Consider the following 144179-nt stretch of genomic DNA (forward strand, 5'->3'; position numbering starts at 1 on the left):
AATACAAAAATTTTGATAAAATGTTTTTTTTTGGATTTTTTGTTAAGGGTCCCCATTTGCTTGGTGTTATTGCTAATACCAAACAAAGAGGGGGGTTGTTGGTGACCACAACAATGGCGATTCACTGTGAAGAACCAGTTATCTCTGCTTTTCTATTGAATTTCCACTTCCGAAGCAGAAAAATTTTCATATGTCTAAATTTTGTTATGGACAGATAGAGTACATTACTCCTTATCCTATCAATGATACTTTGTCTCAACCTTTTCATATTCCAATTGTTTGTTTCCTCAGGCTTAGTTCTTATATTCACATCAGACATTACTTGGTCCTTTTTAAAGAAAAAAATAAGGTCTTCTCTGCGTGCTGGCTTTTAAAATATGCTCATTTGTCATAGGTAGAGCCTCTGCTGCCCACAAGCATCCATAGCCTCGACAGGGTTACCTATTATCCAGCAATGATCCTTTATCCTGCTTGAGGTTATTTACAATATTTCATAGAAAAACCCTTTTTGACACTTTTTCCTTTTTTATTCTCTAAAGAACAATGTCTTGGTTTGGTGGCCAAATTATGACACAGTCATTCACTTGATTTACACTTTTGCTAAACAAGATGGCTCGTGATGAGACCCCTTGTCTTTTGATTGCAACAATCTTGAGTCGTTGCCCTGTTTTGGTAGACAGTATTGGCAAAGTCAGCAAGTTATAATATCTGTGATCATGATAAGCCGGCTCGTGATGAGACCTCTTATTCTTTGAGATATAGTGTTTTCTCAGATTGTTCCTCTGAATGCTTCAATTTCCTTTAGCAGGGAGGAAGTCATTGTTTTTCCTTAAGAAAGCTTTGGACGACAATAATAGAGTTTGAAAACAACAACTTTACAGAGAATATTTATTTTATTATTGATACCTTTCATTGTGCTGATACAAAACAATTTCTTACCAAAGGTTGCTTTCATCAAATTTTTGAAGTTGAAACTAGCATCATGTCTAGGGTAAAGTTAACTCTACCTATCAATAATAAAAATCAGATTTTTCGAAAATTTTTGCTACTTTTACAAGAGAAAAGCTCAAAATCTGATAGAGAATTGGTGTCTTTTCCATGAACCCTTTTAGTGACCATCTACAACTAGTTTTATTTATAAGAAAGAGAAAAAAAAATAAAAATTAAAACTATCCTACAAAAATAGAAGAGTGATCTTCTATGGAAAATACATTTTAAGAATCTGTCCATTAACAGGCAAAGAATCTCTTCGACCTGCCAAATCCTGCAACACAAACGTCGATGGGCCTATGACTTCTACAATCTGAAAAGGACCAAGCAACAGTTTCTGAAATTTTGTATGTTTGCCCTTTTCTTCATGAGCCTTATCCCATTTCAAAACTAAATCTCCCATCTGAAATTTTTTTCTGGTCATTATGCTTGAGTCAAAAGAGGATTTTATCAGCACTTGGTGATGGGCATGGTTTTTCTTAGCTTGTTCTCGTTGTTCTTCTAATTTAATTATTTCCATTTGTCTTAGTTGTATGGAGGAGGTAGATACTTCATCGATGTGTTGTAATAAAGACAAAGAGGGGATGACTAAGTGAGTTGGAAGAACCACTTCTTTCCCATAAACTAAATTAAAGGGAGAAGTGCTGATTGAAGCTTTCTTCATTATTCTATCCGCCCATAAAGCATTTACCAACGCCTTGTGCCAATTCTTTTGGTTTTGGTCGACCGTTCTTTTAATAATCCTGATCAGGTTTTTGTTTGTTGATTTAGCCAATCCATTACCTTGCAGATAGTAGTTGGCCGAATATTTCAGTTTGAACCCTCTTTTAAGTGCAAACTCAGTCATTGTATTTCCAGAAAAGTATGAAGCATTATCAAACATTAAGGCCGTTGGAAATCCAAACCTAGTGATTATAAATTGATCTATGAATTCAATAATGTTTTCAGAATTAATTGTCTTGAGAGGAACTGCTTCTACCCATTTAGTAAAATAATATGTTGCCGTGAGGATGTACCTATGCTGCTTAGAAGAGTGAGGAACGATATCACCTATTATGTCCAAGCCCCACTGACTGAATGGTTGCTCGATGTTAACTGGCTGTAGTGGCATGGACGGTTTCTTTTGTTTCCCTGCAACAGTCTGGCAGACTTGGCATTTCCTCACGTAACTGTGTGAGTCTTTGAATAGCGTGGGCCAATAATATCCTGCACGTAAGATTTTATGTGAAGTAGCGTCTCCAACATAGTGTCTGCCTGCTGGTCCATCGTGGAGTTCCTACAAAACCTTTTCGGCTTTAGTTTTCTCAAGACACCTAAGAAGCACAAAATCGTAATTCCTTTTAAACAGAACATCATTTATGAGCTGGTATTTTTTAGCTTTCAATCTCAAAGCTCTTTTCTTGGTGTGATCCAGGTGTGATGGATCATACCCGTTCTTAAGATAATAAATGGTGTCAGCATATAATGATTCTGCGTCGTTTAGGCTTACCTCATACATATGTACCTCTTCAGATGAGTTCTCAGGAATTTGCGATGCTCCAGCCAACATCTTGTAGAAGCCTTGACCTCTTACAATGTTCGCTGGTTTGATCTCAAGTTCATATTCTTGTAAAGCGATGATCCAATTTTGTTTTTTTTCGCCCACATCCTTCTGTATCAGAAGGTTTCTTACCGCCGGAAATGGTACTATGAGTTTGGTATGGGATTTAAGTAAGAAAGGTCTGAAATACTTGATCGCTTTGAAAACAGCATATGCATGTTTCTCCACATCTGAATAGTTGAGTTCAACACCTTGTAAGTTCGAGCTAAAAAATGTGGTTGGAGCTTCCGCTTTCTCTTGATTTGCTTGAGTTAGAATCGCGACATAAGATTTCTCTGAGGAAAATGTGTATAAGATAAAAGATTCTGAAAAATTCGGGGTCGCTAAAGATGGAGCGTTAATGATAGCTTGTTTGATCAAGTTGAATGCTTCATGCTCATCTTGACCCCATTTAAAATTTGAATTCTTTTTAATCATATTTTGCAAAGGAGAAACAATACGTGAGAAGTATGGGACAAATCTCTTCACAAAATTGATTTCACTAAGGAAAGATTGCATGGCTTTTTTGTTATGAGGCATGGATATTTCGGAAATTTCTTTGATTCTGTCAGGTTCAATGTGAATACCAGATTTCGACACTATGAATCCTAGAAGTTTTCCTTCACTTAATGCGAAAAAATATTTCTTTGGGTTAAGTGAAATCCCATACCTTAAACATCGTTGAAATATTTGTTTCAAGTCTTTGAGATGGTCGCTTTGCTTCTTGGAGTACACTGTTATATCATCCATGTAAATCACTACAGATTTATTGACTAAACCTTTAAATGCGATGTCCATGGCTCTCTGAAATGTAGCGTCGGCATTGAACAGACCAAATGGCATCTTCCGATATGCGTATGTGCCCCATTTAGTTCAGAATGTGGTTTTTAACTGATCATCGGGATGTACCAGCACTTGATTGTATCCTGAAAATCCATCCAAAAAAGACATTAATTCATAGCCTGCTACTGCCTGTAATATCTGCTCCATAGGTGGGAGGGGAAAATTGTCTTTTTGACAGGCTTTGTTGAGATTCCGGAAATCGATACAGATTCTAATATCTCTGTTTTTCTTTCTAACGGGTACCATATTAGATACCCATTTGGAATGTCTGACGGGGAAAAGTATTCTGGTTCTCAACAACTTATTTAGCTCAGTTTTTATTTGATTTTCTAAATTGGGGTGGATTTTTCTGAGTTTCTGTTGGACAGGTTTTTCATTGTCAATCATAGGGGTAGTGTGTTGAATGATAGAAGTGTCATATGTCTTCAGCTCATCGTAATTCCAGGCAAAAACATTTTTGTATTGCCTCAAAAGACGGATATACACTAATTTTTCTTTAGGGGCTAGGCAGTGGCCTAGATTAATGTTTTGTGGTTTCTCATTGGTTCCTAGGTTTACTAATTCGTAGTTCAGAGTCGAACTGTAGAGTTTAGAATTGGTAGACCTTTTAAACCCACTTTTCAAATCATATAAGTCTTCTAACTTAACCACCGATTTAGGTATAGCATTATCAGTGCTATTTTGTTGTATTTGGTGATCATGATGGTCTTCGTCAATTATTTGATTTGAGTAGGATCCTTCAGAAGTGAGGAAATTTACAATGTCAGGATCATCATTGAATACTCTCCAATTTGTAATGTTGTCAGGGATGGATGGTCTAAAGATTAATTCTATTGAGAATCTATCTGGACTAAAATCTTCGAAGGGAATAAGTCTAGAAGCTACGTTAGCTAATAGGTCTGCGCTCGTATTTTGAAGTCTTGGGATTGACGAAATATTGAATGCTATGAAATGTGCAGTCAGATCTTGTACTAAAGATTGATAGTGTTTCAAATGACCTGATAGGCAATGTATGGTGTTACGTACCTGTTTGACGACGATCTTAGAGTCTCCGAAGACTTGAAGGTACCTAATGTTCAACCCGATTGCTTTGTATAGGCCTTGCACCAAGGCCTCGCATTCTGCTGTATTGTTTGTGCAATCGAATTCAAGTCTGCACGTAAGCATGGTCTTATTTCCGTCTGGGCTAATCAGAACGCATCTTGCTTCTACTCCCTCGTTAGATTTAGAGCCATCAAAATATAATTTCCAAGACAAAGATGTATTTACAGGGTTATCTAAAAAATTAACACACTTTGAATTATCAGTTTGGGAAAAAATTTCGACTTGGGACAAAACTGAATTTTCTAAGTAAGGTGAGATATGAGCATTGAAATTTCCGAGGAAAGAATCTACCGAGTAATTGCCTATGATACTGTTGTTGTATGCTATTACTTCATTTTCTCCCTCCAATTCCGTCACTATGTACTTCTGGTGCAACTCTCATTCAACCTTTATTTGATTCGGTTTACCATTGTATGGTAACCACATGTGCGACCAGTCGGTTGAGAAGTATCCATGGAGTTTTTCAGACCAATCCCTGCTAAGAATTAAACCATAGAATTCAGAGATATCAGCTACTAGAATGTCAATAACCTGACATACCTTTGGGTTAGACGACAGTCTTATGGTCACTTGATTATGTTCACCAATCACCTCGACTTGAGATCGATCAAGTTGAACTATGCACACCGCGGATTTTTGTGGTTGAACATTCAACTTGGCACATATTGATCTGGGTAAAATATTCGTTGAAGCACTAGAATCTACCAAACAATTATGCATGTTTTTATTGAAAATTTCATAAGTGAGAAGAAAAGGGGGAGTGTGAGACCTTGATCTTCCTCCAATCAACGCGATGTCATTTGGGTCAATCTTATTGATCGTGTTGGTTGGAGGTCTTCCCATGTTGTGGGAAGCTACAACTATAGGTAAGGATGTAGTAGGCACGACATGTAATTCTTTCATCATTATCTTCTGTTGATGTTTCAATTTGCTCAACTCGTAAAGAGTGATAATAGCCCTAGTCCTTTTCATGTCATCGATAATGTTGTACTCCATTCCATCCGACACAATGAATGTTCTTGATGGAGGTGTTTGATCTGATTGGACTGGGCTATATTGAGTCACTTTAGCGGTTGTCTTCTTTGTTGCGACTTTATCTTTTGCTGCAGGGCTTGCGCCCTTCTGCTTAGGGGTAGTTTGGGGAGGATCAATTTGATTTTTGCTTCGTGTGCTAACCGGAAATGCTTCTTGATCTTCTTCTTGTGGGAGGATGAAATCCCACATTCCCTGTAGTTCAACAACTTCTTCGTCATCGGTCTGCCCTTCAGTGGTATTCTCTTCTTCTTCCTCTTCTTCGGATTCGACGTTTGAGATAGCGTTGGGTGGTTTCACATCCACTGAAGGATTTCTTTTAAAAGCTTTGTAGGGCTTTTTCGAAGAAGTTTCTGCTACTTGTTTTTTTATGTCAATCATCTCATTGGACATGGTTTTTAACACTTTTTGTAATCCTTCCAAATCGAAAGGATCTTTCGTTTGTTTCTTCTTGGGGTGTTCCTTGTAGGAGACTTTCTTAGATTTGCGTTCCTCTATCGCGGATCTTTTTTCCAGGGCTACTACGCGTTTCTCTACTGCTATCACCTCTGTCAAGTTTTCAACTAAGGTTGTCTTATTTTCCCTATCGACGAAGATTGCCAAGTTTGATGGTAAGGCTGTAATATACCATTCACATCTCACTTCTTCGCTCGGCTAGGAAGCAGTGGGAATTTTGTTGAGGATTTTATTGAACTGTAAATTAAAATCTTTGATGGGTTCTCTAGCCTCGGCTTTAAGATTGGATAGGTCATTGATCAACGTTGCCATTGATCTATCATCCCCAAATTTGGTAAGGAATTGACTTTGAAAAATGTCCCAACTTGTGATAGACCCAGAAGGTAATGAAAAGTACCATGACCCAGCTGTCCCTTGCATTGTGTAGGAAAAGAGATGGACGACAGCATCCTCGTTGGTAACTCCGTTGAGATTAACAGAAAGCATGAAATTATTGATATGCTCTTCAGCTAGCATGCCTGTTTCTGGATTGAATTTGGGTACCCATTTCTCAGGATGGGTCGGTATTGGGCTCAGGGGTGGAAGCATTAAAACCGCCCCAGGATTTTTCCATGGAGACTGGGCCATCGTTGAGCTGCTAATGAATGAAAGTGCAGAGGATGATCCTTGATGCTGGTAAGATGAAGATATTATGATCTTTGATGATTGAAGAGGAGGGGATGTGGAAGATGGATGAGTGGTTTGGAATGAAGACGTGGGTGGTTGACTTCGCGGTGAGGGAGTTGAAATGGATGACGTGGATGAAAGAGTCTCACTGTCAGACTCTGGTGGTGTTTTCCTTGCTCTTTTCCTGGTGGGGAGAGGGAATTCAGTTGGCTGGATGCCAAATTTTTTGCTCTTTAATCTGGTCAGGGGATGAGCAGGATTGTACTGCGAAGTCACGCTGCTTTGAGATTTATCAGACCTCTGAGTAAAAATAGAGAATCCCTGGAGTTTACGAATCAGAGTTTGAATTTTAGGGGGTTCAATGATAAATTGGTCTGAAATATTAGGGTATGTAGCAGCGGTTGATACTCGAGCGACTTCTGACTCTGGATTTAAATGTACTGGGGAAGTCGGGGGAGTTAATGAGGGCGATTTACACTCAGAATGGTATTTAGATTTTGATTTAGGTGCCGTTCATAGCTCGGGCCCTCCTTCTAGCGCCAAATATGTTGAGGCCCTGAAAATCGGGTCGACAACAAGGGGGATACCCACCCGGTCCGGACCTTAGTTGGCAGCTCCTTATCCGTTTGGTATAGCGGGTCCGACTGGGGATAATGGGACCAGTTTCCCAGTCTAAGGGGTGTGTGTGTGTGTAGAGTTGGATGATGCTGATCTAGGAGTATTTTAAGCTAATTTAATTCAAACTTCTAAACTAACTCTATGCTATTGTAATCTAATAAGAAACAACACATCTAATCTATGCTAACCCGGGGTGTATTTCTTCTATTATGCGATCTAAAAATATTTCGAACAATAACTGGTAATAAAGATCATTCAGCTATCATAAGAATAGAAATCAATTAAAATAAACCATTCTGCATAAAAATTTAAGCAAAACAGTTGTGGACAGCATATCGCATAATAAGTTATTCATATGTCAAGCACAAATAAATGACTCCACCATACAGAAGTGCCAAATGGTAACCCACACATTCATACATTAACATATAAACAACTGAAAACTGCATATCACTTTAAGAATATAAGCAGAATTGGTCAAGAGATAAAAGTACCATTTATGACTGGTTCCAATCATAAGCTTCAAGCAATAACGATTTATCTCTACTTGTTATAACATCTACTAAGAGTACAAAAGTGCAACATCAGTAGCAGACATTAAAATGTAAACATTGATAAATCTCGATCCATCCATTCATCAAAAACCCCCTCTGAGGGTGCAAAAGTGCATGTTCTGAGGACAAGTTTTTTGACAAATTTCCAGACCCTTCTCCAAATGCCTGAGAAGGGTTTAAATACTACTAACTAATTAATCTTAATTACATAAATTTAGGACACGGTTTGAAATGACCGCCCTTCTACTAAAGCAAATTTATTTCTAAAAATTGAATCTAATTTCTAACCGTTTCTGTATTTGCCCCTTAGTGCTGTAAGCAATGCAACATTTGCCTGGGAAGAGTCGGCTGGTTGTCTTCTCCTTTCGTTTGAGCTATGAAAATAGAAATAACAAGAGCTGGCACCATTTTCTGACAAACTAGAAGATATTTTTGAAAATCTTCCTTTGGCTTGGTGTATTCACTGTGTCTATACTTGGTATAACCCAAATTTCTTTCAAACTGATTGTGTTGTTGCTATTTCGGTTTCTGGCTGTGCGAATGAATGAATAAGTTAGCGACTTTTCTCTCTGAACAACTTTCTGTATTGAAAATTGCTTTCGTTCTTTGTTCCAGGCTTTTTTGGAGCGTTTTCCCTCTTTAGCGTTTTTCTTTTTGCTTTACCCAGTCTAAGCCTCAGGATCTTTTGTAAACATGCTGCTTTTGTGTGTCTTTGACTTTGATTCTTGGATAGTCTATTTCCATCAGTATCTGTTGAGTGATACTCTGGAATCCGCGGTCCTGCTGCATGCGGCATCCGTTTGCAAAGGCATCTCTTCTCTGTTCTCTGAGTATTGGCGCTTTCCCCTTTTCCTTAGATGTTTCCTTCACATTGATTTATATTAGTTGCTACCTTACAGTTTACGCAAAGGAAAAGAGTAATGACGAAAAGATTGACATGAAAGCTTTTAAGCTCTAATGAATGCATAATCATGACACTCATAATGACTTGATTCTTCGAAAAACACAACACAATCCTTCTTGGATACTTTGGCGTACAATCATTAATTTCTTTTAAGGCGCGCCCCCAATTTTGGTCTACAGACAGCTTTCCTTGAACACTATGTCGAGGAGATTTTGCGATGAGTGATTTCTACGACTCGTATCACGGTATCGAGGATTGCAATGTCAAGATGTGTGACCGCAGGAATTGATAGTCGCATTCATCGAAGATCGCAAATCGCAGATTGCAAGATCGCAGATCACGCTTAATCATCCAATCACTGTGTGCTGCTTATGGGATGTTGCGATATGCGACGTCGCATATCGGCCGTCGACGATTCCTTAATTTTTCATTTAAGAGCGCTTCACAATATATGCGATGTGATGAATTTCGCGTCGCTTCTTCGCAGCTTATTTATGCACATAGGAAAACGATTCACTCTCTCTTCGCGATGTGATATAGCTTTAGGGAGTCAAAATACAAAAATTTTGATAAAATGTTTTTTTTTGGATTTTTTGTTAAGGGTCCCCATTTGCTTGGTGTTATTGCTAATACCAAAAAAAGAGGGGGGTTGTTGGTGACCACAACACTAGGATAGCACCCCAAAGCCGCAAGTAATGAACAACACCATAAAGATGAAGAAGGACACGGGAAAATGGTGTGATTTCCATAAGAGCTCCACTCACAATAATAGTGATTGCAAGGCCAATCAATCACTGGTGGTTGAGTTGAAGGCTTCCAAATCAGACACAATTTATGAATTTGAATCAGAACATGATAAGGGAACTGACAAACGGAAGCAGATCGTTGATGCGAATCCCAATGCCATTGTGGTCACCTCCAAGATCCAAAATATTGAGCCTAAAGATCTAGAGGAGGGGGAACACCTCTTCCACTAACAGATGTGGGTGAAGGGTTCTCTGCTGCATTTCATTATCGATAGCATAGGCCAAAACAACCTCATTTTAGCAGAGGTCATGAAGTGATCGGGCCTAAATACTAAAACACATCCACAGTCATACACCATTGGGTCACTTGACCAAGGATGAGTTCTTTGCTTTAGCCAGTAATATCGCCTTCCCTACAAAATCAAGCCCTTCACAGATGAGGTACTCTGTGACATTTCTCCTCTTCAAGTTTGTGATGTATTGTTAGGACAACCATACATGTGGAAGCGAAATCTTGTATATGAGCCTAGAGCTCTCTCTGTGATTATTACTTTTCCCAAACAGAGGTTTTCAACAGGATGATCATACACATTCTGTGCATGCACAACTTAAATAATCCATACACGTGGGATAAAAGTCTCCCCTATGTCCAACAGATCTCTCCATAACTCAACAGGCTACAACCCCTTTCACATAGGGCTAGGATTTCATACCTTATGCCCCATTGATATGTTCATACCATTTGCAGCCACTCAGGTAGATTTGGCTCATGTTCAGTCCGAAGCTGGAAAGGCTAACAACTTCATTAAGTGCATTCAACACATCCACCAACAGGTCCATGATATATTGTACAGAGCCAATGTTAAGTACAGGTAGCATCATGATCAACATCAAGTTCCACACAAGTTCCAGGTGGGTGACAAATCTTACCTACATTTGCTGAAGGAGTGCCTTGCTAGACCCCACCGCAAGCTTCATTCACTTCGATATGGGCCAAATACCATCCCCAATGCCATCGATGAAAATTCCTTCGAGCTCAGAATCCCACCATTGCTTTGTTTTCACATAGCTTTCAATGTAGATCACCTTCGACCATACTTTCCATCATGCTTGTTGGACACATGTGACATTGAAGAACAACTCACACCAATGTAGCTCAACCTGGACTACATGGAAGATGCCACAATTGATTAGATCATGGACACATACATCAAGAACACTTGCCAATAGAGGATATTGTTATATCATGTTGTCAAATTAGGCCAACTCCTTCACGAGGGAAAGTGGTTCACCAGGGACCAGGTTTAACAGAAATTTCGTCACCTCATGAAGGCTCTATACGCAATGGGGACCATTTCTTCTTAAGGGAGGAGGAATGATCCAAGCAGATATTGGTGGCCACCTACCTATTCCACTTCGTCCTCCTAGTCAGTTTCATTTGTTTCCTTGTTCATTTCAGTATTTACTATTTTTAGCAGTTTTTCAGGTGTTGAACTTTTGGAGCAATTTTCACCCCCTAAGCAACATTTTTTTTGCAGTTCATGGGAGGCTCAAAGCCGAAGGAATAAGACTATGATGAAACTTGTAGTGCTTGGTGAGAGATTTTCAACAAGGTATTGTACGTGCCAAATAGAGATTATATGACCAAGTTATGACCCCGGGAAGTTGGTTACCCAACTAACCCCAACAAGGCCGACAAATTCTTGGTGTTACATCTCCTGGGGTTAAAATTTTGGTTTTTTATCGTTTTCTCATGTTTTCCAATAGAAAATGGGCCCTTGAGTCTAATTGCAATAGATTTTAGAGACATTTAGCTGCCACATCTCTTCTCAAAGATAAGCTACCATCGCCCAAGCTATCTTATTTCCATTCTGTTTGTAAACATAGTTAAGTATTTTTATATTAATGAAATGAAGTGTTTTTCTTGTGCATCTCTATGTTTATGATTATATATGTAGGTTTTTTTTTTCTTGTTTAATTTCAGATCATAAGAGGCTTTGAGGATGAATTGAGAAGCTTAAGTGTTGCATCTAAACCCTAACATGAGAATTTATAATTAAAACGAATAAATGATAAAAAAAAGTATTGTCCCATTCCTCTAATAACACATGTTATGGGTTTTATATGATTATATTAATTTCCCTTCACTTTAAAGTGTTAATTGAGGTTCATAATCTTAGAGACGCAAGTTATATCTGGTCTAGGTAGACTTACTAGACCTATTTAGAATATAAAACTCTACTCTCAAAAGTTCACCAATTTAATTCAATATGTCTCTCTTAAGAAACTGTAATTGATTTAATTATTTACTTAGTAAAGAAATAAGTAACAGAATCATATCTTTTCGTTAACTCTTAATCCAAAACCATTCAAACCATTTTGTCAAAAATTTAAGAAGTGAATAAGCCTGTTAACCTTCCCTTAGGAAATAACACAATGTCACGAATCGAGAAGAAATAAGTTACTCTACCAATAAAAAATAATTATACTACTTAAAATCTAACTCATTTAATCTATTATGGATTACATAGATCTACATCACTCTAAACCATTTACTCACACAAATTCGACAGTATTTGAAAAATGTAACTTGTTTTAATTCTGATGTTGACTAACCAAATCTAATCCAATCTCAATAAATATTAACTTGAATAGAACTAACAATATAAGGGTTCCACTCGCTCAAAATTCTAACCTAAGATCTTAAGCCAAGCATTAACACACCACACTTTCATTCAAATCCCAACCTATAGAAATCAATATAATCGATTCCAATTCTAATTTATATTCCTTAATTAGTTAATATTAAGAATTATAAAGCATTCTTCAACTCAAAAGAAAGCAATAAGAGATTATAAAAAAGCTACAAGAAATTAGTACTAGATTGAAAGCTAGAATAAATCGGTACTATCTAGCTAAATCTAAGTGATATAGCTTGGCAAAGATTAGTGGTGGGCCCTTGTCATGACCTATGTCAAGCTAGGCTAACTACACATAATCATATTATTCACAACACATCAACAATTAAAGAATAAAAGTGGTACATCATAATTTCCACAACCAAATGAAAGAACATGGATGTTCTGGAAGCAATAGTATATCTAAGCTTCCTTCCTTCCTTCAACTATCTCTATCATTTGAGGCCTTATTTATACATAGAATCCATTTAGGAAGGATAAGATCCAATCTCCTAAACTAAGAAAAGGAATTTACAACTTTAGATGAAATTATCATAATTTTGGTTTTTTTGCAATTTTAAACAAATTGGCGTTAAAGATCCAACCATATATTCTCTACCATGATTTGTTTTGGGGAGTTGTTTCTATGGAGCATAATTTGACATATTATAAAAAAAATATTTCTTGGAATTTTCTGAATCAATTCCATGACCTCGAAAATTGTGCATGAACTTGACTGTTTAGATACTTTTTCCAATCATGGTTTTTCAAAAACTTTGTACAAATCTTCTTCGTGAAACTAGATGTAACTTATAAACCATATTGATTTTTATGAAACGTCTTGAGATCCTAGTAAATTTTTATGTTGTGAGAAAACCCATTTTCCAGATTCTTGAGATTCCATATAATTTCATTAACTCTTATGCTCAAGACATAAATCTAACTGGATCTCCTTCTTTGTAGACGGGAAATAAGGAGGCTTATTATGATCACCAAAATTGATGAACAAATGAAAAATTAGTTATTACTAGCCAAATCCTAAAGTCTCATAGCTATCCAAGTATCACAAATACACTTCTCAGTTGAGCTTTATTAATTCCCTCTAATCATATGTCCCACTTCCAAGGTAAATAAATCTTAGATATAGAATGAAACACGAATGGAAAAGGACTCATCATTATCTTAAGGCCATTCTTTAGTAGAAAACTTATGTAGTTTTTTCTCCTTTGACTTCATCCACACATGACTTGTTTTGACTGTAACATTGTAGAATAACCATCATATGTGTAGACAAAAGTTTTGGTTTCGTTGACACTTTTTAAGGAAAAATTCCCCATTGCATACAAGCATCCATAGCCTTGATTTGTTTGTGTAGTGGTATCATAGGTCGGTACCCACTATGAACAAGCATCCATAGCCTCATCGAGTTAACCTCTTAAACCTATTTTACACTGAAGGTTCTAGTATTATGTTCCTTACCGTTTTAGGTTTATATCATAGATATTGCTTTTGTAATTGGTAGATGAGGGAGTGAATTCAGAAAGCCCCTTAAAGGCATAGGATGATACCTTTGAGAGTGACTTTGATTACCTACATAATGCCTTAGATGCTCAAATATCACGCTTTGGTGTTTTGGTTATGGTATTCAAGTTTCTTTTATCACTGGTATCACTGTATGGACCTTTTAATTTTGTTTTAACCCCCTTAATATGTTTGACTAACTATATTTTGAGCAATTGTTTTGTATTGATAATAAAAAATATACATGCATAAGAAAAATGGAATTCCATTACAAAAAGGGTATATCAACTATGAATATTTTGGAATTATCATTCAATTCAACTTTTTATGAAAAGGATTGCTTATTCAATCATATTTGTGAAATATCAGTCTTAAAACAGATAAGTAATAACAAAGAATGAATGAATCATTCTTAACAACTTAAGGTAAACTAAAAGATGTCATCCAATACTCCCCTAAGTGTTCCATTCCATTGACACATATGTCTTTTTCGCTTTTTAAAACATTCTTCCAGTAGTTAAGCATCCCAAATGAAGAATATCCTTGAATCCTTCTCTGCCTAGCAAAATAGAAAATTGGTACCAAAATTCTAGGTACTACTTGGATGAAATATGGTACGAAACAATTGATATGCACTATGGACATAGAGGTCATTATCAAGGAGTTTATTGTCACATAGAATTCCAAACAAAGCTATCATATCTTACTTTATTTAAAAGAAAAACTAGAAACAAGTCTAACTAAAAAGAAATAATAAGTGGGAAAGTAATGTAATAGTTGAACCATGCGGCTATTGGAAATAATACTGAGTGGTAATCTTCATTAAAACAATATGTAGTTGAAAGAGGAATGAACATAAATCTGCTATAGGAAACAAAGATCTCGCATTTTCAAATAGTTTCCTTTTAGATGTTAGCATCCCCACTTATACAAAACAAATGAGAAATATGTTTCACTATATATTAGAACTAATCTAATCAATATATGCATCATGTATTTATTAATTTATTCACTCTCCTACCCTACCTGAGAAATGTAAAATCTTCTCCTCAAGTATAGGTGTATTACATTGCAACCATGTGCATAATAGGTATAAAATTACATTCATACTCAAGTTTAAAATATATTCGTTAACGTATACCTGAGTACAAAGAACCTGTTTCTTTTATGATGATGTCAACAACTAATAATGAATGAAGGAGTAGTATGGTCTTAGAGTTTCCTGAAACCAACTTTGAAGAAAATCAAAATTCTCTTGGTTTACCTCTTTATTCGGCTCACTTAACATATCCTCGCTTGTCTTGTCATGCAAATATTATATTATTGGATGATTATCTTCTTGTGTGCTTAGAGGATCCACATATAGGAATTTCAAATTTTCTTCAATATCAGGTTCTAATGTTTTCTCTCCATTGGATACACTCCATGATTCTTTAGTTTCCTCAATATGTTTGTAAGAGTAAAGATATTTGTATGGATGTGATTCATGGATTTGTTATTCTTCTATCTGTTTATGGGAAAACTAGTGTCTTTTTGAACAACTAGCCCTCTAGGTTTGGCAACTACCCTAGAAATAACAGTTTAAAGCAGTTCACGATTTCTTCTATGTATAACAGATAAGAGAAAGACAAAGGGACCAACCTGGAACTTCCGCTTATTCCCTTTCTTGATCTCTCTCCCCCTTGACAGAGCTTACAACTCCTCCCCATACTTATCCCTCTTGGAGAGTACCTGTAGAAACACAGTAACAAAGAACGATCAAAGCATCTTGATCTATTATATCATAAGCATTACAAAATCATATGTATAATGGACATACAATAGCATTCAAAAATGATAACATTTAGAATTGCACAATCATATGGAAGAAAACTTGAAGAACTTTATTAAATAGAAGGGTGAATTACAACCCAGTTGCCTGATCCAGCATCATCCTCCCAGCATCAAACCCTCTTCACCTCATGAAATAGCAAGATCACACCAACAATACAATTCTCTTTTCTCAAGTACAAACTATCAGCACTTCCTTGCAATTCACAATATTCCAGCCTTGAGATCTCTTAGATGAGGGATCCATTTACAGATGTGTGCAAGGGTGTGAGTCATCTCTAGCATTTTGATTAATATCATTCCACTTGTTACATTTGGTTCCACTCGGAGATTTCTTGGATCTCTTACTCATCCCTACGTGAATTTAGAGAGGAAAGTGTCATAGGAGAAGTTTCTAGACGATTCCATGAGCAACTACCTAGCAAACTGTCTCAAACATTTGTCCATCCTTGCCCATCACACACTATAGAAGGCCTAATCAGTATGCATCACACCTAAGCAGTGTACCACTCAATATGCATCACACCTGGCCAGTGTAGTAGTCAGTATGGTTCAGTCTAGGCCATTTCTGGATGGCGTTTTAGGTGGAACTTTTGGGGAATGATGTAATCAGATGACCATGTTCTTTTAGGGTACAGATAAACTATTTTGGGGGTTGATGAGCCCTAATTTATCGACATATAAGATTGCGGTTGAAGTGCTCAAATATTTCTATAACAGTTGCCCCCTAAAACATGAAGTTGTAAATCTTCATGTCGGGTGAAATGCTTTATCATGAGGATCCGAGGTTTCGAACTAGAAGGTGACCTGCATAAGTTAGAATACAATACATCATCATAATATAATTTTTCATGATCTAGCCGAGGCGGGCATTCCCATGCTCAGCATTATAAATTCATTTCATGTACATAGATCAGATAGTCATCTGCAGATGCAGACTAGCGATTCTTCAGATGTAGAGTCATCATCCTTGGTTCGGATGACCGTCTTTGCAGCGTCTTTGTGTTGTGTGTGGAGCATGATTGTTCAGAGGTCTTTGTTTCAGCCGGATGTATACCCCAGGAAGTTTTGTACACCCCTCCATGCGGGGGGGTGCAGGGGGGACTTGTCCCCCCCGTGGGGGTCCGGAGGGGCCCATCCCCCACGGCTGGGGGATCCAGGGGCCAGCGGTCCCCCGGCGGGGGCTCGGGGGCAGTGCCCCCGAAGCCACAAATAAATGTAAAATTGCCTTGTAAAAGTATAGTAATTTCTAGCCAATCTGGGTTGTTCATTAGGTGGATGATCTGATGGTATAACTTATGTTTAATTTAGGGTTTTTTTCCCTAGAAGGAAACCCCTCTCTTGTATGAGGGCATTGTATTTGAGGCTGTGTGATAGATGTGTATTCTGTGAGTGAGAAACAGAGAGGTGAGACTGTGAGAGAAGACAGAGGATATTACAACGGATTTGTTGTAGGTTGTGTCTCTTCATTTTGCTGGATAATAGAAAGGAAGGACTGGCTGTTCAGGGTGGACATAGCCCAAACTGGGTGAACCACGTATATCTGTGTCTCTCTTGTTTTGTGCGTTTTCTGTGTTTATATTTCTGCAATATTTTATGTGTTCCATTGCTCCATAATATATAATTTTCTAACAGCTGGTATCAGAGCCGAAGGTCTATTTGGCTGATAAACTCGCAGGAAAGAAGGGTTCCTGGTTCGAGTGGGAGAAATGGCGGAAGATGGTAAGTTTAGGGTCGAGAAATTTAACGGCCAAAACTTCTCGATGTGGAAGATATAGATGGAAGATTATCTGTATCAGAAAGATCTATACCTACCATTGGGCGGAAAAACAAAGATGCCGATGAGTATGAAAGACGAAGAATGGAACCTTCTCGATAGAAAGGCACTCGGAACAATACGATTGTGCCTTGCTGCGTCAGTCGCCTTCAACATTTCGAAGGAAACCACGACAGAGGGTTTCATGCAGAAGTTGTCGAAACTATATGAAAAGCCCTCGGCCTCAAACAAGGTATTTCTTATGAAACGGTTATTTAATATGAATATGTCGGAAGGTGGATCTGTTGCAAACCATTTAAATGATTTTAATACAGTTACAAGTCAGTTAAGTTCTGTAGGGGTAAACTTTGACAATGAAGTTAGAGCTTTGTTATTCTTGTGCTCATTACCAGAAAGTTGGAATGGTTTGGTAATGGCCATTAGTAACTCCGTTTCTGGATCTAGTACTTTAAAGTTTGATGATGTTGTCGGTGCTATCCTTAGCGAGGAAATGCGACGGAAAAGCTCCGTTGAGACATCGGGAAATGCTTTGAGTGCAGAGTCTAGAGGAAGAAAAATGGAAAGAGGAAAGAACTCAGGATATTGCAGTAAATCAAGGAAAGATAGATCCAAGTCTAGATCGGGGATAGTGTGCTGGAAATGTGGAAGGAAAGGACACCTAAAGAAAGATTGTAGATCTCGGAAGGGAAAAGAAGGAGATGCACAGCGAGAAAAAAATCATGAAGCAAATGTGACTGGTGAGGTGTTACAAGATGCTTTGATTCTTTCTTTCGAAAATATTACTGATTCCTGGGTGGTAGATTCAGGGGCCTCATTCCATGCCACACCTGATAAGAAATACTTTCATGACTATGTTCAAGGAGATTTTGGACAAGTTCGTTTGGGTGATGATAAACCCTGTAAAATTGTTGGAATGGGTAAGGTTCTTGTAAAACAGCATAATGGAAACCAATGGCTATTAAAGGAGGTAAGGCATGTTCCAGATCTAAAGAAAAATTTGATTTCAACAGGGCAGTTAGGCGGTGAAGGTTGTGTGACAACTTTCATAGGTAAAGCTTGGAAGGTAACCAAAGCAGCTCTGGTAATAGCAAAAGGCGAAAAGGTTGGTACATTGTATTTATGCAATGGTATTTCTAACTCTGTTAATGCTTTAACTTCCAAAGGAGCAGATGCAGCATTATGGAATCATAGGCTCGGACACATGAGTGAAAAGGGGATGAAGATTCTTCACTCAAGGAATTTGTTGCTGGGTTTGAAGAATGTTGATTTGGACTTCTCTGAGAACTACATTTATGGAAAACAGAAGAGAGTCAGATTTCTCAGAGTTGGGAAAGAAAATAAGAACGAAAAATTAGAGCTTGTGCATACAGACGTATGGGAACCTGCTCAGGTATCATCTCTCGGTGGCTCTCGTTATTATGTTGCCTTTATTGATGATGCAACTGGAAAAACTTGGATTTATTGTATTAAGAATAAATCTGATGTATTTGATACTTTCAAGAAATGGAAAGCTTTGGTTGAGATTGAGACAGGAAATAAATTGAAGTTTCTTAGATCAGACAATGGAGGTGAATATTGCAGCAAAGAGTTTGATAGGTAGTGTTCAGAACATGGAATTCGCAGAGAGAAGACAGTTCCAAGAACACCACAAGAAAATGGTGTGTCAGAAAGGATGAACAGAACAATCATGGAGCGTGCAAGGTGCATGAGATTGCATGCAGGATTGCCTTTACAGTTTTGGGCAGATGCTGTAGATACTGTTGTTTATCTAATAAACAGAGGGCCTTCAAGTTCCTTGGATGGTGGTGTTCCGGAGGAAGCATGGACAGGTAAAAAGGTAAACTACTCCTTTTTAAAGCCTTTTGGTTGTGAGGCCTTTGTCCATATTGATAAATAAAATAGAACAAAGCTTGAGGCAAAGTCAAAGAAATGTACCCTTATTGGATATGGTGTTAATGATTTTGGTTATCGCTTATATGATTATGAAAATCACAAAATCATTAGGAGCAGAGATGTAATATTCAATGAAAAGTTGTATAAGAATCAGTTGCAGGAAAAGAAGTAAGAAAAAGAAAACAAGGAATACACAGTTCTTGACGAAATCACTGAAAAAGTAAAGGTGCCTGAAATAATAATAATCAACAACCACAACAATAGCAACCACCACAATAGCAACAGGCACCCCAAACACCCGAAAGTGGTGTTAGAAGATCTACCAGGATAAGTAGACCCCTGAACGTTACTCTCCTTCATTATATTATTTATTGTTGACTGATTCTGGTGAACCCGAATGTTATGAAGAAGCAGTGCAGGTAGAAACTAGGAAGAAGTGGGAGCAAGCCATGAAACAAGAGATGGACTCCTTAGCACATAACCAGACTTGGGACTTAGTCAGGTTGCCTGCAGGTAAAACAGCACTGCAGAATAAATGGGTTTACAGGCTGAAGGAAGAAGATGGAGGAAAACAGAGGTATAAAGCCAGACTTGTGGTGAAGGGGTTTGCACAGAAGAAAGGTATTGATTTTGATGAAATATTTTCTCCTGTTGTTAAAATCACTTCAATCAGAACTATTTCAAGTCTTGTAGCAGCTGAAGATTTGCATCTTGAGCAGTTAGATGTAAAGACAGCCTTTCTCCATGGGGATTTGGAGGAAGAGATATATATGCAGCAGCCATAAGGATATGAGGTGAAAGGGAAGGAGAAACTATTGTACAAGTTGAAGAAGAGCTTGTATGGCTTAAAACAGGCTCCAAGGCAGTGGTATCTAAAATTTGACAAGTTTATGTCTGAACAAGGTTATACTAGATGTCACTCTGATCATTGTGTTTATTTGAAAAATCAAAATGATGGCAGCTATATTATATTGTTATTGTATGTAGATGACATGCATGTTGCAGGATCTAACATGCAGGAAATACATGTGCTCAAAAGAAAATTGGCAAATTCATTTGCAATGAAGGATTTGGGAGCTGCAAAACAAATCCTTGGTATGAGAATAACTAGAGACAGGAAAAATCGTAAATTAACATTGTCTCAGAATGAGTACATACAAAAGGTGTTGAAAAGATTTAACATGCACAATGCAAAACCAGTTAGTACACCTTTTGCTAGCCATTTCAAACTTAGAAAGGAAATGTGCCCAAAGACCCACGAAGACATGGATTATATGTCTAAAGTTCCATATGCATCAGCAGTTGGAAGCTTAATGTATGCAATGTTCTGCACAAGGCCCGATATTGCACATGCAATGGGAGTTGTAAGTAGGTACATGGACAATCCAGGAAAGGAACATTGGATGGCAGTGAAATGGATTCTCAGATATTTGAAAGGTACCACAAATCAAGCATTATGCTTTGGTGGTTCAAACATCTCCCTACAAGGATATGTTGATGCAGATATGGCAGGTGACAGAGATAACAGGAGGAGGACTACAGGATATGTATTTACTGTTGGAGGAATAACTGTCAGTTAGGTTTCAAAAATCCAAAGTGTTGTTGCACTTTCAACAACAGAAGCGGAGTATGTTGCTGCTACAGAGGCTAGTAAAGAAATGATTTGGTTACAAAGGTTTATGGGTGAATTGGGTAAGGAGCATGATAAGGGCACATTATAGAGTGATAGCCAAAGTGCCATTCATCTTGCAAAGAACTCGGCATTTCATTCCAGGACTAAACACATACAGCTCAAGTACCATTTCATACGATCAGTGTTGGAAGATGGAGAGTTGAAGCTGGAAAAGATACACACTAGCCAGAATCCTGCAGATATGCTAACAAAAGTTGTAACCAGGGAGAAACTGAGAATATGCTCAGTTTCAATTGGTCTTCAAGGATGATGATGAAGATGAGAAACAACCAGGTCCAAAGAGGAGCCATTGTCCAGCAAATGAAGCAGCGGTGGAGTTGTTACAATCATTCTCCAAGTGGGAGATTGTTGTGTGTGGAGCATGATTGTTCAGAGGTCTTTGTTTCAGCCGGATGTATACCCAGGAAGTTTTGTACACCCCTCCACACGGGGGGGGGGGTGCGGGGGGGGACTTGTCACTAGTGTCTTTTCAAACGACTAGCCCTCTAGGTTTGGAAGCTACCCTAGAAACAATAGTTTAAAGCAATTCACAATTTCTTCTATGTATAATAGATAAGAGAAAGACAAAGGGACCAACCTAGAACTTCCACTTATTCCCTTCCTTGATCTATCTCCCCCTTGAAAGTGATTGCAACTCCTCCCTATACTTATCCCGCTTGGAGAGTATCTGTAGAAACACAGTAACAAAGAACCATCAAAGCATCTTGATCTATTATATCATAAGCATTACAAAATTAGATGTATAATGGACATACAATAGCATTCACAAATGATAACATTCACGATTGCGCAATCATATGGAAGAAAAATTGAAGAACTTTATTAAATAGAAGGGAGAATTACAACCCAGTTGTCTGATCCACCATCATCCTCCCAGCATCAAACCCTCTTCACCTCATTAAATACCAAGATCACACCAACAATACAATGCTCTTTTCTCAAATAAAAACTATCAGCACTTCCTTGCAATTCACAATATTCCAGCCTCTAGATCTCTTAGATGAGGGATCCATTTATAGATGTGTGCAAGGGTGTGAGTCATCTCTGGGGTTTTGATTAGTGTCATTCCACTTGTTACATTTGTTTCCACTTAGAGATTTCTTGGATCTCTTACTCATCCCTGGGAGAATTCAGAGAGGCAAGTGTCATAGGAGAAGTTTCTAGAAGATTCCATGAGCAACCACCTAGCAAATTGTCTCAGACATTTGTCCATCCTCACCCATCACACCCTATAGAAGGCCTAATCAGTATGCATTGCACCTGAGCAGTGTACCACTCAGTATGCATCGCACCTGGCTAGTGTAGCAGTCAGTATGGTTCAGTTTAGGCCATTTCTGGATGGTTTTTTAGGTGGAACTTTTGGGGAATGATGTAAACATATGACCATGTTATTTTAGGGTATAGAACAACTCTTTTAGGGTTTGATGAGCCCTAGTTTATCGACATATAATATTGGGATTGAAGTACCCAAATATGTATATAACACTATCACTTCTCAAAAGACAGATAACTTCTTGGTTGTTGTCAATATTTGTTCTTCTTGAGAAGCAGAAGTCTGTGTTGCTACTAGGATTTGAGAGATTTATTTAAAACTCTTGATCATCCTTGGATATTGATTTATTAGTTCATGTCCTACTCATGGATTAGTGTATTTATTTCTTATAATGTTAAACACACATGGAGAAGACATCATATAGGATAGATAATCACGATTTACTTTCATTTACAAGTGATACACATTTATAATACATTTTGATGACCCTTTGTCTCCATATACCAAGGGGTATCTTCGACTCCCTTTGAATGTTCAACTTCCACACAATAACCCTCAATGAATTAGGTTTCCAACATTCCCCCGCTTAGTTCAAAGGTGTATGTGTGAGTCCAAGAAGACAAATATAATAGAAAATGTGCAAAAATGCATGGCAACACTAAGCTAAATGTTCTCTCTAAAATTTTGGTATAAGGTGGTGGTTTAAGGATGACCACCAGCACTGGAACACATAGTGCAGTTTCTAAAACTCTTCCAAATCTAGAAAGAAGTTGAGTGTTCTACTAGAGGAAGTGTCAATAATGCTTTGGAAAGGGATACCTTCAACATGGAAAAGGGAGTTCTACAACCTTCATTGTTTTAAGGATGACCAATAACTCTGGAATGCTTAATGCAATTATTGTAACTCTTCTTAAACTAGCAAGAATATTAAGTATTCTCCTAGAGGAAGTGAGCTCAATTCTTTGAAGAGGGAGAATATCAACGTGAGGAGGGAGGTCTTAACCTCACATAGATGGTTTAATTCTGACCACTAATCAAATTCATTCTCAGGGGCATCTATGTCTCTAGCTACAACTCTGAATCTGGTATGGCAGATTGTGGCTTAGGATCACTTGAACTTCTGTGTCTCTGGGTATAACTTTGAATTAGGTAGCAGGTTCAGGTTATGGCTCAGGATCTCTTGTTATGGCTTTGAATCTTGTATGTGAGAATATGGAGAAAACTCAACTAAAAGACTATTCAATACTTTAGAAAAAGTTATGACATATGACCGAAATAACTTCTTCCATGTTGAAGCCCATTGCGAGGAAGCGATCCATCCAAGGTAAATATTTCTTATTGCAAGAGGCTTGTTTTTAAAGAATTTGTTTCAACAATGAGTGATTTCATGATAGTTCGCACATGGATGAAGATCAAAACAATGATCTTTCATATGGCCAACTCAGTCACAATGTTGGAATCTAACATTTTGTTGTGGGTGTGGTGTAAGAGGACCAGAATCTAGAACAACTAAATATGAATTATCGTAGATAAATCCAACACTCTAAAATAGGATGGGCTTTCAGTAATCTAGAATATGAATGGACACATCCTTGTCATATCCAAGACCAATTTTGTGCTTGTTATGGACAAGCTCTTCCCAAGATCTAATGATGTGCTTGGGAAGTGTATGCTAAATTTCTACTTCCACATGCAACTTTGATCTTGAGATCAGTACTACATATCAATGAATATTAATCTCATTAATATGATTACTTTTTGGCTGTTGATGGGAGTCTGTCTCAATTTTCTAAAAAAAAAAACAGGTTCAGGATGATGACTCCATTGTTGTAATTTTTCTCACTGAAGATAATTTTCAAGCTCCAAAAAATATACCTTCTCCTGTGTATATTGCATATATGTTTTAATATCACAGAAAGAATTCTTGCTAATTTTTATCATCCCATCAACATTGAGATGTATTAAATTATTCAATAATTCTAGTATATTATCCATTTGATCCATTTCACATAAAATGCAACAACATCAACCAATGTGCAATAGTTCTTAAAGGAATTCAATACATAAGTCTTCTATTCAAAAATGATTTCATTTATATGAAGAGAAAAGAACCACTCATGATCTAGAAAAACAACTATATTATACCATTTTGTCTCACTCCTTAAATGACACTTTCTAGAACTATTTCCGATGTTGCCACAAGGTTGTGTGTATTAAGATAATGTGATATCTAAACACCATGACTGCTCATGGCTTTGGCTTTGTGGTCTTCTTCAGTTTTGTAACCTTTGACTGATCCACAAGGTTATTACTTAATGTCATGATAACAATAATTCTAAGTCAAACTATGATGAGAGAGAAGTGATGTGACTATGTAGTTGTATTTATTTCCTTGAGACTTACACTACTTCTTCCAAGCTACACATTCAATATCGGTGACATCTTGGTAGTGAGTCCAACAACACATTTCTATAATAATAAATTTATAACTACCATAATACTAACAAAATATCAATAAAGAAAACATTTCAAGTAGATGGAGCCTTTGTGATATGTTTGTGAACATTTTTCATTTCTGGAATCGTTGGTGTGGTCATGGTTTTTCTCTTATTTCAAATCGTTGGAACCTCATAAATTCCTTATCAAATGAACTCCCTTGGATAATTGTTGTGTGAGATGTAACCTTTTATTTCAAAATAAAAAATGTGCACATATACTTTACATTCCAGCATGGCAACAGTTTCATAGAGACTTTACATTCCACCAAAGTCCTGGTTTCAAATCACATCCCAGTCAACATGACCAAGAAAGTGTAGAACCAGAAGGCGTACACTCCAACATAGGTAGAATATGAGACATGGGATCATATCCCAGTATCCACACCATGGTGAGAAACCAACCCTCAACACAACACCACAATTATGTAGTAGAGTCAGTCCGCACTAACATATTGAACACCAATTTCATTCATGGTCTTCTGCAGAACATTGCTTGACATTTAACACAATATTCAATGATAACTTCCTATTGTAGCGACTACAACCACCCTTCAAAATTTTGGCCTGTACCCAATTTCGAACCCTCCCTTGAGAGTTTCACTTGATGGGTGCACAAACTCTGGTTCACTCAGCGAGCTCGTTTGAGTCTTCACATCTGCGCTGCTTGTTCATTTTAACTAAGTTTTTGCATGTTGATGTTAAAGTCATGCTTATGATCATGTTCTAGTCATCCTCAAAGTCTTAACCTTCTGTTTACCTTTTTTTTCTCCATGAAAACATCTATCACACTGACACACGGAGTCACATTAACTATCACGCAAGAATTGTCGCAGTCGACCAATGATCAATCACAAGTTTCACGCTTGTCGCTTCTACATCGGTTAATCATGTTAAACATGTATGTATAGATGGTTTGAGTCATCTCATTGTCATGTCATGCAAGTGTGTGTTCGTGAGATCACATATGCATCTTTCATCCATTCACACACTTAGTCATTTTGTTGAAGTTTTGACAACTCGACTCTCCTCTGATAGTCGGACCATCATCCTTCCATCGACTCGATCAACTGTCACCCAGAACAGTATAGAAGCACCTAGCATGTCATTTCAAGTTGCGCTTCTCACAAGAAAATCAATCAGTATCCATGTTGGTCAACTAGAGAATTTGACCCGATAGACACCTCGGGGCTGACTCCCCAAAAAAATTGTGCAAAGGCTGCAAGCATTGCCCGCTATACTGACTGAGAAAATTCACAAACAAACTAGATAGAGACCAATGCCCATCCGTATCTCCCTCAAAAAATTGTGCAATTTTTCCAGCAAGCCGTCTCGATAGAGGACAGACTTCTCACCCAAAAAATTGCGCAGTTTTCATGAGTAGACCCTCCTGAGTAGAGGTGATTAGCGGGCAAGCCTCCCAGCATCAGCGTAGTTTTTCTCGACAACAACTCCCAATAGGAGACTACCAGTTCCCATTAGGAATTACATGGTTTGTGCTACCAGTGACCCAGTAGCTAGCTTCTAGTTCCCTCCAAGAATTATGTAGCTTTGGCTACCAAGATCTAGACCCGTTCGTCGAAAAAATTGTGCAAATATTTCTTGCTCATCCTTCCTATAGCCTGGACTATTCCCCTCAAAACCTACACAATTTTTTCCTCTAGTTGAGCTAGACCTCACAGACAGTCACTATCAATCTAGATTACCCATGTTCATCATCCAGTGACCCTTGCACAATTTTCATCAACAGTTCCCAAAGCCTCCATCATGCCTCACAACCTTGTTGCCTCTCCCGGTCACCTAGATCCGAAATCATCATGTATCATGGTAGACTAGAAAGTTTTTGGATTTGACTTCGTCTCATCAACAGTGACTGCAGGAACAGGTACACAAAAAAACATGGTGCGACAACGAATGGGATGAAATAAGGGAGCACATGCAGAAGGACATGTTCACCAGAGGATGAACAAATGATGTATGTAAAGAGATGTGATCATGAATAAATGATCATGGAAAGATGTTTTTTTAGACAAACAGATAAAAAATCATGTAATATGCACTCGCAAACTAAGGAATGGATGAACACGCACCTTTCGCGAACAAAAAAACCTGTCAAGATTTCCAACATACAAGTAAGGAGCAACGTGCAAAAGCAACATCAAGCGAACCAATGGCCATCGAAGAGTCAGCGCACTTTTACATGTAGAGGTGAAGCTATGACACACCATGAGGACATCCATCACTGAGCAGGAACTACATCTTGACATGCACACCAACAACAACATTAATGTACCATCACTGTCATGTCGAGTCAAGTCATGAGTCATGTCATCCACATCTCTACTATGGGCCATACTCTCTATCAATGTAATGTAACGTGGAAGTCCAAGAGACCCACTTGTTGTACAAAGTGTCATGTGAGGTCGAAGAGTCTTGGAAATCAAACAATCATGAGGGTAGTCGAACAGCCATAAGGGTCAACTTCACCCCTGGCTACAAATACCCTGCCATTTGTACATGCAAAGGACTTTTCACCTCATCTCCTCTGACATAGCCAAGAGAGTCTGTAATGTTTTCTTTGAGGAGTAAGTAGTGGCTCTAACGCTCGGCCCACGGGGTTAGTGATGTATGGTGAAATGATGTTTCTTGGAACTTTCACTTAACTCAGAAGCCTGCTAACAGGCCATCACATTTTCACACATGTATTGTAACTATTTTAAGACTAACCTTGAACACTTGTGATGCATGTTTCTTTAACCTATGTTTCATCAGTTAAACTACTTCACTTGTTTTAATACATAATCTATTAATGAAAATGTGTTGTATATATTGTTAATGTTGTCTCGCTCATGATGGCTACCTTCTCAGACAACAGACAAACCTTTCACATAAGAATTGTTGTAACAACTATTGAACTCGTTCGGACTCATCCATTTATTGTTGTACGTGTTATATTCCCTTGTGTGTTGTGAATGCCACATCTATGTGGATTGTTCATCAGAAAGCTATGCACGTCTTGTTGTCTTATGTGTTCCTAGCAGAGTTGGGATTTACTCGCAACCAATTTGGGACTCACTCTCACCCTCTCCCTCTACAGTGAAAGAACCATTGACACAAGTAACACTTACAATCACTAGGAACACAAACCTCACTTCTCGAAGACGAAGCAGACCACTCTCCTATGTTGACAAGCTAGAGTTTAGGCAAATCTTTAAGATAATGGAAATCAGGCCATCATACTGGATAGGACTCCCACACCAAATGGTGTGAGGTCTAGTTAGGACTTCATACCAGGGTGATCCCCTGAATGTTGGCAGGTCCAGCACCATTAACATTTCTGGTGCTTGAAGGAGGGAAACCAATTGTATATGGTTGAACATCCTCTCACACTCATTTATCAACCATCTGGTCAAGGAAGTAACTCACATTCTCTCTCACCTACAAGCAACTTTGTAGTTGGTTACTCCCCACCTCCCAGGACTAAACATGAGATTTCGTATCATCACCTTCACTATCTGTCCCATCACTCACCAGTTGGTGAAAGAAGTTGGACTGATCCTAGGAATACAACATATTCCATATGGATCAAGGAAGCCAAAAGCCACTCCAATAGGAGCTGTTGTATCATCAGTGGAAGAAGTAGTCCTTGCCACACTTGAAGGTCTGGTAGAAGCTGTTGAAGATGGAGAGGAGCCTATGGTCTTTTGGCAACGAAAGAAAGACACTCTTGTGATCTTATGATCAGTCTTTGGTACAGGATGTGGAGGGAAAGGTAGTGAAGGAGATGGAGGCAGAGACGAACCAACAAACTTAGAACTGGAACCATCAACTTATGAAAGAGAGGAAGAGGAAGAAGAATAAGAAGAGATGGTTGACGCAAATCTAGAATGGATGACTCCGGGACCATTGGCTCTCCTGGTTTCTCTGCACAAGATGATGAAGTGACAAAAGAGAATGAACATCAAGTTTAACCCTGACAACACAATGAAGGTAAAATATCACGTCGACAAATTCTAGCTGCAGTTGTAGACCCTTGAGGTACAATATGCCGACGTAACATCTAGATTGTTTCCATGTACCTTAGACGGTTTTGCAACTGCATGGTAACATAGCCTTCCACTGAACTCTATACAGAATTGGGGTGCACTCGAACGTATGTTCCTTCAAATGTTTGTTGATGACAAGACCCCTACCATTCTACTCAAAGAATTGGGAATGCTGAAGATGGAGGGAAACAAAAATTTAAAAGACTTCAATCAAAGGTTTACACGCATATTGAAAAAATTTGGAGCAGACACTAAACCTCATGACTCCATCAATGTTGATTACTACATGTCTGTACTACCTGCCAGCATCGCACAGTTCATCAAACGAGCTGCGGAACCAACACTCTTGGAAATCTTTGAAGAGGCTATTGTTGTTCAAAAATACTTGCGAGCAATTGGAGTCATCAAGGATGACGAACCAACAAAGGTCTCTAAAGATGCAATCGGGAAGTCCTAAGCAATGGTGAGAAATGTTAGAGACATAGAAACAAATGACCTTGAAAAATTCACTCACGTCATCAAGAACTTAACTACGGAATTGTCCAAGCTCAAACAATGGAAACGAGACACATCTGCAAGAAGCCATCAGCCCAGGCAGAGGCAGGCAAGAATCTCGTCAGAAACTAATTGGTTCACTCCAAAAACTACACATAAATATGTGTTCCAGGTTGAATAATGCGCGGATCCCAAGTTCTGTTCATTCCACAAATAACATCACCCTAAGAACTGTAGTTTGTGTTGGAAATGAGTCACAATCTCTGTATACAGTCATACACTGAATGTGGAAAACAATATGCAGGAGCAACCATAATACACTGATGATGATGAAGAGGTTGCACTTGATGAACCATCAAGTTCTGGGCATGTGGGGAATGTGTATCAGTGCTTGCAAGGAGTGTCAAAGATGAACATTGAGAAGCAACCCTAAAAGAAAAGTGACCAATACAATCTGAGGAGTAAAGGGGATCCACTTACACTTGGGGAAGCATAAGAAAAGATGAGACTTCTGATGAGGAAGACTGATCCATCGACTGCCCCAAAGCAGAAAAAAAAAAAAAACAAGTCTAAGAATACAATGACGGACAAGAGTGCCTCCATGAGCAGCAAACTATAGGATGTCGTGGTAAATGATACGAACATTTGTTCTACCCTGTACACCTTGGTGATTCTACCACCTTTGGACTACAACATTATTGATGACATGAAAAACAATCGAGCGAACATCAATTCATTCGAGTTAGCTAAGATCCACAGTCGGTGAGACATTTTCTTGTGTGCATTGGGACAGACATCAACAGATAGCGCAACCTCTACCAGCAAGGGAGGAAGCACACCTCCTGGATCACTTTCTATTGTGCTCAACACACTCTGAATAGAAGAAGAAAGCTCAGGTTTCCCTGCATTATTGCTATCCTTTGAAATTTTTAACTACAATGTTCACAACTTCTTGGTTGATTATGGCGCGGCCGCCAATGTCATGCCACTCTCCATCATGAAGAAGATTAATGCACAATGGAGCGAGACATCAGTACGAATCATCCAAATTGATTGAGAATTAGTACCATCCATTGGTGAACTAATGGACGTGATCATCAGACTCTCTCATGATAGTTGAGTCCACCAATGCATCAACATATTTGTTGTGAACATACCGGAAGCATATGGTCTACTACTCAGTAGAGACTGGTCAAGCAAGCTGGATGGATATTTTGCTAGAGACTGGTCCCACATGTGGCTTCTGTACAAAGGAAAATAAAAGTAAATCTGGGTATTATCTGATAGGTATTTGAAGCATAATCTTAGCCCCCTTAGTGGTGAAAATGAACCATTGGCCTTCGTAGAACTCATGTCTGCAAACTACCTCCTAGAAACAACATTGGGGTGTTATCCTACATGGCCAGCTCCAAGCCCACTAGAGACATAGTTGGGACTCCTTGCTTGCCCAACTAATGGTAATGAAACATGTACAATGAATTTTACCAATAGTAGCAGTAGTACTAGCATGTCAAATGGTCTGTGTACAGACAAGCTGGGGGCCATGGATTTTGATGAGTCAAAGACACATGACAGCTCAAGGACTGGGTATATCTTAGTTGCCCAAAACAACAAAAAATGCATGATTTCAAGCTGCTTTATGTTCGAGTGCACAAACAACATTGCTGAGTATGAAGCACTCATGTTGAGCTTACAAAGGATTTTCAGCCTCAACATGGTCTCACTCAAATTAATATTGCACCCTGCAAACAGAGATGATGCTTTCAAGGACATAACAACTAATGAAGGTAAGCATGAGAAACCCCTAAAAACTGCAGTCTAGGGAAGGAAAGAAAACCCCATTCTCAAGGGTGTGGTTTCTCTCAACAAGCTCTATGATTTGAAAAAATTCTGTCAAGGGCCAAGAAACAACAAAACCCATAGGTCCACCACTACGAACAAATAGAGAAACCTGGGAACCAATCATGATTCGAAGATAGTTAGTCTCAGTACAAACTACACAGCGCAACAGTTGCAAGTCTTTGACATCTTGATAAAACAGTACCATGATGTGTCTGCATGGGAAGATGATTACCATGATGTGTCTGCATTGGAAGATGATGACCTGAGTACACACTATATGCAAATAATCCAACATAGGATTCTAGGTAATGGAGGAGCCAAGCCATTGCTACAAATGACAGGTAAAATACATATGTTGTTTGAACTCTTTATACAGAGGAAAATGACTAAGATTTTGGATGATTGGATTACTTACAGGGTTCATTATCATACATGGGTTTCTAATTTAATTTCTGCACATATGAAATCTAGTGAAATCTGCTTATGCATTAATTTCAAAAACTTTATCTGCACTCGAAATAAAAACAACTACCCCATGCCATCATATGAGCCTATTTTGCACGTAGTATCTAAAGTAGTGGTGTCATCTTCAATTAAATATCTTTTCGAACATCACCAAGTTTTGGTAGTTGGACCTGGTAGCCTAATACTGGTCCGTGAGAAGCTTGGCGAACACACACATGCTGTCTGGCATCACTTGACAGGAGGGTTGAAAACATTCCTGCCAATAGGCAAGATCTCAAGCATTGCTTCAAGTAGGTTGGGTTGCGCCCATGCCATGTACATAGTTTTCTTGCTGCTTGTTGTTTTCATCTTGTTTTCCATGCTTACTGTCTTTGTTTTTATTTCTATTTCTACTTACTATTTTTCTTTATGTTAATTTTTTTTTCTTTATACCATACTATTTTTTTCTAGAAATAAGTGCTACCAACCAGTACGTTCTAGCTTTTGAATAGAGTATGTGGCTGAAATATGAAGAGACTTTTGATCCTACAACACTTTGCCAACATTGGGTCCATCTTCTCTATTCTTGGTTATAACCTTCAACCGATGAAGTGTTGACAGAAAATACGAACCATTTGTAAGGGATGTTTTGGTCCAACCATGAACTTGTGACCACACTAGGAAGCCCCATGTTTGTACTCAGCCTTCTGCTTTGTGTATTCAAGCTCATCCAACTAGTAGGAATGAAGAAGGGGAAAATTTAAAATGGCAAACCTATGTTAGAGGTCTTACATGCTTCTCTGAAGGAACAACCTCCTCTACTCTCGATAAGTCTCGATCCCTCTTCCACCACAAAAATAAATAAGTGGCTATGCACAGTCCTCTTGGAAAAATACCAAGGAAAAAGAAGAGAAAGACTCTTGCATAGAGAGGCGAAGCATGCAACTCCATTAGGGTACTAACCAAGCTCACTGGAAGTATAGAAACATGTGTGTTCCTGCGTGACTCTGTCGAGGTACTATCTAGGCCTGTTGGGAGTAGAGCAACACCATAGATGAAAATTTATACTCTGAAAATATTCAACTCGTGAGCTAAAATACCCTCCTGAATTTGAAACACTGTGATCAAACTAAACTTTTCATTGTGTTTGACTAAGTTGGCAAAAGGTGAACCATGTATGTCCATGGGTTAAGTGCGGAAGCTAAAGTAACCCACATAGTGATCCAATACTCCCTAAAATACCAAGGCCCTCTGCTAGATATGAACCAAGATAGAGAAGTTGGGGTTCGACCAGTGTGTCACCAAGTGTTGTAGTGGCTACAACCACCCTCAAAAATTTTGGGCTGCACCCAATTTCAGAGCCTCCCTTGAGAGTTTCACTTGATGATTGTACACGCTCGGGTTCACTCCGTGAGCTTGTGTGAGTCTTTGGATCCGCCCTACTTGTTCATTTTACCCATGTTTTTGCATGTTGATGTCGAAGTCATGCTTACAACCATGTTTTGGTCATGCTCAAAGTATTCGCTTCATGTGTACTTGTTGTGTTTTCCATGAAAAAACCTATTGCACTCACACACAAAGTCACGTTCCCTGTCATGCAAGCATCATCATGGTCGACCAATGATCAATCATAAGTGTTGTGTTTGTCGCTTGTACCGTCAGTCAGTCATGTTGAAAATATGCGTCTAGATGGTTTGAGTCGTCTCGTCTTCAAGTCATGCAAGTGTGTATCTGTGATATCACATATCCATCTTTGACTCATTCACACACCTAGTCATTTTGTTGAAGTTCTGACGACCGGACACCCCTCTGACAGCTACACCATCACCTTGCCATCAACTTGATCGACTATCACCCAAAACAACGTAGAAGCACCTAGCAAGTCATTTCAAGTTGCAATGCTCGCAAGAAAATCAATTAGTTTCCATGTTGGTCAACCAGAGAGTTTGACCCGACAAACACCCCAGGGTTGAATCGCCTAAAAAATTGTGTAGAGGCTACAAGCATTTTCTGCTCTGCTGACTCAGAAAATTGCATAGACAGGCTAGACAAACACTAGTAGTCATCCCTGTCTCCCTCAGAAAATTATGTAATTTTTCTAGCCAGCCCTCGTCACAGTTGACTAACTACTCACCCAGAAAATTATGTAGTTTTCATGACGAGGCCCTCTGCTACCCAGCAGTCCGCTCAGCCTAGAAATTGCGAAGAGGTGATCAGTAAGCCGACCTCCCAGCATTAATGAAGATGATCTTGCCAACAATAGACAACCATTTCCCCTAACGAATTGCATATTTTTTTCTACCAGGGACCCAACATCTAGCTACCAGTTCCCTCCAGGAATTGCACAATTTTTGTTGCCAAGCTCCCGGCCCATTCTCCAAAAAATTGCAGAAATTTTGCCTTCCTAGCCTTCTTGTAGCGCAGAGTGTTCCCTTAAAAAAATATGGAGTTTTTTCCTCCAACTGAGCCAGACATCGTGGATAGTCACTATCAATCCAGATTACCCATCTTCATCACCTAGCAACTCTTGTGCAATTTTCATCAATAGTGCTCAGAGCCTCCATCCCACTTCGCAACCTTTGTTGCCTCTGCCAGTCGCCTACACTTTAAATGATCGTGTATCATGGTAGACTAGGAGGTTTTTGGATTTGATGTCATCTCGTCATGAGTGACTGTAGGAATAGGTACACAAACAAACATGGCACGATGACGAATGGCATGAATGAAGGGAGCACATGCAGAAGGACAGGTTCACCAACAGATGAAAAAATAATTGCATGTAAAGGGATGTGCTCGCAAATGGATGAACAAGAAAATATTTGTTCATGAACGGACAGATGAAAAACCATGCAAGATGTGGTCATGGATGGACGAACATATGCACATGCACCTTTCGTGAACAGATGAACTTGTCAAGCCTTCCAACATACAAGCAAGGAGAAATGTACAAAAGCAACATCAAGCGAACCAATGACCATTGAAGACACCATGGGGACATCCATCATGAAACAACACTATAGCTCAACATGCACACCAGCAACAACAAGAATGCACCAGCACTCTCATGTCGAGTCATGTCAAGGGTCATGTCATCCACATCTCTACTGTGGGCCATACTATCTATCAATCTAATGTAACAGGAATTCCAAGAGACCCACTTGTTGTACAAAGAGTCATGTAAATTCAGAGAGCCTTGGAAGTCAAATAGTCATGAGGGTAGTCGAATAGCCACAAGGGTCAGTTTCACTGTTGGCTATAAATACCCCCTCATTTGTACATGCAAAGGACTTTTCAACTCAGCTCCTCCCACATATCTAAGAGATTTTGTAATATTTTTTTTGAGGAGTAAGTAGTGGTTCCAACAACCTGCCCATGAGGTTAGTGATATATGGTGTAACGATGTGTCTTGGAACTTTCGTTTAATTCAAAACCATGCTAACAGGCCAACACATTTTCACACATGTATTGTAACTGTTGTAAGACTAATCTTGAACACTTGTGATGCATGTTGCTTTAACCTGTGTTTCATCACTTGAACTACTTCACTTGTTGTAATACATAATATATTAATGAAATTGTGTTGTATATGCTACTAACACTGTCTTGCCTGTGGTGGCTACCTTCCTAGACATCAGACAAACCTTTCACATAAGACTTGATGTAACAACTGTTGCACTCATGCGGACTCATTTGCTGAGTGTTATACGTGTTATCTTCCCTTGTGTTGTGACTGCCGCATCCATGTGGACTATTCCTCTGGTAGCTGTGCACGTCATGTTGTGTTGTGTGTTCCTAGAAGAGTTGGGACTTACTCCCAACTAACTTGGGACTCACTCTCACCCTCTCCCTCTATAGTGAAAGAACCATTGATGCAAGTGACACTTGCAATCACTAGGCATGCAAACCTCACTTCTCGAAGAAAAAGCATACCACTCTCCTGTGTTGACAAGCAAGAGTTAAGGAAAATATTTAAGATAATCACAACCGGACCATCATACCAGATGAGAATCCCACACCAAACTATGTGAGGTCTAGTTGGGACTTCATACCAGGGTGATTCCCTGAATGTTAGTAGGTCCAACACCATCAACACTTCCCCTCTTTTTTCATTTTTTTTTCAAAAAAATAACTTTCTATACAATTTCAATCGTATACAAGTCTGGCTTTTCCAAAGGTGAATTGAAGGTTGAGAAATTTGATCCTATCATCATGAGTATAACAATGGTGACCACAAATCTAGTATAGTTGTCTTTGCAAATTCCTAATTGAAAGAAAGTATAGCATCAATCCTTTTCTTTTCCCTTAAGGTCTCTTACTGTGTCTACAAAAATACACAAATCCACATACACCCTTCACAAAATAGAGCTCAATGCAACATGCAATCTCACTATTAGGCAGGAAATTTTCACTATGGTATTTCACACCAGTGTATAGAAACCTCATATCTGAGGAGGGAAATTATGAGCATACAGAGAAGAAGAGGTGAACAACCCATAATAGAGCGCTAGCAAAAATGACGGTCAGAGGGAGTGCTTAGTATTCCTGTCTGTCATACGGGTGACCCAATTTTATCCCCCGAAAATAGTGCCAAAAGCTTAAACATATTTACAGGCTACATACTACACAAAAAGGATAGACTAAGTGGCACAAATTTCATTGTGGAGAGCGAGAAAGGTGCGAGTATGGCATAGGGTTTGGCGAAGAGTAGGTGGGTGTAGTGGATTGCAGAGGCATAATATGTGGTAAGAATTTTGAGAGGAGGTGATCCCGTAATGAAGTAGAGGGTCTCAGAAATTTTCGGGGAACCATCTTACATGGGAACCCCACCCACTAACTGTTAGGAATAGGGGACCCCCTGGAATCCATCAAGGGTCATTGATTTGGGCCGTTGGAAAGTGCACAAAGTTAAACCTTCTTGAAATACACTCTAGATGTGACTGTTGACTATTTTAACATATCAAATCAATGCATAGAGATAAATGTTGCGTAATTTCTTATGGGCTAGGCTTACTTTATAGCTACACTATTTATTCAATTTGTGGTATAGATAAAATATGGTAGTAGAGTTGTAATACAAAGTAATATAGTGTATACAATTTGTAGAAAAACAATTGGAATATAACAAACACAACTTAACATTGTTTCAAAGCCAATGCACATGGATCTCACAACATATAAATGGCATGTATATCAATGCACATGAAGGTTCACTTACAACATTCGACCTCAATCCATTCAACGCCTTCAATCGTCACACCTGAAATTTTACACAGTGCACAATCATTTCTATCTAGTCTCTCCAAGCTTAAAAATCACATTGCCTTCGAAAATGTTTAATGCAACATGTATATGGTTCCCATAGAGAATTCCAACCCCAAGCCGCGTGAAGTTGTTGGCCACGTCCTCTTTTCCCCAGATCATCTGTTCAGGATGGAAGATATGAAAGCAGCATTCAACACAACCTAGCACAACACACACCACAACATAGGGTATTAAAAATTGTTCAATGCACAAAGCCAATGCCCAAACCATATCCTTTCAACACTACTTCTTTCAATAAGATCAATGTAGAGGGGCAGAGAAATAATTGCATAATTCTACAAGAAGAGTTACAACAAAAAAGAGTAATTTGGGAGCTAGATCTATCCTAGCTGTTGTGGGGAAAAATGCCTATGCAGGACGATCCTATCCACCTAAGGTGTGACAACGCCTTAGCAACAAACAGATACAGCTATTATGATTTCTTCCTTTACGAAATGTGAAAGAGGGGAGATCGGCAGACTTACCGTTGTCTTCCAGTTGTCCCTCGATCTAGATCCTCTTCTCTTTGTGTGTCCACAACTACTTGTCTCCTCGATTGCTCAAGAGAACAACTACTTGAATCCCACGAGATCACAAGAGAACAGCTACCTGTGACAAGAGAACAGCTACTTGCGACAAGAGAAGAACACAATACAAAGGCAAATATACATATTCATAAATGATTCAGCATTAGAAGTAAATCAAATACACTAATGCAATCATACAAAATACACCAGCATATAGGAAAGAATCAAGATAGCTTTATTGATAAGTAACAGGGTTCAGGAAGAGATACAACCCACAGGGCTCCAATCCAGCATCTCCTTCCCAGCAGAATGGAATTCCTTCTTCAGCTCCCTTCAAAGCATTAAGCACCCAATGTTTCCAGCCACAAACCAACAGCAATTCTTTGCAATCACAAAATTCCAGCCTTTTAGATCTCATGGAGGAGAGATCTATATATAGTTATTTTGGAGAGAGGATGAGTCAGCTTGAGATCTGACTAGTGTTCTCTTTCTCTCTCAGTTCTTGAGTCCACTTGGAGGTTCTTGCTTCCACTTGGAGATTTGGAACCTCTTACTCATCACCAGTCGAATTCCTTGATGCAAGTGTCATTTTGGAAGCTTCCTAGGCATTGACACATTGAGGAATGCGCCTGCCACTTGTCCAATTATGCTCAGCGCAGGTAGCCTTTATTGGAGTTGACATTCAACGCAGGTAGACAGTGGAGCAATTGACATTCAGCGCAGATGCTCAGTGGAGCAGTTGAGATGATCCAGAATTGGCTTGTTTTTGAGTGTTTTCAGGTGGAGAACTTCTGTGAATTGCTGTGGTTAGTCGGCCTTGTTCCTCTAGGGGTATGAAAAACATGTTTAGGGACTTTGGATCCCTTAGATTATGGACATTTCATGCTCGAGGCTGTAAGGCACAAAAATGTCTATAACAGTTGCCCCCTAAAGTATGAGGCCGTTTATCGGGTGAAATGCTTTATCCAGGAGGGTCCGAAGTTCATCCATCTGCTGGGAGGAGACCTGTAATAAAATACAATACAATACATTATGATTCATATTGCTTTCATGATCTAGCTGAGGCGGTCATTCCCATGCTCAGCTTTATAAATTCATTTTTGTACATAGAACAGATGATCGTCTGATGTTAGACTGATAATTTTGGCGAAATTATCATCCTTTGAGTAGGATGATCATCTGCTGAAATGATGTACATGTCAAATGTCTTTATCTTTCCTGAATATATATCGCAGCCCAGATGGATGAAACTAGATCCGGGGTCTTCAAACTCATTCGATCTTCACTCTAAGTACAAGTCGATCCATGTGAGAATTGCGCTGAAGTCGAACATGGAAAGACATCGCTTGATTACCGGTCAATGATGTAAATCGTTAACAAGCGCGAGAGGAATCACCAATAATGATAATGACCCTCAAGGTACTGCAGTACAATTCACGTGGTGTGAATAAAGGACTTGGTGTCGAACACCACGCAAAATCTTCTGGTCGGAGGTCATTAATGTATACCTGTCGCCGGAAGTGAGAAACTTGCCATTGAGGCATGCAAGCTTCAAAGTAATGAAGGGGGTGTTCCTAGATCAACTTCTTGGATAATGAGCTGATGCAACAAGAAGCGATCCGTCACAGGAGGGCCTTAATGAATCCCACATCAGTGACACGGAACGGAGCTAATGATTTTAATGGAGGTGAAAACGATCTGTGACATATGATTCAGGGTGGCAGTCATGAATGGATGAAGGATAATGTATGACAGTGGATGGGACCCGGTTGACACTTTCTGAACGACTTCTCTTGAACATATGGCGACACTGATGCGATGGATCGGTAGCATTACCCCAAATATGGATGGTATGGAGAGACCATGGTGATGTGACCGGTGAATGAAACAACCCAACTCGAATGTGGTACGGAGGAAAAGTGTCATGTTCAAGAGCGACCTGCTACCATCAAAGTTTTCTCGATTCTTTCCCAATTTTTCCCCAGTCATTGCTGACCAGTACCTCTTTATTTTTTTCAAGCTTGAGGAGGATAACATATGCTTGTTCTATAACCTGCCCTTCGGGCAAGCCCATCGCTATGTTTTAACGAGCCTAGCGATAGTGAAACTCGTTCTCGTGTAAAGACAAGTTTGTCGCTATTTAATAATTTTAACGAGTCTAACGACAAGGATAACTCGGTCCTTTTCATTTTTAGAGAGTCTGAAAAGGTACATAAAGTTAACTCCAAAATTCCTTTTTCGTCATCTAATCCCTTAAGTCCGAAAAAGTATAAAACAATACAAAAGGGATGAGTTTTCGATAATTTTAACGAGCTGAATAAAACAAGCGCTCGACCTTTTTGTGCAATAATCCCTCAGGTCCAAAAAGATTAAAATATAGAGGAGGGATAGCTCTTCCTATCCTTTAACGAGCTGGAAGGCCAAAACTTGGCAATCTTTTCATATTTTACGAGTCAATTGAAAAGAGCTTAAAGAAGACTCGTCTTTTGAGGAACGAGTGATAAACAGGGATAGCAACTGATTTTAGGTACAGGTTGGAATTTTCCAATCACGACAGTGTCACAAGGATGGCTAGGTGAAATCACTCTTCGCAGCTGTTCCTCAAAATAGGTAAACAATCATATGGGGGTGAACGATCGGCCAAATGAAAAGTGGAGGTGGCAGGTGCAAACACGACCAAGGCTTTATGGCTGATAAATTTACGATCACAGTGGTTATTTACCGGGATAGGTTCATTTTTTAGTTAAAAATGAGCTTAAACACTGGAAGAAACTTTGTTCACTACTTATATTTATTTTTTAACGAGCATGAAGACCGTGTTAAAACTGCTCGGATCTTGTGTTTATTTTTTAACGATCATGAACTTTATGCTAAAACTGCTCGATATAAGTTTGCATGCCCCCAGCATAATAAAGTAAATCGAGGTGCATGCCCCCCAAGCTTCATTGCATTCAACTTGGTGGTTGGAATGAAGGTTTACATTTGAGATTTGGAAAGGGGATTGTTTTCATTTCTTAATGAGGTTGACACAATAAAAGAACTATCCTCATGACTCCTTATTTCATTTTTTAACGAGGTTGACACGAGATAAGAACCATCCTTAGAGCCCACTGTATTTACAGTATTTCTATCAAGGCGATGATCCACGCTGACAAAATGTTTAGGAATCTTCCGAATCCATTAGATATAGAAGATTTCATATTGTAGGTTTCCACTGTGGCCACTTCCGCCAGATTACTTGCAGGCGGTAGGGCAAAAGTACCCATTAAGGCAGGGTCTTTTAGGAGACCTACTCCAATATTTTGAAGCGAATGATTGCTTCCATGGATCATTGGAATGCTTCCCGTAACTTGTGAATCATTAGGGAGGAAATCTTATTGGTCGATGATTGTAATCCCTCCTTGAAAAGGGAATGCGATCTTCCTAAAATAAGTCGACACTACAGCTGCCATGGCATATATCCACGGTCTTCCCAGTAGGATGTGGTAGTCAAGATTCCCATCGATGACTTCAACATCTATTTCTATTGTTTTTCCCCCCAGTTCAACTTTCAAGTTATTTAGGATACCGCACGGGGTATAGGTCCTTCCGTCGAATGCTTTCAGTGTCGTCGAAGATCGCGACAAGGTCGGAGACCCTAAAGTTTTCCAGCAACTCATCGACATAATACATGTACATGCCCCCTCATCAATGATTGTTCGGTGAACAGTTTTGTTGAGGGCTTTCACTTGGATAAGGAAAGCTAGTTGAGCTGGTAACTGAGGATCGTATCCTTTGTGGTCGAAGGATACAAGATTGGAATCCTTAGGATCAACCCCACCAATAGCTGATAACAAAGCCTGCCTTTGGGATGGACAATTTTGTAGTACTTCAAGAGTCGACATAGCGGATGGCGATTGGGTCAAATCTTCCACTATGTTATAATGTTGTGCCGCTCTGGCGCGAGGATTAAATGTCGACTTGTGTACTACTCCCTTTGGTGGTTTTATTGTTAATTCAGGAATTATGGGCGGTACAACTTCTGTCGAAGTTGTTGTCGAACTACTTGGTTGATCTTTACCTTTGTCGTTCGACAGCTGTGGGTTCCCATAATCTTTGTTCCTTGTCGAAATCAAAGCATCATTTTTCTGTTTTGAAATCGACAACATAAGTACTTGCCACGGGGAAGCATTTCCACTATCAACCAGATTTTGACCTGGATTGGGAAATGGATCAGTTAACACAGTTGAGGTTTGCGAACTTTTAAAGAACCTTCTAAGCTTAGCTTTGTATGGACAATCTTGTGTCCAATGATCCTCATCACATATAAAACATGGAGTTTTTGGTTTCCCTTTCTTAGGAGGGTTTGAAGAAGTTTTTTCAGGGGATGACTCACCCTGTTTCTTCTTCTTCCCTTTGTTTTGCTTCTTCTTGCTCCCTGGTTGTTTGGTTTCTTTGCCCTTATCTGCTGATACGACATTTACTTCCGAAGCAAGAATTTTGTCTTTTGCATTTTGATCTGAATTCTTACGGGCTTTCTTAGACGAAGCCTTTGTCGATTTCGTGTTTTCCATGCTAATCACGCCATCGCCGGCATGAGAGTCACTATTGGATTTAGGAGGAGGAGGAATTGAGAATTCCGGTCTAGGGGCATCAGGTATTTTTTCGTAGAGCGTGCCAGACTGAGTATAAACGAAGTCTAGATATTGTGCACGAGCAATAACTTGCTCCTCCGTTACGACTCCCCCCTTTGCCACATCTTCTGTTATAGGAAGTAAAGACTTTATAAACCATTCAGCTAACAGCTGATCGGGAACGTATGTTTTCACCATCCTACGACGACGACGTCACTCATGTATATCATCGGATATATGAGTGGCAGTTGTCTGCTTGAAGTTTGTTAATATTTCTGTTCCCGTTTCATACCTTATCGGTAATTGAAAATGGGTTAAGAAAGTCGTGGCTAGGGAACTAAAATTGTCAAACGAGGCTCTAGGTCATTCAATATACCATTTTGCTGCTGGACCCGTTAGCATCCTCTGGAAAAGGCGAAGCCTTATCGAATCATCATTTAGGGTGTTTGATGAACACCACAGATGAAAATTCATCACGTGATTCGATGGGTCTTCACCTGGATTTCCATTGAATTTAGGAATGTCAGATGGAAGTTTGTGAGGAATCGCTGGCCACCAAGGGGCGTAAGCAATCAGATCATTGGTTAACCGGTGTAAATCGGGTAACTCTAAAGTTGCCACGAATGGTAACTGTTGATTTAGGTTAGGTGAAGCATAACAAGGGTACGATGGAATCGCTTGAGCAGTGGGCCTTTGCATACCAGCATAATGTAATTGATGTTGGTATGACTGATACGGTTGGTGGACTTGACCACTGTAAAGCGGTTGGTTTTGATCATTTTGAATATACGGTTGTCCACTGTTCACAAAGATCTGCTGCTCAGAAGCTTGGTACACTTGTTGGAATTGTGGTTGTTGGTATTGCACTAGCCACGGTTGTGAAGCCATGTTCTGTTGCGCTATGTTAACCGTTAGACCAAGGTGTGGGGTAATTGTACCCGTTTGGACCTGTGTCGCCCCACCAGTTGGCGATTGTGGTTGTGACCCATGGTCAAGGGGCTGTTGCATTACAACCTGAGAAATCTGAGGTTGACATGCAACCAGCATCGCTTGAACTTGTGACACTGTTACAATAGACGGTGTGGTTGGGATGTTCGTCATAGGTACACACTGTTGCATAGAATACACAACCCTTGGTTGTTGAGGTAGCATAGGTACCCAACCACTTGATGTAATTCCAGTATAACCTAAATACTGTTGTGAACTCCCGTATGGATACCCTCCCGGAGGGGGTAATGAAAGGGCATACTGCCCCCCATACGGTAGCAATCTGGAACTCAAGGGAATTGATTGGCCTTGGGGACTGGATTGCCCAAATTGACCTCCAAATGGATCAATCTGGCGAGTCTCAACATAAGAGTTGCCAGATATTACTCCGGATGAACAAACTGGAACAGACCACACTGTCGAAATAGTCCCTTGGTGGACTCCTTCTAGCGGTTGCGAGCTAGTCGGGACAGATGGTATGCTGGCAAACATTGTCGGAGTGACAGCAGGGACTTCCGCTGTCGCTGTGTCATTTGACATAGTCCTAGATGTTGACGGTTGCTCAGACATTTTAAGTCTATCCAATAGGTTGCCTATCGATTCTACAGGAACCTCCACTTGTGGTGGATTAACTTCTGATGAAGGAAATAGAGTGACCCCGACTCCAAAATGGGTTGGAGTACTTGTTTGCGGATCCTCTGCAATTTCCTCTATCGCAATCAAACCAGGTGGAAGAGGAAGACCGTCAAGTCCGTAAAATATTTCTGGTGCCGAAGAAGGGGTTTTTTCGACAGCGACAATTGTATGAGGAACAAAACTTTCTGGACTGGTTACAGATGGAACTAGTTCAGTTACACAAGTATTTGCCCCCAGACTAGGACCAGTATTACTGTCCCTCTGTGGCTGTTGAACTTCTTCTATAGAGGCAGGGTTTCCAGAAATGTTTGGAGTAACCGGAATCTCAGATGTAGTTGGAACACTTGTTCTAACTTTGATAGGAGATTTTGAACCGGTTAAACGAGTTCGCTTTGTCCGTACTGTTTTCGATTCCGCAGACAAAGACGGTTGACTCGTAAGCCTCCGCGAACGACGGGGTTTCAATTGACTTTCTTCCACGATTGTGGATTACTCGATCAACCAAAATACAAAAAGGGGAAATTGGTGTTTCCGAATTGAATGAATTTTATTAGACGCTTTAGACACAACTTGCTTTCTCACTTTTAAAGAGTCGAGAAAAAGCTAAAGATGACTCTAGTCTCCTTCGATGTTTTAACGAGCCCGAAGTGACAAATGCTCGGATGGACTTTTTCTGTTATAGAGTCTGAAAAAGGCCAAAAGAAACTGCTCTGGAGTTCTAGGCAGAGGGTGTGCCAAACTTCTCGCAAAACCACAGAATACTTTTTACGGTACGGGTGGTCGATCTTCATGAATGCTGTGTTCACTGCATTGCGATCAGTAGGGCGGCCGACACGGCTTCCTAAGGATAAAAGATATATGCCTATAGGGGTCTCCCAATATATACGCGACAGTACGTGGGAGCACAAATCCGTATTAGCGCCACCGTCTCTCAGGAGGAATCACCCACCTTCTTCGAGATCGACAGTCACTAGGTTTAATGACGCCAAAACACGTCTCTAGCCTAGACCTCTATGTTGTGCGTTATGTTACAAAGCGTTGTTAAGTTCATTCAATTTATTTTAGGTTGATCTTTTTAAAGTTTGCCTTTCATGGTTCACCACGAGATGTATGATACAAATTCCTAAATGCAGTCTAAGATGATAAGCAAGCTTTATTATCTTTTCAACTTTGAAAATCCTAGCTACTAAGGGAAAAGAGTAACACTATCTTTTCTCAAAGAGCAATCAGCACACTCTAATGCACTTTCCCTAAATCCAACATGAAAACTATCAAATGCAAAATGCACAATGCAGGTGTTTGTTTTCCACTTTCTTAGTATAAATGCCTACAAAGAAAGCTTTTTGCACAACTTTGAATTTTCTTTTACAATGATCAATACAAACAAGTTCACTTTCTTCGAAATCAACAAGGGTAGAATAGATTACAATCACTTTGCGATTTTGAAAATAAAGAATTGTTTTGACACTTTGAAAGAGACAAATTCAAACCAATAAGCAAAAGTAAATCTATAATCAATCTGAAAACAGCCAATGAACTCTCTTCTAAGATCACTATCAATCAGATCTGAATCAGAGGCTACAGGATGACTACTTTACTCATGCAACGGAAGACTGTAAACGACGCCACAAACACATAAAAAACATTCACCGTCTTTTTGTACAAAAAAGAGGCGGAATCTAAGCAAAGAAAAGGTTTATCAGACTAGTACCTATGCTAGTTAAAGGCTTCAAAAACAGAGATCAAAACAGGGCAACAGAGGACAAAGAACCCCAGCTGCACAAGGAAAAACTGGTTCAGCGCAACCTCAAGACTGAGGACTTGACATTCAGTGCAGGTAGCCCCTTCGAGACCTGCATTGAAATGCAGACTGCCTTCACAGCAGTTGCGCTGAAAGAGAAACTCTCGTTTCCCTTGGGTTCTGGGTCATAAAATGCTCAAAAATCAACTGTTTCAGGCCAAATCAGAAACACAAGCAAGGTATAAACAAAGGGATGCTTTGATAGGGTACTAAAGACTATCACAAGGATCATCAAATAATTTGTGGATCTAGTTTAGATCATAGACAATTCCAACAACTGGATCAAAGCAGCAACTTTTTACTTTGCATCCGGGAAAGATGCAGTTCAATAGTTGCTGTCAAGTCTATGAAGTAAGCAAATGACGGAAACACAAATGAAATGAATAAACAAGTTCTTCCCCAGTGGAGTCGCCAATTTGTTGTGGGGAAAAATGCCTATGCAGGACGATCCTATCCACCTAAGGTGTGACAGTGCCTTAGCAACAAACGGATACAGCTATTATGATTTCTTCCTTTATGAAATGTGAAAGAGGGGAGATCGACTGACTTACCATTATCTTCCGGTTGTCCCTCGATCTAGATCCTCTTCTCTTTGTGTGTCCACAGCTACTTGTCTCCTCGCTTGCTCAAGAGAACAACTACTTGAATCCCACGAGATCATAAGAGAACAGCTACCTGTGACAAGAGAACAACTACTTGCGACAAGAGAAGAACACAATACAAAGGCAAATATACATATTCATAAATGATTCAGGATTAGAAGTAAATCAAATACACTAATGCAATCATACAAAATACACCAGCATATAGGAAAGAATCAAGATAGCTTTATTGATAAGTAACAGGGTTCAGGAAGAGATACAACCCACAGGGCTCCAATCCAGCATCTCCTTCCCAGCAGAATGGAATTCCTTCTTTAGCTCCCTTCAAAGCATTAAGCACCCAATGTTTCCAGCCACAAACCAACAAAAATTCTTTGCAATCACAACATTCCAACCTTTTAGATCTCATGGAGGAGAGATCTATATATAGTTATTTTGGAGAGAGGATGAGTCAGCTTGAGATCTGACTAGTGTCCTCTTTCTCTCTCAGTTCTTGAGTCCACTTGGAGGTTCTTGCTTCCACTTGGAGATTTGGAACCTCTTACTCATCACCAGTCGAATTCCTTGATGCAAGTGTCATTTTGGAAGCTTCCTGGGCATTGACACATTGAGGAATGAGCCTGCCACTTGTCCAATTACGCTCAGCGCAGGTAGCCTTTGTTGGAGTTGACATTCAACGCAGGTAGACTGTGGAGCAGTTGACATTCAGCGCAGATGCTCAGTGGAGCAGTTGACATGATCCAGAATTGGCTTGTTTTCGAGTGTTTTCAGGTGGAGAACTTCTGTGAATTGCTGTGGTTAGTCGGCCTTGTTCCTCTAGGGGTAGGAACAACATGTTTAGGGACTTTGGATCCCTTAGATTATGGACATTTCATGCTCGAGGCTGTAAGGCACAAAAATTTCTATAACACTAGCAAATGCTCAGAAAGACCAAAACCCACAAGCTTCATTAAGACAGAGAAGCTCAGGTTTACACAAGCCACAAAAATAAGTGGCTCACAAAGGATTGAGTAGGTTACGAACATACCAGCTCTGATACCATGTTGAAAACACATGGAGAAGAGAGAAAATAGTATAGATAATTGTGAGTTACTTCTATTTATAAGTGCTACCCATTTATAATACATTTTGATGACCCTTGGTTTCCATGTATCAAATGGTCTCTTGGACTCCCTTTGACTATTCAACTTCCACACAATAACCCTTAGCAGATTAGGTGTCTAGCAAAAATTCCTAAATAAATAATAAGGAAACACACTTAAAACAAATGAAAACAAATTAATCATGTACTCGAAGTGCCACCATGCTACTCAGATCTTGTTGTCACCAAGTTGTCTATTCACACAAGTTATGTGGAAATTCCTTATAGATTCAAACTACTTTTGTAATTTTCTAAACCAAAAGAATTGAATCTACCCTGCTCATGAGTAGAAATAATTAATCAATCGAGAAATCACGAAGCATACAAGAGAAATAATTCAATCAACAAATTACAGAATGATTTCTTGGGGAAAGCCACAACTAAAAACCCCTACTATTTGCATATTTCATTACTAAAAAAATATGAGAAGATTACAATGCTTTCCTTAAGCTCGAGAACCCTTTGCTTTATCCCCATCCGTCTCACTGCTTCCTAGAAATGCCTTGGCCAATACTTAACCAGTTTTCTACTTTACCAAGTCCTTATTTCTTTGCGTTGCTTCCCAGTGAATTGTCCCCTATTAATTCAGGAAATTCCTCAATTGGAATTTCACAATCCTCATATTCCATCCTCTGACAACATGCACTACCTATACAATTTTTATGATTATACAATTGATAGTACACTTCCCTTCAACTCCAATATCAACTGGATAATTATTGGATCTGACATGCATGAGTTATTTATGAGTGAATCATCAGAAAATTGGTTGAAAACATGAGGCAAGACCCCATTATCTGAGCTGCTACTAGTTCCTTCATCAGTTGGAACTAGTTTAACTGATTTTAGCTCAATTAAATTGAATTAATTAATTACAACTTAAAATAAACTGAACCAGAGCTCCTATAAAGTAGGATACACTCTATATGACTCATGTTAGACCCTTAACTCTAATTAATAAAGCCAACTAAGTAAAATTAACTTATTTAAGTAGTACAAGTTGTCTTGTGATGTGGAATTGCAATTTTATTCATAATTTAATTCAAGGAAAAATTAAATCGAGATTTTTCTTAATGGATTTTCGACACTCCCTCTCCATAGGAAAGGGAATACTATATACCCCAATCCTACCTCCATGGAACTCAAATTTTCCTCTTCATAATGCCTTACTCAAAGATGTATGCATCATGTTCCTATGTAGGAATGTACTCCAACAACATGATTCTCCTCGGGAAACAATCTCTTAGATGATGATACCAGATAACAATATGCCTGGACTGATCATGAAAAACTAGATTCTCATATATTTTGATACATTTTCTATTGTCACAATAAATAAGTATATGATCCATCTTCTAACCAAATAACCCAAAAAGGATCTTCCTCATCGAGATAGCCTCACAAACTGCTTGACTAGTAGTCATTACTTTGCTACTGCTGAATTGAATGCAACTGATCTTTGCTTCCTGTTGTACCAAGAAATTACCACTAACTCAATACTAAAGATTCCCCCTGATGTGTTTTTCCTATCTGATGGAATCCGCCCCAAATCTCCATCTATAAATCCTTGAAGATTCACACCCTCTTTTCTTTTGTACTGAAGACCAAATTGAGTGGTGGCCCTGAGCTCCCTTCCAATAAAATTTGGTTGTCTTAACCATTTCCTGACTAAGATGGTACCTAAAAACACATTCCTAGTCATTTGTTGACCAAGTACATAAATGAACCCACAAGGTGCCTATAGATAGTAGCCTCCTAAGCTACTTCACCTGAAATAGCATATTCCTTCCTCCAATTATCTACTAGAGGAGTCTCCATTGGTTTGTTGCTCTCCATGTGGAACTTTTTGAGTATCTCGTTGGAATACTTCCCTTGAGAGACAAACAGTTCCCCATATCCTTTCCATACTTCCATACCAAGGAAATAATGTATAATCATCAAGCCCTTCATCTCAAATTCTCTTACAAGATCCATTTTGCAAGATTTGATCATTTTCTCATCACTTATTAGAATTAAATTATCAAAATATAATACTATAAACAATAATTTACCTTCAACCATAATATGGTAAAGGTTTGCATCTGCTTCACTTTTGATGAAGCCGAACCTGGTGAAATAACTATTGATTATGGTGTATGAAGCACAATGTGCTTGTTTCAATCCATGCAGTGCTCACTTGAGTATGCATAGATGTGACTCTCTATTGAAGGTCTCAAATCCTTCCAGCTGCTCAATGTACACCTCTTTCTCAATGACCATGTTCAGGAAGGTTGTATTCACATCCATTTGATGTATCTGCCAACCCATTTTCACTGAAAGTGTTAGAACATATTTGATTGAAGAGTACCTTCCTACTAGAGAAAAGGTCTCCTCATAATAAATTACCCACCACCTACGGTAACCCCTTGGCCATAAATATGGCCTTGTGTTTCTTGACACTCCTATCTGCTTCTTGCTTCACCTTGTAAATACACCTCGAACCTACCACTGACTTTTTTTCTAGCCTTCAACAACTTCCCAGGTACTGTTCCTGATAATGGAGTCATATTCCTATACCATGGCATCAACCCATACTGGTTGTTGCAATTATTGCTCGAATGGGGAAGGCTAACTCTCTACACTCTTGATCATTAGATCCATGTACCTATCTGGTGACTTCCTCTACCTATGTTATGATGTGGGTGCTCTCACATTCTCTCCAGCATCAAGCATCAATCTGTCAGCTTCTTTGGTGCACTTCCTTCCATATCTGGATGTTTATCCATGAGTGGGTTCTTCCACTCTTTTCTTCTATGCATGTGGTTACTCCACATCATCTTGAGGTTCTTACTTTGTAGCTAAAATCTCCTCATCTGCCTGTAACTAAATCTCCTGCTCAATGGAACATCTCTTGGCATTCTATTCATTGAACTTCACATCTCTACGAGGTGTACGATTCTACCCAAAAAATATGTCCAACTCAATTGTCAGCTCTATATTTTTTCTTGCATCCTTGGTAACATGATAGTAAACTAGTGAACCAAAGATCCTAAAGTGTGATACATCTGCTTTCTTACGTGGAAAATCTTCTTCTGGTATACTCATCCCAAGAATCAGATGAGGACTCTTATTCATCACATATACCAATGTGTTGCATGATTTAGCCCATAAGTGAACCGGTAAGCTCTGATCATGTAACATTTCCTATGCATCTCCCACTACTAGCCCTTTCGTCATCATCCCACGGAGTGTATGTTGAAGTCTCACCTGAAGCAGTATGGGGGGATCCTGGAACCATGTTTTCACACCCTGAGATGGTTGCAATGTCATTTGATTTCTTATATCCCTGTCGTCATGCAAGTGGTTTTTCTCTAGGGCTTGTAAGACAAACCCTCTATTATGGCCTTTAATACCTTCATCAAATTATACCATTGGACTTCGTGTAGCCCTAACCCATGGCTCAAGTACTTTCGTGCTGCTATGGCAACGTGTCATGCAGATTCCTTAATTATCCTAAGAGATTTTCTTATCTTGTCAAATACTTAAAGTTATCACCGTGTAAGCAGATATTCATGATTTCATTCAATTATTCAATGTAATTGCATTCATTTGCGCATCATATAAGTGTAATAAGGGAAATTCATACATAATATATCCAAACATGTCAACAAAACAAATACATAGAAATTGCAGAATAACTCCTTTTATTAATATCTCCCAAGTGTTACAGACTTTGTCCCACCTCTATCCACCCCGCGCACACATCTGTAGGAGTTTGCACACTTAGCTATGGACTTCTACCCTAGGCCTCTAGACACTCAGCTGCAGAGCCTCTATCTACTCTACAAACCAAGACTTAGACTTCCTTCTTGGAGCTATCACTCTATTAGATGATCCTCCATTCTATTTATTTATTCTCCCCCCCCCCCAAACTACTTAGAGCTTAGCTATTTTTATACAATTCCATGGTCTGCAGACCACAGGTAGGTCCCTTACAACCAACTTTACTTTACAAAACTAAGGACGAAGTACCGAAAGATGCGAAGCCTTTACAATTATATTGCAAAAATTGACTTAACATGGGCTTTTAGCCCCAAAACTGTCCTTGGGGGACTCCGCTCCAAACACAACATACCATCACTTGAAAATGATTTCAAGTCTCAAACCAATATTATTTCACTACAATATCCGAATTTCAGGTTCTTGATCACTATTCTGAGTTGTCAATTTATAGGGAAATGCAAGTGGCTTTATCATAATTTGGGCATTGAATGGTTTTCCATAATTGGAGTTAGTTTCCATGGAGAAAGGGATGAGAGGATAGAGGGTTGAATGATCCATGGCCTATCCAAAGTCAAGCTCATAGGATGGGATAAGAGTTGTGCATCCTTCTAGAATGCTCTAGAATGAAGGAATATTCCCAGAATCCTATGTCAATTTCGCTCATTCTCACCCAGCGCAGGTATAAGTGGGCCTAAGTGCACTGCATCATAGGTATGAATGGGCCTACCTGTTATGAAAAACATCTTCCCCTGACGAAGGCTGTGCTAGTGTCCCAAGGAGGCATTTGAGCAGGATTTCAATCTAGGAAAATTTCATGGATGAAAGCATTCAATACGCTGACTTGTCTAGGGCATGTAGCAACTGAATTAGGTTTTGATAAGCCCTATTTGTACTGATCTAATTTTTGGGAGTGTTGTGCCCAAATAGACATGTAACATCTACGGAATCACATCAACCTAACGATAAACATTGAGCAATAGGGAATTTTATGAACATACTTCCATCTATCAAGACAACTACGTACCTAAATAATATTCCCACTAATTCTCTATGAAAATTTTATAGATATAGATGTATCCAAATTGGTCCTTCATTTTATACCTACTAATCTAAGGACTTATGACACCACATTCATTAATCAACCTTCATCAATAAACAACTAGAGGAGATACTACCTCTTGTTATATTTTCCTTGTAGCTACAAAATGCCATATCAAGCAAACCAAAGAATTCCCTTTACATCAAAAAGTGTTTAAATGTAAGGATACAATAACCATCAAAAGGTAATGCTACATGTGACTAAATAATTTTCCCTACATATTTCTCTAGGGTCATGAACATACTTGGTGTCTTCATATACATATTCAAATTATGGATTCAAAATTCATCTTGGATATTCATCGGCTCGATTTATTTGTTAGATATTGTATATTCATATGTTCCCCTTTATTTGTTAGAGTTGTGAACATTAACAAAATTATTACACTCTTGTATTGGGTTAATGAAGGCCAATACACTTTTTAAGTTTTGACTTCAAGGCATTTTTATCAGCACCATCAGAGTTCTACATCAGCATGTACAAATGGAATTTCACCTAAGGATCAAATCATGCTATAAAAAAAACATAAGGATTTCCTATAATATAATTTTTCCAATTATGATAACCATACCCATCTATTAGCCAAAATGGAAAGTACATCAATTTGTTCTTGAAGTCACCCACCCTAGGGATGTGACTTATAGGACTCATTGAAGAAGTTGATATCTACCACATGAACATAGCCACAAAAACTTATAATTTCTCTCAAATAACATATATAAAGGGAGTACATGTTCTATTGTATTCCAATCCTTTCCGAAATCCATAATACAACTAAAAATAGAAGAAAAGGAAATATATGAGGAGAGAGTACCTACAAGTAGCGTTGTCAAAGTAGTGGCTACGTGAAGTTATCGTTGATCAGATCTGTGCTCTATGGAATCCCTATGAACAACCATAAGAAAACTCACAGTGAGGTTTAGAACTTGCAATTCGATATAGTAGAGGCATCTGAGACAATTGCATAAAGGATGAGAGGAGTCATTTCCATCGAGACAAAGCCTTTCGCTTTGATCTTGGAAGAAAAGGGCTTGTAATTTCCTTTTTTTCCATTGAACCAAAGTAGATAGCCCATAGAATTATGGTTGTGTTTATCACATCTATGCAATATGAAGGGAATACCCTCATAGTCTAAAGTTTGAAGAGAAGAGATGCATTGATGTTGGAGTTCCATTTCACCCCATAAGCCATTTCTGATATCCAAATTTATTGATACCCTCACCATCTTCATCTCCACATAGTCTTTGAAAGTGAGGTTGACCTCTAAGAAATCCCCCAGCTTATTACCAATTTCCTTGAGAGCCTGATCTAACTAGAATTATACTTTTAGTCCCAAAAGCCAAACCTAGATAGGGGACTTTTCTAGTCTCTCCCAAGTGTGATAAAAAAGAGAAATCCAATTCTTAACAATTAAAGGGATGGACTTAATACTCAAAGCCTTATTCACATCATAATGAACCTTTTCAGACTTGTTGAAAATGAAAAATGAGACAACCTCTTACTAGTTCCTTGAAAGTTGTGAATGAGTTGATGTGAGCCCCCATTCCTTTGTCATCCATTATGAAATTGCCTTCTCGCTAAAACAATGACCATGAGCACAAACCACCAATGTAAACCCATACAATTGAACAACTTCATGCATCTTGATCTCCTCATCCAAAATCAAGGAGAGTGTTGATTTTCCACGACACTAGAGAATCTAGGTTAGGGTCTTAGAATGTGTGACACTACAAACTCTCATGTCACAACAAACTACTTTTCACTGTGGAGAAAATCTAGTAGTAAATCAACACGTGCACAAATATATAATTTTTTTTACAATAACTCAACTTTGTTATATTATCAATCTATAATACAACAGTTTAGGGCTCCCATACTAGGGATCATGACCCTCATACGGTCACTGATACAAGGAATTCAAATTAGGCTTTCATGTAATTCCTTTGAAAACCAATCTACTCTGTACAAGACAACACTTGACCTGCTTTTTTATGTGTCATCCCTCAACCCTTTCATTCCACGTGTCTTGAACACATATCTCGATTTGTTTTCTCCCGATGTGAAAACACCAGTCTACCTCTATCAATGATCATGTACATTTATGCCACCAAACATGGCTCTAAGTTTCCCTCTAGATGATCATTACTCCTTCAACGAATCAACACATAGGGTCTTCTAGTGAAAAACTCCTAGACTGCCCACTGTTGCTTCTCAACGCTTAAGGACGTTTTCCCCCTATTTCCTTCCTATGATATTCCAATGAAGAAAAACATAAGGCATGGAGGGATTCCCTCTATCACTGCAAGATGTCCTTCTCTTCATAAAACTTTGGCTGGAAAAATTGCTCCATTGCTTGCCTTCTTTTTCCCTTCAAAGATCAGTCCATAAGGTTTTCCAAATTTTCCTCTCCTAGCAAACCTATAGTCCTTCAATGTATGCACTTAGGGATTCCTTTGGAATTAAATTTATTCCCTCCAAACAACCTTAATATGCACAAACAATATGTCCTTAACTAGGACACTCAACCACCTAGAAAAACACTCAACTTAAGAGAACACCTACCTCTGATTAAGGACATGTTCCTCTAGTGCTCATCATGGAATTGTGAAAATATCAGAGCTGATATTTTTGGCTTGGTTAGGGCACGAGATGAGCCCTCAAACTACCTCTGGATTCTCATTGTCCCTTGCTAATAGATCGACCCTTCTTTGCTACTAGTTAGACCACCTTAGGATTTTTTTCCTAGCTCCTCTTTTACCATAGACTAGCCCTGATCTAGGGCTTAGTACATCCTATAATAGACCAGTAGACTTCGACCATATTTCCTCAATAATATCAGCCCCAAACCATGAACTTTTATGTCCCTCAAGCCTACAACTAGTCTCCTGTTGCTACTAAGAGATTGGCAAAACACAAACAAACCCAAAAATAATATTTTTAATTGGAAATTTGAATAAGTAAACTATCATTCTCTAATATAGCAGTCGCACTGTCGTAGACCTATATTGGTGTCGACAAGGATATCTATATATATCTATATCAATATATATATATATATATATATATATATATATATATATATATATATATATATATATATATAAGGTTAACCATTAACCATGGGATATAAAAAACCACTCTGGTAGTGGGGAAATAGTCTTCTTCCAAGAATCATAATCTTAAAAAAAAAACAATAAGGACTATTAAGGAACAACCTCTCAAACCCTAACATTTACAGGTTTATAGGGCATATCTAGTAATGAAATAAAATTGATTAGGGACTGGAAAGCCCTGTTGTACAAGTATGTCGTGAGCACATTGTAGTACTAAAATATGGTAGGAGACTGACTGAACTTGGATAAAGAAAAGAAGTACCTATTCTGAAGGAAACCTAGCAAGCATTCATACGTTAACTGAAATAATAATGTTGGATCCATCAAAGCCCAGCTATGGTAGAGACCAGGTAAACATGAAAACGAATTAGTGGATAGGGTGAAAACTTTATGTCTAGAAAATTTTAAGGATAAAAAACAACTCTAACAAGAGTAGATTACATAATAAATGACATTGCTAGGCCAACCACAATAGTGGGACACTGGTAAGATGTTTGGGTGGAAAAACCTTTAATCTGAAGCATGCTACCAGCTAAAGTCATTATGATCTGAGCGTAGGTGTTTCTTGGATACAAGAGGAATACGAATGTTACCAAGAGAAAGAGGAATGCAGAAAAATAAAATACACCTAGTTGGGACAGCGCGGGAAAAACAAAGGAAAAATATTGAAGAGTCTAGCATTTACCTAGTGGAGGAAAATGGATAGGAAATTTCCTTTAGCTAAGGAGGATCGAGGTAAAATCCTACTAGTTCCAAAGCCTTCCTTGAAGTCAACTGGTGAGTGAATGCCAAAGAAGTGACAATGAATTGGGTAGTTCATTACCCTAACTCCTACCCGAAGAATTTAAGCCATCAGATGCTCACCTATATGATCAACCACAGTGGTTTCACCACATAGTTTTACTACCTATGTCATGTACCCATTATGCGCTACAGGTGGTTTCAAGAGTGTTCCATATTACATGGTTTAATTTAATAATCCGAACTATGATGGGTGTGTCACATGAGAACGGAGTTGCAAATTAATGTACCTTAAGAAAATATGATGAACCCTTCTTAAATTATTTCCACAGCGTAAGGGTCACGAGACCATTATTAGAGCATTGAGTATAAGGGGCTAGACAATGTAATTCTTAAATCACCAAATTCATGACATATGTCAACTTGTTATGAGATAATCATGTTTGAAGTAAGAAATAAGGTTAGCGAATATGTAATAAAATTACGCTCGTTACGAATTCAATCCTTATATTCCTTAGGCATAAAATAAATAAAAAGGAAAATTATTTATGTTTACTATTATCTTAATTTATCTAGATGGATGCTACAACACTGAAATTTCCCATAAACTCCGTAAAACAAGACCCTGAATCAAAAGATAACAACATTGCATGAACAAACATTATCCAAAGATGGAATTTTCCGCTTACTCATGATCTTCCTTGCCTCACTTTCTCATCCCTCCTACTCCATCCCCTTCTCGTTCACATTGTTGCATTTGTGCTACAACCTCCTATGGAAGCCCTACAATAGTTTCCTTCACCTCACTAAAAAATATATTATTAATAAATTTCGAGTTCGAGGTTAGTTGTTGATCTCCATTTTCATTGTCCTCCTTCCCAACGATGCCTCCACACTTTCAAACTTCACATTCGCACACTGAAATTTCGATGAATGATCCTTTTCCAACAATTAGACATGGTGGGTGATGAGATCTAGCCTACCCATCAGAATTAAACAAACAAATTGTGGCCCTATTCCAATGAGACAAGTTCTCCTCAGGGCAATTCCTATCCTATTCCTTCTTTGACTCCATGACAATGTCCTTATAACTAACACTACTTTCAAATGAATGATTAGTATGTTCCACAACATATGATTTAGAGGGAGTCCCTATGTTCTTATATACACCTAATCCTTATCGCTCTTTATCAAATTGGCTCGTGCAATGATCACCTAGAAACCCTCAATCTGTAGACCCAATAAATATACCTGTTGTCAAATGGATCTTCTAAACCACCCTTGCACCCAATTCACTGCATAACAAGACATTATCCATTGCTTCACCATTACTTCACCTGAGTAATACACAGTCCTTCTCCCTTCCTACGATGACATATTGTCTATCTTTTCCATGGGATTAGTTAATTTCTTCTATATTCCTTTCAAGACGATGGCCCCAGGATCCGAAAAGACACCATGCATTGAAAGCTTATGTTCTTCTCCCCATCTATCCTAGTTTCCAATCACATTAACCTACATCATCCCTCCATCAAGAGATATAAGAGGAGAATTAAATTTATTGAGTGGAATTCCCTTATGGGATGGGTATGTGGCCTACGTCCCTCCCACTGATCTCGCACACAACTCTTCCAAAGGTCACTCCACGTTTCGCTAGCTCATCGGCGATCATATTGAGGTATTGAACAATATCAAACAACTCGAGTTTTTTAATTTTTTCGTGTTGGTATTCTATGCTTGCAACAATAGTGGACTTTAGGTCATGTTTATCAACATTTGTGTGTGAGAACATCCTTATAACTAATAGGGAGTACCCAACCACTTTAATTTTCTTTATTCCTAGTGAGATTTCTAACTCCAACCCTTTCCACAAGGCTAATAGTTCTGCTTTTTTTTTGGTTGTCACTCGTAGTCCCCATGTGTAACTTATCTGAGGTTGTTCTTCGGGGTGAAAAAGTACCCCTCCCACTCGTACCACACTTACCAAGAAGAACAACAGTTTCCAATCTCATAAATGCAACAAAGGCCAAATTAACAACATGTCTCCATAGACTTGAACCCATACATCTAAGACACAAAAACCATACTATACCTTTCAAGCTAGGTTGCTTCAACTTAAAGTATTTCTTTATTATGAAAAGGTATTTAAAAAAAAATATATACAAATAAACTAATTCCTTATGTTAATCATTACTTAAATTTTATCTACATATTATAAATATCCTAGTAATATCTAATCATAATCCTATATATACAATCTAATATGGAAATTCAAGGTTTAATTTAATCTCATATAAAGAAATTGTTAGTACTTATTTATTTTAGAATAATTTTTAATTTATTTTTATATAAAATTTTAATAAATTTTTAAATTATATATTTACTAACTGAAATTTTAATATTTAATATTTTTATTTTTACACCCAAGGTGTTCCTATGATGGGTTTCGTTGAGCATAATCAGCCAATAGTGGAGGGTCAGTTTCTTCCAAGGGCCTTTAAATGGAATTCCTTAATTTAACATAATTTTTTTTCCATTATTTTCTTCTTCTTTATTCTTGACGCCTCTAATTTCTTCATTTTTCCATTATTTTCCTTCATTTTCTTCCTCACATGCAACCTTTGACATTTCACCTCCCACTTCTCCTAATTTACTTTATTTTCATAGATAAAATGTGAATAATTGCCTCATGTTGTTCAAAACTTTTTCCATTTCCTTTGCCAATTTCCCCTTAGCCACAAACACAAGTGATTCCATTAGGACAGTTTACCCAACATTCAGCTTAGAATACATGTCCCATGATCTTGGTCTTATTTTTTCCTTTATTAGCTTTATTACATGAACTTTTAACCTCGGGATGTTAAAAGCCATAATGTTCTTATATACACCCAATCGTTCCTGCTTTTCATTCTCATCAGCTCATGCCACAATCGCCTGGAGATATGTAATATACAAAACCATTAAATATGCATGTTGTCTAATGGATCTTCTAAACCACCCTTGTAGCGAATTCACTGGGCCACGATACACTATCCATTGCTTCAGCATTAATTCACCTGAGTAATACACAATTCTTCTCTGTTACTAAGATGACAGAATCTCCATTCTTTCCATTGGATTAGTTAATTTCTTGTGCATTCCTTCTAAGATGATAGCCTTGGGATCGGAAAGGATGCCATGCATTGAAATCTTGCATTCTTCTCCCCATCTATCCTGATTTCTACTCATGTTAACCGAAATCCTCCCTCCATCAGCAAATATAAGAAGAGCATTAAATTCATTCACTGACATTCTCTTATGGGATGGGTATGTGGCCTATGTCCCTCCCACACAACTCACATATACCTCCGCCAAATGTCACTCCATGATTCGCTACCTCATCAATTGTCATGTTGAGGTGTCATAGAATATGAAACAACTCTACTTTTTCATTTTTTTCCAGTCGATATTCTATCATTGCAACGATAGTGGAGTTTGGGTCATGTTTATTAATATTGGTGGGTGAAATCATCCTTATAACTAATAGGGAGTCCCCAACCACTTTAATTTTCGTTATTCCTAGGGAGATTGCTAAGTCCAACCATTTCCACAAAGCTAGAAGCTCCTCTTTGTGGTTGGTTTTCACTCCTAGTCCCCATGCATAACTTACCTCAGCTTGTTCTTGAGAGTGAAAAAGTACCCCTCTAGTTCCTTCCACCCCTACGAAGTAGAACAACAATTTCCAATCTCATAAATGCCACTTGCGGCATCTTAACAACATGTCCCCAAAGACTTGAACCCACATTGTTGGGACAAGAAAAACCTACCATACCATTGGAGCTAAGTTCCTTCAACTTTAAATATTTCTTTATTATGAAAGGTATTTAAAAAAAAAAATCTATACAAATAAACTAATTCCTTATATTAATCATTACTTAAATTTTAACTAAAAACTGTACATATCCTAGTAAGGCCTAGTTTAACTTATAGAGGAAATAACTTTAATCCGGCAATACAATTTCAATATTTTTTATTATTTTAAATACATTTTTGAATCCATAAATAGATTCAACACCCTGAAAAATCCCGGGGCACTCAAATTATGTAGATTAAACAATGTAAACTCAAGTTTTTTGAAATCTCTTTTGGATTTTGTTTAAAATTAACAAAAAAAAATTGTGAGAAAATGTCATTTCTTCTAAATTAGACTATTTTTTCCTTTATTAACTTTATTTATTTCAAAATAATTTTTAATTTATTCTTATATAAAATTTTAATAATTTTTAATTTTTTTTTAAATTATATATTTATTAAATAAAGTTTTAATATTTAATATTTATATTTTCTAACTTAAATTTATGTAAAATATAAGAAGAAAATAGAGCTTATCAACAGTCCTAAGATCCTCCTCTCTCTCTACATATATATAATCCGCATTGCCGTCCCTTGTGGACCCTACATGGACACTAATAATTATAGGAAGCCCCTACTAAAAATTGGTATCAGAGCCATAACTTTGGTTCTATTGGGTTTTTATCCATAAAACTCTCTTCTTGATAAAATGGATTCAGAAAGAAAATATATTTCACGCAGAGAACATCAACAGGAGGCACAAGATGACAACTTTAATATGGAATTTTTTTTTCAATCTGCATCTTCTAGAGAAGATAACTCTGCAAAATTAGAAATAGTTGAAAGCCAGTCTTCAGCACGATGGGCTTTACCATGTATAAATCCATCCACTGTATATTTATATATCTCTTTCTTTCATCTTGAAGTAGTCACTATAGTCACTGTAAAAGAATGTGTGTCTCAAATTCAAGAAAATGCAAAGTCTATTCAGACTATTTCTCTCTTAGACTTGAAGAAACTTCAGGAAGAAGCTAGAAGACATGGCACCCAATATCTACACCTTGGTTGTATAAGAATCAACATAAATTTCCACACCTAGAGAGGGTTAAATACATATGTGTTGACCACTATTAGGGATCTCACACATAACAAATATACAGATTCATTAAGCGGAGGCATTGTTACTCCCTTGTCAAATGACATTGTTTGATTTGACTGTCATCAGAATTTCTTTGTCTATGTGTTTGATAAATGTACAAAGGATATCCTAAAATTACAAATCAAAATAATTGGTTTTGATATGAAAAGGAAAAGAATAAGTATTGAAATTCATACTAGAGGGTGTTTTAGACACATAAACACATTGTATCCGACAGTACTACATACTCGTAGACAAGAATCCAAATCAAGCACTCTTGTAATTACTTATGCTCATAAGTAGAAACTAGAACATCAAACAATCAAATGGGAAGACCCATTTTTTCCTGAAAATTGGGTCATATATCTCCCTCAGTCACCAAAAATCCAAAATATTACAACTGCACAAATCCAAGAAGGATCTTCTTCAACTACCTTGTCTTTTCCTCAAAGATCAATTATTGACCATAAAAAAAAAAACAATAAGCCTGCCATTCCATTTAGCCAAAGCCAATTCTTCACCTTTGTCAACCTTCTACTTCTATATCTGTATATAATTCATATCCAAATTATGTAGATGCCGCTTTATTTGAACTAGCACAATTTTTTCATTTCTCTGGTCTCGAAGTTAAATGTATTGGATGGTGTTAATTAGTCTACTTAAAAACACTTGCAGATTTAGTCCTCCATAAAAATCATAATCCAGCCATAGGAGAAGCTCCACCAACCACCTTTGCTAATTCATGCCCAAATCCCAAATGTTCTGACATTCCTTTTTCTCATGACACCATCAGGATGATCTATGAACTTCCTTCTCTGGAAAATGAATACCCAAGGTTTACTAAAATGTTTAGTAAATGCATCCTCTAGGAATGCCTAGATATGGATTGGGATATACTGAATGACTTGACAGTGTAATTCCATAATCTAGATTTGAAAACCATATCCCTGAAGACTGAAAAAATCCTTCTATTCTATAAATGTATAATTTCTTCTCATTAACGGATGGATGTACAAAATATAAAATTGACCCCGAATGGATGAAAATAATGTTAAATTGGGATTTATACACTCATCCTGCATCAAAAGAATTTGATATGAGCACACTAGTTGCTAAGAAAAGAAATCTATCTTTACAATAGAAGCAGTATATGGAAGATACATATTCATGGATTTCTTGTTACAGTTGGAAAGAAATGGAAGAAGGGCAAGAAGTTCACATGGCAGATGCAGAGGTATCTTCTACATGAAAACATTCATGGACCAGCCATGATGGCACCAAGATAGACACTACCACCACTTTTCCACCTTTGAAAGGACTATTGTTAGGTCAGTCTAGCAATGCAGCAAATGTTATTCCTTTGGTCCCCACAAATGAATCTGCACTGGGCATTGATGAAAGAATATAGAAAGTGAGTGAGCAGATAAATTGGCAAATACTACTCTTAAAGGGTTAGAAATGAATATGATCAAATCCCAAGACCATGATGACGGTTTTGATTGCTTACATGTTGCTGTAAAGGATGTAAATAATAATATGAACAATGTAAATTATTTTCTTTATGCTTTGAAAGGATTCACTAGAGAATCTTATGTCTGAATAGAAAGCATAGAAAAGAAAGTAGATTTTGAAATCAAAACTACTAACAGTCTTATGGGAGAATTGGATGAGAAATTTGAAAACCTTTCCATAGCAACCAAAGGTAAGCACATTACTTCTTCTATGATTTTTAGCCACTCTGTAAATATCCAACATGCCTTCAAGAAAGTAGAAAAAATCTGTATTTGTTCCCAAAGGAAAAGCCAGAACTACATGAACAATATGCCAGTAGTTCACCAAAAGTATCCTACTCATTGTTTTCAGAATCTTTCACTAAAAATCCTAAGTCTTCTGAAAATCATTTACTTCCCATCTCTGAGCCCCTCTCAAGCTAGTTTTCCAGATATCCAGCCCCTGACCTAGTTGGTAAGGGTAAACTTCTAGAAACTCACACCTTTCAAACTGGCTCTTACAAAGAATGGGATATTGAAAATCTCAGCACTCGTCAAATCAGGCAAATGATTGATCAAATGTTTACTGAATATAAACTTATGTGCATATGGGGAAAAAATGAATTTGAAACTTGTATAACAACCATATAATATTTTACCCATAGATTGCAATGATAGTGGGATGTTGAATCATCTCGTGCACTTATTACATAAATGCAAGCAGAAGTATTTAAGGATGAACAAGGTGATGTTATCTACAATGAAGATGGTACTCCACAAAGAAATATGATAGGATCCCTCACCTCCTTTATTCTTGAGAACTGGTGTGGAGCCACAATTAGGATTGCTAACAAGCATGAGATGGTACTCATGAAATTTAAGTGTAAAAAAATGTCTCAATATGAAGACTTTCATCGCGACTGGACACAACGAATTTATGAAGTAAAAGAAAGCCAAAATGCATTATGTAAGTAGGTCTATCTCACTGCTCTACCTTCTAAATTCGTTGACTATATCCGAAGGCAAGATGTCTTCCATAATTCTTTTGAATCATACACTTGGGGTGAAATTTATTGCTATATCACCAAAGCACTAGTAGGACTTTGCACCAACATGAGGGTGAAAAAATCAATGCAAAAGTTATCGAGACTGCGATACAGAAAGTCAATTTGTAGTAAGTATGAGTTTGTATTTGATGATCCAATTGTTTAGAGAAGAAAGAGTAAGAAAATAGCAAAGTGGCCCAGAGGCAACCTACAAAAAATTCAAAGGTCTATGCTTACAGAAAAAACCAACACAAGAAGGGATCCTACATATATGTCCCTAAAACTCATTATTATGAGCCAAAATATATCCATCTTAAAATAGAAAGACAAGATGGAATATTATTTTCATTATGTGGAAAAAAGGGACATACGACAAATAAGTGTCCTAAAGGTAAAGAATCTAAGATGAATAGAGGAAAGAAATCCCAAGAAGTTGCCTCATGAAGATCCTAGAGAGAGACAAGAAGACATTCTAGAATCACCTTCAAAGAAGAAGTGCATTTAATGAAAAATGATTGTTGCAGCACTTCAGAAACAACAAGCACTACTTCCTATAATTCTAATTCTAGCATTAAGCATGTAAATATACAGTAATGTGAATGTACAGAATTTGAAGATTGAAATTGCAATAAGTCAGAGTCAGAATCAATCCTCGATTCAGAAGAAGAGACCAAACTCAGGTCAAATAAAGAAAAAGAAAAAATATGTATGGCACACACCATTGAAGATGATGAATCAAAGGTTCTATCTAGCATCATAATGTTGGCAAAAGGAGAAATGAAAGAAAAGCTACTAGAAGCTTTTCTACAAACAATGCACAAAGAACAAGGCAACAATAGTTCAAAGAATAATCATGCTAAAGCCCTATTGGTAGATGCTTCCTCTGAAAAGAACACCAGATCTTTTCAAAGAAACAAAGAGCATACGAAGACAAGGTCCTTGACCTTGGGAGAAGTGAGCATGGAAATATACCATCTCAAAAAAGAAGTTGTCGGCCTGAAAAAATAGATCTCTTAGATAGAAAACAAGAAGGATCCTATTAAGAATGATAATGTAGAGATCTATGAAGATAAATCCTATTCTTTAATGGGATTCAAAGAAATGAAAATAATGACAATCCAATATCAGTGGCATCATGTGCTGTTGACCATTGATATCCAAGGAGAAAAGTTCACTTTGAGAATCTTAATTGATTCAGGCGGATATCAATGTTATTAACAAAAAGATTGTCCCAGCTAAATACTGGAAGGTTGCTACTCGACAAGTAATTGGAATTGGAACTCAGACATTCAGGTATGAAGTTCCTATTGCCACCATCTGTTTTGAAAAATATTGTATGAAGTTAAAATTTGCAGTAGGATGAATTCCCATAGACTGCATATTGGAAAATGTGTTTCTAGCATCAGTTGAGCCCCATGGGTCAGCCATATTGCCTGATGGAAAAGAAATGTTTTTCATTTCAGTACCAAATCATAAATGATTTCTAGAAACACTGACCTTACCATATATTTCTACTCCTAGAATTTCCACAGTGGTACAAATAATGTAGGACGTAGAACTGTTAGAGAAAAAGATTGAATAATTGAAAGACTTTAAATCTTCAATCAGAATTCAAAAAAAAAACTCTATCTTCCCATAATCATACACTTTTTTTAAAATATTTTTATTATTGTCTTCTTTATATATGTCTACTATGTGTTTACTATGGTCTTCTTTTATCTAGATGGATTTTACAACACTGAAATTTCCCATAAACCCAAGAGAAAACCCAGATTCAAAACATACCAAATTTCCCATTAACCCCAACATAGGGACATCGCATGAACAAACATTATCCAAATTTGGACTTTCCTGCTCCCTCGCGATCCTCCTTTCCATGCCTGCTCAGCCCTGCTCATCCATCTCCTTCTCCTTCACAATTTTGCAGCTATGCTACAACTTCCTGTAGAAAGCGTAAAATCATTTCCTTCACCTCACTGTGAATGCTATCCTTGATCAGTTCTGAGTTATAGGTTGGCTAACCCATCTAAATTTTTACTATCCTCTTTTCCAACAATTCCTCCACACTTTCAAACTTCGCATTGATATGCTCAACGTTCACTACACTATAATTTTCTAGCAATTCATCCTAATGGGTGATGAGATCCAACCTACCCATCGAAAACTTAAACACAAAGTGTGTCGCCCTCTTCCAACAATCCATGTCCTCATCAAGGAAGTGCCTATCCCATGCCTTCTTTGACTCCATGATAATGGCCTTCCAAGCAACACTACTTTCAAACCGATGCTCCAAACGTTTCATAGCATATGATTCAAGGGGAGTCTCCATGTTCTTATATACACCCAATCCATCCTGCTCTTCATTCTCCTTAGCTCGTGCCATGATTGCCTAGAGGTCCTCAACATGTAGGCCCATTAAATATGCCCATTGAACAATGAATCTTCCAAACCATCCTTGCAGCCAATTCACTCGATAATGAGACATTGTACATTGCTTCACCATTAATTCGCTTTTGTAATACACAGTCGTTCTCACATCTTGAGATGAAAAATTCTTTGTTCTATCCATGGACTTAGTTAATTTATTTTTCATACCTTCTGAAATCATGGCCTTGGGATCTGAAAGGATGCCATCGATTGAAGGCTCACGTTCTTCACCCCATTTGTCTTGATTTCCAGTCACGTTAACCCACACAATCTCTCCATCAGCAAATATAAGGAGAGGATTAAATTCATAGACTGGCATTCTCTTATGGGATTGGTATGTGTCCTATGTCCCTCCCATGAAGCTCAAACCTACCTCCACCCAAGGTCACTCCACGATGCTTTAGCTCATCAATGATCATGTTGACGTGTCAGAGGATGTGAACAAGTTTTCTAATTTTTTCTTGTTGATATTCTATCCTTGCAATGATAATGGATTTTGGGTCATGTTTATTAACAGTGGTGGGTGAGAACATCCTTATAAGTAATAGTGAGTCCCCAACCACTTTAATTTTTATTTTGCAAGGTGATTTTGCATATAATACCGGAGAAGAATGCCCAGCAGCTCGGTATGAGGACTACACCATGTAACACTCCAAACCCTTACCAATGTCATAATTATGAAAATGTGAGCAACTGTAGCATAGTATGTAATACTCTCCATAGTGACAAGTTGGAAGAATGTGAAGAATTTAGTTTCCCCATCCTCATTTGAGTTGTATTGTTAAGTCTCATTGTGAGACACTTGAGGAAAGAAGAATAGTTGAGAAATTTTTGAGAAGTTTGCTAGCAATGTTTGATGCCACTGTTGTGGCCATAGAAGAGACAAAGGATCCCTCACAGTTCTTAGTTGATGAGCTTAATGCATCACTGATTTCTCATGAACATAGATTGAATAGAGCAACAAGATCCTCATTGAAGCATGCCTTCAAGACGCAAGTATCATTTGGTCAAGGTCAAGGTAGAGGAAGAATCCCACACGGAGGTGGAAGAAGTAGCTCTTCAAGCTCAAATGGAAGAGGCAACAATGAAAATCCAAGTCAAGGACCAAGCCAAAATCAAGCACAGGTTCAGAGGTATGATAAATCTAAAGTCCAATGGCATTACTGCAAGGAGTATTGTCATTATGCAAATGAATGTAGAAAGAAGCAATATGGCATTAGTAACAAACCAAGTGTAAATTTCACAAAAGAAAATCAGAACCATGATAGGATGTTTTTATCTTGTAACGCAACGCAAGAAAAAGAAAGTGATATATGGTATCTGGATTGAGGGTGTAGCTACCACATGTCAGGAAACATAGAAATGTTTTCCAATCTAGATGAAAGTGTGAAATATGAAGTCACGTTAGGGACTGATAGCAAAGTCTCTATCATGGGAAAGGAAGAATTGATATCCGAACAAAAAATGGGGAGAAGAAGTACATCTCAAATGTTTACTTTGTCCCTGGTCTAAAGCATAACCTCATAAACATTGGACAACTCATGAAAAACGGCTACGATGTTTTTTTCAAGAATGATGTATGCACAATTTTGGATAGGCCTTTAAGCAAAGAGTTGATTGCAAATGTTCATATGACAAACAATAGAATGTTTCCCCTAGAATTAAAATCTGATTTGAAGGAAGAGCGTGCACAAGCATAATTATCAATGAACTCACAAGAATATGGAAGAAAAGATGCAGTTGTCACACAAGTAAACTTTCAAGCAGAGGTCAAAGATGAAAATTGGTTATGGCATTTGATATTTGATCATCTCAACTTTGGAGGTTTGAATTTGCTACATAGGAAAAGCATGGTGAAGGGAATACCACTCATAGAAAAACCAGACAGCCTATGTGAAGGATGTATCTTGGGCAAGCAACATAAGGAGACATCTCTAGTAGGAAAGTCAATAAGGGAAAATTTACCTTTGGAAATTGTCCACGATTTATGTGGACCAATGTAGACACCATCAATTGGTGGCAGCCACTATTTATTGACCTTCATAGATGACCACACAAGGAAGACATGGGTCTATTTCTTAAAACAAAAAACTGAAGTGTTTGAGTGCTTTTGCCAATACAAATATCTTGTTGAGAAGCAATGTGGACACTACATCAAAGTCCTCAGGACTGACAGAGGTGGAGAATACATCTCAAGTGACTTCCTTTGATTTTGCAGGGAGCATGAAATTTGCATGCAATTTACAACAACGTGTAAACCTCAGCAAAATGGTGTGGTAGAAAGGAAGAATACGACCATTATGGAAATGGAAAGGAGTATAATGAAGGAAAAGAATTTGCCGAATGATTATTCGGTTGAAGTTGTCACTTGTGCAACATATATCTTGAATAGATGTCCAATAAAAAGCATCAAGAACATACTTCCTGAAGAGGCATGGAGTGGAAGAAAGCATAATGTCACCCACATGTGAGTTTTTGGATGTGTGGCATATGCACATGTCCTAGATGAGTTGAGGAAGAAGTTGGACAGCAAGGGGGAGAAATGTATATTTTTTGGATACAGTGATGAATCCAAGGCATAGAAACTCTACAATCCATTAACCAAGAAGGTCATAATTAGAAGTGATGTGCAGTTTATAGAAGAGGAAGCATGGGATGGAAATTTAGGAAAGACAGTCAATGTCGAAGCATGTATACCAACTGAGGACAAAGAGGAATTAATAGCAGCAAGTAATTCCTCAACGGTGACTCCCTCTACTCCTATTCAGGCACAACAAGGCAAGCAACAAGCAACACCATCAACAAATAATATGACAACTTTGCACAGCCAAGCAAGTGCTTCTCCAAGAACACCGCAAAGCGCGACACCAGGTGACATGTCAAGCCCATCTTCAACAAGCACAAAAATACCAAAATTCAGAAATTTAAATGAAATTTATGAGCAAGATGAAGTTGATAGTAGCGCTGGTATGAATTCCTTATTTTCCTTGTTTTGCCATGTAGATGACCCAATCCATTTTTAGGACACAGTCAAAGAAGAAAAATGGGCTGCGACAATGGAGAAAGAAATAGAAGCAATAGAAAGGAATCACACATGGGAGTTAGTGAACCTTACAAAAGGAAAATATGTCATTGGAGTGAAGCGGGTCTATAAGACCAAAAGCAACATTGAGGGAAAGATTGAAAGGAACAAAGAAAGGCTACTTATCAAAGGATACAAGCAGCAACATGGAAGAGATTACACAAAGACATTCACGCCAGTCATGAGGATGGGGATAGTGTGCTCAGTTGTGGTGATTTCCACGCAACATAAATGGAAAGTGTATCAAATGGACGTAAAATCAACACTCTTGAATGGACTGCTAATATACACCACCTGGTTATGAGGTAGAAGGCCAACAAGACAAAGTGTATCAGTTGATGAAAGCTCTTTATGATTTCAAGCAAGCACCCCACATATGGTACAACAGGATAGACACTTACTTGTTGGATAATGGTCTCAAAAAATGTGATGGTGAGCCTACTCTTTACATCAAAGAGAGTGATGGTAAGATTCTCATTGTTGGCTTATATGTAGATGATTTAATTTTTATAGGTTGTGATGATTTCCTCATTTTTTATTTCAAACAAGTCATGAAGAATGAATTTGAAATGACTTAATTGGGATTGTTAAGATATTTTTTGGGCATAGAAGTGAAGAAAACAGAAAAATGCATTTTTATCTCTCAAGCAAAGTATGTGGCAGACATTTTGGAAAGGTTTAAACCGCAGAATAGCAAATCCGCATCAACCCCAATTGTCATGGGGTTGAAGTTTAGCAAAGAATATTTCAGCAGCAATGTCATTTTGACATTATATAAAAGCATGATAGGCATCTTGATGTATTTCACCGCCACTATGACAGATATAATGTATGCAGTAAGTTTGGTGTTGAGGTTCATGGAGACACCGAAGGAGACACATTGGAAAGTAGCGAAAAGGATTCTAAGGTATGTGAATGGGACAAAACAGTATGGCATTTTGTACACAACAACAAGTGATTTCAGGCTGGTTGGTTACATTGACAGTGATTGGGTAGAATGTGTTGATGACAGAAAGAGTATTTCAGGATATGTTTTCCATTTGGGTTCTAGAGCCATTTCATGGGCCTCCAAGAAGTAGCCAATAGTGTCACTGTCAATAGCAGAAGCTGAATATGTCGCAACAACAACATCATCATGTTAGGTAGTTTAGATGGGAAGAATGCTGAGGGATCTTCTTCATGACCAAGAGGGAACAAAACCTATTTTCTACAACAACACCTCAACAATTGCATTATCAAAGAATTATGTCTTTCACAAGAGGACCAAGCATATTGATGCTAAATATCATTTTATTAGAGAGTTGATTAACAATGATGAAATTGTGTTGCAACATTGCAAGTCACATGAACAATTTGTTCATATATTCACAAAGACATTGGCATGTGAAAGTTTAGTTTATCTTAGAAAATGTTAGGTAATTGTCAATGGCGGAAATTGTGATTAAGGGGGAGTGTTGGAAATAGTAATCCAAACCACTGCAATAAACACCCTAATAGCAGCCATACTAGTATTTTTGCAGGTTGTGTCTCTATTTGAATATGGAAGGATGGAAGCCAAAACATAAGTACTATGCGAACCATTGTAACACAACAAAGAATTTAAGGCATTTAATGTATTTTGATAAATAGATATGGGCAAGCATTCATTCCACCACTATTGCCTACAATTACTATCCACACTCAACAACAACAACAACATATTAATTATTTTCTCTATCATGCATTAATGTAAAATTCTATGTTGATATAAATATGTATGTAAACCTCATTTTTTGAATCGTGGAGAAAATTTTCTGTGGGTGCGTGAAAACAAAAGTTACTGTGTGTTATTTCGTGTGAAGTGTAAATCGCTGTAAACCTTTGTTTTTAATTTCTGAATGAGCTGCAGTCTCATATGAATTTATTTTAATGATTTATAATTCAATCCTATGTCTTTATTGTCTTGCTCCAACCTTACTCTCTTTTACATTTTGTGTTTTTAAGCCTCTATAATAGCTGCACGAAATCTAGCTGAGAGAAAGCTAGCTTCGTGAAGCACTTTTACTCTCCCTCTCCGGGTAAACTCATTTTTTTTCTAACATAGAAAAAGAACTCTAACAAGAGTAGGTTACATTAGAAATGATGTTGCTAGGCCAGTGTCAGCAGTGAGAGTAGTAAAGCAATCATTACTTGCGAAGCCTATGCATTGATGTTGGTCAGATGGATGGGTGCAAAAACATTTAATATGAAGCATGGTACCAGCTGAAGCCATTACGGCCCTAGCCTAGGTGTTCCTTGGAAGAAAGAGAAATATAAATGTTACGAAGATAAAAATGAATGCAAAAATATAAAAAATAAAACCTAGTTGTGACTGCGGGAAGAACAAAGGAAAAATAGAGAAGATTCCAACATTTAACTGGTGGAGGAAAATGGTTAGGAACTAATTTTTGGCTAAGGAGGATCTAAGGCAAAACCTACTAGTTTTAGAGCCTTCCTTGAAGTCCGCTGGTGAGTGAATGCCAGAGAAGCGATAGGGATTTGGGTATTTCAATGCCCTAACTCCTACCCTAATATTTTGACCTAGTGAGGATCAACCATGGAGGTTTCACCACATAGTTGTACTACCTCTATCATGTACCCATTATGCGCTATAAGTGGGATCGAGAGTGTTCCATATTGCAGGGTTCAATTTAATAAGCCCAACTGGAATATGTGTGTCACTTGGGAATGGAATTGCAAATTAATGTACCTTAAGAAAGTATCGTGAACCCTTACTGGATTGTTTCCAAAGGATAAAGGTCATGAGATCATTATTAGAGCATGGAGTATAAGGTGCTAGATACTAATTCTTAAATCACCAAATTTATGACCTAGGTCAACTTTATTATGAGATAATTATGTGAGGCAAGAAATAAGGCTAGTGAATCTTTAATAATGTTATACTCGTTATGAATAGAATCCTTGTATTCCTCGAACATAAAGTAAATAATTCTTTTTTTATATATGTTTACTATTGTCTTCTTTATATATGTTTAGTATGTGTTTACTATGTTCTTATTTTATGTAGATGGATTTTACAACACTGAAATTTCCCATAAACCCCAAAAAAGGACCCAGATTCAAAACATAGTGACATCGCATGAACAAACATGATACAAAGCTAGACTTTCCCACTTCCTCGCGATCCTTCTTGCCATGCTTGCTCCACCTTGCTCATCCATCCCCTTCTCCTTCACAATTTTGCAGTTGTGCTACAACCTCCTCTAGAAAGGCTAAAATAATTTCCTTCACCTCACTATGAATGTTATCATTGATCAGTTAAAAGTTACAGGTCAGCTGACCGGTCCACATTTTCACTATCCTCCTCTCCAAAAATTCCTCCACAGTTTCAAACTTCACGTTGATGCATTCAACATTCACTGCATGATAATTTTCCAGAAATTCAACATGGGTGGTGATGAGATCCAGCATACCCATCAAAAAGTTAAACAAAAAATGTGTGGCCCTCTTCCAACAATCCAAGTCCTCATCAGGGAAGTGCTTATCCTGTGCCTTCTTCAACTCCATGACAATGTACTTCCAACCAACACTACTTTGAAACCGACACTCCAAACTTTTCATAACATATGATTCAAGGGGAGTCTCCATGTTCTTATATAGACCCAATCGTTCCTGCTCTTCATTCTCCTTGGCTCATGCCATGATTGCCTGTAGTTCCTCAATATGTAGGCCCATTAAATATGCCTGTTGAACAATGAATCTGCCACCCTTGCAGCCAATTCACTTGATAATGAGATGTTGTCCATTACTTCAACATTAATTTTCTTTTGTAATACACAGTCCTTCTCCCTTCCTGAGATGACAGATTCTCTATTCTGTCCATGGGCTTAGTTAATTTCTTATTCATGCCTTCTGAAATGGTGGCCTTAGGATCTGAAATGATTCCATACATTGAAAGCTCGCGTTCTTCACCCCATATTTGTTGATTTCCAGTCACGTTAACCCACACCATCTCTCCATTGACAGGCAAAAGGAGAGGATTAATTTCATTGACTGGCATTCTATTTTTGGATGGGTATGTGGCCTATGTGCCTCCCACGGAGCTCGCACCTACATCCACCCAAGGTCACTCCACGATGCGTTAGCTCGTCAATGATCATGTTGAGGTGTTAGACGATATGAACGATTTCTTTAATTTTTTCTAGTTGATATTCTATCCTTGCAATGATAATGGGGTTTGGGTCATGTTTATTAACGTTAGTGGGCGAGAACATCCTTATAAGTAATAATGAGTCCTTGACCACTTTTTTTTTTTATTTCGCAAGGTGATTCTGCATCAAGGATAATTTTAGGGGCGAATATTCGCCCTTTGGCGAAATTAAGGGGTTTTAAATTTTTAGTGGGCGAATATTTTGTATCATAGTACATTTTTACAAATCACCTCAAATAGGCCACCTTATTTTAAGGGAGAGGGTAAAAAAGGTAAATTTAGCCCTTGAAATTAGGACTTACAACCTTCCATTTGCCCATTTTCAAGAATAGGTTTTATTTAAGTGAATCCATTCGCCCATTTTCAAGAATAGGTTTTATTTAAGTGAATCCTATGGGCCAAATACCATATTTATAAAAGCGATATGGTAAATTAATAAAAATATAAGTAAATGAGAGGTATGGTAAATAAATAAAACATTTTTTATATTTACTCCATAAGTGACGTTATATACATGTAAGGGTGTAAACAAATAAAAATATAAGTAAAGTGGAGGTATGGTAAATAAATAAAAATATAAATAAACTAGACGTATCGTAAATAAATAAAACCTCTTTTTATATTTAGTCCATAACCCTCGTTCTATTTATGAAGGCTCCATAACCCTCGTTCTATTTATGAAGGCTCAAGAAAGAGGTTTTATTTAAGTGAATCCTATGGGCCAAATACCATATTTGTAAAAGAGGTATGGTAAATTAATAAAAATATAAATAAACGAGAGGTATGGCAAACAAATAAAACATTTTTTTATATTTGCTCCATAAGTCACCTTATATCTACAAACACTCAAAAAATGGGTTATATTTAGGTGAAACCTATGGCCAAAATACTATGGGACAAATACCATGGACTAGATTGTTATTAATACCATGTAAAAAATTATTATTAACCCTAATATTAGAATTAATAAAAATAAAAATGGCACATGGTATTGACCATGGTATTCACCAAAATGGCACATGGTATTGACCCATGGTATTCACCTGGAATGTAGCCTATTTAAATGGGGGAATTAAACTAGCATGTAGCCTATGCTAAGATTCACTAGGACTTTAAAAAGTTTTATTATTTAGTGAAAGACTCGCCAAGATCTTACAAGATTTTATACTTGAGTAATATATTTTCCATGCCTGGTGAGAGATTCGCCAAAAAATTATATGTACATATTATATTATTGATAAAATCGCCTTCCATTTTTCCTATATACCATGGAGATTCGCCCATTTATTATATTTAAAAATTTAGGGGGGTTCTTAAAATTTTCCCTTTTCTGCATATAATACCAGAGAACAACGATTGCAGTTCGGTACAAGGACTACACCATGTAACTCTCCAAACGCTGACGAGTGTCGTAATTATGTAAATGTGGGTGACTGTAGGATATTATGTAATCCTTCCTACACTGACAAGTTGGAAGAATGAAAAGAATTTAGTTTCTCCATCCTCATTTGAGTTGTATTGTTAGGCTATATTTTGTTGTTGGGTTCTCTTCTGGCTTACCTTAAAAAGGGCCAGAGCAAAGTGTTTTTGGACAATGAAATTGTGCTTTGTACTAATTTCATGCACAATTTTGACAACTGCAAAGAAACCCCATATGAATTTTGATAATCTCGATTCTGATACTTATCTATTGTTTTTGTGACTTCATTTTTGAAGCCAAGGTGGCAATTCTCGTGATGGACATTTTTATGCTGATAGGTGTCCCTCCTATTGTAGTTGGCAACTTTAGTAATTTTCTTAGTTAATCTTTTTGACCGGATGGCTTGAATTGAAAGATGCCAGTATATTCTCGTAGTCCTCACTAAATCAATGAATGAAATTCACAATAATAACTTTCTTGCATGTCTAAATCACATATTTAAAGCATACTTAAATTAATTTTTTACAAAGCATGATTAAAAATTTACCATACCATTTGTTAATCACCACCTATTATGATTAAGGCGAAGTGGAAAGATTAAAAATGGTTTTGAAACATACGAATCGCCATCACCATCCATTTCAACTACCTTAGGAACACCAATAGTTTCAATTCCGCCTACACATCACTCACTGTATCAATTCTCCTATACAAAACGTTGCTAGAGGGATGTAAGACATTAATTTAGCATGGCAAGCGCTAACAATTTCAATTTCATATAGCCATCACTTACCATTTCAATTGGCCTCATCCATGCAGATATTTCAATTGGCCTCTTCCATGCAGGCGACATTGATGTGTCGTTGCCCAACAACAACATGGATTACAAGGTGATTAACCTTGGGAACAGATATGCGGAGATCAAGCGAAGATGGGATGATGGTGAGGAGTTGGAGAATGACCAAGTTTGGTAGAGGGTGCTCAGTGATGTAGAAGAGGAGGGTTGTTTCAGGAAGAAGCTTGGACTGTCCAAACAATAATGTGTTCTTTTGGAAGAAAGCTTCAGAGCGAATAGGGTGCCCGAACCTGTAAGTTTCTATACACAATATTCACTTACAGGTTACTACTCTATAATTTTTGTTTCATCATGCTTTTGGATGATGTAGCTTCTTCTTCTTCCGCAGAAGGAAAAACATGCATTGGCCTTACAGTTGAATCTCTGCCATTGACAAGTTGAGGTGTGGTTCCAGAATAGACAAGCAAGGTTAGCCCCAGTCCTTTATTGACTCATTATACTTTTCATGTCAACATTCATATGGAAAGTTCCACTCTGGGATCAACAGCTGCATAATTTGGCCTGTAACTATGAAGAACGACTTGGAAATCAATTGTTGTGCAAATTTATAGTTTGGAAAACTTTTGATCCAATGGAGATCCAATTGTGTTGACAATTTTATTGACTCATTTCTGTTATAGGTTAATTAAATGTTATGAATTTATTTGAGGATGAAGCTTAAGAAAACATAAATGGATGGTGATCTTCTGAAGAGATATAATGAGGCACTTATAGACGAGAATAGAAAACATCTAATAGATTTGGAAAAATTGAAAGCTTTAAAAATGTCACCACCTCTTAGGCCTGTGTCAACCATTACGATGTGCCCGTCCTACGAAAGAGTTTCAACGGTTGACAATAGTAGCCACTTGAATTTAGCAAAATATGGGTCTATGTTTTTATGCAGCTCTTTCTCGCAATGAATTGTCAGGTATTTATCATAGTTTCTTTACCCGTAGTCATTGTTTAGCAACGGTGGACACCATCTCTTTGTCAAACATTTTAGGTTTTCTCTAAAGGTTCACTTTATGAAAGATTTAGGGTTTCAGTATATATTTTATTAATTGACTTCAGTTTAGAAAGCGCTCAAGTCTCTATTAATTTATTGAATGAGATTAGTTATCTTGTTAAACCAAGGAATGTATAGCTGTATAGAGTGGGATTTTCTATGAAATAAACATTATATGTAAAATTCCACTGTTTATGTGAGATCATCTCTTTCTCTGAACCTTCTTGTGTTTATGAATTTTCTCCTCTTTTTATTATCAATCTAAACATGTATAATAATTGTTTTCATCTATTATTATTTTTAATAAAATACGATGACAATTTCTCTATTTATGCTCATAGTAAAAGTAAAATTCATTGTTATTTCTAAAAGCAGTTCTTATTGACTAGTCAATGCATGCATATTAATGCCTACTTAATAACTATCATTAACACAATTTTTTCTTTCAAGGTTTCATGTTTGAGTTATACAACATAGGCAGGACACATGAAAATATTGTTATTGTAAAATGATTTAATAAATAAAAGACCTTTGTAGGTTATTTTATCGTTATTTTAAAAATGTTATAAAATTATAATTTTATTAATCATTGTTAATTTTTTTTAAATTTATTAATTTTATTAATCATTGTTTAGTTTGAACAATACAACATATTTCTATTGATGATCTTAAACCTGTTAAAAAAACTTAAAGTTTTTGTAAGCCCGGACCACTCATCTCGAGACACTTACAGTGTGAGTTTTACCCTTTAGTGCCCCTAGTTCCAGCCCTCAAGTCCCAACACTTATACATGGAGTTTTGTGCTTTTTAAAAATGTTTACAGTGTGAGCTTTACCCTTTAGTGCCCCTGGTTCCAGTGCTAAAGTCCCAGCAGAGGAGAGAATGATTCAAAGGAGTCATTAGGGATCTTGGAATCCAGCTGAAGAATCAAACGAAGCTCTAGAGAGGAAGTGAAGTGGGAATTCGCAAAGGATTGAGGCTCAGAGAGAATTGAGCAGCAGAATAGTTGAAGAAAGAAACCCTGAAGAAAAACCAAAAACATAGAGAAAACACTGAAGAATGAATTAAAGTCAATTTAACGGGATGAATGGAAAAGTGTGGTTTTAGTATACAGGAACCACTGGATCTTATAGATCAATGGTGTTACCACAAAGAGTGAGAACCATCAATCTCATAGAACGACAGTCATCGCACGGTGAAGGAGCGTAGGAGTTAATGCAGAGAAAAGGTGGGTATATAACCTTAGGCGGTATTTTGGGCAAGGACTAGATGGTAAGTGGTTTGAGCGTTGATCAACCGATTCCATACATATCATGACACATGGAAGAGAGTGGGAAAACTGCTTTAACGGGCAGTTAACCCCCATGTTTGTGGTCAACCCGAAACCAATGTGAATCATTGGATCTTTTAGGAGAAGATCAACAACAGAGAAGTAATGCAACATACAAAGGAGCAAACCTGATGGTGTTATGTGGCATAGTTAATAAGTTTTGAGATCTGAAATCGTATTATTGCATATCGTATGCGATATAGGTCTTTATTAACAAAACCCACAAAGAATCACGATTGCGATAAGCGAAAAGGTAAATCTCGAAAAACATGCCAAGGCTGTACCATGGCAGAAAATGTGTGGTAAGCATTTCTTTCCTTGCAGTACTAATCAAACATGAATGCCAAGAAAACACTATAATTTTGTAGTGATAAAAATATTTTCCTCCACATTAAAAAATATAGTTTGATTCTAATACTCTATACAACAAGACCTAAACTTTATGTAAAAGCTAAATTAATAAAAGTTGCTAATCAAACATGAATACCAAGAAAACACTATAATTTTGTAGTGATAAAAACATATGTCTCAACATTAAAAAATATAGTTTAATTAGTAGAATCATTTCCAACATTGTGAAGAACTCAAATAACCAATATATACATGTATTAATCCATTTATGTATGACCTTCGGTTTCTAATTTTAACCAGATCCAATTTGTATTTCTTGATCAATAATTTTTTTTAGCATATATATATATATATATATATATATATATATATATATATATATATATATATATATATATATATATATATATATATATATATGACCTAGCTACAAAAGAATTTAATAATATATACCATGTTTAAAGTTAATTTAGATTCAATTTGTATTTGTTGATAACCAATTTTTTAAAAGAAAAAATGACATATTAAAATTTTCACACTTACTTATTTTCGCAAAATTTAACAATAATATTTATATTTTTTCATAAGATTTTCATTTTAATTTTATATGGTTTCATTACTTAACGCATGAATGTCTTCATATATAACTATCGTTGCAATTGGTATAAAGCTTATTATTTCAATGATATTTTATCAATACTTATTTTCAAAAAAATTATATGGATTTGTCACATTAATAATTAATGCATACAAATATATATCATTCATGGTCAACCATGGTTCAATGTTGCATTGTGACAAAGATTGTCTCTATATGAAAATCACCCATGGTCCTACGTCGCATTGTGACAAACATTGTCTCAATATGAAAATCAATCATGGCCAAAAACGGTCCAATGTCGAATTGTGACAAAGATTATCGGAATATGAAAATCAACCATGGTCAATGACGGACAACCATGTTCATGTTAGGGTTTATAATATTTATTCAAACGTCACATTGTCACATAGATTGTATATAAAAATCAATCATGGTCAATTACGCTCAATTACACTCAACCATGGTCAATCATGGTCAACCATGGTCAATATGAAAATCAACCATCATCAATCATGGTCAGCCATGGTCCAACATCACATTGTGAAAGAATTGTCTCAACATGAAAATCTCAACCACGTTTCAATTTCGAATTTTGACGAAGATTGTCTCAATGTGAAGATCAACCATGGTCAATAATTGTCAACTATGGTCAACGATGGTTAATAATCATGTTCACATTGTGATGAAGATTGTCTCTTTGTCCAACATCACATTGTGATAGAGATTGTCTCAATATGATAATCAACCATGGTCAATAATCGTCAACCATGGCCATTCATGGTCAAACGTGGTCCAACATCACATTATAATAAGTATTGTCTCAATATGAAAATCAGCCATGTCAACCATCTTCAATCATGGTCTAAAATGGTCAAATGCCACATTGTGACAAATATTGTCTCAAATGAAAATCAATCATGGTCAATCGTGGTCAACCATGGTCAATAGGAAAATCAACCATGGTCCAATGTCCCATTGTCGCAAAGATGACTCAATGTGAAAGCCAACCATTCTTAATCATGGTCAACCATGGCCAATAATCATGGTCACATTGTGACAAAGATGGTCTCTTTGTCCAATGTCACATTATGAAAACCATGGTCATCCATGGTCAAACATGGTACAACGTCACATTGGGACAAATATTGTCTCAATATGAAAATCAACCATGGTCATCCATGGTTCAACATCACATCACGACAAATATTTTATCAATATGAAAATCAATCATGTTCAATCATGGTCCAACATCGCATTGACAAAGATTGTGTCAATATGAAAATCAACCATTGTCAACGATAGTTGACCATGTTTATTTTAGGGTTTTTAATATTTATCTGAAGGTTTATATACCTTGGGTTTATAATATTAAACCCTTGGGTTATAATCCCTTGGGTTTTTAGTATTAATCCATTGTATTTATTAGTCCCTTAGGTTTATAATATTAATCCTAAGTTTTTATAATATTAATCCTAAGGTTTATAATATTAATATTAGGGTTTATATTCCTAGGGTTTAATATTAATCATTGGGTCTAATGTTATTCCCTTCAGTTTATAATCCCTCAGGTTTTTAATATTAGTCCAATGCTTTTAGTAATCGCTTTGGTTTATAATATTGATCTTAGGGTTTTAATATTAATCATAGGTTTTGTATTCCTAGGGTTTAATATTAAACCTATGGTTTATAACATTAATCTTATGGTTTAATATTAATCTCTTTAGTTTATAATCCCCTTCGTTTATAATATTAATCCCTTAGGTTTATTAATATTAGGGTTTATGTTGCAAGGATTTAATATTAATCATAAGGTTTAATGCTATTCCCTTGGCTTTTTCATATTAATCGCTCAGGTTTATTAATTAGATAGGTCTCTTTGTCCAATGTTGCATTGTGAGAAAGATTGTATCAATATGAAAATAAACAATTTTCAAACATAATCAACCATGGCAATTCATATCCGTGGTCCAACATCACAAGTTTTGAGAAATATTGTCTCAATATGAAAATCAACCATGGCCGACCATTTTAAACCACATTTAACAATGGTTGTATATGCGATTTTATTAATGGTCTACCATGGTCCAACATCTAATGCAGGGTTACCAATGCTTTACCCACGGTATGCATGTAGACCTATGCATAAACCATTTTCCCAGGAATAGATATGACCGACCCGGTCAAAACTTCATTAATAGTAATGGTTAAGGCCCTTTCCATTATCTCTCATGTTGAAACATATTAATAAAATAACCCAAAGTATAAACCCTCATTATCGGGACTTTATCACCCCTTAACCTTTATTCCCTTTAATATTGGGACTCATACAACCGCTCTAAGCCATTACTAAATCCTTATTTTGCACCATATACAAAACCCTCTTTTAACTTTGGGTTATAATTGTGCTTAACTTTAAAACCCTTCTATCGTGCTTCAATCCATTATAAACCCTTTATAATTGATAACACATAAAACTACATACATCATACCTTTTTCCACCAATCCTCAGTCTTTGCACAATTCTCAAGAATCACCTTTATCACAATCGCTCATCGCTAGTTACCCTGGTCATACCACGTGTTATCACTCAGGTTTTTCCCTGCTTCCTGAAGGGAATACGACCGAGGTAACCACTAACCAATATTTTAGCTGCAGGTCCTAGCCTACCTGCAACCAGAGAGGGCTCTCTCTTTGTAATTTTAGCTTTGTTTATAGAGTATTTTAGGCTAGCTATTATGCATAATTTTTGTTTTGAATTTGTTGGAGGGTAATTTCAAGTGGAACAGGAATGAAAGTAGGAAACAATTTCTTCCATTGGGTAGGTGGAGTCAGAGTGAATGAACTGGTGAAGTGTTGAAGTGCTCTTTGGGTAAAGGAGCTTGCTACAAAGCAGGGTAATCAATTTATGAGCAATTTTGATATCTGAAATGGTGAAATTAAGTTAGAAAATGAAAGGCACTTAAGAATATTTCATTATGCTGGCAGAGGGAAAGTGCATGAATATGACTATGGAGCAATGAAGAATTCCTAGGAAATATTCAGAATGAAAGAACGAATGCAAATAGGAGCATTTAAGAATTCCTATTTATGATTAATTCTGAAGAAAACATATACAGTAATTGAGATTGAACACAGAGTATCCTTAAGCAAATTCTGTGTTATTCCTCTTCCCTGCTACTGAGTTTATGGAACATACCTGAAATTGCATACATATATATCATAAAAAACACAGAGAAGAGGGACTTATTGATCCATAAAAGACGCAAGAATTCTGTAGTGTTCCCAGAACTTCAGTTCCACATTTAGAAGCTTCAGCACAGTGAAATTCCAACAACCTTTGTATTATATAGCTTTGATAACTTACAACGCAGTTCAAAAATGAAATTACCAACCCCAAATACATATTATGGGGGGGTATTTATACAAAAGGAGGATACAAAATATCATGAGGATAAGCTTTTAGCTCATAACTTTCTTTACCAACTATTTAAGAAGTAGTAAGCGAAGGAATAAATGATGTAGTAAATATGAATGCGCTAGCTGTCCAATTTGTCAGAGGAGTTTTGACTTTCTAGGCTGAATGAGTCGGTTGCTTGTTGTGCATTTATTCTACGTGTGTTGTCCTTATGTTGCTTGTTGTTGTCTTTGTCTTTGTCTTCATCATCGGTGCTCGGCTTCTTTGCATTCATTGAGCTGTAGTGACCATTCTGTTTCTGCCTTGCACTACCTTTTCTTCCCTTTTGACAGGTGGAGCATACCATCTGTATGTGCTGACCTGTAGCTTACAAAAAAGGATTAATAATCAAAATCACTTGAGCAATGTCTCCATCATTCCTCTCCACCAATCCTCTGTAGCTAGCTGATGCCTTTTTTATTTTGATCGGTGTCTCATCAGCTTCAGTATATCTATAAAAGTTTGGCTGGACTTCAAAGAGATGATTTATTTCATGTGCAATGTAGAATAGATTTTCTATCTTATAAAAGACACTCTGTCCAGATGGAGGCCCTGTTTCTTCTGATGTGCTTGAGTAAGTTGTGATTTGATTGGAAGCATAATTGTTTACCTTGTTGGCATAATGCTCATGTGAGAGCAGTCTTCCAACGCTAGTTACTAGGCTAGGTAGCCCTCTACTCTGTAATGTTGTGATCTTTATTCTGAACTCATCCACCTCTGCTTGCATCTCTTGGCACTTTCTTTCCAAGGTCTGCACAAAATTCCTTAGGGTCAACACCCTTTTTACTAGCAAGATAGTGTCAGTCCTATTCCTGATTCCTATTGCTGCCAACTACTCTTTGGTGTGAGTGTTCAGGAATTGGATCATCCTATTAGCTTGCTCAGGCATATTTCCTAAAGATGCTCTAGCCTTTTGATTTTCAAATTGAGCTATGCCTATCAAATCCATTTGCTCATGCATGGTTTCAATGGATTGCCATTGGTCTGTAATGGACTGGCCAATCTTCGCCCATAGAATTTTCTTGATATCGGCTAGAGTTCTATCAAAAGTGAGCTCTTTCTCCAGTTCTTTTATCCTTTTTTCCAGGGCTTTCAATTCCCTTGTCTTCTCAGCTACCTCCTGCTTTGACTTGTCATATTTTTCCTCAATTTTAGCCAGCCTTTCTTTGGTCTCTTTCAATTCCACCATTTTGCAATTCCAGGGCTTCTATTTCTTTCATCATATTGTCCATTCTCAGGCTAGTCTCTTGCTCTGTAGGTGCTGTAGTGGTTGCTGAAATTGGTGTTGAACTTGAGGTACTTGCTTCTGATGCTGGAGTGATGGGAGGGACTGTTGTGGTGGCCGTAGGAGGAGCAGTTGTAAGGATCTGAGCCGTTTGAATTGGCTGAGAGGCCAACTCTCCCCGTCTTCCCTGTAATGATGCTTCCAAGGCACTCTCTGTCTCTATCAAACTTTTATGCAAGGTCATAAGCAAAGCTACCACATCCTGCTCTTGTTTTTGTTGTGCTACCTCTGCAGTTTGAGGATGCAATGTAGACGACAGCTTGATTTGTCTTCTAAGGGCAGCTATGTCTTCGTCCTTCTTTTTGATCAAAGCCTGCACGCCCTTGGGATCAGTGGGATCATGTCCCAGCTCTATAATGATTTCCTCCAAGGATTTGATTCTATTATCCTTGACCTACGATGAAGCTTTCTCCAATTCTAGTTGGGCAGAAGTATTGTGTAAAGAGTTTTGCAATCTATGGGCTAACAATGTTTTATCTGCCAAGGTAGAATATACCATTTCCCCGGTCTACTTGCGCAATTCAATTTGGTCCATGAGATGGATATCTTTGGTGAACACTTCTAGATTTGTTCTAATATAGTCAACATCTGATTGGGGTTGCTGCATTGTAGGTCTAAAATGACTAAGAGTCATTTTGCCTTCCTAGATGTCATAGGCTGACATTAGCCTTTGCTGATTGGTTGGTGCCATCCTTAGCAACTAATTGTACAGCTGGTATCTCACTGGCTCATTTCTAGCCTTGATCTCAGTAAATGCCTTTTTGATGTCAGAGCCCTGTCGGCTCTATTGCCTGGTGGATGTTACTTCCACCCCCTGTTGTCTCTCTTGCTCCTGCTGAAAGGAGCTGGTCGATGTCTCCATGCTTGGGGGAATTTGCTGTTCTATTTGTCCTTCTGGCATTTCCTCTTCTGAAAAAGGATTTAACCTTTGTCTCTTTTCCCCTTGCTACTCGGTAGATGTCCCTGGAGGGGTTTCTTCTTATCTATCCTTTTTCTTTGCCCTTTCCTCATTAAGAGGCGTTTGTAACACTGGGATTTTTGTCACCTTTGCTTGAGTGGAAGGGTCTTGCCCTTGATTTTGTTCATCTATAGAAGTAGGCCGATCTGCCATTATTTCTTGCTGTTCCAAATTGTGTACTTGCTCTTCTGAATGCTGCACCCCTTTACCTTTATCTGTTGTTGTTGTTGGAGCACTTACTTGGGCAGGTTGCTGGGAGGCAGTGGTAGATGAGGTGCCTTCTCCAAGGTTCCGAGGGGCTGTGAAAAATACCGGTCCAAAAGATTCCAAGTCAACTGCTTTTTCAAGGTCTTTGATTGCTTTTTCTGATATCTCTTCCTCAGAAAATTCTTCAACTAGTGTTCCCTTTACCCATTCTTGTTGATTAGTATATTGTTCAATTTGAGCGATATTACAGTGTTCATCTGTTGCAAGCCTGTATTTGACTCTTCTAAGGCTTATAAAGTTATTGGGGTCATATGGTGCCCAATAAAAGCTTGTTTTTAGTAACAAATTTTTTTTCAACATCTTGTCTGCTTCCACCCAGGCTTCTTCTCTCTTATTAAAAATAAATGGGCCCAATTGATGCCTAATCTTGAGTTGTGCCTTTTTGCTTTTGCCATAGAAATGAATCATATCTGCATTACCAAATTGCCGGAAGTATTCCAAGGCAAAGAGTCTCATGGGGACATATTTGGGCAGTCTGTAAGGGGCCAATTCACAGCCATAAATCCTGATTACTGTGTGGTTTTGGTAAAAATACCAGTCACCAATGTTGTAGCTTTTGGAAAGCTGTAGAATCTTTTGCATCTCATCAGTGAGTCTAGGAAGAGGAGTGCTCACCAGTAAGGAGGAAGCTGGGTGTATAAATAGGTCAATAAACTCACAGTAGGTATATGGAGAGTAATAAACATGGTGGCAGACTGATGACCAAAATATTACAGACCTTCGCTCCCCCTTGGCATCTAATTTTCTGAGAAAAACTGGGAAACTATCATGCTGATAGTATAATAGAAAATGATATATGTAGGAGGTATGTTTGAACACCCTTTCTCTCTCCAGGTTCATGAATTTCTCATGAATCTTATCAGCGATGAAGGTGGCATAATCATACTGGACAACAAGGGGCTCTCCTGGAGCAAACATAGACAACATTACCAAAACTGTCTCATCAACATACTCACTGGTACTGAATCCTAATATGCAAGATATGATGTCTACCAACATTCTCCCTATTTCGTTAAACCATACATGTAGATAAGGAGGAGGCTGTTGAGGCTAAAAATCTGGTTGCATGAATAGCTGGGAAATTCTTGTGATCTCTGAGCTGGGCAGCTTGGCACCTTGGTCAAGAAGAAGTTTCATGGAGAGAGGAACCCGAGGCTTTGTTGGCTCAAAGTTCAGCATCCTTTTTATGGCTTGAGGGATGATGTGAAACAGAACAATCCTAGATGGAGCCAAAACTGCTCTTTGAGTGGGCTCATAATTCTCACAACATTGATGGATAAGGTCAGGGAATACATTTACCTGTGGGAGATAATAAATTGGAAGATTGGACTCCTAGATACCAAAGATATCAACAATGCTTCTGTATCTTTTCCTTATCTCACAAAAGGTTTCAATGTGATATTTGTTGGTCCGTTCCACTATTTCCTTCATTTGGTAATCCCTGTCAGCAAGGGGCAGCCATTCCAGGTTCCTATGTGGTGCATTCAAGGGGGCAATATTTAATGCTGTGGGAGTGGCCATTTTGAGGTTTACCTGTGTTTATCCTCGAAACCAGGATTAGTACAACAACAGACTGATGAAAGAGCTGATGAGGATTCGCAAAAGAGCTGCAGACTGAGTTTAAATGAGGCGATGGTCTTTACTATCTGTATTTATGATAAAAGAGGCAGTTTAGGGAGTTTAAAGTCTAGACAGACTTATCTTGAGTTCCCTGTATTAAGAGACCGTGGGTAATTTGCAAAGGGAAAAGAGGATGATTTTAGCCAAATGAAGGAAGTTCCTGTAGGGGATATTGGCAAAAGGAGTCACTACAGGGGCAGTATGAAGATTCTCTCGGCAAAACTTAGTTAGAAATTATTTTTGACGGTGAATTTTGCAAATGGTCACGGATTCGCAGGGTTTCTTTTGAACAGGGGGTTACTCAGTAAATTTAGGCAGCATTTAGGTGCATGAGTGCCTTTAGTTTGGGAATTTGCAAAGTTACAAGCAAGTAAAATGGAGAAATCGGCGAAAACAGGGGTAAATAGGTAAAATTTGGGCAAATACCTGGTTTTTATGGAGCCGAGGGTGTTGAGCTGGTTCAATGGCGAGCAATGGAGTCGAAATTGCAGGTGGTAGCCACTCGGATGATCAAATTTTCACTCGGGCGGACAAACGATGCAAAACAACATGCATAAAGCTTCCAAATTGTCCAATGAAAATGAACAAAAACAATCGACTTGGCATATTTTACGAAAATTCGGGACTTTTGGCGCTTTTGGTGCTTTTTTGGGATGATGTCAGCATGATGTCATTTGGCGAGTAGCGGGTACAGCATGGTGACATGGCAGCTGACTAGGATGATGACGTGGTTGGATGATTAGTCGAACATGTAGGATAGAACAGTGGCATGGGTGCTGGCGTGGCATATGACACTGGCAGCGGGGACAGAAGGCGGTAAACGGTTTTATCAGACCGCCTTTGGTATGGGGGCGGTATGTGTCAGAGCCTGCCCGACGTAATCAAAAAAGGACACATGTCTTTTGTATGATGGGAAAACCATTGTGCTATCGGACGCTAACTCTCATATGTAGGGGCGGCTCCGAAATCAGCGAGGGCCATCGGATCTGAGAGGGCGGATCGGAGGGTTGATGGAGCCCGAAGTTGCAGGTATGATAATGTACGAGGCCCGCTCATGTATTAGATATTATTTATTTCTATGGAGGGGGTTTAAACTTTGGAAAAATAGGTTATATGTGTTATATACAACATAGGCATGTTTGTTGGTCAAAACATTGTATTAAATCAATCCAACACAAAATATGAGCGTGGGGTGAGATAAAGTATGGTATAGGAGGGAGGGTTAACACAGTTATTAATTTAACCAAAGGTTAAACTAATCCCAAAGTAAGTGGACGCGGAGGGGTTAATGTAAGCCCCGAATGAACTTAGCATTTCCCCGAACTTAGGTCATATGGCTATAGTGCCAAGGGGCAGGATATTTACTATTTTTGGATTTTTATATAATTTTTGTAGAACTAGGGGTAGGGAAAATGACTTAGGGAGTTAAATAATAGAGTTAGCAGTTAATATGACTTTATGGATTGAGATTGTATGGATGAATACCAAGCTTATAAGGTGAACTTAGGCATGAGAGGAAGTTGGAATGATGATTTTACACAAGAAATGTGGCTTTGAGCCTTTAAGCAAACCAGAAGTTTTACTTAAGTTTTTCATGGATATGAAATGAAGTTTAAGAGTTTTTGAGCAGATCTCAATCTCTTTAAGGGATGTTAGTGAGTGTTTGTTGTGAGGGAGGAAAGGGGAGGTTAGTCATGCATCCATTGTTCCATAGTTCAAACAATTGCCTTAGTGCTTATGTCACTGATGATTTGAGTCTTCCTAGACAAGTCAATAATGAGCACCCACTTGCATCTGCAACCTCAAATTACCTACCCAACCTAATATACCTAGCATTTTTTCTTCCATTTGATTGGGTGCATTTGAACTAGAAAACCCTGATTGTCCTCTTTTCTCTTGACTGCCCTCCTATCTAATTCTACCCTTATTTCTTCCAAGGGCCCAGATTAAGCAATTGGGCTCCTTCATTTCTCTGCCTATCTATTCCTCTGCCAAGCTTGCACTGTTTGGACATGTATTCATTCTCTAGTCTAGAACAAGAAATTTAAAACATGGTATGGTCCAGATTGAACTATTGGGCCATCCATCAAGCTAGAAGTGGCATTTGGCTGGCCACTTTCCTGGTCTTTCTTTGGGGTTCATTTCTATTATTTCTTCTGCCCAATTGATTTTTCTTGCCTCTCTGATTTTTCTTTTAGGGCATACCCTCTTTACATTTTTTAATTTTCCTCTAATTCTTTTACAACATATGGAACCTTTGCAGGATGAAAAGATGAACATATTTGGCACTTCCGACGTCAATCATGAAGAATGAAACCTATTGGTATAGGAACCTATCAGTGGCCCCACTTGGGGATGGCCTTTCCTTGTGAAAGGCCAAGAACAGTAGGTCAGATTGCCTTATTTTTCAACTTTTGTTGTGGCCTAAAACTCCCTTCTCTTGGAGACCAATGATCTGAATCTTTGTAACCTGTATGTAGTACCCTTTTGAGCTGCTCTGTGCAAAATTATAGCTCAGTATTTGCTGATTTTTCTGATCGCTTATCAACATTTTTAGCCTTCCCAAGTCTTATTCTTGATCCTTTGTTGTAATTTCAAAATATACATTAAAAGTAACGTAATTCCTTGACATTTTCATCAAAGTCTACTACATGTTGTTCCTTATCAAATTGTTGTAAATAAAAATGCTGGAAATACAAATATTTATGTACAATATATAGCTGTGTTGTGTTCATCAAAGGGGATCAAAATAATGTTTGAGCATTCTCCCATTGACTGGGCCTTCTTTAGTATTTGTGCCATCCAAACTCCTCAAAAAATAAGTGTTATTACCTTGTACAGCTTGAATAACATAAGGTCCTTTCCAAAGAAAATCAAATTTTCCATGTTTCCCTTTATCTTCCCTCCTAGAGTCCCACCTCAGTACTTTGTTTCCTATGTAGAAATCCTCAGCTTTTGTTCTTTTATCAAAGATCTTCTTGAGTTTATCTTGTAGAACCTGGGTTCTCTGATATACTTCTTCTCTTGTCTGCTGCAAGTGAATAGTTTGATTGATCCTTCTTTGAATATCATTAGGCTCTGCTTGTATTTCTTGTAGTAACTTGATCACAGGGATTCCCAAAGATGAAGGAAATCTTGCCTCCATTCCATAAACCAATTCATAGGGACTTGTACCAATAGATCTTTTAGTGGTCAATCTGTCTGCCCATAGTGCATTTACCAGCTTCTTATGCCAATTCTTTTTGTTCTCCTCCAAGACCTTTTTGATGATGTTGATGAGGCTTTTGTTGGAGGACTCAGCTAGGCCATTGCCTTGAGGGTAATAGGCTGTGGAATGGCCCAAGGTCATGTGGTATTTGTGGCAAAAGTTGATCATTTTTTTGGATTTGAAAGCAACAACATTGTCTGTAATAATTTTATCTGGACAACCAAATCTAGACAAGATATTGGTTTCTAAAAATTGCATAATAATGGAGTCATTGGCTTGCCTACAAGGGATGGCTTCTATCCATTTGGTAAAGTAGTCTGTGGCAGTCAAAATCCACCTATGTTGGCCAGAAGATGAAGGGTGGATTTCACCAATGAAGTCTAAACCCCATTGTTGGAATGGTCTTTCAGTTGAAATGGGTTTGAGTGGTAAAGGTAACAGCTTTCTCTTGCCTACAAAGACCTGGCATTTATGGCAACACATTACAAATTTTTTCACATCAGCAAATAGGGATGGCCAATAAAATCCAGCTGTTAGGATTTTATCAGCTGTTGATTTCCTGTATAAGTGTCCTCTATAGTCACTTGCATGAAATTCCTTAAGGAAATTGTTAGTTTCAACCAATGTTAGGCAATTAAGTAAAATTCCTTCATGATTTTTCCAAAAAAAAAAACATTGTCTATAATGCAAAACTTTGATGCCTTCATTTTCAAGAATCTCTTTTTAGTTCTGGACAACCCTCGAGGAGCTTGCAAGTTTAACAATACAAAACATATATCAACATACCAAGGGGATTGTAAAAAGGCTTGATTGATCTGTGGTGTCACCATCTCCTGTTCGTTGTCCAGTTCATTGATATCAAGGGCTCGGAAATTGGTTTCAGTCATCAGTTTGGCTAGTCCCTACCCTTTTATCAGTTTGGTAGGCTTTATTTCGATATCATACTCTAAGATATTGGCAATCCATTTTCCCCTTTTGCCTTCAATTCCTTCTTGAGTTAAAATATCTTCAACCACAACATTTGGGACATAGGCAATCACATGTGAGTATAAAATGTAAATTATGAAATCCTTGATGGCCTTTACAAGGGCATAAGCTTGCTTTTCCATGATCTGATATTTTAAGGGAGCATCTCTAAGAGCTTTGCTGAAGAAAGCAATGGGCTTCTCACACCCTTGGTCATCTTTTTGCAATAGGACAGCAACAATTGTATGCTCATATGCAAAGGAAAAAATGATGAAATCTCTATCAAACCTGGGACTTGTGAGGACTGGTGTATTTTTCAAAGCTCTTTTGATGTCCTCAAAGTCTTGTTTGGCTTCCATGGTCCATTTGACTTTAGAATCTTTCTTCAGCATATTGTTTAACAATCTAATTAGCTCAGCCAAATTGGGAATGAACGTTCTTAGGAAATTAATCTTTCCGAGAAAAGCTTGCAGTTCTTTGATGTTTCATGGATGAGGCACTTGAAGGATAGCTTGAATTCTGTCTGGGGCGATCCTAATGCCATATTTTGAAATGATGTGACCTAGGAGCTCACCTTCCTCTAGGCCAAAAAGTGATTTCTTTGATTCAATGATATGCCATATTTTCTGCAAATTAGGAACACTTGCCTTAGATGTTCTAAGTGTTCTTGGTCTGATTTTGAAAAGGCAGTGAGGTCATCAAGGTAGATTACCAGGAAATCATGGATTTCTTTGGCAAAGGCTATGTCCATTTCTCTTTGAAAAGTGTCCCCTGCATTTTTAGTCCAAAAGGCATTTTTACATATTTAAAGTTTCCCCAAGGCGTTGTAAAGGCAGTTTTATCTTGATCATCCGGGTGGACTAAAATCTGATTGAATCCTGAGAATCCATCTAACAATGAGATCCTAGAGGCTCCCACTACCCTTTGTAGGATATGATCCATTTTGGGCAAGGGGTAATAGTCTTTGAGAGAAATTTTGTTCAAATTTCTCAAGTCAACACACAGTCTTAACTACCCCGTTTTCTTCCTAGTAGGGACTAGATTTGAAATCCACTCTGAGAACTTAATTCGAGCAATGATTCCTGCCTCATACATTCATTTAACTTCTTTTTCAATCAGGGGAAGGAGGACGAGATTCACCCTTCTAAGCTTCTGTTTAAAAGGCTTTTGATTCTCTTTCAAAGGTATAGTATGTTGGATGACTGAGGTATCATAGGACTTGAGGTCCTCATAACTCTACGCAAACACATCTTGGAATTCCTTAAACAAGTCAATGTATTTGGATTTCTTATCAGCAGGAAAGGCTTTGGAGAGTTTTACCATTTTGGGATTTTCTAAGGTTCCAATGTTGCAGTCCTCAATTTCAGCATTCAGTGGTTGCATTTTTGGCTTCCTTGAGATGTCATTTGAATCGAATAGATCTTCCAAAGGGGTTAAACCTATAGGCAGAAAATTTTCTTTTAGATCAATTACTTCATCTTCTGCCTCAGCTATTTCATCAAAATTTGTTTGCTTCAGTTGTTGTACATTTTTTACATCAAAAGTGGTTGGGTGCAAGATCAGATTTGCTGTCTCAGCTGATATATTTTGTTCAATTCTGTGCATTTCTTGTTGGTCATCCATAGTGCTGGTATCAATGTTGATGTTAGAGAATTCCTCCTTCAGAGTCAGGAAGTTATTTATCTGTGTGTCATTTTCAAAGATCTGCCAATTTTTAACATTATCAGGGACTGCAGGCCTCTGTTTGATTTCAGCAGCGAAATTGTGGTTGGGTTCAAATGGTAGCTTGCATGTGCTGGAAAAGGTTGCCAAGCTATGTGCATGTAAATTGTGCTTTCTAGGAATTTTGGTTATCTGAGATTCTAAGAAAATGTTAAGTATTTCAATGGCTGCCCCTCTGTAAGCCCTCAACCTAGGATCAGTTTTTACAAAATTTCCCTTCATTTGCTGTATGATCGTATCAGAATCCCCTAGTATTGAAATTTTTGTCGCACCTAGGTTTTTGATGAGTTTGAGACCTGACAAAAGGGCTTCATACTCAGCCACATTGTTTATGCATCTGAAATTTAACCTATATGCCTGACCTTCAGCATGGTCATTTTGCATGTCGTGTATCTAAAACCCTGCCTCTGCTCCTAATTTGTTTACCGAGCCATCAAACTCTAAGTACCATAAGATTTCTTGGTCATAATTAGCTTTAAGAGTTTTCGAAGCTTGTTCAGTGGGCAGATTTGGGTCACGTATGTTATGTGATATATCGTTTTCCTTTGTTGCAACAATCATATCAACAATTTTTTGATGTTGGGCAGCAGATTGTTCATCTATGCTTTGTGCTTGTGGTGCTTCTAAAAGTTTGACATGGGTTGTGGAACATATATCAGCATTATATAGAATGAATGAGTCCATATCAGAATGCATAGAGTAGATGGGGAAGTTTTGGGGCTTTTCTTGACTGCTAATCACATATTTCATTAATGTTTCATGGTATAATCTCTTTGGTTGCCCAAAGACTGAAATAGTGGCATAGGACATGTCTAATTGCAAAGATCCTTGGAGTTTGGCCCCCCAAGATCTTGACAAAAGTATGCCATACTTGGGTGGAATGTCAGCTACCACCACATACATCAGAATTGTTTTGGTTGGATATTGGAACAAGGAGACACACAAATCTTTAATTAGGCCTAGACACCTAACTTGGCTGGAATCAAATGAGAATAAGTATTTGTATGATCTTGTGATGTCTAGGTCTAGTTTTTCCATCACAGATTTAGGCATTAGGTTATGGGAAGCTCCTGAATCAAACATTGCATTGTGTAACACCTTGTCATGAATGTTTAAACTGACATAAAAAGGTGAAACTCCTCCATTCGCTGCTTTTCCATTAACCTCAACACCAAAAAGTAATTCAGGTTGATCAGCTAAAAGGTTTACAACATCCCTATTGTCTGGTATTTGGAGTGACCTATTGATTTGCTGTCTATATACTTCATGTTTGGCCAATTCAGAAAGAGGAATAGCTATTTTCAGCTTGCCAATTTCTGTTTCTAAATTAAAGGGTTTTTCTGTCTGCAGCTTTGTGTTGTGGACAACAAACTTTTCTTTTTCAGCTGGATTTTCAATGATCTTCTCTTGATTTTGAATGTTGTTTTGAAGTACCTCTTTTTTAGAAATATTTTCAGGAACACTGTTTGAATTTTCTTTTGTGGGAGGACATGTAAATGTCTGATTTTTTGTGGGTTGTACATCTGATATATCTTCCACAGTAACTTCTCTTGGGTTTGGGTCTGTTTTATCAGAGGATTCTGTGAGCGCAGCTTTATCTTTTACTTTCTTTGGCTGCTTGGTATCCTTGAGCTTGGTAGGTTCAGGCACATCTATGGTTCTACTTCTTAATTTGTACTGTTTATGAACCTCATAGACTGTTGCATCATAGCCTTCTCTAAAATCAAATGACTCTCCTGATTTGGTTTGAAATTGATTGAAATTATGGGCCTCTTGATCTTCTTGTGTTAGGAAGACTTGGTGTTCACTGTCGAAACCCATCAAATTGATACGAGGGTCCTCTATTTGTTCACAAGATGTTGAGGCTTTGGCATAGTTCTCTTGAAATGGAGGTCTGATGTTTTGATCAGGGCCTGCCCTTCCAACATTTGGATTTTGGTTTTTTCTAAAGTTTGGGTTCCTTGTTGTGTTACTTGGCTGCTCTTCCCAAGATGATTTCCTTTCAATGGTCTCTACTCTATCTCCAAGTCTGTCCATGCCTTTGATGATTACATCAATCTTTTGTTCAAATGCTGAAGGTTCCTCTTTGAATGTTGTTCTTCTTTCAGCTCTTGCTCGGTTTTGTTTGGCAATGATATTTGCATCTACACTAACAGCTATAGTCTACATGTCTACTAAGGTTGGAGGGGCTCTTTCCCTCAGTTGATATGCCATGTCAAAATCAAATCCATCAGAGAATTTGATCAAAGCTAAATCAGGTGGCTGTCTAAGGTTTTGAGGAATGGCATTGTAAACATTGTTGAATCTTACACAATAGTCTAGGACAGTTTCTTGTGGGCCTCTTTTTATACTGTCATACTCTGATAGGATATGCAATGGATCCTTCTTCTTTTCCCACCTATTCAAAAATGACTGATAAAGGGCATCGGGATTGGATATAGAGTTGATAGTAAGTTCTCTAAACCATGTCCTAACATCACCAGTTAGACTTTGGACGAAAATCTTCATTCTTACATCATCATCGTCAATTTCATAGTTCTCAAAATAGTCTTGCATTTTTTTGTATGCTGTTGGGCTGTATATGTACCAGTACCATCAAAATAAGTAATCTTACTTTGATAATCTTGAGGCATAGCCCCAGGATTTCCAGGTAACTGTACAAAAGGAGCATATCTATTTGCCATATTAAAAGGGACAAATGGGACAATAGGAAGAAATGGGACAGCTGGAACTACGGGGAATGGAGTTGAAATATGTGCAGTGGATGGAAGTGTAGGGAGAGTGCTTTGGGAGGTGCATGAGGAAGAAGGAGAAGTAGGAGCAATGTGAGGATGGACTGAAGCTTTAGCAGGGGTTGGAATATAGTTTTGTTGAACTGTTTCAGGGCTTGAATTAGCAAAATCTTCTTGTTCCTCTTGTTTCCTAAGGATCTTTGGGATTAAGTTGGGATTTTCAAAAACAGCTGGAGGATCTGGGTCAGGATTTGACCTGGTGTACCGAGTTTTCTTCTTTGGAGCCAGATTCTAAATCTGTTTTGGTATTTTCTTTGAAATATGAGAGGCTTTGGGTTTTCCCTTTGAATATGTTGAAATAGTGGAAACTGATCAGATGTTTGGAAGGATTGTTTATAGTCTAGAACTATGCTGGAGATTGACTGAAGCAGCTTTTACTTACTCCTGTAAATGCACAGCAAGAACAGTTTCGGAGGCTACCTGGCTAACTTCAGGCTCCATCTGTAGCTTTTAGAAAATAGACAGTAGTTACAAATAAACATTCAGGTCCCCAGTGGAGTCGCCAATGATATTATCACTCAAGTTGTTCCCTGCCTCCTGAAGGGAACATAGCCGAGGTAACCACTAACAAATCTTTTAGCTATAGGTCCTAGCCTACCTGCAACCAGAGAGGGCTCTCTCTTTGTAATTTTAGCTTTGTTTATGGAGTATTTTAGGCTAGATATTATGCATAATTATTGTTTTGAATTTGTTGGAGGGTAATTTCAAGTGGAACAAGAATGCAAGTAGGAAACAGTTTCTTCCATTGGGTAGATGGAGTCAGAGTGAATGAACTGGTGAAGTGTTGAAGTGCTCTTTGGGTAAAGGAGCTTGCTACAGAGCAGGGTAATCAATTTAGGAGCAATTTTGATATCTGAAATGGTGAAATTAAGTCAGAGAATGAAAGGCACTTAAGAATCTTCCATTATGTTGGCAGAGGGAAAGTGCATGAAGATTACTAAGGAGCAATGAAGAATTCCTAGGCAATATTCAGAATGAAAGAACTAATGCAAATAGGAGCATTTAAGAATTCCTATTTATGATTAATTCTGAAGAAAGCATATATAGTAACTGAGATTGAACACAGAGTATCCTTAAGCAAATTATGTGCTATTCTTCTTCCATGCTACTGAGTTTATGGAACATACATGAAATTGCATACATATAGAACATAAAAAACATAGAGAAGAGGGACTTATTGATCCATAAAAGACGCAAGAATTCTATAGCGTTCCCAGAACTTCAGTTCCACATTCAGAAGCTTCAGCACAGTGAAATTCCAGCAACCATTGTATTATATAGCTTTGATAACTTACAACACAGTTCAGAAATGAAATTACCAACCCCAAATACATATTATGGGGGGGTATTTATACAAAAGGAGGATACAAAATATCATGAGGATAAGATTTTAGCTCATAATTTTCTTTACCAACTATTTAAGAAGTAGTAAGCGAACGAATAAATGTTGTAGTAAATATGAATGTGCTAGCTGTCCAATTTGTCAGAGGAGTTTTGACTTTCTGGGCTGAATCAGTCAGCTGCTTACTACCCATTTATTCTGCGTGTGCTGTCCTTATATTGCTTGTTGTTGTCTTTCTCTTTGTCTTCATCATCGGTGCTCAGCTTCTTTTCATTCATTGAGTTGTAGTGACCATTCTGTTTCTGCCTTGCACTGCCTTTTCTTCCCTTTAGACAGGTGGAGCATACCATCTATATGTGTTGACCTGTAGCTTACAAAAAAGAATTAATAATCAAAATCACCTGAGCAATGTCTCCATCATTCCTCTCCACCAATCCTCTATAGGTAGCTGATGCCTTTGTATTTTGATCAGTGTCTCATCAGCTTCGGTATATCTATAAAAGTTTGGCTGGACTTCAAAGAGATGGTTTATTTCGTGTGCAATGTAGAATAGATTTTCTAGCTTATCAAAGACACTTTGTCCAGATGGAGGCCCTGTTTCTTCTAATGTGCTTGAGGAAGCTGTGATTTGATTGGAAGCATAATTGTTTACCATGTTGGCATAATGCTCATGTGACAGCAGTCTTCCAGCGCTGATTACTAGGTTGGGTAGCCCTATGCTCTGTAATGCTGTGATCTTTATTCTGAACTCATCCACCTCTGCTTGCATCTCATGGCACTTTCTTTCGAAGGTCTGCACAAAATTCCTTAGGGTCAACACCCTTTTTACTAGCAAGATAGCGTCAGCCCTATTCCTGATTCCTATTGCTGCCAACCGCTCTTTGGTGTGAGTGTTTAGGAATTGGATCATCCTATTAGCTTGCTCAGGCATATTTCCTAAAGATGCTCTAGCCTTTTGATTTTCAAATTGAGCTATGCCTATCAAATCCATTTGCTCATGCATGGTTTCAATGGATTTTCATTGGTCTGTAATGGATTTGCCAATCTTTGCCCACAAAATTTTCTTGATATCAGCTAGAGTTCTATCAAAAGTGAGCTCTTTCTCCAGTTCTTTTATCCTTTTTTCCAAGGCTTTGACTTCCGTTGTCTTCTCAGCTACCTCTTGCTTTGACTTGTCATATTTTTCCTTAATTTTAGCCAGCCTTTCTTTGGTCTCTTTCAATTTCGCCATTTGCAATTCCAAGGCTTCTGTTTCTTTCATCATATTGTCCATTCTCAGGCTGGTCTCTTGCTCTGCAGGTGTTGTAGTGGTTGTTGAAATTGGTGCTGAACTTGAGGTACCTCCTTCTGATGCTGGAGTGATGGGAGGGACTATTGTGGTGGCTGTAGGAGGAGCAGCTGTAAGGATCTGAGCCGTTTGAATTGGCTGAGAGGCCAACTCTCCCCGTCTTCCCTGTAATGATGCTTCCAAGGCACTCTCTATCTCTATCAACCTTTTATGCAAGGTCATAAGCAAATCTACCACATCCTGCTCTTGTTTTTGTTGTGCTACCTCTGCAGTTTGAGGATGCAATGTAGATGACAGCTTGATTTGTCTTCTAAGGGCGGCTATGTCTTCATCCTTCTTTTTGATCAAAGCCTGCACACCCTTGGGATCAGTGGGATCATGTCCCAGCTTTATAATGATTTCCTCCAAGGATTTGATTCTATTATCCTTGGCCTGCGATGAAGCTTTCTCCAATTCTAGTTGGGCAGAAGTATTGTGTAAAGAGTTTTGTAATCTATGGGCTAACAATGTTTCATCTGCCAAGGTAGAATATACCATTTCCCAAGTCTACTTGTGCAATTGAATCTGGTCCATGAGATGGATATCTTTGGCGAACACTTCCAGATTGGTCCTAATATAGTCAGTAGTTGATTGGGGTTGCTGCATTGTAGGTCTAAAATGACTGAGAGTCATTTTGCCTTCCTGGATGTCATAGGTTGACATTAGCCTTTGCTAATTGGTGGGTGCCATCCTTAGGAATTGGTTGTACAGTTGGTATCTCACTGGCTCATTTCTAGCCTTGATCTCAGTAAATGCCTTTTTGATGTCAGAGCCCTGTCGGTTCTGTTGCCTGGTGGATGTTACTTCCACCCCCTGTTGTCTCTCTTGCTCCTGCTGAAAGGAGCTGGCCGATGTCTCCATGCTTGGGGGAATTTGCTGTTCTATTTGTACTTCTGGCATTTCCTCTTCTGAAAAAGGATTCAACCTCTGTCTCTTTTCCGCTTGCTGCTCGGTAGATGTCCCTGGAGCGGTTTCTTCTTGTCTATACCTTTTCTTTGCCCTTTCCTCATTAAGAGATGTTTGTAACACTGGGATTTCTGTCGCTTTTTCTTGAGTGGAAGGTTCTTGCCCTTCATTTTCGTGATGTGTAGAAGTAGGCCGATCTACCATTGTTTCTTGCTGTTCCAAATTGTGTACTTGCTCTTCTGAATGCTACACCCCTTTACCTTTATCTGTTGTTGCTATTGGGGCACTTACTTGGGCAGGTTGCTGGGAGGCAATGGCAGATGAGGTGCCTTCTCCAAGGTCCCGAGGGGCTGTGAAAAATACCTGTCCAAAAGATTCCAAGGCAACTACTTTTTCAAGGTCTTTGATTGCTTTTTCTGCTATCTCTTCCTCAGAAAATTCTTCAACTAGTGTGCCCTTTACCCATTCTTGTTGATTAGCATATTGTTCAATTTGAGGGATATTGCAGTGTTCATATGTTGCAAGCTTGTATTTGAATCTTCTAAGGCTTATAAAGTGATTGGGGTCATATGGTGCCCAATAAAAGCTTGTTTTTAGTAACAAAAATTTTTTCGACATCTTGTTTGCTTCCACCCAGGCTTCTTCTCTCTTATTAAAAATAAATGGGCCCAATTGATGCCTAATCTTGAGTTGTGCATCTTTGCTATTGCCGTAGAAATTAATCATATCTGCATTACCAAATTTCCGGAAGTATTCCAAGGAAAAGAGTCTCATGGGGACATATTTGGGCAGTCTGTAAGGGGCGAATTCACAGACAAATCCTGATTACTGTGTGGTTTTGGTAAAAATACCAGTCACCAATGATGTAGCTTTTGGAAAGCTGCAGAATCTTTTGCATCTCATTAGTGAGTCTAGGAAGAGGAGTGCTCACCAGTAAGGAGGAATCTGGGTGTATAAATAGGTCAATAAACTCACAGTAGGTATATGGAGAGTAATAAACATGGTGGCAGACTGATGACCAAAATATTACAGACCTTCGCTCCCCCTTGGCATCTAATTTTCTGAGGAAAACTGGGAAACTATCAGGCTGATAGTATAGTAGAAAATGATATATGTAGGAGGTATGTTTGAACACCCTTTCTCTCTCCAGGTTCATGAATTGCTCATGAATCTTATCAGCTATGAAGGTGGCATAATCATACTGGACAGCAGGGGGCTGTCCTGGAGCAAACATGGACAACATTACCAAAACTATCTCATCAACATACTCACTGGTATTGAATCCTAAGATGCAAGATATGATGTCTACCAGCATTCTCCCTGTTTCATTAAACCATACATGTAGATAAGGAGGAGGCTGCCGGGGCTGAAAATCTGGTTGCATGAACAGCTGGGCAATTCTTGTGATCTCTGAGCTGGGCAGCTTGGCACCTTGGTCAAGCAGAAGTTTCATGGAGAGAGGAACCAGAGGCTTTGTTGGCTCAAAGTTCAGCATCCTGTTTATGGCTTGAGGGGTGATGTGAAACAGAACAGTCCCAGATGGAGCCAAAACTACTCTTTGAGTGGGCTCATAATTCTCACAACATTGATGGATAAGGTCAGGGAATAAATTTACTTGTGGGAGATAATAAATTGGCAGATTGGACTCCCAGATACCAAGGATATCAACATTGCTTCTGTATCTTTTCCTTATCTCACAAAAGGTTTCAATGTGATATTTGTTGGTCAGTTCCACTGTTTCCTTCATTTGGTAATCCCTGTCAGCAAGGGGCAGCCATTCCAGGTTCCTATGTGGTGCATTCAAGGGGGCAATATTTAATGCTGTGGGAGTGGCCATTTTGAGGTTTACCTGTGTTTATCCTTGGAACCAGGATTAGTGCAACAACAGACTAATGGAAGAGCTGTTGAGGATTTGCAAAAGAGCTGCAGACTGAGTTTAAATGAGGCAATGGTCTTTACTGTCTGTAGTTATGATAAAAGAGACAATTTAGTGAGTTTAAAGTCTAGACAGACTTATCTTGAGTTCCCTGTATTAAGAGACTATGGGAAATTTGCAGAGGGAAAAGAGGATGATTTTAGCCAAATGAAGGAAGTTCCTGTAGGGGATATTGGCAAAAGGAGTCACTGCAGGGGCAGTATGAAGATTCTCTCGGCAAAACTTAGTTAGAAATGATTTTTGACGGTGAATTTTGCAAATGGTCGCAGGTTCATAGGGTTTCTTATGAACAAGGGTTACTCAGTAAATTTAGGCAGCATTTAGGTGCATGAGTTCCTTTAGTTTGGGAATTTGCAGAGTTACAAGCAAGTAAAATGGAGAAATCGGCGAAAACAGGGGTAAACAGGTAAAATTTGGGCAAATACCTGGTTTTTATGGAGCCGAGGGTGTTGAGCTGGTTCAATGGCGAGCAATGGAGTCGAAATTGCAGGCGGCAGCGGCTCGGATGATCGAATTTGCACTTGGGTGGACAAACGACGTAAAACAACATGCACAGAGCTTCCAAATTGTCCAATGAAAATGAACAAAAACAGTCGACTTGGCATATTTTATGAAAATTCAGGACTTTTGGCGCTTTTTTGGGATGATGTTAGCATGACGTCATTTGGCAGGTAGCGGGTATGACATGGTGACGTGGCAATTGACTAGGATGATTTTATTGGACCGCCTTTGGTACGGGGGCGGTATGTGTCAGAGCCCGCTTGATGCAATAAAAAAAGGACACACGTCTTTTGTACGACGAGAAAACCACCGTGCTATCGGACGCTAACTCTCGTACGTAGGGGCGGCTCTGAAATCGACGAGGGCCGCCGGATCTGAGAGGGCAGATCGGAGGGTTGACGGAGCACGAAGTTGCGGGTACGATAATGTACGGGGCCCGCTCATGTATTAAATATTATTTATTTATATGGTGGGGGTTCAAACTTTTGAAAAACGGGTTATATGTGTTATACACAGCATAGGCATGTTTATTGGTCAAAACATTGTATTAAATCAATGCAACACAAAATATGAGGGAGGGTTAAAATGGTTATTAATTTAACCAAGGGTTAAACTAATCCCAAAGTAAGTGGACACGGAGGGGTTAATGTAAGCCCCGAATGAACTTAGCATTTCCCCGAACTTAGGTCATATGGCTATAGTGCCAAGGGGCAAGATATTTACTATTTTTGGATTTTGATATAATTTTTGCAGAACTAGGGGTAGGGAAAATGAATTAGGGAGTTAAATAATAGAGTTAGCAGTTAATATGACTTTATGGATTGAACTTGTATGGATGAATACCAAGCTTACAAGGTGAACTTAGGCATGAGAGGAAGCTAGAATGATGATTTTACACAAGAACTGTGGCTTTGAGCCTTTAAGAAAACCAGAAGTTTTGCTCAAGTTTTTCATGGATATGAATTGAAGTTTAAGAGTTTTTGAGCAGATCCCAATCTCTTTCAGGGATGTTAGTGAGTGTTTGTTATGAGGGAGGAAAGGGGAGGTTAGTCATGCATCCATTGTTCCATAGTTCAAACAAATGCCTTAGTGCTTATGTCACTGATGATTTGAGTCTTCCTTGACAAGTCAATAATGAGCACCCACCTGCTTCTGCAACCTCAAATTACCTACCCAACCTAATATACCTAGAATTTTTTGCTCCATTTGATTGGGTGCATTTGAACTAGCAAAACCTTATTGTCCTCTTTTCTTTTGACTGCCCTCCTATCTAATTCTACCCTTATTTCTTCCAAGGGCCCAGATTAAGGAATTGGGCTCCTTCATTTCTCTGCATATCTATTCCTCTGCCAAGCTTGAACTATTTAGACAGGAATTCATTCTCTAGTCTAGAAAAAGCAATTTAAAACATGGCATGGTCCAGATTGAACTGTTGGGCCATCCATCAAGCTAGCAGTGGCATTTGGCTAGCCACTTTCCTGGTCTTTCTTTGGGGTTCATTTCTATTATTTCTTCTGACCAATTGATTTTTCTTGCCTCTCTAGTTTTTCTTTTAGGGCATACCCTCTTTACATTTTTTAATTTTCCTCTAATGCTTTTACAAAATATGTAACCTTTGCAGCATGAAAAGATGAACATATTTGGCACTTCCCAGGTCAATCATGAAAAATGAAACCTATTGGTATAGGAATGTTATAGACATTTTTGTGCCTTGCATCATGGAGCATGAAATGTCAATAATCACAGGGATCCTCAGTCCCTAAACATGTTGTTCTTACCCCTAAAAGAACAAGGTCATCAAACAACAGCACTTCCAATCAGTTCTCCACCTGAAAACACTTCAAAACAGGCTTATTTTGGATCATGTCAGCTGCTCCACTGAGCTTCTGCGCTGGAATGCAACTGTCCCTCCTTGTACCTACGCTGGAAGTCAAATTTAATGAAGGCTACCTGCGCTGGGCGAGATTGGCCAAGTGGCACAGTCATTCTGCAAGGTGTCAACTGCCCAGGAAGCTTCCAAACTGACACTTGGTTCATGAGATTCGCCCTGTGATGAGTAAGAGGTACTTGATCACCATGTGTAAGCAAGGATCTCCAAGTGGACTCAAGAACTGAAGATTAACTAAAGAGGGAGAGGACACTAGTCAGCTCTATGCCAGCCTCAAGCTGACTCATCCTCTCTTCTTCTCTCCTATATATAGAGCTCTTCTATGAGGTCTAAGGAGGCTGGAATTTTGTGTAAAGCAAGGAGGTGTTGTTGGTTTACAGTTAGAGCTATTGGGTGATTGTTTTACTAGAGGTGAAGAGGAGAGTTCTTGCTGCTGGGGAGGTGCTGCTGGATTGGAGCCATCATTGGTTGTAACCTTCTCAGAACCCTGTTACTTCTATCAATAAAGTTTTGCATGTTCTCCTATATACTTGTATTGCATTGATGTATTGTATTTACTTGTATATTTGATTCACTCTAATCCATGCATCAGTTATGAGTACATGTATCTTGTAGTTTCCTCTCTTGTTTTGTGCAGGATCTGTGTGTAGCTGGACCAGCAAAGAGAGCAAGGAGCTGGGAACAAGAGACAAGGAGAGAGGACAAGGATCGACCAAGCGAAAGACACCAGGTTGGTTGGCCTTCTTTTCATTCTCTCTGTACTTTCATAAAGGAAATCATCAAAGCTTTACTTTCAGTTGTTGCTAAAGACTGTCACCTTTAGAGTAGGGATAGGGTCATCCGCATCGGATACTTTTCCCCACAACAAACTGGCGACTCCGCTGGGGAGCCTAGTATCTTGTTGGTGTTTGTAGTATTTTGCTATTCATTTCTTGAAGAAAAGAGTACCAAATCGAAAAGCTTTTGACTATATCAAAAGCGAAGTAGAGGGTCTGCTACTCTTGCTCATTTACTGAGCAAATTCAAGATTTGAAGAGCTTATCTACAAAAGACTCTTTACTCTTTGTGATAGATCTTCATCCTCTTGATCATCCCTTAGCCTGTACTTGACCTATAGCTTTTTATTTCAGCAAAAACAGTGCATTTTTGAGCTTTTTATGACCCGGAAAACTTTGTAGACGTAACTCTCGTGTCCCAGAGCAGGCTGTCCACAGGCAGTCTGCATTACAGCGCAGGTGCTCCCTTCGGGAACTGCGCTAAGAGTCAAACTGGCAGACTAGAACCTGCGCTGGTTCAGTTAGCCATTGTCTTGCTCAGCTTTCCCTTTGTGTCTTGGCCCTGTGTTCACTGATTTTTAGCTGATTGCTTGCTGGTCATTGTACTTGCTGTAGACCACTTCTCCTTGACATTATTCCACCTCAGTTGTGTGATGAAACTGTGAATGTTCTTTCAGTATTTCTTGCTTCAGTTATAGTTTCCCATTGTGAAAAGCGAACTAGTATAGCTGTGACCTCTTAGATCCTGAACTGTAAAAGTGTCTTTGTGATCTTATGAGCTAGTTTTATTACTGTTCATGGCTGTTTGAGTTTGTTTGTTTTTCACTTTATGGTTTGAATTCATATATTTTGAGTGTTGAAACAAGTACTTGTAAAGCGTCTTTTCATTTAGACAAAGCTTGTTTGTTTACGCTTCAAATTGAATTCGAAAGTCATACAACAGTTTTCCTTTTGTCTACATCAACATTAAAGGAAAAGAAAAGAAATACATGCATCTTGCATTTGCATTTTTGATAAGTTTGTGTGTCTGATCTAGGAGAAAGTGCATTAGTTTGTGCTTTGTGCTCTGTGTGGAAAGATATTGTTTTTCTCTCCCCTCAGTAGTTAGGATTTTCAAAGCTAAAAAGATTGTGAAAGCTTTCTTATCATTTTAGCTGCATTTAGGAATTTGTACCAATACATCTCGTGGTGATCCTGAAAGGCAAACTGATAAACAAGATCAACTTAAAATATATTGAATGAATCTAAAAACGCATTGTAACATAACGCTCACAGTAGAGGTCTAGGTAGAGACGTGTTCCGGCGTCGTTAAACGTAGTGACTGTCGATCTCTACGAAGGTGGGTGATTCCTCCTGAGGGACGATAGCACTAATACGGACTTGTGCTCCCGCGTACCGTCGCGTATATTGGGAGACCCCTATAGGCAATTATCCTTTATCCTTAGGAAGCCGTGTCGACCGCCCTACTGATCGCGATGCAGTGAACACAGCATTCACGAAGATCGACCACCCGTACCGTAAAACGTATTCTGTGGTTTCACGAAAGGTTTGGCACACCCTCTGCCTAGATCTCCAGAGCAGTTTCTTTTGGCCCTTTTCAAACTCTATAACTGAAAAGGTCCAACCGAGCATTTGTCACTTCGGGCTCGTTAATACATCGAAGGCGACTAGAGTCATCTTTAGCTTTTTCTCGACTCTTAAAACATGAAAAAGCAAAGTTGTGTCTAAAAGCGTCTAATAAAATTCATTCAATACGGAAACATAATTCCCCTTTTTGTATTTTAGTTGATCAAGTAATCCGCAACCGTGGAGGAAAGTCAATTAAAACCCTGTCGTTTAGGGAGGCTTGCGAGTCAACCGCCTTTGTCTCCGGAACCGAGAGTAGTACGGACGAAGCGAACTCGCTTGACCAGGTCAAAATCTCCTTTTAAAGTTAGAACGGAAGTTCCAACAACATCTGAGATTCTGGTCACTCCCAATATTTCTGGAATCCCTGCCTCTATTGAAGAAGTTCAACAGCAACAGAAGGACAGTGGTACTGATCCTAGTCTGAAGACAAGTACTTGCATAACTGAACCAGTTCCATCTGAAACCGGTCCACAGAGTCTTGTTGTTCAAACGACTGTCGCTGTCGAAGCAACCCCTTCTTCGGCACCAGAAATCTTTTACGGACCTGACGGTCTTCCTCTTCCTCCTGGTCTGATTGCAATAGAGGAAATCGTAGAGGACCAGCAAGCAAATACTCCAATTCATTTTGGAGTAGGTACCACTCTTTTTCCTTCTGCATCAGAAGTTTGTCCATCGCCACAGGAAGTTCCTGAAGAATCGTTAGGAAGTTTATTGGATAGACTTAAAATGTCTGAACAACCGTCGACATCTAGGATTGTGCCAAATGACACAGCGATAGCAGAAGCTCCTGCTGCCACTCCAACGATGTTTGCCGGCATACCATCTGTCCCAACTAGTTCTCATCAACTAGAAGGAGTCCACCCAGGGACTATTATGACAACTTGGTCTGTTCCAGTTTATTCTTCCGGTATAATACCCGGTAATTCTTATGTTGAAACGAGACAAATTGATCCCTTTGGGAATCAGTTTGGGCCATCCAGTCCTCAAAGGCCATCTATACCCTTGAGCTCCAGATTGTTACCGTATGGGGGGCAATATGCCCTTTCACTTCCCCTTTCGGGGGGATACCCATACGGCAGTTTTCAACCACATTCAGGTTTGACTGAAGTAACGACGAGTGGTTGGGTACCTATGTTACCCCAACAACCAAGAGTTGTATATTCCATGCAACAATGTGTACCTATGTCTAGTATCCCGACGACGCCAGCAATTGTAACCGTGTCGCAAGTTCAATCGATGCCTGTTGTATGTCAACCCCAAGTTGTAATGCAACAGCCTATTGACCCTGCAACACAACCACAATCGCCAACTGCCGGGACGACACAGATACAAACGGGAACCATAACCCCGCATCTTGGTCCGTCGGTTAGTGTCGCACAACAAAACATGGCTTCACAACCATGGATGGTGCAATACCAACAACCTCAGTTTCAACAGGTGTACCAGGGGTCTGAGCAACAGATCTTTGCAAATAGTGGGCAACCCTATATTCAGAATGGGTTAAACCAACCACTTTACAGTGGCCAAGCCCACCAACCATATCAGTCATATCAACATCAGTTGCATTATACCGGTGTGCAAAGACCTACTGCTCAGGCGATTCCATCATATCCTGGGTACGCCTCGCCAAACCTGAATCAGCAGTTGCCATTCGTGGCGACCTTAGAATTACCAGATTTACATCGATTAACGAACGATCCAATCGCCTATGCCCATTGGTGGCCAACGATTCCTCACAAACTTCCTTCGGACATTCCTAAATTCAATGGAAATCCGGGCGAAGACCCGTCGAATCATGTGATGACATTCCATCTGTGGTGTTCGTCGAATACCTTGAATGATGATTCGATAAGGCTTCGTCTTTTCCAGAGGACATTGACTGGTCCGGCGGCCAAATGGTATATTGAATTACCTAGAGCCTCTTTCGACAATTTTAGTTCCCTAGCCACGACTTTCTTAACACACTTTCAGTTACCTATAAGGTACGAAACTGGGACAGAGATCTTGACCAATTTCAAGCAGACAACAGCCACACATATATCTAATCATATACATGAGTGGCGTCGTCGTCGCAGAATGGTAAAAACCTATGTTCCAGATCAGCTATTAGCTGAGTGGTTTATAAAGTCGCTTCTGCCGGCAATAACAGAAGATGTGGCCAAGGGAGGTGTCGTAACAGAAGAGAAAGTGATTGCTCGTGCTCAATATTTGGACTTAGTATATACTCATTCGGGCACGCTCTATGATAAGATACCTGACGCCCCCAGACCGGAATTTTCAATCCCTCCTCCTCCCGGATCGAATAGTGACTCTCATGCCGGTGATGGCGTGATTGGCACTATAAATGCAAAGTCGACACGGGATTCGTCTAAGAAAACCCGTAAGACTTCGAATCAAAATGCAAATGAAGAACTTCTTGCCTCGGAAGTAAGTGCCGTGTCGGACGACAAGGGCAAACAACTGAAGCAACCAGGAGGCAAGAAGAAAAAGAAAGGGAAACCCCCTTCGGGGTGTCATATATGCGATGAGGATCATTGGACATCAGATTGTCCATGCAAAGCTGAGCTTAAAAGATTCTTTAAGAGTCCGAAAACCTCAGCTGTGTTGACTGATCCGTTTCCTAATCTTGGTCAAAATCTGGTTGCCAATCAAAATGCTTCCCGATCCCAAGTGCTTATGTTGTCCACCTCAAAGCAGCAGAATAATGCTTTGACAAGGGATAAAGGTTGCCGGAATCCACAGCAGTCGAATAACAAGGCTGATAAACAACCTAGTAGTTCGACAACAACTTTGAACGAAGTTGTGCCACCCATCGTTCCTAAGCCGATAATAAACTCGCCAAAGGGAGTAGTACACAAATCGACATTTAATCCTCGTGCCAAAATAGCACAGAATTATAATATAATAGAGGACCTGGCCCAATCGCCGTCCCCTATGTCGACAGTTGAGGTACCGCAAAATTGCCCCTCCCAAGAGAAAACTTTATTATCAGCAATAGGTGGGATTGGCCCAATGGATTCCAATCTTGTGGCCTTTGATCATAAAGGATATGACCCTAAGTTACCAGCTCAATTAGCTTTCCTTATTCAAGTGAAAGCCCTCAACAAAACTGTTCATCGAACAATTATTGATGAGGGGGCATCTACATGTCTTATGTCGATGAGTTGCTGGAAAGATTTAGGCTCACCACCCTTGTCGAAATCGTCAACGACGTTAAAAGCATTTGATGGACGATCATACACTCCATACGGGATTTTAAGTAACTTGCAAGTTGAACTAGGGGGAAAAACAGTAGGAATTGATGTTGAAGTAATTGATGGAAACCTCGATTACAACATCCTACTAGGAAGGCCCTGGATATATGCCATGGCCGCAGTTGTGTCGACCTACTTCAGGAGGATTGTATTTCCTTTTCAAGGAAAAATTACAATCGTCGACCAACAAACATTTCTCCCCAACAGTTCTCAAGTTACGGGAAGCAGCACAATGATCCATGAGAGTAATCAATCGCTCCAAAATATTGGAGTAGGTCTCCTAAGAGACCCAACCTTAATGGGTACTTTTGCCCTACCGCCGGCCAGTAATCTGGCGGAAGTAGCCACAGTGGAAACCTACAATATAAAATCTTCCATATCCAACGGATTCAGAAGATTCCTAAATATTTTGTCAGCATGGATCGTCGCCCTAATGGAAATACTGTAAATACAGTGGGCCCCGAGGATAGTTCCTATCTCAGGTCAACCTCGTTAAAAAATGAATAAATGAGGATAGTTCTTGTACTATGTCAACCTCATTAAAAAATGAAACAAATCCCCTTTTCAAAATTCAAAGGTAAACCTTCATTCCAATCACAAAGTTGAATGCAATGAAGCTTGGGGGGCACCCTCCTTTGACATGCGTTATTATGATGCTGGGGGCATGCAAAAGATCCGAGCAGTTTTAGCACATAGTTCATGCTCGTTAAAAAATAAACATAAGTTTGAGCAGTGTTTTGGCGCATTCAAGCTCATTAAAAAATGAACCCATCCCGATAAATAACCTTTTGAGATCGTAAATTCATCAGCCATAAAAGCCTTGGTCGTGTTTGTGCACCGTCACCTCCACTTTTCATTTGGCCGATCATTCACCTCCATTTGTGTGTTTACCTCTTTTGAGAAACAGCTGCGAAGAGTGATTTCACCTAGCCATCCTTGTGACACTGCCGTGATTGGAAAATTCCAACCTGTACCTGGAATCTGCTGCTATCCTTGTTTATCACTCGTTCCTCAAAAGATGAGTCTTCTTTGAGCTCTTTTCACTGACTCGTAAAATATGAAAAGTTTGCCGAGTGTTGGCCTTCCAGCTCGTTAAACGACCAGAACGCTATCCCTCCTCTAGATTTTAATCTTTTTGGACCTGAGGGATTATTGCACAAAAAGATCGAGCGCTTGTTTTGTTCGGCTCGTTAAAGCAATCGAAAATTCATCCCTTCTGTATTGTTTTATACTTTTTCGGACTTAAGGGATTAGCTGACGAAAAAGGAATTATGGAGTTAACTTTCTGTACCTTTTCAGACTCTCTAAAAATGAAAAGGACCGAGTTTTCCTTGTCGTTAGACTCGTTAAAATGATTAAATAGCGACAAACTTATCTTTAGACGAGAACGAGTTTTCCTATCGCTAGGCTTGTTAAAACATAGCGATGGGCTTGCCCGAAGGGCAAGTTATAGAACAAGCATATGTTATCCTCCTCAAGCTTGACAAAAATAAAGAGGTACTGGTCAGAAATGACTGGGGAAAAATTGGGAGAACATCAAAGCTTAATGGTAGCAAGTCGCTCTTGAACATGACACTTTTCCTCCGTACCACATCGGGTTGGGTTGATTCATTCACCGGTCTCATCGCCATGGTCTTCACCAAACCATCCACATTTTGGGGTAATGCTACCGATCCATCGCATCAGTGTCGTTATATGTTCAAGAGAGGTCATTCTGAAAGTGTCAACCGTGTCCCATCCACTGCCATACATTATCCTTCATCCATTCATGATCGCCACCCTGAATCATATGTCACAGTTTGTTTTCACCTCCACTAAAATCATTAGCTCCGTTCCGTGTCATTGATGTGGGATTCATTAAGGCCCTCCTTTGACGGATCGCTTCTTGTCGACTTCAGCTCATTATCCAAGAAGTTGATCTAGGAACAACCCCATCAGTACTTTGAAGCTTGCATGCCTCAATGGCAAGTTTCTCACTTCCGGCGACAGGTATACATCAATGACCTTCGACCAGAAGATTTTGCGTGGCGTTCGACGCCAAGTCCTTTATTCACGCCACGTGAATTGTACTGCAGTACCTTGAGGGTCATTATCATTATCGGTGATTCCTCTCGCGCTTGTTAACGGTTTTCATCATTGACCGGTAATCAAGCGATGTCTTTCCATGTTCGACTTCAGTGCAACTCTCACATGGATCGACTTGTACTTAGAGTGAAGATCGAGCGAGTTTGAAGACCCCGGATCTAGTTTCATCCATCCAGGCTGCGAAATATATTCAGGAAATATAAAAACATTTGTCATGTACATCATTGCAGCAGATGATCATCCTATTCAAAGGATGATAATTTCAGCAGAGAATTATCAGTCTACCATCAGATGATCGTCTGTTCTATGTACCAAAATGTATTTATAAAGCTGAGCATGGGAATGCCCGCCTCAGCTAGATCATGAAAACAGAATGAAAAATAATGTATTGTATTGTATTGTATTACAGGGCGCCTCCTCAGCACTGGAATGAACTTCGGACCCTCTACATAAAGCATTTCACCCGATAAACGGCCTCATACTTTAGGGGGCAACTGTTATAGACATTTTTGTGCCTCGCATCATGGAGCATGAAATGTCAATAATCATAGGGATCCTCAGTCCCTAAACATGTTGTTCTTACCCCTAAAAGAACAAGGTCATCAAACAACAGCACTTCCAATCAGTTCTCCACCTGAAAACACTTCAAAACAGGCTTATTTTGGATCATGTCAGCTGCTCCACTGAGCTTCTGCGCTGGAATGCAACTGTCCCTCCTTGTACCTGTGCTAGAAGTCAAATTTAATGAAGGCTACCTGCGCTGGGCGAGATTGGCCAAGTGGCACAGTCATTCTGCAAGGTGTCAACTGCCCAGGAAGCTTCCAAACTGACACTTGGTTCATGAGATTCGCCCTGTGATGAGTAAGAGGTACTTGATCACCATGTGTAAGCAAGGATATCCAAGTGGACTCAAGAACTGAAGATTAACTGAAGAGGGAGAGGACACTAGTCAGCTCTATGCCAGCCTCAAGCTGACTCATCCTCTCTTCTTCTCTCCTATATATAGAGCTCTTCTATGAGGTCTAAGGAGGCTGGAATTTTGTGTAAAGCAAGGAGGTGCTGTTGGTTTACAGTTAGAGCTATTGGGTGATTGTTTTACTAGAGGTGAAGAGGAGAGTTCTTGCTGCTGGGGAGGTGCTGCTGGATTGGAGCCATCATTGGTTGTAACCTTCTCAGAACCCTGTTACTTCTATCAATAAAGTTTTGCATGTTCTCCTATATACTTGTATTGCATTGATGTATTGTATTTACTTGTATATTTGATTCACTCTAATCCATGCATCAGTTATGAGTACATGTATCTTGTAGTTTCCTCTCTTGTTTTGTGCAGGATCTGTGTGTAGCTGGACCGGCAAAGAGAGCAAGGAGCTGGGAACAAGAGACAAGGAGAGAGGACAAGGATCGACCAAGCGAAAGACACCAGGTTGGTTGGCCTTCTTTTCATTCTCTCTGTACTTTCATAAAGGAAATCATCAAAGCTTTACTTTCATTTGTTGCTAAAGACTGTCACCTTTAGAGTAGGGATAGGGTCATCCGCATCGGATACTTTTCCCCACAACAAGGAACCTAACACCACATACATGCCTTTATCCCACTTTGACTCTGATATGCGACTATCGGAACATTTGAATAACACTTTTTCATAAAAGCCCTCAGCACAACACTTTATAGAAATACAAAGGAAATACATTAACATTCCCCTCCAAACCATATAAGCGAATCTCAAAATTTATACATCCACATTTATAGATATCATTAAGTCCACACATCAGCCTTTGCATTATCCTCCGCCATTGATCTCCTACCACAAATCCAATGCTTAACATTGGTTTCAAGTTTCCAATGCACACGAGGTTTAAGCTCTCGATAAAGCATTTTTCCCACTCCGCTCACTGCTACGTGTCAAACACTAAGTGGAACCAGGTGCTCGCCCTCTAATACCACTTACCATTCTTCCTCTGCCTGATAATCACCTTACACTGTTTAAAAACCACTCCGACATGTATTACAGACCCGATGGGGTTCTAAGGTTCATTTGATAAGTTTTCAGTTCCGCTACATATCGCATGTCACAATTACTTTCTCCTTTTTCAAAGATTGCGATGCTATCTCGATGTTTCTCTTTCTACAATTTGATTTTGGTCATTGATCTATGAGATCTAATGGTTGTTGTTCAACGATACTTTACTCCTCCGCTACTCTGTTTACTTATGCTTTATGCTATTTCTTTAGTGTATCTGTGGTTTTGGGGTTTCATCAGGTCGCACTCCGCCTGCATCTATGATATGCATAATACAATACACTACTCACTCATAATTTGCCATCGATGCTTAACAACACACTTATAATAATACCAACATTAATATTACTTTTAATATTATTAATATTAATAAATGTTAAGTTTAATATTAGTTATTAACATTTATAATTACTAATTATTAATATTCATAACATTTAATTAACAATCTTAAAATTACGCTCAACCAGGGTTAATCATGGTCAAACATGGTCAATATGAAAATCAACCATCTTTAATCATGGTCATCCATGGTCCAACATCACATTGTGATGAAAATCAACCATATTCAATCATGGTCTACCATGGTCAAATTTCGCATTGTGACAAATATTGTCTCAAATGAAAATCAATCATGGTCAATCATGGTACACCAATCATTGTCACAAAGATGTCTCAATGTGAAAATCCACCATTCTTAATCATGGTCAACCATGGTCACATTGTGACGAAGATGGTCTCTTGGTCCAATGTCGCATGATGAAAACCATGGTCATCCATGGTAAAACAGGGTACAACATCACATTGGGACAAAGATTGTCTCAATATGAAAATCAACCTTGGTCATCCATGGTCCAACATCACATTGCAAAAAATATTTTCTCAATATGAAAATCAATCATGTTCAATCATGGTCCAACATCGCATTGACAAAGGTTGTGTCAATATGAAAATCATAATATTAACAATCCTTAAGGTTTATTGATCCATTAGGTTTATAATATTCATAGTCACGTGGGTTGATCAATCCATTGGGTTTAAAAAATTAATTCTTATTAATCCCTTTCCATTTTTTATCCCTTTGGTTTTCCCTTGGGTTTATTAATTCCCAATGGTTTATAATATCAAATGATTTGTTTTTTTAGTTCTTCAAATTTTTAATATTAATAATTCCTTGGGTTCATAATCCCTTGAGGTTTTAATGCTAACCCCTTGGGTTTATTATTCCTTTGGGTTTATTATATCAATCCCTTGGGTTCATTATTCCCTTGGGTTTATATTATTAGTCCCTTTTGTTTAAGAATATTGCCTTAGGTTCATAATCCCTTGGGGTTTTAGTATTAATCCCTTGGGTTTCTAATATCAATCGCTTGGGTTTATTATTCCTGAGCCAAACATGGTTTATTATAATGTCGACCATGGTCCAACATGGAATTGTGATAGGAATTGTCTCAATATGTTAATCAATTATGGTTGATCATGTTTATTTTAATGTTTATAACATTTTTCTTTGGGTTTATATACGTTGGGTTTATAACATTAGTCCATTGGATTTAATATTACTCTCTTGGCTTCATAATCCCTAGGGGTCTTAGTATTAATCAATTCATTTTATTATTCCTTTGGGTTTCTTATATTAATCCCTTGGATTTATTATTCCCTTAGGCTTATAATATCGATCATGGTAAACCATTGTCAATCATAGCCAACCATGCTTGAATGTCACATTGTGACAAGCATTGTCCCACCATGAAAATAAATAATAGTCCCTTGGGTTTATTGTTCCTTTGGGTTTATTATATCAATCCCTAGGGTTTAGTATTCCCTTGGGTTTATATTATTAGTCCCTTTTATTTAATAGTAATGCCTTTGGTTCATAATCCCTTGGGGTTTTAGTATTAATCCCTTGGGTTTATAATATCAATTGCTTGGGTTTATTATTCCTGAGTCAAACATGGTTTATTACGATGTTGACCATGGTCCAACATGGAATTGTGATAAGGATTCTCTCAATATGAACATCAATGATGGTCGATCATGTTTATTTCAATGTTTATAATATTTTTCTTAGCATTTATATATGTTGGGTTTATGATATTAGTCCCTTGGGTTTAATATTATTCCCTTGGGTTCATAATCCCTTGGGTTTACTATTCCCTTAGGTTTATAATATCAATCATGGTAAACCATTGTCAATCTTAGCCAACCATGGTCAACCATGTTTGAATGTTACATTGTGACAAGTGTTGGGTTGTGTTATATTCTTTCCATGACTAGCCCACGTAGTTAACCGGGGGGTTAGAGGGGGAGTGGAGCCCCCCTTCATTGCATCGATTGTGTAGCGGAAGGGGGGAGGGGTTCACAGGGGGTTTGAGGCGTACCCGTAACCCCACTTTATGGGGTTCGAGGCAGTGCCTCGGAAAATTTTTGTTTTGGACCCTATGTTAGGATGGGCGGAGCCACCTATGGTTTTGTGCATGATTTTCGCACATGTTTTTGGATGCGATGGGTTTTGGTCCATGGTATTGGATGCTTCGACATGTATAAATATGTATTATAACATTGAAAGGAACATAATGAAAAATCAAGCTGGTAGTCCCAGTTTTGGGATCCAGGGGAAAATATTTGTGTACATGTGTTTTATGTGTTATGCTCTCACATTTTTTATTTTATGTGTTTTAGAATTTGTATGCAAGTAATGTCTATACAGAGTTGAAACCTACATTTGGTATCAGAGATGTTTTGGCTTCAAGGGGATGCCTTTGTTGCTGAGGGGTTTCGCTCGGGCCTATGATAGACCCTGTTCAGTGGGAGATCTGCCAGATCGATTCTGGTGGTGAAAGAAGGTGGCGAACAATGGAAAGATAGAGATCGAGAAATTTAATGGTAAGAGTTTTGAGTTGTGGAAACTCAAGATGGAGGATCTATTGGTCAATAAAGATCAGTGGATCATGGTAAATCTGGGTACTAAACCAATAGGAGTGTTCAATGAAGAATGGAAGAAGTTGGATCAGAAGGCAAAAAGAACAATACGATTGTGTGTCTCAGATTCAGTATTGCTGAATGTATCAGGGGAAGCTATGGTGAAAAATTTGTGGGACAAGTCAGGGAGTTTGTACCAATCTAAGTCTCTGGTGAATAAACTGTTCTTGCGAAAAAAGTTGTATAACCTGAGGATGAAAAATGAAGACTTAGTGACAAAACATCTAAACACATTTAATACTGTGGTAAGTCAGTTAGAATCTGTTGATATTAAAATTTTAGATGAAGGTAAGTGCATCAATTTGTTGTGTTCTCTACTAGATTCGTGGGATAGTTTGGTTATTGCAATAGGTAGTAATGCAACTGCCTTGCAGTTTGATGAAATAGGCTCATCCTTGCTGATGGAGGAGATGAGATGGAAAAATATGGAGAGCCAAAATGGTGATGCCTTGTCTGTACAAGGAAATTCCTAGAACAGAAACAAAAATAAGTCATCGAGTGGGAGATCTAAATCTAGAGGGAGATCTATATCTCCAGGAAAACCTGTAAAATTGGCGTGTTGGAAATGCGAAAAGGAAGGGCACTACAAAAGGGATTGTAAATCTAAAGCTCCTAATAAAGGAAAGGGATCTGATGATGGTCCTTCTGCAGAGGTGAAAACCACCTCAGATGAAGGTGGGGATGTGTACTTGGTTTCTTCAAGTACACATGTGGATCATGAGGCATGTTTGATTAACTCAAGTGCATCCTTTCACTTCACTCCCCGTAGAGAGTGGTTCTGCGAGTATGAGAAATATGATGGTGGTGATGTCTTCTTAGGGGATGATAGGAAGGCTAGAATTATTGGTCATGGAAAAGTAAAGTTGAAGTTGTAAGGTGGAAGGGTTAGAACACTTCCGGGTGTTCTGCATATTCCTGCATTGGCTAGAAATCTGATTTTTGTAAGCAAGCTAGATGATGTAGGTGTAAAAATAGTGTTCGAGAACGATACCTACAAAATGGTTCGAGGAGCACTGGTATTGATGTGGGGAGTTTGAATTAGAACTATGTACAAGTTTCAAGGTAGCACTATTATTGATGGGTGCAACCATTCTGTGGTTCCTGAAATTGGAGTAGAAAATCTAGTGGTCTCTGGAGAGAAGACCATGTTGTGGCATCAAAGGCTTGGCCATATTAGAGAGAAGGGCCTTTGAATACTTCATGGTAAAGGTATGGTAGAAGGTATGAGTAATAGCTCTCTACATTTTGATTTCTATGAAAATTGTGTACATGGGAAGAAAAATCAGGTGAGTTTCCCCTATGGTGGTAAGAGGGCGAAATAGATATTAAAGCTTGTGCATAGTGATGTGTTTGGACCTGTGAAGGTTCTATCACTGGGTAAGTCTGTGTACTATGTATCATTTATAGATGATTTCTCAAGGAATAAATGGATATATTTCCTTAAGAATAAATATGAAGTCTTTGATAGGTTTAATGAATTTAAGGCTCTGGTGGAAAACCAGACAGAGAAGAAGATAAAGGTGTTGAGGTCAGATAATGGTGGAGAGTTTTGCAACAAGGAATTTGAAGAATTCTCTAAGAAGTGTGGTATAGAACGGAAAAAATCTATTCCATATACACCTCAACGAAATGGAGTCAAATAAAGAATGAAGAAGACGTTGATGGAAAGGGCAAGAAGCATGCTTAGTCATGCTGGGTTAGGATAGGAATTCTGGGCAGAGGCTGTGGATACTTCATGTCACCTAGTCAATAGGTCGCCTTCATCAGCGCTGGAGGATGAGACTCCACAAAAGGTATGGACTCGTAAGAAACCCTCTCTTTCACATCTGTTGGTATTTGGATGTGATACATATGTACATGTTCCAAAGGAGAAACGAACCAGGTTGGAGAGTAAATCTGAAAAGTGCATCTTGTTTAAAGGGTTATAATCTTTGGAACCCAGTCACATGGAAGGTTGTGTACAACCAATATGTGGTGTTTAGAGAGGTAAAAGATGTTATTAAACATGAATTCCAACCAAAGGAACTTGAGAAGATAGAGTTTCATCTTAAGGAGGAAGAATAGGACTCTACCGTAGAGGGGGGATCAAAAGTTGAAGAGCCACAAAATCCGAGTGTGAGAAGATAAGTTCGAGAAAGAAGGCAGCCAGAAAGGTATAGTCCATCTACAGTTTGTTAAAATTTTGCTTTATCTATTACTGACGATGATCTCAGAACTGTGAAGGAAGCAGTGGATTCAGAGGATGGCAAACTATGGAAAGAGGCCATGGTTGATGAAATGGCATCTTTGCACAAAAATAAGGCTTGGGATCTATTTGCCAACTGGAAGGAAAATCATTAGCAGTAAATGGGTGTTCAAGAAGAAGAGAAATGTAGAAGGAAAGGTGGAGAAATACAAAGCTCTATTGGTAGCAAAAGGTTATTCCCAGGTGCCGAGAATTGATTTTGGTGATATTTTTTCTCCAGTTGCCAAGGTAACTTCTATTAGATTACTTTTATTTGTTGCTACTACTTTTGATTTTTAGGTAGAATAGATAGATGTGAAGACAACATTTCTTCATGGGGATCTAGGAAAGGAAATCTACATGAAGCAACCTGAAGGCTTTACGGTGAAGGGTAAGAAAGAAATAGTATGCAAGTTAAAGAAGTCTCTGTATGGGTTAAAACAGTCACCAAGGATGTGGTCTCAGAAATTTGATACATTTATACGGGGACTTGGCTTCAACAGAGGCAAAGTAGATCACTGTGTATATTTTAAATTAATTGGTGACCGTGTTATTTATTTAGTCTTGTATGTCGATGAAACGTTGCTAGTTGGAAATGACAAAGAAATTATCTAGGATTTGAAGACCCAATTGTCCTCAAAATTTGACATGAAAGATCTTGGTGATGCAAACTATATTTTGGGCATGGAAATTAAAAGAGAATGAGCAAATAGGAAGCTCTATTTAAACCACAGGAAGTATGTCGAGACAATACTGTAGAGGTTTAATATGTAGGATAGTAAACCAGTGAAGGTTCCTATTCCTGTAGGTTTGAGGTTATCTATTGAACAATGTTCCAAGACACAAGAAGAGGAAGAGGACATGTCTCGTGTTCCATATGCAAATGTAGTCAGTAGCCTGATGTATGTGATGGTTTGTACTAGACCAGACATTGCACATGCAGTGGGAGTATTGAGCAGGTTTATGTCAAAACCAGGGAAAGAGCACTGGACAACAATGAAGTAGGCTTTCAAGTATTTGTGTGGTACTAGTGATTATGGTTTGTGCTACCAAGGAAGACCAGGATTGGATAGAATGTTGGATATTCGTGGCTTTGTTGATGTAGACTAGGCTAAAGATCTGGATCAAAGAAGATCGAAAAGTGGGTATGTGTTTAACCTATTTGGAGGTGCAATCAGTTGGATGAGTAAGAAGCAATCTATAGTGGCACTATCAACTATAGAGGCAGAATACATGGCAGCCACTCATGCAAGCAAGGAAGCAGTTTGGTTGCAAAGATTGTGTTCAAGTATGGGGTTAGTACAGAGAGCTATAAGGATAGACTATGATAGCCAAAGTGCAATTTTCTTGGCAAAGAACCTCGCATATCATTTGAAGACAAAGAAAATTGATGTTCAGTATCACTTTGTCAGGGACATGATAGAAGACAAAAAGGTGTTGCTGGTAAAGGTGGACAGTTTGAAGAATACTGCAGATGCATTAACAAAATCTGTGAGCTCTAAGAAGTTCTCTTGGTGTAGAGAGACAATGGGCATTTCAGGGCTGGAAAAATGACTAAGCTCTCTTTTGCCCCCTATGGAAAGAAAAAAACAAGTGGGAGAATGTTGGGTTATGTTATATTCTTTCCACGACTAGCCCAAGTAGTTAACCAGGGGGTTAGAGGGGGGATGGATCCCCCCTTCGTTACATCGATTGTGTAGTGGGGGGTGGGGGGGTGGTCACAGGGGGTTTGAGGCATACTTGTAACCCAACTTTATGGGGTCCAGGGTAGCGCCCCAGAAAATTTTGGTTTTCGACCCTATGTTAGGATGGGCGGACCCACCTATGGTTTTGTGCATGATTTTTGCACATGTTTTTGGATGCGATGGCTTTCGGTCCATGTTATTGGATGCGATGGTTTTTGGTCCATGGTATTGGATGCTTTGGCATGTATAAATATGTATTATAACATTGAAAGGAACATAATGAAAAATCAAGCTGGTAGTCTCGGTTTTGAGATCCAGGGGAAAATATTTGTGTATATGTGTTTTATGTGTTATGCTCTCGCATTTTTAATTTTATGTGTTTTAGAATTCATATGCAGGTAATTTCTATACGGGGTTAAAACCTACAACAAGGATTGTCTCACGATCAAAACAAACCATGTTTATTTTTGTGTTTGTAGTATCTATATTTGTGTTTATCAATATTGGGTTTATAATATTAGTCCCTTGGGCTTAATATTATTCGCTTGGGTTCATAATCCCTTGGGGTTTTAGTATCAATCCCTTGAGTTTATAATATCAATCGCTTGGGTTTAGTATTCTTGAGTGAAACATGGTTTATTATGATGTCGACCATGGTCCAACATGGATTTGTGATAAGGATTGTCTCAATATGAACATCAGTGATGGTCGATCATGTTCATTTCAATGTTTATAATATTTGTCTTAGGGTTTATATACTTTGGGTTTATAATATTAGTCCCTTGGGTTGAATATTATTCCCTTGGGTTCATAATCCCTTATGGTTTTAGTATTAATCCCTTCGGTTTACAATTCCCTTAGGTTTACAATATCAATCATGGTCAACCATTGTCAATCATAGCCAACCATGGTCAACCATGTTCGAATGTTGCATTGTAACAAGGATTGTCTCACGATCAAAACGAACCATGTTTATTTTAATCAACTATATTTATTAGTATCTTAGATCTATATGTTAGGTCCCTATAATACTGGTGATTCCCCCATTACTATTGTCATTGTATCCCTTATTATTATTGTTGTGCCCCTATTTTCCCCATATTGTGATTATTGTGCCCCATAGAATCCCTCTATTGCTATTTTTGTGGCTTTATATTATTATTGTTAGCTCGGCTTAGTTATATTGTGTCCCCTTATACTCTTATATATAGAAAGGAGGTTTTGTCATTTGTATCATCCAAGAATTGTTCATTTGTGTAATGTAAAGGAGGTTTCCCTCTCAAAGAGGCTGAATACTAAGACGTTGATCTATCCTTTCTATCTTTCTGTGAGTTGGTTTCATAACATTTGGTACTAGAGCTTTGGATTATAGGGTTTCGCTGCTCCAAATAGGTTATCATGGAATTCGCACTATAACTTTTTTTCTGCGATGTTTCAGATGATAAAAAGCAAACCCATTTGGGTTGATATTGTTCTAAACTTTGGGTTTGAATCTCAGAGCTTTTTGTGCTATATTTGCGGAGATATGATCTGAGGAAGTTGGTCTTTTTGTAGACTGCCGAATTACACTTGAAACAGGTTACCTGGGGAAAATCGTCATAACTTTTGGTTTGAGCATTAGATTGAAATTTTGTAAGAAGATACAAAAATAGGAAATAATATAGTTTCCTATGGATATTTTTTAGATACTAAGGTCAAAACAATGACACGTGGAACTTCATACAATTTCTCTCTTCTGAAAAGGTATATAATCCGATCATCTTGGGAGATTGTGCATAACCCTTTCTTGGAGAATCTAAATTTGATCAAATTGGTGGCATTGGAAAGAGGATGAAGAGGGATACTATAGGTCACAATTTAAGAACTAGAAGATCCAAAATTACAGAGATACATCAGATGCAATATCGAACTCCTACAAAGTGAAAAAAGGCGTGTAGATTTTTTTAAATTTTTGCATAAGCTTAGTTTTAAAAATTAGTTTGAAGGAATTGAAAGGGAAAAGTGAAGAATTATTAGCATTAATTAATGCCCCGAAGAAAGAAAACGGAAACACCTAGTAAGCAACCTGAAAGCTCTAGCATGACTCGTGAGGAAGAAGGAGAAATGCAACATGATATATCAAAATTACAAGACCAAGTACAACAAATTTCACTCTTACTAAAGGTAAATGAAGCTAAGATGAATGGCATGGAAGCCAATATGAATGGCATGCAAGTTAAGATGAATTTCTTGGAAGCTAAGGTGGATGGCATGGAAGCTAAGATGAATGGCATGGACGATAAGATGGAAGAATTGAAGATAAAATTGAATAAGTTGCTACAAGAAATGGTCACTAATGGTGAAAGGGTAGGAAAGGAAACTCATGATGAGAACAAAAGAAATGTTAATCATGATTTCATAGACTCTAATGTTGGATTGAAGACCTACCATATTTCAAAAATCGATATGAGGAAGTTTGATGGCAAGAATCTCGGAACATGGATACTATAGATGGAGCAATTTTTCGATCTCCATATTGTGCAAAACACATAAAAGGTACGTATTGCAACTTTATATTTGGAACCAAATTAGTTTGTATGTATCGATGGCTTTGCTCTCGTAAACAAATTGTCACTTGGGAAATTTTTACAGAAGAAATGACATCACATTATAAGGATACAAAAAGCAACACCTTTTTTAGCCAATTGATAAGTCTCAAACAAAAGGGTTCAATGATGGAGCACATTTAGGACTTCCAAAAATTGAACATAAGGGTAAAGATATTCCAGAGGAACATAGGATTGATGTGTTCATAGGGACTTTAAAGGATAATATCCAACACGAGGTTCACCTTTGGGAACTTGATTCATTGGAGAAGGCATTCAGGTTAGCAAGAAAAATGGAAAGAAAAATTATGGCAACGAGGAAGCCTACCACTCACAACTATAAAAATGGAAGTGTTGTTGCCCCTAACCTTCCACAACCTATAAGCTTGACACCACAACAATTCGAAGAAAAAGAGCAAAAGGGTTTTGTTACAGTTGTGATAGAAAATACACTAAAGGTCATAAGTGTGCTGAGAAGAAATTATTCTAAATAGATTTTGAAGAGAAGGAAGAAAAGGAACAAGAAATTTCAAAAGAAGAGGATATACTCTAGGAACAAACCCTAGATAAAGAAGAAATGAATCCAACCATATCTCGCAATGCATTGGTTGGAATTACCACTCCTCAAACTATCAAGATAGAAGAACATACCAAGAAGAAAAAGGTAATAGTGTTGATTGATTCAGGAAGTACCCAAAATTTTATTCATTGCAATATATCAAAAGAATTGAATTACTTCCGTTATCCAGCAACAGAGTGTCAAGTGATGGTTGCAAGTGGAGGAACCATAAATTTCTCTGGAAAGTGTCAAAATATCAAGCTATCCATGGGAGAATATGTAGCAAATATCCCAATGATTTCCATTCCAATGGGAGGTGATGATGTTGTACTAGGAGTCCAATGGCTACAGTCCTTGGGTACAATAACTTTTAATTTTCAAGAACATTTCATGAAATTTTTTGCAGAAGGAAAGGAAGTTGAATTAAGGGGTATTGCAGGGAAATCAGGAAAGATAATCAACTCTAATAGTATGACAAAGCTTCTAAAAAAGGAACAACGAGGAGTAATTGCACAATTATGTTCACTAGATGTTTCCACATCAAAATCATCTATTTCTCCAGATCTCCAAAAAGTCTTTGACAATCATTCCGAAATTATAGGGAGCTCAAAAAGCTCATTATTAAAGATAAATTTCCCATTCCTGTCATTGATGAATTATTGGATGAATTGCATGGATTAATTTACTCCACCAAGTTGGATGTTCATTCAGGATATCATCAAATTAGAATGAAGACTAAAGACATTCTGAAAACAACATTTAGAACTCAAGAGGGTCATTATGAATTTTTGGTCATGCCTTTTGGCCTTACCAATGCACCTTCTACATTTCAAGTTTTGATGAATTCCATTTTCAAACCGTTATCAAATTTGTGATAGTATTATTTGATGATATACTAATCTATAGCAGGTCTTGGTAGGATCATGTTGAACATGTTGATAGGGTGCTACAACTATTGGAGGAGAAACAATTATATGCAAAAAGCTCCAAATGTTTCTCTGGAGTACAAGAGGTGTAATATTTGGGTCATATTGTATCTCATGAAGGTGTTAAGGTAAACCCTAGCAAAATTAAAGACATTAAGGAATGGAAAATCCCCACATCCGTTAAGCATCTGCAAGGATTTCTTGGGTTGACAGGGTATTATCGCAAGTTTGTTAAGAATTATGGGAGAATAGCACTGCACCTCTAACAACATTATTGAAGAAAGATGGATTTTCGTGGACTCCAGAAGCAACAAAGGCCTTCAAACATATTAAAAAGACAATGTGCCAAGCACTGGTCTTAGCTACACCAGACTTCACAAAAACCTTTATTGTGGAATGGGATGCTTCAGGAAATGGAACTCGTGTTGTTTTAATGCAAGATGAAAGACCCATTGCTTTCGAAAGTCATCCAATCAAGGGAAAGTATTTACAAAAAGCTATTCATGAGAAGGAAATTTTGAAAATACTACATGCACTTAAGAAATGAAGATACTACCTGATGGGAAGACACTTCAAGGTAAAAACAGATCATGATAGCCTTAAATACTTTTTAGAACAAAGATTATCCTCTGAAGAGAAACAAAAATGGGTCACAAAGATGTTGGGTTATGACTTTGAAATCATTTACAAAAAAGGGAAGCAAAATGTTGTGGCAGATGCACTCTCAAGAAAGGATGAAGATGTCGAAGCATTGTTGAGCACCATTTCTATTATCCAACCAAATTGGATAAACAAAGCAAGGGAGGAATGGAAGAATGACGAAGAAGTGTGGGCCCTTATTCGAAAGTTACAATACGATTCTAGTACATCTGAAACATTTAGCTGGAAAAATGATTCGTTATGATACAAAGATCGCTTATACCTCTGTAAGAATTCCCAACTCAAACAAGATATTATTATGGAATTGCACACTTCTCCCATAGGAGGGCACTCAGGATTTTTAAAAACTTACCAGAGGGTTAAGAAGGAATTTTTTTTGGATGGCCTTAAATTGGATATTCAAAAGTTTGTGGTGGAATGTTTGGTTTTCCAACAAAATAAAGTTGAAACAATTAAGACCCTAGGTCTATTACAACCTTTATCCATTCCAAGCCAACATTGGGAGGAGGTTTCGATGGATTTTATCACAGGCTTACCCAAGTCTGAAGGAAAGAGTGTTATCATGGTGGTAGTTGACAAACTTACCAAGTATGCACACTTTTGTGCATTATCACATCCATTTAAATCCAATACAGTTTCTACTACATTTTTGGAAACAATTCAAAAGCTACATGGAAACCCAAAGGTTATTGTAAGTGACAAAGATCCCATTTTCACTGGAAATTCTTGGACAAAATTATTTTCTTGTCTTGGTACTCAGTTAGCTCATAGGTCATCTTATTATCCTCAATCTGATGGGCAAAATGAGATAGTAAACAAATGTTTGGAAGGATATCTTTTTTGCTTTGTATCTGATTAACAGACACAATGGGTCAAATGGTTGCCTCTAGCTGAATGGTGGTATAACACTTCCTTCCACACTCCAACAAAAATGACGCCATTTATGGTACTTTATGGATATTAGCCACCATCCATCACATCATATTTAAGAGAAAATTCTAAGGTTCAAGTAGTGGAACATCACATCGAGCATCAACAACAAGTTCTCCAACTCTTAAAAGATAACCTCATGTTGGTGCAGAATAGAATGAAACAACAACCAGATCAACATCGCAGCGAAAGAATTATTGATGTAGGTGACTGGGTATTCCTATGACTACAACCATATAAACAAATGTCCCTCAAGCAAGCTAAGAAGGATAGTAAATTATCACCAAAGTATTATGGTCTGTACAAGGTGTTGCAAAAGATTGGTACTATGGCATACAAATTGGAACTTCCTACATCTTCTCGAGTGCACCCAGTCTTCCATGTTTCATGTTTAAAGAAGGTTATAGGTGACAAGTTCACAGTTCAAATAATAACTCCAAAACTTGATGAGGGAGGAAAAATTATATTGGAACCAGAAGTAGCCACAGAGACAAGAACTTGACAGCTACGAAATTGATCAATTTCGAAGTATCTCATTAAGTGGAAGAACTTATCTACTGAAAATTCCACATGGGAGGATGAGAATTTTATATAGAAGCATCCAAAACTACTCAAACCTCGAGGACAACACTTTTTTGAAGGAGAGGGGCATGTTAGGTCCCTATAATACTAGTGATTCCCCCGTTACTATTGTCGTTGTATCCCTTATTATTATTGTTGTGCCCTTATTGTCCCCATATTGTTATTATTGTGCCCCATAGAATCCCTCTATTGTTATTTTTGTGGCTTTATATTATTATTGTTAGGGCAACTTGGTTATATTGTGTCCCATTAGACTCGTATATATAGAAAGGAGGTTTTATCATTTGTATCATCCAAGAATTGTTCATTTGTGTAATGTAAAGGAGGTTACCCCCTCGAAGAGGCTGAATTCTAAGGCGTTGATCTATCTTTTCTATATTTTTGTGAACTGGTTTCATAACATTATAATGTTAATCCTAAGGTTTTATAATATTAATCCTAAGGTTTATAATATTAATCTTAGGGTTTATATTCCTAGGGTTTAATGTTAATCATTGGGTATAATGTTATTCCCTTCTGTTTATAATCCCTCAGGTTTTTAATGTTAGTCCAATGCTTTTAGTAATCACTTTGGTTTATAATATTGGTCCTAGGGTTTTAATCTTAATCATAGGGTTCGTATTCCTAGGTCTTAATATTAAAACTATGGTTAATAACATTAATATTATGGTTTAATATTAATCTGTTTATTTTATAATCCCCTTCGTTTATAATATTAATCCCTTAGGTTTATTAATATTAGGGTTTATGCTCCTAGGACTTAATATTAATCATAAGGTTTAATGTTATTCCCTTGGTTTTTTCATATTAATCACTCAGGTTTATTAATCAAATGGGTCTCTTTGTCCAACATCACATTATGGCAAAGATTGTATCAATATGACAATAAACAATTTTCAACCATCATCAACCATGGAAATTCATATCGATGGTCCAACATCACAAGATTTGAGAAATATTGTCTTAATATGAAAATCAACGATGGTCAACCATTTTAAATCACATTTAACAATGGTTGTATATGAGGCTTTATTAATGGTCTACCACGGTTGAACATCTGACATAGTTTTACCCTTGCTTTACCCATAGTTTGCATGTAGACCTATGCATAAACCATTTTCCCAAGAATAGATATGACCTACCAGGTCAAAACTTCATTAATAGTAATGGTTAAGGCCCTTTCCATTATCTCTCATGTGGAAACATATTAATAGACTAACAAAAAGTCTAAATCATCATTATCGGGACTTTAACCACCCCTTAACCTTCATTTCCTTTAATATCGGGACTCATACGACCCCTCTAAGCCATTATTAAATCCTTATTCCACACCATATAGAAAATCCTCTTTTAACTTTCGGTTATAATTATGCTTAACCTTAAAACCCTTCTATCACGCTTCAATCCATTATAAACTCTTTATAATTGATAACACATAAAACCACATACATCATACCTTTTCCCACCAATCCTTACTCTTTACACAATTCCTGAGAATCACCTTTATCTCAGTCGCTCATCGCCAGTTACTGTGGTCATACCACATACATACCTTTATCCCCCTCTGACTCTGACATGCGACTATCAGATAGTTTGAATAACACTTTTGCATAAAAACCCTCGGCACAACACTTTATAGAAATACAAAGGAAATACATTAAATTTCCGCTCTGAACCATATAAGTGGATCTCAAAATTTATACATCCACATTTATAAATATCGTCAGGTCCACTCATCGGCCTTCGCGTTATCCTCCGCCGTTGATCTCCTCCTGCAGATCCAACGATTTACATTGGTTTCAAGATCGTATCACAATCTTTCAAAAGGTGGAAGTGATTGTGACATGCGATGTATGGTCAGACTTGAAACCTTATAGAATGTGACTTAGAACCCATCAGGTCCATAAACACATGTCAGATCGAAAGTTATAAAGTGCAGGGATCAAGCGATAGCCGATAGCCAATAGTGATAAGTGCTGATTGAAGATCAGGTAGATTAGTGATCGGAGATCAAAGGAGGAGTAGCGTAGTGGAAGGTTTATATGGAGGGGTGAACCCGATAATAAATATAAGTGTGGACTTATAAATTTTGAGTTCCGCTATATGGTTCGGAGAGGAAATTTAGTGTATTTCCTTCTTTTCATATTAAATGGTCATTTAATTGTTTCGATAGTCGCATATCAAAATCGGAGGTGTGATAGAGCATATATGTGATAAGACCGTGCGTAACTGAGATGGCCGATTGTGATAAGGGTAATTATCGATAACTGTGCAAGGATTATGAAAGGCGGAAAAGGTAAGTATTTGCCTGTTTGGGGTTATTTCCTTTGTAGATGTTTCACGAAGGATTAAAGCGCCGATAGAAGGGTTTTATGGTTTAGTCAAATTATAACCCAAAGTTTAAAAGTGGTTTTTGTCTATATATGTAGTTAAAGGGTTTTATAAAGGTCTTAGAAAGGTGTATGTGTCCTGATAGTAATGATAGGAAGGACTTAGGGAAAGGCTTTAATAAAAGGGTTAATGAACGCTTGGGAGTTGATTTAATTCTCGATAGTGAAAGAATATGAAGGGTTAGACTATGCGCCAATAAATGAATGTTCCCACATGAGTTCTAACTAATGGGGGCCTTAACTATATAATGTATTGAGGATTTAACTTGGCAGAGAGTTAACAATTCCTGGGATGAATGTGATTATGCATTATACATGCATACTGTGGGCAAAGTAGGGTAACCCGACATCATTATTCCCTTAGGTTTATAATATTGACCATGGTAAACCATTGTCAATCATAGCCAACCATGGTCAACCATGCTTGAATGTCACATTGTCACAAGGATTTTATAACCATGAAAATAAATGATGTTTATTTTAGTGTTTGTAATATTTATATTTAGGTTTACGAATGTTGGTTTTATAATATTAGTCCCTTGGATTTAATATTATTCCCTTGGTTTCATAATCCCTTGGGGCTTTAGTATTAATCCCTTGGGTTTATTATTCATTTGGGTTTATAATGTCAATCCCTTGGGTTTATTATTACCTCATGTTTATAATATCAATCATGGTCAACCATGGTTGAATGTCACATTGTGACAAGGATTCTCTGACCATGAAAATAAACCATGTTTATTTTAGTCTTTCTAATATTTATATTAGGGTTTACAAAAGTTGGGTTTATGTGATGCAGGAAAGTGTTCCCTATATAGACAGAGGAAACTCCTTTAGCCCTAGAGTGGGTCTAATCATAGCAAAGATAGATCAATAATTGATTTCCTTAAACAGACATCGTTGGGGGCCTACCTCAAACCGGTGGTCGATGAAGTTCTGTTGCACTGCTCCAACTTCCATTTCCTTCTCCTCAATGAGTGATTAACCTGAAAGGATACAAGGAAAAACAACAAAGCATGTAACTGGGAAACAAAAATGATCTATTTACTCATAAAGCCAAGAAGTCATGAGCTATCAGTTAAATTACATACAAGACATAGGAAAACATCATTGATTGTATTAATAATGAATCAAGAGCAATCTTACAACCAAGTCTTGGTGTCGCAAGCCTTCTCAAAGGGTTCAGCCAATATATTTCTCAAGCATTCACTCTCTAAGGATGAATTTCCCAACATACAATGTCTCTCTCTCACTCAAGCTTTAAAACAAAGTTAATGGCACTCCACAACCTTCCACAAGATATCAACAATCCCACACTTGTCACACCCACACCAACTATCTATCAAGCTCAAAATCACTAGCAGCACTGCCAAACCAAAATAACTACCAGATCATAGCAAAGGTGAGTGCTTTAATAGGAGAAGGAGTCTCCATAAAATGTGCAAGGAAGAGCTCATCCTCAAGGAAGGTAGCACAAATGATGGAACTACCATGCCAGAGGGGGAAGGGCGACCCAAACTATGCCAACAACCAAGCCTGGAGACATTCAAAAGTCCCATTGTTGAAACAAATTTGCCCAATCTGGTTCGTCACAGGACGTAAACTAATTATTCGTGATGGCATCATGAGGAGGCAATATACGCAGAACCATCGTCGCTACATACAAATCATAAGCACGCGCTGGGTCTAGAAATCCTACCATCGTGGGAAACAAATGTACATCTGTGATAGAGTCACGGTGAGACCGTTATAGATATGGGAACGTCACGTATATTAAGGGTTTACTCGAAACGAGGTAGAAACTTAGGGAATGAGGGTCAATTTGCAGCATCAGAGAGAATTTGCTTAATCTTCTTACATCAGTGGGAAGATATGAACATGTTTATTTGACACATGAAACAACAGAACGACTAAGATGAGGATACTGAAAAATTACTGTGTAACAGATGCCCCTAAAGCGTGAAGCCCGAGAGAGTGGGAGGGGTGAAATGCTTTACGAAACTGTCTGAATTGGAACCACCTTGAAAATCCTGTAGGTGCAGTACAACTGATATCTGTGATAGTGAAATACATATAGTCTAGGCATCGACGCAGCCATCCGTAAGACATATGAAACTTTTTCTGTGGTATGGACGCAGCCACCCAGTTGATGAGACCATAATAATGACAAAGGTCTTATAGAAATTTTTGGGCACTACAACCCAAAGCATAAATGTCCATAAACTAAGGGCTCCTAAGTCCCTAAAGGTGTTGTTCCAACCCCTAAAAGAACAAGGTCAACTAACTACAACTTCTCCCAGAAGTTCTCCATGAAAAACTACTCAGAACTGGTCAAAACTGGATCATTTCACTTGCTCCATGGCCAGGGTGCGATGCATCGCACCTTGTACACATGGGAAGTGCATTTCATTTCAAAAATCCCTTCTATGGGGTGCGATGGATGGCAAAAGACAAGTGGCGGAGATAGTTTGGGAGGTGGATGATCATGGAATCTTCCAGAAACTTCTCCTGGGACACTTGCCTCTCAAAATCGCCCAAGGATGAGTAAGAGATCAATGAGATCTCCAAGTGGCATCAAGAACTATCAGAGAGAAGACACTAATCAAAAACCCAGAGCTGACTCACACCTCTGCAAATATCTATATATAGATCTCTCATCGCAGAGATCCAGAGGTTGGAGGCTGGAATTTTGCATATTGTAAGGAATTGTTGTTGGTTTCTTGAGACAAACATCAGATTGTTGGGTGATCTAAGCTTTGTATGAGGTGAAGAGGGGCTTCCTTGCTGAGAGGTTGATGCTGGGTTAGAACAGCTAGTTGTAACTCCTCTTGGCTCTTTCTTGTTTATCAATAAAAGCTATTCAGGTTTTCCTCCATACTCTTTTGTCATTTATGTTTGCTGCATTTGTATGGTCAATTTACATCTGATCCTAGAAGGTTTATGATTATAGATCCATGTTCTTGTATAGTGCTATGCTACTATGATCTTACAGGTACTCTGTGAAGCTGGGTGTGCAAGGGAACAAGTAGAGAAAGACTATCAAGGAAGAGAGGAATCGAATCAGGAGATTAGCACAAGACAGAGGTTGGTCTTCTTTGTTCCTCTAACACATATTTCATTAAATATGGAAGTATTCTATTACAAGGCCTTCAACAACATTCATTCTTTTGTAAATCTCCATATTAACTTAATTCAACATAAAAATAATTTAGTAATTTCAAACCAGGTAGAGATCATGAATAGGTCAAACATGAGTTGTTATGTACAATAGTATCAATACACAATAGGAATGTGAAATCAAACTCTTAGAAGCAATTGATTCAAGCTAAATCATATTAGTATGTCTAACATCCAATAAAGATATTATAGTTATGGATAACGAACTAGATTCTTCGATGTTTGCATTTTTTGTCTGACAACTCTAAACCCCTTTCCCACAACCTATGGAGGACTTTTTGATCGAATGATGTTGATGTGAGGATCTTAGTGTAAATGGAAAGGATGTGCGTCCCTTGCATTGCATTGAAACTAGTCTACTAAAAAATTAGTAAAATGTTTTTGAGTTCAATTTCCTATAGTCCCTTTGTGCCTTTATGAAGCACTAATGAGGGGGTGATCATTCATCTTCATAGCATCCAAGCATCCATTATAAAAGTTATGCATTGTTGATCTAGGTATTTCAAGAAGGTTAGGCACCATTGATCTATCTCCACTCAAAGCCAAGTACATCAAATGACAGTTCTTAAATGGGTATTCGACTCATTCCATTGTGATGGACAATGTCACAAATTGAAGTAAACAAGAATTACCAGTCTTCTTGTAAGTAGTGGAGGCAAGAGTTTTAAAAGATTAGTATATATGATGGTAGTGTGGATATTTATCTCTCCTTGTCAACATTGTCGAAACCAATAATAGTCTCGATGTAATAGCACCAACCAATTGTATGGAAAACCATGATCAATCATTACTTTCACTAAGAGGAGAAATGATAAGAATTTTTAATGAGGAAGAAATAATTGTGAAACATAACTCATTGATTTTAGTTGAAATTTATATAAGTCCACATGTTCTTTAATTACTAAATACTTAATCTAAATACAAATAAATTATCATTAAGATATTGATTTTACATATTAAATATGTATTAAAAGGCATTCATCTATGACACTTGATTTTTCATGTACTCTGAATAAACCACTTAAAGGTCATTATCAATTAATTCAAATTAGTTTTGTAAAAGACATATCTTTACTTACGTTAAGAGCTTTTTATCAAAAATAAATTGCATTTATAAACTTATATCAATACATATAATTAAATGGAATTGAATAAATAGCTTCTAAGTCTTGTTGGATTCTATGATATTATTTTAAGTACAAATAATTTATTTTAGAATTGAAATTTACAAAATGTTAATCTTGATGGGAAAATCATGTCAAAAGGTGCAAAACTTTTGAAGACATCCATTTGTGGCCCATCTCTTGAATGAGCTTAAATAGTCTACTTAATGCTCATTGTAAATTCATTAATCCATGTTTTATTTGAAAATGCATTTTGTTTACATGGATTTTTATTCTAGAAATAACAATGTCACATTTATACATTCATATTAAACCACATGATAGTTAAATAAAAATCAATTAATGGTTTCTTGACTTATTGACTTATATGGCATGATTCCATATAGAAATAATCGATTTAAGAATGCACAGTTAGAAAAGGTTGTTGATTCAAAATAAAATAAATGAGTTAGAACTCATCAACAATTGATTTTAAATTATTAATTTTCTAAAAAATATATTTTTACTTACATTAAGAACTTGATTTCAAAAATAAATTTCATTTATACATACATACATGCATACTAAGTATAATTTAATACATACTTGTCTTGTTGGCTTCTATGAGATTATTTCGATTACAAATAATTTATTTAAAAATTGAAATTTACCAAATGTTAATAGGTGTGGGAAAATCAAATGTCTTATGTTGCAAAAAGTTTAAATTCATTTATTTATAACTCGTATACTGAATGAACTTGAACGATATACTTAACATTCATTACCAAATAATTATTCCATGTGTTGTTATGAAAAACATTTAATTTTACATGGAGTTTTATTTCAAAAAAAAAAGATGTCACATTTATACACTTATATTAAACCTCATGATAGGAAAATAAAAGTCGATAAACGGATTTATATAGGCCACTTAGAACTCATTATCAATTACTTAAAATTTGTTTTGTAAAATATATATTTATTTACTTACATTAAGAGCTACATTTCAAAAATGCATCACATTTATAGACTTCTATCAATGCATATAACCAAATAGAATTCTTCAAGTCATATTGGTTTATATGAAATTATTTAAATCACAAATAAACTATTTAAGAATTGAAAATGACAAAATGTTAATATGAATGAGAAAATCAATGTCTTGTGGTGCAAAAAGTTTAAATACAACTATTTTTTACCCATCTCTTTAATGAGTATAGATCATCCACTTAACACATTGTTAATTAATTATTCCATGTTTTATTAAGAAGATAATTTTTCTTTACATAGAGTTTTGTTTCAAAGCAATACAATATGACATTAATACACTCTTAATAAGTTAAGTGATAACAAAATACAAGTCAATAAATCGATTCCTTATTAAATTATGTGAGATGAGATGATTGCATATACAAATAGTTGATTTAAGAATATATAAAAAATGTTATGGATTAAAAATCGAATGCCCTACAATTTAACGAGTAGCGTTCACCTATGAGCCATCACCCATTAGCCTAAAGTGTCCACTTAATACTTATTATCAACAAATTATAAGACTTATTTTTGGAAGAAATGCATCATATTATACGAATATTATATATCACATTTATACAATCATATTAATGGACATAACTAAGTACAAGTCAATAATATAATTCTAGCTCAAATCATATGATTTGAGTTTATTTAAAATACAAATTTACAAAAAATTAACTTTTAAGTAATGAAATTAGATGCCTTACAGTTCAAAGACATAATTCATCGATGATAGTGTCTAATCAAACATTGATAGTCGACTTAGCAATCATTATCATTAATTATATGTTTTTTTTAATAAATGCAAAATTATTTACAATAGATTTTTATTTCAAAAATTACAAATCACATTTATGCACTCATATTTGTCCCTTATTGATTTTCAATATGATATGATTGCAGTTACAACCATTAGTTGATTTAAGCATATAAATTTATGAAAATTATGGATTAAGAAATCACATATCTTATGCTTCAAAAAGTTCAAATCATTCACCTATGACACATTTCCCATTGGCCTTAATGGTGAAAAATGCATTGTGAATAGTGAATAGTGCACATAACATTTATCAAGTAAATTATTATACTTTCTTTAGCAATAATTACACCTTCGTTTGCAACGATTTCTATTTCAAAACTTATATTTCACATTTATATATTATGATTATTGATGCATATAAGTAAACATACGTCATTAAAAATAAAATGCCTCGATGGTTCATGCAAGATAATTTAAATGACAAACAATTCATTTAAAAATGCACGCACACATCTTAGAAAAATCGATACAACAAAGTCATTGCAAAAGAAATTATAAATAATAAGAAATATACGTATTAATATAATTGGCAATTCCCATATATTTCAAAAAATATAAAATCATACAAATTGATTCAACAAAAACTATGTCCAAAACGTATCAAAAATTTGGAATCTACTTTTCAACAAATTTATAAAGGAAATTATCTCCATCCAATGCAATGAAGTACATGTTCTATTGAACATTTGAATGTACTAATATTTTTTATTGATAAGATGAAGTGTCTTAAGAAAGGGGAATAAAACTTGCATAAGCCAAGTATCTTGGTCTTTTCTTGTATAGGATTTTATCAACATGTGGTTTGATCGATATCCAATGAATTGAGAAGTATGCTTTGTTGTATCTATTAACAATACATTTGATTCTTCATAATTATCTCCATATTGGGACCACAAATCAGTCAACGTTTTCTCATAAAATTGTCTTGTTCTCCTTGCATCCAATTATGTTTGCAAATGACAATGAGACTTGTCCCATGCAAATTTAGAGTCCTCTATATCAGTATTTGATTTTTCTAGTACTTTTCGGATGTACTTGTCAGTGACATTTAATGTCCATACTGCGACATCATAATTTTTTAAGCAACATTTTCATACTTGACTGGAAAGGCCTTAAAAAATAGGACCCATCACCAAATTTCCAATCTGTTTCTCTTTGAATATGAAAATTTAGTTCATCTTTGGCATATGATTGGAAGAATACTCCTCCCATTTCAAATATCACCATCTTTTGACTTGTAGTAATGCTCATCTGCATCTACACTGCAATCACATGTATGATATTAACACATCTCCACTTCAACACTTCATTGATTAAGGACATAAAAACCTACCAATTTAAAAATGATGTTAATATTTATTATGAATTATTTCCATTTGTATGCAAAGGGAATTTTACAATGAGTTAATAGTAATCACAAAATACAAATACAATGGCCCATTAAAATGAACAAACTAATGATATGTTTACTTTATACATACAACATAATACCTTTATTTAATTTGTATGGAATAAGAATATTCTAAGAACACATTGGCCCACCATTTGAATCATTGGTTTTAATACTTATAATGATTTCTTTAATTGCAATTGAAAAATATAATTACAATGGTCTAGTCAAAGTAAACAAATAAATTATATATTAATTTCCACATACAATATAATACAATTTTTAAATTTCAGACCTAATTATTTATATGCTAATTTCTAGAGTCTCTACCTTATTTTTTTTTGGTGCTTCTTTTAGTAAAAATTGTATGTTTATTGTTGGTGCTACCTACAACCTAATATAGTTTCATGTTTATTGTTGGTGCTACCTACAACCTAATATAGTTTTTCAACTTACATGGATTAAAAAATGTTATAAAAATACAATGGGCCATCCTTCACATTACTAATTTCTAAGAGGTATAATGATAACTTAAACCAAAATTGAAACAAATAAATTATATTTTAATTTCCACATACAATATAATACAATTTTTAAATTTCAAACCTAATTTTTTATATGTTAATTTCTAGAGTCTCTACCTTAGTTTCTTTTGGTGCTTCTTTTAGTACAAATTGTATGTTTATTGTTGGTGCTACCTACAACCTAATATATTTTTATGTTTATTGTTGGTGCTACCTACAACCTAATATAGTTTTTCAACTTACATGGATTAAAAAATGTTATAAAAATAAAATGGACCATCCTTCACATTAATAATTTCTAAGAGGTATAATGATAACTTAAACCAAAATTGAAACAAATAAATTATATATTATTTTCCACATACAATATAATACAATTTTTAAATTTCAAACCTAATTATTTATATGCTACTTTCTAGAGTCTCTACCTTAGTTTCTTTTGGTGCTTCTTTTAGTACAAATTGTATGTTTATTGTTGGTGCTACCTACAACCTAATATAGTTTTTCAACTTACATGGATTAAAAAATGTTATAAAAATACAATGGGCCATCCTTCACATTACTAATTTCTAAGAGGTATAATGATAACTTAAACCAAAATTGAAACAAATAATTGTAATGATCTAATTCAAACAAATATACCAGTTATCTATTAATTTTTACATTTAATGTAATCGATTGTAAAAAATTCTACAGCATGGGAAATTTTGATATGAAAACATTAAATGGCCATTCAAATCAATAATTATTATCAACACAATATCTCACCAAAAATAAGGAAAATAAAAGTATTTTGCTTTTATTAATGACAAACTAAATCAACAATTATTTTATTAGTGTTGTGAAATAAAACTAATAATTCGTGATGTTATACATATAATAACATGAAATAGACATCGGTCATATTAAGGTACTTCTAAATGTAATTGAACATCTTTAAGAGTAGCTCGCACATCTATAGCCTTCTTGAGTTTATGCAACATTCTCCATAGCACATTGATCAACCAATTATCCTCTTGATTTGTTCCAATGACTGGAGGGGCAAGAATAACATTTTCTTGGGATTACCTTCACACTCTCAAGTGAACAATCCAGTGTAATAGTATTGGTTGCATCATATTGGGTATGCATTTCCCATACATTTTTCAATGATTTAGTGTGTATAACTTTGCTTGGATTGTCAATGACCTTATGTCCCTTTTGTGGTTTACAATCTTAAGAAGTCCACATAAACACAAGTTTATCTTGAATGTTTCTGAAACCAACTTTTTTAAAACTCTTGTTGTGCTTTCTTTCAAAGCTGTCGTCCAAATTGCAATGTCAAGATATTCATTTTTGAAACACATTTCAATAAATGTTTTTACATGTGGATGAATCCAAAATAATTTTTTCTCTATTGTGTAATCAACATCAGTTCCCATTTTCTAAATATGCCCTTTGTTTGTTGCTTCATCATTGATGCTATGATAAAAAAAAAATGTCCTTTAGTTCAAAAATAACTAATTTATTTTCAGTTATTTTGGCTGCAACACAATGACAAATAATCTAGTCAAACCATTTTATTCATGTTATAAAAACTACTAAATAAATTGTTGAAAAATTACACTTACCTTCAGTGGTTTTTTCACCATTTATAGATGAAATAATAAGTTCTTTTATCATCTTGATAGAACTTCGAGTAAACATATTAAACATTCAATCAACTGCCAATAGCACTTCTTATTAAACGTTCAATCAAATACCAATACCAAAAAAAACATTAGTAATGAAACCTTTCAAAAGAAACACACCCACACACACCTTTAACATTATTTTGATTGTTAATTTTGTCCTTTCTATTAGTTCCTATAATAAAAATGTACAACGTTATGGTAGTTACAGGCATTAGAGTTCAAGGAATAATAAAATAAATAGGAAGACAAGTTATAAATATTTGCTATGACATTATCTTCATATTTGTAACTTTGCACCTCATCATCATCTTTGTTACCTTTATTTTTCTCTAAATTAAACATATAAAATATTTTGAATTGTGAAAATGAATAAAATCATTAAATAATAAGGAAAACAAGTGGACAAATTATAAGTACCTGATATTATATTTTGTCCTTAATTAATGCTTTGTTTCACATTCATTTGATCAATGTCTTTATTCTCCTTGCTTGTCTCTATAATAAACATAAAAAAAAATGTTATAAATTGTGAAAATGAACCAAATTCATTAAACAACTATACAAAAAACAAATCATCTTTAATTGTCCATATAATATTTTGGTCTTGATTGTAGTTTTGTGGGACATTCCCTTAGTCACTATATGCATTCTCTTTATTTCCATCTATAATGACTCATGATAATAAAAATAATAATTTAGATTAAAAAAAAGAGTTACAATGATTAATACCCATTTCTATCCCCATCATTCCATGGTCATTATCTTGATTAATTTCATTCTTCTCATAATTCCCTATAATAGACATCCAAAAATGTTATGAGTATGGAAATTAAATAAATTCAAAAAGTAACAAGAGAAACAACTAAACAAATTATGTTCCTGACATGATAACTTCTTCTCCTCCTGTTTCCATTTCTAAACTTTTTTCAACATCATAAGCACTATATTGATTATTTTTTTGCTTCCCACATTCATCATTCTTTGTTTTAGAATCTCCATCATTAGTCATTTTAGTAAACACTTTGACAATTAAAAATATAAACAAAATATTATCCAAAATATTATAAGAGAAACAACAAAGAAACTGTAGTACCTGAATTTTCTAAGTAGTTAATAGATCCTGGATTTGATAGTTGAAAATATTTGTAATTATTCAACATGATTATCCTTTGTGACTATGTTTTCACAACACATGAAATTCTTCTTCCATATGTACAACAAGCCTTGATTAAATTTGTCCCTGCATAAAGAGTAATAACCACTTTTGCATCACTACATTGTTGGTGTTCTTCCAATAAGTCCATTCAAAAATCATAATCTCCCTCATTTTCATCAAATGTGTCTGCAAATGTGTGAAAGTATTTTGAAGCTTCCAAAATTTTTAATTCTTAAGTATAGAAATGTATAGTAAAAACTATATCATAACTATCGAAAAAAAATCAATATTATATCCTTGTGGAATGGTTATTTTTTCAATGCAAGTGTATCCGGAAAAATAAGGTTAGTATGTAAAACTGCTTGCAATTGACATTTGAAAAGAGTGCAAAAGTGTTGACAAAATATCAAAGCCCCCAAAATGACAACCAAATTGAAAATTGTTGTCAACTCGTTGAACACTTGTTATCCCTTTATCATTCTATCAAAGACTCCACATGCTTGCTGAGAAAGGGACTCTATCTTTGTATTATGTGTTCTTTTTACATAAGTAAACCCCTCCACCATGTTGCAAAAGTTGGAAAATATAATATCGTTAATTTCATAATTCTCAAGAATGTTGAATGTGGTAAAAGTATTCTCATCCAATTTCTCATCGTGACTTTGACAATATGTAACCATTGCCTCCAATAATGTTCTGTTGGGTTTCAATTTAGAACAATAATCTTTTAATTTTGTGGCATTTGTTGGATGATTAAGTGGAATAAAAAACCAAATGGTTTCATCCAATTATCTGCGACTAAAGAAATTTCTTCCATGGTTAATCCCTTATGGGCCGCATAGTACATGTTGTCAAATAATGTAAACTATTTCTCTTGTAGTCTCAAAATCGGGTTGACTTGGAGAACACTTTAATGTTCCTAGTTGGTAATAGTTAAAAACAGGGTACCATTTATCCCAAATAGGTTTATCAAGATATAAGAGAATTTTTTTATCAAGAAAAAATAAAAATCTAATTGGACACTCGAAGGAGGTGCACAACATTTCATCATCGGCCTGATAAAATAATAAATATAAGCTAATCAACAACCATTTATTTGCATAATGTCTAACCATTGTAACAAAGTATAAACTAATTATAAAATTGTCATACTATTTAAATATTTTGGTGTCATGTTTCTTGAACATTCTTTTTCCTTGGATGCTTCCTTTGAATTCTCACTAGCTTCATAGTCTATGGTTTCTGATAATAATAAATAAATAAGTAAAAAATTATTAACATAGTTTCGAATTATTGAAGAAAGTATGAATTTATAAATACTATAACTAATCGCATCATTGTATGTGTAACAAAAATGAACAAGAACAATAACAAGTGTAGAACTCACAATAATAGCTAATCATGGTGTTGATTAGAAAAAGGGAACCCCCAAATAATTTATTATGTTCTTTTAATCGTGACTATAGGCAAGTCATCACCTACTAGCTTTCCTTCTAGCACGAGCATAAACACATTTCCAAAAAACATTACATTGTGAATAAATAAATAAAACTGTAGAGACTATAACAACATCATATTTACAGAAAATTTATCTTTTATAGTCATGTATATTCTTAGCTTGCTCTAGAAACCATAAAATCAAAACACAATGAAAGAACATTAACTATGGAAATTATTAGATTTTCTTCTAGATCTTCGTCTAGCACAAATAAAAAACACATAACAACATTGCAAGGTGAAAGAAATATAGAATGTGACAGAATTACTTCTAGCAGAAAGACAAGCATATTGCCAACACAAATGTTGCAAAGAAAAAGAAATATTTGTATCCTAGATTTCTTTTTATCACAAACACATGGATATTGCCAATAAAAACATTATATGGTGAAATAAATCTAGCACATGCTAGAATTATTTTGAGCACGAACACATGCATATTTCCAAGAAAAACATTGCAAACCGAAAGAAATCTAGCACAAACACAAGCACATTGTCATTAAAAATATTGCCAAGGCAATGGAAATGTAACACATGCTAGACTCCCTTCTATCGCATAAAACAAGATTGCCAACAACAACATTGCTAAATTTCCTTCTATCACAAACACAAAAACATTGTCAATAAAAACATTACAATAATAATCTTTCTTGAGACATATCCATGCTTATGTAATTTGACATTGCCTTTTAGAGACAATGAGGTTTTAGTCCATGCCTACATAAACTATTGTTACAATATAAAAAATGTAACCCTAAAATGATTAGAAGGCCCTTCATATGGAATATGTGGCCTAAGAATGGGATATGGTACAAACATAAGCATGTTTCCAACAACAACATTGCATTGTGAAAAAAAAACATTCTATATTACCCTCTATCACAAACACAAGCACATTGCCAATAAAAACATTGCAAAGTGAAATAAATATATCGTAAGTTAAATTTCATTTTAGCATAAAAACAAACACATAACAACATTGTAAGGTGAAATAAATCTAGCATGTGCTAGAATTACTTTTAGCAAAAATACAAACATGTTTCCAACGACAATATTGCAAAGAAAATTAAATGTAGGACATGCTAGATTTATTTCTAATACAAACACAAGCACATTGCCAATAAAACATTAGAAAGGGACATAAATTTAAGCATTGCGCTCTTCCTTCTAGAGGACAAAAAAAAGAAAAACTCATATCAGCATTGGTAGGTAAAAGAAATCTTACATGTGCTAGATTTGCTTCTAGCACAAACACAAATATGTTGTGAACAACATCATTACAGCAGGGTAAAGGAAAATATAACACATGTTATATTTCTTTCTAGCACAAACCTAAGTAAATAAAATTATTATATGGCTAAATAAACCTAATACATGTTGGATTTACTTCTAGCACAAACACGAACATATTACCAATAACATAATTGTAAGGCAAAAAGAATCTAGTACCCACAAGATTGTCTTCTAGCAAAAACAAAAACACATTGCAAATAATAACATTGTAAGATGAAAGAAATCTAATGTGTGCCATATTTCATTCTATCATAAACACAAGAACGTAAAAACATTGCAAGGTCTCATAAATCTACTATGTGCTAGATTTACTTCTATCACAAACACAATCATATTGTCAACAACAACACTGCAAGAAAAAAAGAGATCTAGCGCAAGCTAAATTTCCTTCTAGCATAGACAAAAGCATATTACAAAATAAAAATATGCAAGACAATATTTGATTTCCTTCTAGCACAAACAACTATATTGTCAAAAATAATATTGCATTGTGAAAAAAAATATAACACATACTAGATTTCCTTCTGGTGCAAATTCACAAACATATTGCCAACAACAACATTACTAGACAAAACAAATCTAACACATGTTAGATTTCCTCCTATCAAAAACACAAGCACCTTGCAAATAAAAACATTACAAGGTGAAAGAAATATAATGCATACTATATTTCCTTCTAATGCAAACATAATCACATAACAACATTGTAGGGTGAGAGGTGAGCGAGAATGGAGCTAGGGTTTACTCTGCGTGCAAACGGATCTCAAGTTTTGACAACCACTTTTGGCTGCTTGGCGAGCCCAAAGAACAGACACGAAGACCCCTGTGCAACGAAGAAAGGACATGGTCGGGCATGTGCGGCCACTCCTCTCGACTTACCCAACGAGCTCCCTATGGACTACCCCCCGAGGTTATCCTCATGCAGCCGCTCATTGTCCCAGATGATTCCAGCTCCCCAACGACTATGGCAGACATCAAAAACTGGGCAGCTTCGAACACAAGAGATGGATTTTGATGCGGTTCTACTTTTCGATTACACAGACAGACAGGCTCGGCCTTCTCTTGCCCGAGGCTGAATGCAAGGGGTTCTGCAGCGGCCACAGGGTGAATTTAGCGCTCCTTTCGCCCTCCAAAAGATTAACGCCCCTGGGTTCTCTATAGCAGCAAGGGGATTAAACCATTGCGGGCTCCCCAAGAAGCTACATGACAACCTTTATTGGGATGAAGGGTTTTTGGCATACCCCTGCTCGCTTAGGCCCAAGACACTCTGTTCGGTCCAACTCTTGGCAAAGATCGACCCTCACCATCTTGCATGAATAGTCTCTACCTTTAAAGGTGAAGCTGTCTCCTCGCACCCGAAAGATCAGTCGGGACCTGTGAACCAGGTAAGCCCATTCTGTTATCAATTTTTTTTAAAAACTCCAGATGGGGTTTCAGGAATACTTTGGGTCAAAAACACAGACACAGCTCTAGACCTAAAACAACGCATCATGTCGAAATTCAGATACCTTGGCCATTCACAGAGCTTGATTTTTGAATGAAAAATACTACAAGACCAACAGTCCTTGTCGTTGTATCATATTCATGTTGATTCCACCATCATTCTAAACCTAAGAATGCACGGGGGGGGGGGGGGGGGGGTGTTGCATCCAAGGGTAGAACAGGGCTGGGAGGCAACACACAGTTAGGTTCAGGATCAAAAGAGAAGCAAGCACATGAGGGTCTATCATTCAAGAACATTCTACAGGGGAAAAAGAAAGCCCGTGGACCATCCAAACAGGCAGGAAACACTCCAAACCCCTATATAGTGAAGCAGTTGAATACAACCCAGAATTAAATATTGATTTGCCAGAATCTGATGAGCAATGTGCCTCCCTTGAATCTCTAGCAATTATTTGTCGATTTAATTGTTTCTGACCAAAACCAATAGAGCTATTCCATTGGATTTTAACAAACTAGTAATTAGAATGTGGCATCCACCTCTGCTCCAAAGGATTCTTTGTTGTAAAATTCCCATCCCCTAAAGCTAGAGACAAGATTCTGCAGGAAAGACCATGGTTCTGGGGTTCAATCGGCCTGTTTACCACTCCCTCGTTCCCTGACTTCGACGCAAACACCATGGTCGTCTTCAAAATGCCAGTTTGGGTCTGAATGCACAACCTTCCCCTTCATTTCTAGGAGGACAGAGTTCTGGCTGGTATTGGCAATAGCCTTGGATAGTTCATAAAAAAGGACTCCCAAAGAATAGAGGAAAGGATTTTCACCTACGCACGCATATGCGTAGAGGTAGACCGCAACAAAGGACTTTCGGACAACATCCGATTAATTCACAATAAGCGAATTTGGACACAGAACTTGGATTATGAGAACACAACTTTTAGATGCAGGAATTGTAGACAAATAGGGCATTTACACAACATGTGTCCAGAAGCCAAAAAGGACACTAGAAGGAAAACGAATCTCGGGAAAAAACCCAAAGGTTGGCAATACCCCTTGCTTGAAAT

The sequence above is a fragment of the Pinus tabuliformis genome, chromosome 5_1, assembly GCF_031772625.1.
Source record: "Pinus tabuliformis cultivar Carrire ecotype Pingquan chromosome 5_1, CPIR1, whole genome shotgun sequence".
Lineage (NCBI taxonomy): Eukaryota > Viridiplantae > Streptophyta > Pinopsida > Pinales > Pinaceae > Pinus > Pinus tabuliformis.